The sequence below is a fragment of the Candoia aspera genome, chromosome 4 (genome assembly GCF_035149785.1).
Source record: "Candoia aspera isolate rCanAsp1 chromosome 4, rCanAsp1.hap2, whole genome shotgun sequence".
Classification (NCBI taxonomy): domain Eukaryota; kingdom Metazoa; phylum Chordata; class Lepidosauria; order Squamata; family Boidae; genus Candoia; species Candoia aspera.
This window is the reverse complement of record NC_086156.1, coordinates 66,663,196-66,799,864: the sequence shown is the minus strand read 5'-3', so window position 1 is coordinate 66,799,864 and position 136,669 is coordinate 66,663,196. Positions and strand designations below refer to the sequence as shown.

The window sequence follows — 136,669 nt, the reverse complement described above, 5'->3', positions numbered from 1 at the left end:
AGACAGATAAATCCCAAAAGTCAAGGCAGGTCTGTTCTGTGTCTCTTTGAATGGCGGCTCAACTCCTCACTACTACGCATGCATTTTTCCCCCTGGATAGGGGCCCCCTCCTGCTCACCATCAATGCTCATGACACCATCAGTGCTCATGACATCTATATGGGAGATGACCAGAACATGAGTGACTGTTTGGAGGGCCTCTCGCTCCAAGAAAGGGCGTAACTGGCACACAATCTGAAGTTGCATAAAGGCCCTCCTGGCCACAACTGCCACCTGCTCTTTGAGCAGGAATCATGAGTCCAGGAGGACCCCCAAGTTACACACCAGTTCCGAATGGGGCAGTGCAACCCCATACAGAACTAAAAATGACAATTTCCCAGATATAGTCAACCCACAGCCACTCCATCTTACCAGGGTTCAGCTGAAGCCTGTTGTTCCCCATCCAGGCCCCCACAGCGCCCAGGCACTGAGACAGGGCAGACACTGCATTGGTTACCTCACCCGGGATGGAGATATATAACTGAGTATCATCAGCATACTGATGATATCTCATCCCATGGTGATGGATGATCTAACCCAGCGGCTTCATGTAGATGTTAAATAGAAGAGAAGAAAGAACCAAACCCTGCAGCACCCCACACAAGAGGGGTTGAGGGTCGGATCTCTCATCCCCTATCACCACCAATTGGGACTGGCTCTGGAGAAAGGAGGTGAACCAGCACAAAACCACGTCTCCCACCCCCAACTCCCTGAGCCAACCCAAAAGGATACCAGTATTGAAAGCTGCTGAGAGGTCAAGAAGAGCCAGGATGGATGCACTCCCCCCTTCCCACTCCCACCAGAGATCATCCATGTGTGACCAATGCAGTATCTGTCCTGTATCCTGGCCTGAAACCTGACTGAAAGGGGTCTAGATAATCTGTTTCATCCAGAATCCTCTAGAGTTGTAATGCCACCACTTTCTCAACCAACTTCCCCAAAAAGGGAAGGTGGGAGATAGGATGAAAATTGTCCAACACAGTAGGGTCCAGTGATGGTTTCTTGAGGAGGGGGTGTACCAGTGCTTCCTTGAAGACAGCTGGAAACACCCTCTATCTCAAGGATGTATTAACCAACACCTGGACCCAACCACATATCACCTCCCGGGGTGCTTTTACCAGCCAGGAAGGGCATGGGTCTAGATGACATGTGGTGGCATTCAAAATCCGGAGGATCCTGTCCACTTCCTTGGGCCCAACAGGATCAAACCAATCCCAGGTAACGTGGTAAGTGCGCTCCCTCGGCAGTCCTGAGTATTCATCAAAGTAGAAACATAGGATTTCAGTCAGTCAGTCAAATAATTAAATCAACCTGTTGCTTTAAAAAAATATAATAAATTCTCCAAAATAGGTCTGACTACTACCATTATGAAAACTAAGGAAATATTTATTTCTTTTATTTTTATCCTATATATTTTTATCCTTTATTATTTTTATAAATAATTCAAGGTGGCGAGCATGCCTAATACTCCTTCCTCTTCCTATTTTTCCCCAACAACAACCCTGTGAGCTGAGCTGGGCTGAGAGAGAGTGACTGGCCCAAGGTCACCCAGCCAGCTTTCATGCCTAAGGCGGGACTAGAACTCACAGACTCCTGGTTTCTAGCCCAACACCTTAACTGCTAGACCAAACTGGCTGTCTCAAATATATCTAGACTATGATTTAGGAGCAGGGGATGGGGAGGATATGTAACAATATGTATAACTAGCAGATTAACACAATATTTCATCACAATATTTGATGAAAATATTTTTGCCTTTGGCTGTGGAGGCTTTGGGTTGGTGCTGGATTGGCATCAGTCACAACAGGTGCAAATAGCATGTGTTAGCTATGGCCTAAATTTTCAATCCAAGCAGTTTTGTTGAATTGATCCTCTTCCTTAAGGACTCTCTCCTCATGCGTTGTTGACTTTGGGCTTTGAATAGGTGAATTCACTCTTCAAGCAACATGCCAGTTTTCTCATATGTCCTTAGCCCTTCCTGAAGTAGAAGTTAAGTTAATTTCCTCTGTTCTTTTAATATACTTTGCATTTTAAAAATATAGGCTTTAAGCTGCTCTTTTGGCAAGTGAATTAAAACTATGTCAACACCCCCCTCTAGTGCCTAAAATATGCTAAATGTTAACTGTCCTGTTTACAAATAGTAATCATCAACATCATCATCTTCTTCCAAATAATGTGTATAATTTATATGTCATTTCCATCTAGTTGGGGCTAGTTTTTTTAAAAAAAATATTCAAAAATTATATAAGAAGGATCAACGAATATACTGTAAATATACTTAGCTGCTAATTTTAGAAGATGCTTTAATAAATATGAATATTGTCTGCTATATTTAACATCACAATAATGGAATTAAATTCAATTAAAATGTCTGATTTTGACAAAAGGGTGGTGGTTTTGTTCTGTTTTTACCCATTCAAACCCAATAATTTAGTCTGAGAAAGATAGCATACCATACTTTAATCACATTAGAATGAAGTACTAAACATAGAAACTTTGGTTGTACTTCTCTGAGAGCACAGAGAAAGTAAAAATAAAAACCAACCCACCAACAAACCCTTGATTCTATTTTTCTGAAACAACATTTCAATAAATGTTTGAGAAACTTTCACATAATCTCTTAAATGTTTGCTGTTGCAGCCCAGATGTGTTAACAATGCACATATTTCTCCCAAAATATCATTGCTTCTGGTTATATTCAGTGAAAAAGTCCTTTCTGGTACTATCTTCTTAATTTTAATTATGGACCTTGCCCTGGACATACAAAATCCCTTTGCTGCAAGTACTGGAATTATGGTTGAATCCAACTCACAGGCTATGGGTAACCTGGCCTGTGGGCCACCTGTGGCATCACAGCCTCCACTTTGCAGGTCCTGTAGAGCCCCTGGTTCCTCCTTTCCTTTTTCTTTTTCCTTTCACAACCCAATGCTTATCCCACCTATTTTGTACCTTAAGTCCCTGAAACTTTCCCAAGGCAATCAAATAAAATACCCCCTCTTTTGATAACCACTTCAATAGACATAGAACTATGATGGACTATATCTAGGACTACAGCTATGAGGCTGAAATCCAATGATTTCTGAGAACATATCACAGAGCCATGGAGAAGTTTAGTTGCCCTCTTTGAATAAAAAAGAAGAGACTGTCCTTCAGAAAAGGAGGGCCAATCTCAGACGTCCCCATAGTAACTTCCAGAGTACTTGGTGCATTATGGATAGTAGGGGAAACATGAGATCCACATGACCCAATAATTCCCAATACCTAGACATAGAAAGGAATGTACATCAGATTCCCGGTTTATATCATTTTTCTCCTATTGGCTTCAATAGGAAGGAATTCAGAAAGAATAGCACTAGTAAGTGGGAAAAAGAGAACAAACAAATGAACAAATGCGCCTCCCATCAGCTACAAGCAGGATATCTGTTCTTAATCCAATGGGTCTCTTAACTGAGTTCAGTGCAGTTTCTCCCTAGATGCCTGCTTCCTGCATTTGGACTGAGGGCTATGCCAATAGTAGAAAGGACTTGGGTTGGCCCAGTTGTGGAATACTTTCCCAAAGAGGCTTCGTTGACATCCAATCAGATATTTTCAGCATCCACGGAAGATTGTTTTCCTTTGTTTTGTTTTTTCTAATATAATTAGTTGCCTTGAAAAATAGAAGCATTTACGGTTATATTTTAGAATATGATACAAATTCTAAAATATTTAAAATATGAATAAAGGTGGGAATTTTTTATACACACACACATATAAACACACCGTTTGAGTTGTATAGTTGAATTTTTTAATGTTTTAATGTTTTTTATTGTTATTTAATATTTTTTTATTTTTGTTGTTATTTTGTTGTGTTGTTTTATGTTTTACCTTTGTACACCACTCAGTCATGTATGTGAGATTGGCAGCTATATAAGTTTACCAAATAAATAAATACATACATTTAAAAGATGTATATGGCCGCCCATCTTAAGCAACTCTGGGCAGCTCACAACAACAGTAAATAAATAGAACTTATTTCAGAATAGACATGCCCAGTACTACACTGTAAATGATAATATTATGAAGCTATTCCCTGACTAATCTAAAGGAAACTTGCATATATTTAGGCCTCCTATAGCATTAATGATTTGTTTAAAGAGAAAAAAAATGAAGAATTAGAATATGATCCCTACTAAACAGTGTGACAGAAACTGGCAGCCACTGGGTGTCACTATCTGAACAGAAATGACTGTAGTAGATATTGGAAAATAATCTTGCAACATTTAATGTCAGTGATTAATTTCTTGGAAGTGTTTTCTCCTTGAAATCTTGAACTCTAGATCAATTAAAATAATTATCATTAACGCAATAACTGCCTATACAAACACAATCTGGGGCCAAAGTAAACTGAAAGACAGCCTTTTATTATAAGCATTCAATATTATCTGGACTGTATTTTGTTTGGAGATAGGTTTTGAGATAAATAAAGGAGGGAGGGAGGCAATTGATCACCATCTCAAAAGTCTGCTCAGCTGGACCCGTCCTTCCCCACAGGATTATTGTCACCACTATGATAACAATCCCAGAATTTTTTAAAAATTCTTTTTAAATAATAATCGTGGATGTTTTATTTGCAACTATTTATATTGCTTGAAAGAAAGTGAAAAAAGTGCAAAAGTTAGCTGCTTGATTATGATAATAACAATAAGAAGTCAAAAGGCAACACCAACCCAATGAAAATAGGTGGAGAAGATTGAGTCTACTTGGAACAAAGACTATGACAAATCTAGAAGCAATATGAAAAGGAAGAGACATCACACTGACAACAAAGATACACATTGTTAAGGTTCTGGTTTGCCCAGGTGTAACAGATGGCTATGAAAGCTGGATCCTCAGAAAGGCTGAATGAAGTAAAACTGATGGGTCTGAAGCGTGGTTCTGGAGAAAATTGTGGAGAATACATTGAGATGCAAAGAGGAGAAATCATTCAGTATTAGAAGAAGCAAATCCAGAGTTCTCACTGAAAGCACCAATAGTAATGCTAAAGCTTAGATCCTTCAAACACATAATGTGATGGCAAGAAAAAGATTCTTCACCAGGGGATTCTGATTTCTGGCAGTCAAAAAGAAAGCCAAAGGAAGACAGGGTGCTAAATTACATAAGCATGAATATGATGCCCATAGGATCATGAAGAGTTGGAAGTGACTAACAACAACAATATTGCGTGAATACCACTTTATTCGCTTTCAAGTTATCTTGAATATCAACATTTAAATAACTGCAATAAATACACAAAACTTATTTCATTTTCCCCCTTTTCTATGTTTTGCTCTATATTTTCCTTCATTTTACTGTTGTATATATAATTTTAAATGCCAACCATTTCTGAACAGAAAGGTGGCATAGAAATCTAAATGTATGCATCAATATTAATTCAAAAAAACATCAGTCACTCTTATGCCATAAAGCTAATTAAAAGGTTCCCTTGGAAAGTTTTGATGTGGTATAGAAAATCACATTCCACATGGTCAATTCATGTATTTAAAAAAAATGGAGGGAAGTATAGAAGGGCTTTTGGTATAACACATAAAATGTCGGATTGAAGATTGCTGAATATTCGGTGCAAACCCCATGATTTGTCTCTTGCTATTTGGTGTGCAAATTTCTTATCCCCTTTTGGGTAACCAGGCACTACCCTAATGTGAACAATACCATCTTCCATCCACTGAACAGTATTGCATTTGGGAGAATGTCTATACATTTAAGAAATGTTACAATAAATGCTCTGGATCAGCTTCCTTCCCTATAGAGCTAGGATAAGTGCTCTGTAGGTTCTACGTGGGATGTTCTTCAAAGGCAAACCTGCAGCCCCCACATTCCTGCCTTTCCAGTTAGTGGAAAAACATATTTTGCCAGTGTGAGCAACCTTCCAGATTCAAGAATTCCATTTCATGAGCCTGCAAAATAATTAACAAAAGTTGGCAGGGGGGATTGAATTAATCAGAATCAAATAGTTGACTTGATTTGATGGGTTAAATCAATCAGAATAATCAATCTGTTGCAAAAAAGACAGCTTTGTACATGCACAGAGAGCACTGAGATGTTTGTGAGCACTAGTGCTAATGGAGAGCAAAATCATGATCATTAGCATACTTTGTTTACAAAAGTCATCTTTATATATTTAAAAGTAATCCGGGAGAGAGCATTTTACTTTTAGACTCTGTGATATGTTGTTTGAAGTATAGCTAGGGTAAAGACATATCTGGTGATTTTTCTAATTTACTCAGAAGCCTCTGTGGTGCATCATATCTTGAAAGCTTATAGTTGCTATAATTTTCTCTAATCCATTTTCTCTTTTACTTTGAAATATGTGATATTGATTTGGCTTGGTTAAAATAGAAAGGATACAGAGCTGGATGGATAAAATGCTTATTTGAAGAGGAAAAGCATTTGAAAACATGAAAGCTTTGATTTCTTTGACACTCTTCTCTTCCTGAATAATCATGTTGACTGAAGTTAATTAGTTGTATTGATAATAAGTGATATTATTAAATCAAGTAATTAGGAAAAAAAGTGAAGATATTTGAGAGAAAAAATAATAATTTCACGATTAGTCAGCTTGGTAACCCCAGTAAATCACTTAGCAGCATTTGGCATATCATGTTTACCTGAATCTAATGGAAAGGTAAGCAAGACATCTGAACTCTTCACACTGCAAAAATAATATACTTAATGAAGTTAGAGGAGGATAGTTTTAGCCTCAGACACATCCAACTTTAGGGATGTGTCTGAGAATTATTTAATTAATTAAGGAGAATTAATTGACTCTCCTAATTCTTGTCAAAAATATCCATAGACTTTAGTGAGAAACTGGGCTTTATAATTATATACAGGGCCTTCTCTGTAGTGGCTCCCTCCCTTTGGAACATCATTCCCCCAGATATAAGATTGGCCCCCTCCTTGCTCCTGTTTTGGAAGGCCCTGAAGATGTGGTTCTGTCAAGGGACCTGAGGACCCCAGGCTACTTCGGAGCCTATCACGTGGCTGGTATGAATGTGTTTGCTGCCGCCGGGGAGTGTCTATTGTGTTTTTATGGTTTTTAATTCTGTAAGCCGCCTGGAGTCACCGTGTGTGAGTTGGGTGGTCTTATAAATCTGTTTAATAAATAAATAATAAAATAAATAATTTGTATGGATTATATAAAATCCTTGGGATTGTATCTTTTTTGAAATATATCACTGTGTGTTTTATATGATTAAATATATCAATATGATTACAGTGGATATAAGTTGGTGGCTAAAATTGCCACTGAATCTCTAGGAGAAGATTAATATAATTAACATCTATATTATATTTTAAGAGGATTTCAGTATCAATTGCTATTAGATATTTTATAAGTAGATAAATTATTGAGAAAAATTATCTGTATTATAGCCTTGGATCCAGAAAACACAAAATACATGAAATATGTATATCAGGATTTTGTCTGTTAGTTTTTTGTGGTTTTGTGCAGGGGCGTGCCTTCAAGTCAGTGTAGGCTGCTGGTGACTGCATGGACTGGTCCCTTCAGTTTTATTGACAAGGTTTTTGGAAGTGGTTTGTCATGGCCTTCTTCCTAGGGCTGAAAGGGAATGTCTGGCCCAAAGTCACCCAGCTGTCTTTCTAGATCAAAAGGCATCCTGGTTTCTAGCCTCGTATCTTAACCACTACACCAAACTGGTTCAGCTATATAGAGAAACACATATAACTAAAATCTATACATATAAATAAGAATAAACATAAAATACAATAGAGGAAGAGGAAGAGGAGGAAGAGGAAGAGGAGGAGGAGGCAATTAATTGTGGAAATCAACAAGATTAGTACTATTCTTCAGGCGTATGTGGGGTGAATTAAACAAATAGAGGCACAGAATTGAGCAATCTGGGAGGATACATCAGAGTCCTGGTCAGACAGAAGATGTGACAGATAAGCGGACAGATAAGTTGTCCTCTCTGCCTGTGTATTTCTTCCAAATGGGATAGATGAATGTCATCTGACATTCCCTGTAGAGAGGTCAATAGAGGAGCATGTGGCTCAGATACTCCATGGGCATAAATGCTGACGTAGAGGGAGATGCATCCAATCTGGCCTACAAGACTGCAGAGGGTAGTGCATCCAACCTGGCCAAGGTGAAAGCCTGATGAAATTTCAGAAATGGAATGGAGGAAAGGTAGGACAATGGCACATACACATCTGAAAAAAAAAAAAAAAGGACTGTGAGATTGGATACTGGGCTTAGACTGGTCTGGGAATTTATTTCCAGGTAACACTGTTAGGGATGCGGTGGCACTGCAGGTTAAACCACTGAGCTGCTGAGCTTGCCGATCGGAAGGTCGGCGGTTTGAATCCGCATGACAGGGTGAGCTCCCATTGCTAGTCCCAGCTCCTGCCAACCTAGCAGTTCGAAAACATGCAAATGTGAGTAGATGAATAGGTACCGCTTCGGCGGGCAGGTAACGGCGTTCTGTGACTGTCATGCTGGCCACATGACCACGGAAGTGTCTACGGACAAACGCCGGCTCTTTGGCTTTGAAACGGAGATGAGCATCACCCCCTAGAGTCGGACACGACTGGACTTAATGTCAAGGGAAACCTTTACCTTTACCTAACACTGTATAAGGTGATTCCTGGCATTTTCTAGTCTTTTTTTAAATAAGAATTTTATTAAGTTTCAAGCAAAGATAGAAGCTACAGAAAAACAAAAAACTACAAAGAAAAAAAGAGAAAAAAACTAAAAAAAGTGTAGACATCCAAGAGAATTTTTTTCAAAATTACAAAAAGAGGTAACTTCCGACTTTTAACAGCAAGGATATACAACAATTTTCCATAATCAATCCCTTACTCTACATTAAACCAAAATCACATTATTTATATAAATAATTCCATTGGCACATTATAAAAATCACTAAACACAGTTGCTCCCTCTCCTTATATATATATATATATATATATATATATATATATCACCTATATAGCATCTTCCAGCAAAATGGATACCCCCTCAACTTTATCAAAAAGTGCCTTACCACTCAACCCACTACAACCCAACCAACAGAAGCTATGAAAAGGATAACACTGCCATACAGTACATCAGAACATCTCAGAAACCACCAACAGACTGTTACAACCACACAGCATCACTGTAGCACATAAACCAACTAAAACTCTTCAAAGCATCCTAAGTAACCCAAAAGACCCAGTAGCCCAAGAAGGAAAAACAGGAGTTATCTACCACATACAGTGTAAGGACTGTAACAGCCACTATCTACAGTAGGACAGACAGGCAGAGGGCATCCACTAACCCCAACTAGCAGTCAGAAGACACAATGAAAACTTCTTAATCTCACAACAGATGGACAGACTTAACCATAGTTTCAACTGGGAAACTGTGAGCATTCTAGACCAAGCCAAATCCAAAAATGCTAGAGAATTCCTGGAAGCCTGGCACTCAGACAAAGCAGCCATCATCTGACATATAGAGGTAAACAACATTTACATACCATTCAGAAGAGACAATAGAAAACCCAAGCGATCAGAACACCTCCTCGCCAGCAATCAACACCCAGATATGCAAAGATTAACACTAGGATTAACAGCAGATGAACAATCAAACAGTATGTTATAGCCTAATCAAGGGACTATTAACTCAGGCAATCAACCAAGCAGCAAACAACAGCCCAATCAAGGAACTCTCAAGGAGAGAACAACACCTCCACCAACACAAGCTGGACAAACCACGGTATATAAACAGAGAGCAAGGCCCACTCCCTCTTTGCACTGAAGATGTTGCCTAGTCTGGCAATGAAATGTCTGCAAGAAAACAAAGCTCAGAGAGCACCAAGGACTCCATAAATGAAAATGTTTTATTGGAAAGCCTGGACAAAATTGGGATAAATACCTTAAACCAACTGATTGATAATGATTATTTTATGAATTTTGAGAAATTCTGTTCTGACAGTGACTTACCAGCAGCTTCTGCTTGGTAACATATTTGCAGTATAAATGTGTATTGACAAAACAATATGGTCCAGATGCTTTAGCAGCTTCAGGGGTCCTTAAATTCTACAATCTTTAAGATTGCTATATTTGAAGTAAAAACAACAATTCATGTTTCTAATAAATTAAAAAATAGGTTGAAGGTTAGTGTTTGTAATATATATGAAATGAAGAACGAGCAACTGAAATACCCAATTTTGAATATCAAGGGGTTCAAGTTTTAAGAAATGTAAAATATATCTGTTATGACTTAAGAATGTAGTTAATTCATTAGAAGATAATGTTTAGTTATCATTAGAGTCTTCAAATATGCTTTTTAAAGGTTGGATATCAGATTTCTTAAGCTGATGTAAGAAATTTGAGGAATCACAGGATCCAATCATCACTAACTTTCAGCTTCAAGTTACAATGTATGTTAATATAGCCTTGAGAAAAAAATACAGTAGTTGAAGATGTAAATGTGATGCTGAATTATATGTCTGAAATAAGGATTTTGACATTTTATGAAGAACTTTGGTTTTTTCAAGCCTGGGGCTCATCAAAAAGAATTATTTTACCTAGATGGAAAGAAATTTATACCCCTGATGTTAAGGTATGGACTAAAGATATAGGTTCGGAACATATCTTGAATATATTGTATGTCTTTATATTCTAAAAGTGAGAAGATGGAGCAATAAGTTTCTATTTTGTCTAGGTTTAATAAGCTTAAGAACTGAATTAATTTCATATTGATATCTTATGGACTCCTTTTTCTTTTTTACACAGTTCCCCTCTCCCAATTTTTGGTTTATTTTAATCACTGTAACATATATAGTGTATTTAATTAATTTGAGGTATCATTTTTGCTCGTTTGTTTGTTACAGTTCAGCGTGTGTATGTGTGTGTGTGTCTCTCTTTCCCTCCCTTGCCTGAGACTAAGATGATATCATCTCCTGTTTCTGTTTCCTTAGTAGTCTACCCATCTCTATAGCCACACAAAGGGTGAAAAGGTACAGAAGGGAGTTCATTTGGGAAGACTTCCCTGAGGTTTTTCACATGGTTCACATCAGTGTGGTATATGCCTTCCTATGTATAGAGAGGGCAGGAGGGAGCTAGAAAATAGCTGCTGCATGACAGATCCAGCTATCTTGGATGCTGTGCTATTTTCTGGTTAGGGAGGGAGAGGGAGTGGCTGGGATTTTTGTGTTCTGTGGCCCAGCTAGAGACTCAGCTGATATTACAAGAGTAGAATCAGTCAGATTTTCCTGCATGAACAATGTCCCAGATACAATCCATTAAAACAAACACCAAATGAAGACTCTTATATAAATGGGAAAAAAAGTTTTTGCAAGCCAAAGAGAATTGGAAAAAAATGTTGTTTTTTTTAATGTAGCCCAAAAGAATGCTATTAATATTCTTCCAGTTTAGTAATTCCAGTTTAGTAATTAGAGTTCCCCTGTGAGGGGGAGATGGGCGATGAATAAATTTATAAAATAAAATAAATAAATACGATTTTTGAAAATGTCTTTACAAAAGTTTGTTGGAACAATCTACTTTTTTCATGTACCAAATTCCTCCTTTTAAATCTGTGTGTTGACTTCTGAAACTATAGTTCAGTCTTTGCTTCCTGAAGAGCAGAAATTTGAATTTGTATCTGATATGCTACCTGCTGTGCTTAGTACATCTTGAGACTTAATGGCTGCTATTTTTGCTCAATTGCTTGTGTACTTTATGGGAATAGCTGCAAACTGATTTTAAATATTCAGAGAACCAGAATAACAGCATGTTACTCTCAAAAAAATTACTGCATCTACTAGAACAGCCACAATTTCATTTTAAAAAGTCCATGCAAATTCCTGGAATCCCATATTTTATTTTTATTGTTATTAAACAGCAGATTGGAGGCTTACAATTACAATGTAATTAATGATTTTTCTTTTTTAACTCTCACACCCCTACCGAAGATTCAAAGCAATATATTATTAGAAGTTGAGATGAGAATTTTTAAAGGTTACTTTAAAAACTGGGAGATTAAATGTCAATTTATAGGATGGAAGGTAACAAAAAAGACATTGAAGTAACCTTAATAAATCAGGCAATGACTGAAAATGATACAATGAGCTTTTTCTAGAGATATAACAAAAATCAGATTTTTTTTTAAAACAATTAGTAAATCAAAGACAGAAGCCTCTTTTCATGTATAACAACACAATAATCTACTTGGACCAAATCAGTGCAAATAGTCAGAGGACTATGATTTTGAAAATGGGGACATCCACCCCAATCAGGGAAGTAAATTGATAGCAACTACATTGATTAAAATCATCATTTCCCTTGTCCTGTTTAATTATCATAGAACAAACAATCTTGAATTTATTTCAAACTTTATGTTCTGATGTGCCATTTATCAGGATAAAGAGAACAGTGACCTCATTTGCCATGTAAGCCTTGCTTTAGATATGGCTTCTTTCAGATTCCTCTCCCCACAAAGTTGCTGGTGTGAGGGGAAAACAATAGAGGGATGACAACTGTGCCCTCCACAGGCCCTCCACGGGTCTGGATTGGGCAGCAGAATCTCCAGTTGAAAATATCATACATGGTGATTCCTGCAAAGCATAAAGCTAGTGATTGGCCCAATAAACTATATGGTTTGTTAGAAAGAAATCATGTTATATACATAGTATACATGTAAACATCTTGAAAATATTCTTGAAAATTTAAGAGTAATTGCAGTGCATCCACCTTTTTTCAGGACTGCAGTTTGTAGGAAAAGAAGCTTTAATCCTCCCCTCCAGAACTAGGATCATGGACTAGTCCCTGTGGTTTTCTAGGCCAGATTTTCAGAAATGGTTTTCCATTGCCTTCTTCCTAGGGTTGAGAGAGACTGACTGGCCCAAAGTCATCCAGCTGGCTTCTTGCCTAAAGACAAGAACTCACGGTCTCCTGGTTTCTAGTTTGGTGCCTTAACTGCTACACCGCACTGGCATTCAAAGTTACGACAGCCTTGGAAAGGGTGCTTTATTGCCTGTAAAGCACCTTCAGTCATCATGAAACGTTGTGCCACCCGCTAGCGGTCATATGACTGCATTTTGGGTGCTTGGCAACTGGCTCACATTTACAGCTGGTTGCCAAGCACCCTGCGATCATGTGATTGCCATTTGCAATCTCCTCTGCCAGCTTCCCCAGAAAGTCAATGGGGAACCCAGCAGGCAAGGTTGCAAGCAGAGGGGATGAAGGGGAGAGGAAACCCTTCAGCACGCTGAAGGAACTGAGCTCAAATCCTGAAGTTTTCTGCTTTGTTCCAGCAGCTCCATGAAGGATTTCCCCTCCGTGCACAGGTGGGGGGGGACCTTTAGCAGGCAGCTCTTTCACTCTGTCTGCTTAACAATCTGGGAGATCACTTAATAACCACAACCAGGAGTGCTGAGATTGCAGCTGTTGAGTGAAGCAGTCACGTGGGCATCTCACTTAATGACCAATTCACTCAATGACTGAGATTCCAGTCCCAACTGTGGTTGTTAATCAAGGACTACCTGTACATCTTAGCTCTATTATTTAATGTGTGTATCTCTGTGTGTGTGTGTGTGTATGACTAGATGAATTACCTAAAGTGCTCACCTGCCATCCTTAAATTCTTGCAGACTATTTAAAGCAAAAACCCTGGCACAAATGCTCTGTAGTGCACAGCTAGGTCCATACCCCAACTTTGGTGCATTGGACCAAGTCCAACTTGGATTTTTAAGATGACATTCATCTAATATCCACTGTATTAAAAATTCCAGCCTGAGTCTAGAGATTCACATAGGGGATTTTTGGGCTAGATCATGGATACCTGTAGTAAATGTTGGCTAAAATTATTTTTTTCCCCCCTTTTGATCCCAGACCCTCTCTCTTTGGAGGATAAATTCCAGTCTTCTTGGAAGCAATCCCTGGTGGTGAGATTGTGTACTTTGCTCAGGGTTGGTGTATTGTGTTGTCAGAGTTTTCTGAGGTAGCTTTTGGGGTTGCAAATATTTTATTGCCATACGGTTTCTTATTAAAAAAAACAAAAAAACTAGAAAGCCTTCAAGAATCTCACATTACCAAATTTTGTTTTCTTCCTTAGACAGTTGAGAATCAATGACCAAACTTTTGTCTCCTGTTCTCCAAATGTATTCCCTACCCCCTCTGGCAGAATTTAGCTCTTGAAACAAAGAAAGTATCAGAGATAGGCTTCTTGATAGGGATTCCAATAAAGATGCTATTGACTGTATTACAGTACAGTCCTTTAAAGTTTCATCCTGGTACATACCATTATTATAAAAAAACAGAACCCTCTTCCAGTATCTGGTTAATAACTGAGAAAGACTTTTACATCCCTTTGCCTGCAGACCATGAAGGGACTGCAGGCATAACTTGAAGGGAGGATTTGTAAGCACCCTGTTGAAAAACATGGTGCTGGTCAAGTAAAAGACATTACTCACTATGTCTTGTAAAGCCCCCTTTGCAATGGTATTGTGAGCAAACTATTGATAGGTGAACTCAAGCACTTGGGACTTGAGCAATTGAATTATCCTCTTGCAGATGTGTTTCCAGTTGTTAGTATCTGGTTGCTACACTTGCTTTGCTGTTGTTTAAACTTAAAGAAGGAAGTATTAAGTTCTCAAATGTAGCCCTGGTTTTAATTTGATATAATCTTCTTATATTTAGCATTCCTTTTATCATTTTCATTTATTTTCCTGTTATTTTCCTTTATTGTATTTTATGCTATGTCACATTGTTATGACCTGTGATTACAACAACAAAGGTACTGAAATTTGTTGGCTGGCAAGGGTTACATGTATCTTTGTATCGTGTCAGTTATTTACATACTTGAATGGGGGAGATCCATGGGTAGCAGTTAATTTGCATGTGAATGACATCTTTGGTTATATTTTTTATAGGTGATTAGATAGGTTTTAATTCATACATCTGTTGATTGTGACTTTGTTGGAGGGCCATGCTTATTAGAATTTGCTTGCATTTATTGATCTGGCTTCTTCTAAAATTTTTGCTACTTACCAGCTGAAGTTATGTCCTAAGCTGTCTGTGTGGAGAAAAATGGTTGATATAACATGATATCATTGAGTGCTAGTTGATGGACATGGATACATTCTCATTTTTCTGCCCATTTGTCATGGTCTTCATGAGTTTTACATATAGTTTTGTGTGTGGGTTTTTTTTTAATCCATTCAATCATGTCCCTGCAGTTTTCCTGGCAAAGTTTTTCAGAAGTGGTTTGCCATTGCCTCCTTCCTCGGGCTGAGAGAGAGTGTCTGGCCCAGGGTCACACAGCTGGCTTTGTGCCTAAGGCAGGACTAGAACTCCTGGTCTTTTGGTTTCTAGCTTGATGCCTTAACCACTACACCGAACTGGCTCTCACAGTTTTGTGTTAGTAATGTTCAATTTTAGTTATTTCCTATATCTTATCGCTTTATTCACTTTTGATCAGCAGAAGTAAGAGGCCATTTTAAACTGAGGGTCATCCTTTCAGAAAAACACAATAGCTTTAAATTCAGAAGTACAATAAGCTTACAAAATAATACAGTAAGTATACAAGACAGGATTGTTCTTATTCCAAAGTCATTCAAAATTGTTTTTCTAATGAAAGTTGTAATTAATATAGGTGTGGTTGTTAGAGAAATATTAACTTTGTCTCATTGGAAAAACAACATAGAAGAAAAATGTTCTCTGCTATGGATAACAAGGTTAAGGAATTTTTCTATTTTTTTAAAATGATCTTTGTAACTAATATATTCAGAAAGATAAATATTTTGTCTAAATGCAAAGTATGAATTTAATAAATTGTACTTAAATGATGTACACAGTAGTTGTACATCATTGTCACCAACAGAAAGTCATTGTTATAATAATTAAATCTGCATGCATTTTTTAAAAAAATAAAAGTTGTTTTCCCCATCAAACATGTACAGCCAGAATGCTAAGAACTGCCTGTGTTTTTAGCACTGTTTCTGAAAGAGGATATATCTTTAAAGAATATTTAATGCACATTGTACATATTGTACACATTGCAATGAGACTTAGCTTAGATCAAAACCAGTTTCTAGACAGATTTATCTAAATCTAAACCTGGAGGGAGAATCAGATCAAGTTCCCAATGTCAGTAGCTTTACAAATTGTTGGGCATGAACTTTAGGGACAACATTTCAGGCCTTTGGCCTCTATTGACTCTGTCAGAATCAACTCAATATGATTTCTGGTTCATCTAAAACTGATGCAGACTCCAAGTTTTAAATTCAATCTTGAGCCACCCAAGATTGACTATTGGGCAGCACAGAAATGTAACAGATAAATAAATAAACCAATGTCTGAATTAATGCGTGTCATGAAAATGTATTCTATGTTCTAATGGCCAAGAACTATGTGAGCCTGTTGTGACAACATATAAATAAACAATGCAGGAAATATTGATAGCAGTGATCATGCTTATCCTGACTTACAGTATATAAGTAAAATTTATGGGTTGAATATAAAAGAAAATATGAATAATATGATGAATGAAATTCCAGTGATGCATCTTTGTGAATGGAATAATTGTTGCCAATAAATGGGGTGTTAAATTAGTATAGCATTTGCTAAGTGAGTAATGAGGACATTTATATTTTGCAATCATATCCATACAGTTTGAAGTCAGGAAGAGATTAAAAAAACTTCCTTCTGTTATTAATTGTCCCTTAAACTTGTTCTATTTTGTGTTTCCCTTCTCCCATCTTTTTATTTTTCTAGGAAAATCAAACTAAAATCAATCTAAAAAATAAAAAAGGTTTAAAAATCAAGCTTTTCCATTGCTTTGACTAATTTGCATCACCCTACCCTATGCTATCATTCCACATGGGCAATGACCAAAAAATTCAAAAACTACATTAAACTGTTCATACATTTAATTATATTATGTTCAGTGCAATGCTGATATAAACATGTGCTGTTGTACATTCTTGTAACATGATGCTTCATACAGCAGCCAGTATCCCATCTTGACTTGTTTCTAATTCTGAAGCATGATTCAGGAAAAACAGAGCTCTATTCCTATTCTGCTCCATAGGAAAAAGATAATAATGTAGTGCCTATCAAGTTTTCAATTTTGTAACAGAATGGGAGAATTTTTTTCAGAAGTTAGACAATTATGACTCAAATGCATCAAATTTCATGGAAACTGATATAGGACTTTTTGATGTATATGGTCTGCTGACAGTGTCAATTGCTTCTTTCAGCCACTTGTACACTTCTAATTTGATCTTTTGTAGTGCAGTTTGACTGAGCCTCAGCTCCACTTCACATTCCCTCCCCCCTCATTCTCTCTGATTCCTGCCTTTTCCCACATCTCGGTAATGTGAGGTCCTTGCTTAATGATCCAAGCGGCCCTCATTTAATGATGGCAATGGGGACTGCTGGGATTGCTGTCACTAAGCAATGCATTCAAGTGACATTGCAACGGCTTAGCAGATACATTCCAATCCCAATGACCATTGTTAACCAAGGACTACCTGTATTACTTCCTAAGTGTGGGAATACTAGGACAAAAAATGGGAAGAAAACACCAACACACAAAGCTATATTATTGATTCCTATTCATAAAAGAATAATAGAAGATAGTAAATGAATGGTTTTCATGAAAGATAAATGAAGAGAAGTATGTAAAAACTATAATTAAAATGTTATTGTTTTAAAGTAAAAATTGGAATAAAATATTTATGTTGTGAAAGGCTGGTGCAAAAGAAAGGGATGGAAATGAAGGAGTTGGATTTAAAAAAACTAACAGAAGAAGGATCAAATGAGACTCAGTCAAGTGCAAATGAAGATGATAAATTGAAATAAATAAATAAATTGGTCATCCACAAGAGGGAATACATTACACATACAACCATCAAACAAACAAAGAAGCCAATGTGTAATTGTACTAAAAGCAAATATATAATCTCTACCTTCCCCACCTTCTATGATCCCTCCCAACCCCCCAAACCCTTTCAATATTTGTATAATACACCATGTGGGAAGAAAGGAAGGATAAGGATTGGATTTGGTGATCAATACATTTAACCTCAATTCAGAGTGACCCTTGAGATTAGATCACTACTGATGGTCTCAGGGTGATCGTTAAGATTGGTCCACCATTAGGTGTGTCAGTAAGTCCATCTTGGATGGGAGTTCTGATCACTGGATAGAATGCATTAAAGCAGTGCGAAATCAGCTGGAGAGTTCAAAGGCAGGACTCAGTCAAATTAGGCATACAAAGAATTACTGGGATTTGGAGGAACCCTACGGAAGTGATCTGATCAGGTAATTTGTAAGGTCCAGAGGAGGAAAAACAAAGACAATAGTTGCCTATGAAAAGTTGCAGTCCACATGTAACAAGTTACAGTCTGACATGGCATGGGAGACCTCAGGGCACCTACCATAAGAAGGAATGGCTGGGAGGGTGTCAAAGTGGCACTTTGACAGAGCGATATCACTTCATCTTTACACATAGAAACATCCAGTTTGTACTGTCCAGACAGCTGGGGCAGTAGGGCATGTGTGGTACCAAACTGGAGAATACATACAGTCCGACACATGCATGACAGGGTCTTTGTACACAACTCCTACACAGAAGATGAGTTGGGAAGGCTTAAAAGAAGGAGAGATTGAAAAAGTGAAATTCAGAAGCCAAAATGTTGTGTTTTCAACTGATAGAATTAGACTACACTTGCAGGCATAACTGTCATTTTTGTGAGGATAAACTTTGCTACTTATTGAGATGTTAAAGTAAAATATTATCTGGTCCCTTCCCTTCCCTTCCTTTCCCTGACCCCCACCCCTATCCCCTCCACTGTTTAGTGAGCAACTTTGTGAAAATAACAGGCATCATAGAAGTTACCCTTGGTAGAAACTGGCCTTATGGGTAGGTGCAGGGACTTTTGTGCTAAAATCATCAGGGTTAATGGGAGGGGACTCCTCTATTGCCTAAAGTCTGGCTATGCTCAAACTTTAACATTCTAGAGTTCCTTTGAAAAAGAGGAAGAAGTTTCAATCCTGGTTGAGGACAGACATCCCTAGAGAAAGCCTTCAGGCTGCAGTAAAATCTTAACATTTTAGTTTCAGGTTGTTTTTTCAGTGATGCATACAGGGGACCATGAAATATTTGCTTTTCAGGGCAATTTTGGTAAGAATGAAAAGCTTTAATGTTGAACAGCCACTGTTTACAGACAATGACCATGGTTACTATGTTCACTATGAGTGCTGTCTGAAGGATTTCAGATGACATCCTCAGTGTTCAACCTTCATGCTAGAGTGAATCAGACCCTGAAGAACTAACTGGGCTCCAGGTTCTGGTTTCTTTATTCTATTCCAACCTGTAGTCTTCAGTTATATGTGAAGTGCAGCGATTCCCAGTTCTTTGCATCTCTGTGCTATATCCTGGGGGGCAAGGATAGCAGCATAAGGAGAAGACTCATCCCTGTCAGCCTTGACTTTCATGCCACCAGTTACCTGGCAGGTGGTTTCCTTGTCAGACAGATCATTTACATGGGCAAATATATTATTAAAGGAGGTAAAGATGTGGCAGACAAAATACATCGTTTCCTTCAGCAACTTGTGGCCCCATACTTATCACTTGTTCTTCTTCCATTTCCTAACCCTTTTGTAGTGCCACTTCTGAGTTTCTCTACAGGTGGCTACAGGTTTCCCAGAAAGAGGAAGAAGAATCTTAAGGGATGGGCATGTCTAAAAACAAATGTTTATAATGGTCATAAAAAGTTGAAATTTTGAATAATTCTGAACTTATTTGAAGGTGGGAACATATAAGAATAGTTCTCCTCCTTGTTCAGAAAAAGAAAAGAAAAATAAACACACAAGAAAAAAAAGAGGCAAAAATAAAAAATAAAACACAAAGTGAATAAACAGGTAATTTACAAGCATCATAGAATTAAGCTATTTTTTTCAGATTTTTCCTTAGTTTTGATTCCAAAGAACGAGATAGTCTAGCAGCCCCAAACTGTATTATCAACCAAGCTGTCTAACTTGGATTATGGATTGGATGATATTGTCCTATGGTTGGTTAAAAACCTAATTGGAATTAATGATGAAATGAAGGAAGAAGACAGTGGCTACCCAAATCACTGAGCAAACCTGTTTACTAATATAGAAATTTTGCTCAGGTACTTTCCCACACGAAAAGGTCATCTTCAGTAGCTCTGTTGTAAATCCAGAAGAAAATCAGCACTCCTTTAATTGATTATTCTTTACATTACCACAATAAGTTATTGTTAAGTAATTATTTCTTATACAAACAATGATAGCATAAAGCATCTGATACTAATAGGAGAAAGTATTGGTCATTGACTTTAGCACTCAGTTCACATTCATTCAGGACCCATTCATTGTTGTCCTAACCTTAATGTGTACTGAATAAATGTGGATTTAATACAACGGTAAGTGATGAATACAAAAGAAATATGTTTTATTTCATATAAATACAAAAGAAATACAAAAGAAATATGTTTTATAAATATGTTTTAAAATATGTGGTTTTCTCATATGCAGAGAAGAACGAAGATCAAATTTCAAAAGAAATATATGGAGAATGAATGGGTTGAAAGTAAGGTGAAGGCTGAGAAAATCGTGGTTGATCTCTCTTCAAACAGAGAGAGGGGAGAAAGAACAAAAGGCATTGTATGAAGGAGTGTATGGACATGGTGAAACAAGGATGGCTTGCAAGGATGGGAAGGTATGGAGAGGCATAGTGAATCATGATGGTGTACACTAGTTTTAGCAATATTTCCTTTAATTCCTTTGCTTTACTATTTCTTATTATTTTCTTGCACTCTGCATGTTGCTTATCCCAAAAGGAACAGTGTGATAGGTTGTGTGTGTGTGTGTGTGTGTGTGTGTTTAGAAGATACATATCAAATTGCTTTTTTCTTCATTTACGGTCAAAGACCAAAAAGACGAAAGGAGATCGGTGATGGTAATTGAAAACTATTAAAAATAACCATACAGCCTCCACAAGGGTAAGGGTAAAGCCTAATGGCCAGAGCAATCAAGCAGAATCATTAGATTCAATTTAATTCTCCATTTAAATAATTTTTTAGATGTAGCATCATCCTTCTAATTTGTAAGTTCATCTTAGTTATTTTGAAGGTGTAATACACCACTGGTTATTTTGTGCTTTAATCTTCCCTCATCAGCTCCTTTCATAAAGCAGTGGGTTTTCTCCAAAAAGAGAAAAGCAAGCAGGGGTGGGAGTGGGGCAGCAGGGAATATGTGAGCAATCCATAAGCAATCCAGCTCTATTCAGATGCATAACCATAATTGCCCTCAGAAGGCATATCACATCACTTGCACATCAAAAGATGTGTCTGACAACTTCAATGAGGCTCTTAGGATCACTGTGAAACAGATGGGGTTGTGACATTAGTACACTTCTGCCTTCACACCAGTGTGTTCAGAAAATGAATGCTACATACAGATTTCCATTCTGATTTCCTCCTGACTTGCCAAGGTTCTTCTGACATTTTATTCCTTTACATTTGAATATATAAAATAGATAACAAATGTATTTTATTAATAGTAACCATGCTGAAATCCATATATAAACACATATAGCTCATATAATTTGACTTAGTTATAAATTAATTTTCACTTTCAGCAAGAGTTCTTCTGCAGCTTGAAATGTTAAGTGGGACCCTGAAATCCACCACAGTGAAATATCTGTCCAAATGCAGATGTTTCCGAGATGATTGGGATCATCTGGTTGAGGGAGTAACCATAAGAAAAGATAAACATAAAATATCTAACTCACCTGGCATATATTGACCTGGCAACCTATTTAACCTACTGGGCTAAACTAAAAGGTTCCCTCTCCTCACTCCCATAGTTTTTGAGAAGACTCTCCTAGGTGGATTTGAATGGTAAAGCTGCCCTCATTCCATGCACAAAATGGCTTCCTTAAAGGGGGAAACTCTTAGGTGTCTCTTTTTGGGAGTTCAGTTAATGCTGCCAATTTCTTAACAGAGGGCTTGCTAAGGCACAGGTGAGAGAGGAATAGTACTGCTGGGACTGGGAGTCATGGGGTGGCTGCCTGGGATGAACTGGTATCATATTGTATACTTTAGGCCTGGGGCAAATGCCCCACCCACCACTTCAGAGAGCTCTAAGCTTGGGTGATGCCAATATGCAAGTTGTGGGGCTGTCCTTCCCCAGACAATAGACGGAGGGTATATGCTAGCACTGTACATCAGTTGGTGCTAGTCAGATATTAAAACTGCAGAACTCATGCTTAAACAATCCCAAAATGACACTCATGATTGCACATTGGGAAGGGGGAGGAGTGGATCACTGTGGCTGGTTTTGGCCCTGACCTACTCACAAGTCCATGTAGTCTTCAGATGTTGAAACGTGTGGAGCCTACTGATGCAATTCCATTCTCAGAGATCTATTTTAGTTTGAATGTCTCAGAAAAGGCAATTCATCCTGTAGGATTTCATGGGGGCTACACTGAATCAGAAAGACTTTTTAGCAACCTGCTCTAACTTAGGCTGATTCTGAAAGATGGTTCTACCATTTTGCATTGGGTATGTTGCTGCTTCCATGTATAGAGAAAAATCCAGCACATAGAAAACCCATCCAGATGCTCCTGACACATAGATTGTGAATGATCATTGAGACAAGGAATGGATGCAGTGCTTTTTTAATGATTTCCTTTTAATTTTTTTCTAACTGCAGCAGTACAGATGCCATAGCTCATCTATGAATCCAATAGCTCAGAATTATATTTTGACAAAGGGAGAAGTTGCCATGAATTGGAAATCCTGAACAGCCCCTCTCATATCCAGTAATCTTGTGTTCACAGGATGAGAGTTGCTTACAAACAGGTTGGCTTGTGATAGAATTCATTGAGTTGATGCAAAAACAGATGGATAATCACCATAGCAACCTAATAACACACCAGGAAAAAAAAGCTTTCAAACAGATGCCATGAGTGGGATTCATTTTCCAAAGACCATGCTGGCAATAGCTTAAGCATTTTCCCTTCTAGAAAAACTCCATTATGTGCATGGAATGCTAATTCTAAGAAATATCTGTATTGGTGTGTAGGAGGGAAGAAAGAATTCAGACCCACCACTTATATCTCATTGTATTCTGCTGATTACCTCTGCTGGTGCCTTGTCATGCTTTTCAATTGTATGTATTTGGATAATTATACACTGTAGTGTGACCTTAACAAAAGGTATTGATGTCAATTTCCCCCCACTCAACTTACTCATACATTTTTGTCTTGAGGTCCATGCTTTGATACAACCATTCATTCTTCTGCCAACAGAAGGCTTTTTTTTTTTAAAGCCACAGAAACAACAGTTAACAATATGAAGATTATACTGGTCTCACTGATGTGGCAAGATAGGTAGGGTAAGTAATGCAATTTTATTGTGATCCGCTGGGACTTGATCCAGGAACTCAATGTTGTTCAGATGCAAATAGCATTATAATTGGACTTTCACAATGGCACATTTCAATGTCCTTCCCTCTGTATTATTGCAAGGGAGATATTAAAATATTCTTCTAATTTTATGCCTCTGCTCTTGTGATATGAAGAAAGTTGAAACTATCACAGTATGTTACTACACTTCCGTTTTTATTTAGGTTTACACCAAAATTTAGTTCTTTCTTTTCTCACAACAATTACAGGACAGTCAGATGATTACTATGTAATCATTACTATTTTCCTTCTAGCTGACAAAAACTCCAAGGTCACCTATAATGTCTCTAAGCTTTGCTACTTAGCTTCAATGATGTGGCAGAATATATTTGCTAAAGATCAAATTCCACTCATTGTCTGTTTTTGTATTTCTCTGTACATTTGTTTGTCGTCTGTTTTGCTGGCTTCTTGCTATAATAAAGCTTTTTGTTTTTGTTCGTTAATAGAAGTATAACTATCGGCCAACTGCTTTATGTGCCCTTTCATGTACAGCAAAGAAAGGTTTAGGTGCGAAAGAGGAGAGAGACAGAATTGAAGAAGGCAGCAGGAAGTGCAAGGAGTTAACCAAGGCTGTCCAAAGGGTAAGCAAGAGGACATTTCTCCTTACCATGCAAAGATTTCTCAACAAAAGCTATATTTCCCTTTCCTATACATCTTTACAAGGTGAGAGTATTTATGTAACTATTTTTTAAATTTTCTTTTGCTAGTAAAGGAGAAAGAAGAAATTGTACAGTCAAAATAAGGAAAAGGTAGATAGTATATGTGGTTGAAAGATGCCTAATTAAAACAAAAAACAAAAACTGCCAAAAGGATTATAAATGATTTATTTCAGAAGGCATATGCAAATCCAACCACTTTTTGTACTAGCTGTCCTTCACTAAGCAATATAGAATTGTGGTACTTTTGAAAAAAGGGATTTAATTAGTGCAGTTAATAGGCTAACAGCCATTATGAAGCCCGTACTCTCATGACTATACATAATCTGCTAATTTGATTTTTGCTCATCGAGGAAAGGACTTTCAATATGTTAAGAAATTAAACATTTACTGTTACATACATATTTATTATGCTGGTCTTTTTCCTCCTTATATGTAGGGACCAACAGCAGGGTGCACACATTTATCCATAAATTTATCCATAATATGTTAAACCACTAAGGGGAAACCATGCATCCTTGTCTTACTCCTTTCTCAATGTTGAACTGTTTACTAAGCATTCCTTTTATTGTCATATATGCTTTACTTTCATCATACCACTCTTACTGCTTTCAGCAACCAACATTCAGCTCCTGTATTTGTACAAAACATTCCATAATTCAAGCCTACCCACTTTGGCAAACACTTATATCATTAGATGTATATAAAACTTTCTATCTCACATCCTACGTTCTTCAATGACTTGCTAAAGAGCAAAAATTTGGTCTGTATATATTCTAGCCCAAAATAAAGCAATACTATACTGACTGTTACCTCCTATATAATTTTGCCACACAGCCAGCCATGTCTGTAACAAAACGGCAACACATTATGATTTTATCACACAAACACTGCAATTATGCACTTTCATCAGAACTCTTGATCCAAGTATACAGTTGTGATATCTGTGTGATTAATGAAGTCTAGGTCAGTGATACACAATAAAGTTTGCCTGACATTTGCATAATCACATGTGCCATCACTTGCCCTCCCTGTGGATACCCACATAAGGACCACGCTTAACAAACTAATCCCGCATAGTTAAATTTGGAAAGAGCTATTGTTCCTGATTCATCCTTTCTTCCTCATTCTTGGGCGCTGTTACATTGTGGAATACCAGATCAACTATTGCCACAACAGGATTTGCAGCTTTTACTACTTGCTTGAGTAGAAGACATCTAGAATATGCTCAACTGTATTCCACAACTTTAGCAGTAAGAGTTCTGTAACTCAGTGATGTTATTTCTAAATCAGCACAAGTTCATAGGCCAAGTTCCTACCCGCTAGGCTAAAACAGGTTTGGATAGTTAATAACTTAGTATGATATATGGATCCAGCTATTTTAGCATGTTGTGTGAATGTTAAGCCACAATATTGTTTGCATATAGAAATAATAGTTGGTTAACCAGAGCCAACTTGTTTTCTACACACATATATCCTGGTTATTATTATGCAGAAAGTTTTCTGCTGGCACTCACATCTTTTTGCATTTTATTAAATCATTTGAAATACAAGCAAACTGATCCATGATTATATAAGCCAATTGTCACCATCTGGTATACTCAGTTAGTGCAAGTGATAGTTGCTTATAGCAGCTCGACTAAAACCTTAGTCCACATCATTAAGCTCAAAGGGAACAATAGGTATATCACTCTAAGCCAGAGGTTAATGGACTGAATCATTATGTCATGCAATGCAGGACAGGTAAACAGAAGTGTGTCAGTTTGGAGATTAACGTTGTTATAAAATGCAAAATGATGACCTAACTTTAACCTGCTCTCAAAAATTGCTGTAAAACATTTTTCACGTCCATTTTCTTACTGTTCTAATACCTGTGCACATTTAAATAAATAAAAGCACATGGATACGATATTGCTTTTCCAAAGTTGGCCAGTTTCAATTACTTGGGAATAAGCTTTATAGAGCACAGAGGGACTTCCTTCCATAGAGAAAGTTACTGGGTTGTGCTGCACGTGTAGTTTATGGGTAAACCCAAATGATGCTAATATCTTATGTCAAACAAGGAAACCATTAACAACCAAAAAAACCATTGACAACAAAAAGAATTCTTAATTTAGTTTCCAAGTTTGAGCAGCAAATCTGACAAAGTTAAATTGTAGGCTTTTTTAAAAGTTCCTTATTGAGGAATAACAGGCAAGTGCAGGGAGAAGGAAAGAACATAATATCCTCCTTGTCAAGTTCCTGGCAAGGAACAAAAGAAGTAATTGGTGATTTCCTAAGTATGTGAAAACAAGGGCAACTTGCATGTAGCCATTAGCAACCTATTGTTTAAGATTGCTACTTGGCTGCAATCTCTAATTTAGAAAGAGCAACATGGATGGCTAACACTAATTAATTCATCATGGGTAAGGAGTGTTGTATTTTGCAGCCAGAGCTGATCCATGACCTTCTGCTGGCACTTGGGAGAAACTTCTGAGAGGAACAAGCTAAATGCGGGGCCTGGCCAGGGCAGGCTGCCTCACACAAAATTCTGTCACCACAGTTCTCTCCCTGCCTTACCTAAAGAATGCCCACTGCCCACTCATCCAAATGATGGATGCAGAGATCCTGCCACTTGTATCGTCACAGTACAGCATATGTGTGATGACTGTGGCAATATACAGTCTGTGTTATTGTTTCTCTCCCAGACTACAGAGTCCAGCCCTGGATTAACCATTAAGCAAAATAAGCACATGCTTAGGGCACTAAGAGAATGGGGGAATCCGAGAGTTTTCTCCCTTAGCTATCATGCCCATAACTCTTTCACTGTTAAGTCATGCTTGACTACTTTCGGCCCTTGTTGTTGTTTATTCATTTAGTCGCTTCTGACTCTTCGTGACCTCATGGACCAGCCCACACCAGAGCTTCCTGTTGGTCGTCAACACCCCCAGCTCCCCCAGGGACAAGTCCGTCACCTCTAGAATATCATCTATCCACCTTGCCCTTGGTCGGCCCCTCTTCCTTTTGCCCTCCACTCTCCCTAGCATCAGCATCTTCTCCAGGGTGTCCTGTCTTCTCATTATGTGGCCAAAGTATTTCAGTTTTGCCTTTAATATCATTCCCTCAAGTGAGCAGTCTGGCTTTATTTCCTGGAGGATGGACTGGTTTGATCTTCTTGCAGTCCAAGGCACTCTCAGAATTTTCCTCCAACACCACAGTTCAAAAGCATCTATCTTCCTTCTCTCAGCCTTCCTTATGGTCCAGCTCTCACAGCCATATGTTACTACGGGGAACACCATTGCTTTAACTATGCGGACCTTTGTTGTCAGTGTGATGTCTCTGCTCTTAACTATTTTATCGAGATTTGTCATTACTCTTCTCCCAAGGATTAAGCGTCTTCTGATTTCCTGACTGCAGTCAGCATGAGCCAGGGCAAATTTGAACTGAGATCATTCTATCATTTTTTGGATTGTATCCAAGCACTGCTTTAGCCACTTGACTATTAATTATGAAGGCTACTCCATTTCTTCTGTGGTCCTCTTGTCCACAGTAGTAGATCTGGTGGTCATTTGATGTGAAGTGGTCCATTCCAGTCCATTTCAGTTCACTGATGCCAAAATGTCTATCTTTAATCTTGACATCTCACCAATGGCCACATCCAATTTGCCCTGGCTCATAGATCTGACATTCCAGGTTCCAATGGTGTGTTGATCCTTAGAACATTGGATTTGCCGTTCACCACTAGCACCGTCGGCCGCTAGCCGTCCTTTCGGCTTTGAGCTAGCTGCATCATCACATCTGGGGCTAGTTGAACTCATCCTCTATTCCTCCCCAGTAGCATTTTGACCATCTTCCTACCTGGGGGTCTCATCTTCCGATGGTATACCGACATATCTCTGGTTGTACTGATCCATTTAGTTTTAATGTCTTCTCAGTTAACCAGTGGAGGGGCCGAGAGGCACCATTGTTGGGCTGTGTTTAGGACATCAGTTGGCCTTAATCTGGCCCTGATGTAGGGCCGACTTTCCTGTAATGTATTGGGAAAAGATGACTGGGCAAACCACCAGATGTATGGTGACTCATTAAGTGTTCGTGACTGTTTCTTAGTGATCTTGATAGCAGCCTGAAAAACTCTAAATTGGATTGCTACCTTTGGGAAACCAGCTGGATTGACTAGGAAGTGTGACCAGGAAGGTCCAATTATTTTAAGTATAATGTGGCTTTTGACAAAAGGTTTTCAATGTGCATTTCAGGAAAAAAATAGCCTTCTTCAAGCCTTACAGAATCAAGAGTAATAACTATGCGATCATTGTTGATAAACAAAGTAAGCTTGCTTGAGTTGTAGCCAACCAAATATGCTTCTATGCCCCAAGGTGTTCCTCCTGCAGACATCTGTGTGCCCTGAGCACACAGAAGCATACAGGAGATTGTTATCATCTGAGTGAGGTTTTGTAGGGCCAGGGTTTATTAGGAGTAGGCATAGTGATTTTTGTTTGGGCCACACAATAAAGCTAATAATGCAACAATCAGATCAATAACTCTTCAGCATTAAAATCAAATGAAATACATTCATAAAGCAACAAGAAAGCTTGTGCCTTGGCAAAATGGTTTGCATCGTGTTTTTAAATCAACTGGTATTTCAGATCAAATGAAAGTGCATTGATACTTATGTTTCAGAAACAGCATTTCCCACCTGAAAATCTATTTTTATCATCCCCCCCCCACCCCAATTTTCTATAAACTGGGCATTTTAATCTGGGCAAGCAGTGAAACAATCTGCCAGCTGTGAAGTTGTGAAATACCTTAGCCCCAGGAGTGACTGGGAATCAAACATATGGAGATGCAAGCAATTAACTGCTGGCTACAACCAGAACTTCCACATGAAATACTTCATGTCCTAGAGAAAATTTCATTCCTCCAAATAGGTCCAAAGTTTTGTAATCTGTAAATCATATGGGATGGTTGGAGTTACTATTAGTGAGTACTACCTTCTAAATTTTTTTATCAACTGAAAGACCATCTAGGATGTATCTCTTTAGTACCTACTTCTATTACTTTATCCATGTTGTACTTTAATGGCATGTTGGAAAGAGCTTCTCTTTTTACACAAAGTAGAACTCTAGGTCCATGCAGTCAAGAAAGCTCAGATGATGACATAGGCATGTCAGAAGATAAGGGCTGCTGGAAGAAGCTGTGGCATGACCAGGTTAAGGTCCACCACAGCTGGTACTTTTTGCCACAACAGCCTTCCTTTCTTTATCTTGTGTCATTGTAAACATTCTGTATTCAGAGCATAGCTGAATTTTTAGAGCATTATATATATATACACACACACACACACACATACAGCATACATACATACCTAAATGTCAGCATTTATCCACTCTTATTGCATCTGCAGAATGCCACCTGACAGCCCTGTTTAAGATCACCTGATCTCTTTTAGGGAAGGTGGATCTAGAAACCCACCTACAGGGCCGAGCTGAGGAGTTTTCTGGGCATCTGAAGGATAAAATCACTCAGATTCATTCCAAGTTGGATGCCAGGTGTGGAGCGGGGTCTGGGGAGATGCCTGGGGAGCGTACTTGCCTGGTTATCTGGGAACAGTTTGATCCTGTTGGGCCCGAGGTAGTGGACAGGGTTCTTGGGTCTGTAAATGCCATCACTTGCCAACTAGATCCCTGTCCCTCCTGGCTGGTGAAGGCAGCTCGGAAGGTGACATGTGGGTGGCAGCCTTTAAAAAGGCGCTGGTGTGCCCCCTTCTCAAGAAACCATCACTGGACCCCACTATTCTAGACAATTTTTGTTCAGTCTTCCACCTCCCCTTTTTAGGGAAGGTGGTTAAGAAAGTGGAAGCGTTGCAGCTCCAGAGGGTCCTGGATGAAATGGATTATCTGGACCCTTTTCAGTTGGGTTTCAGGCCCGGCTGTGGGATGGAAACAGCTTTGGTCACGCTTATGGATGATCTCTGCCGAGAACAGGATGGGGGTAGTGCATCCATCCTTGCTCTTCTTGACCTTTCAGTGGCTTTTGATACCATTGACCATGGTATCCTTTTGGGTTGGCTCAGGGAGTTGGGGGTGGGTGGCATAGTTTTGTGCTGGTTCACCTCCTTCCTCCAGGGTGGGTCCCAATCGGTGTTGATAGGGACTGAGAGATGCAGGTGGGGTGCCTCAGGGTTTGGTGCTCTCTCCACTCCTTTTTAACACCTACATGAAACCGCTAGGTGAGATCATCTGCTGCCATGGGGTGAGGTAACATCAATATGCTGATGACACTCAAACACTCCATCCTGGGTGACATAAGTAATGCTGTTGCCACCCTTTTGCAGTGCCTGGAGGCTGTAAGTGTCTGGATGGGGAACAACAGGCTTCATCTGAACCCTGGCAAGATAGAATGGCTGCGGGTTGGGGGCTCCCAGGTATCCAGGAACTTACCATCTTTGGTTCTGGATGGGGTTGCACTGCCCCAGACAGACCTGGTGCAGAACCTGGGGGTTCTCCTGGACTCACGACTCCTGCTCAAAGAGCAGGTGGCAGTCGTGGCCAGGGGAGCCTTTGCACAACTTCATGTTGTGCGCTAGCTACACTCTTTCCTGGATCAGGAGTGCCTCTGAATGGTCACTCATGCCCTGCTCATCTCTTGCATAGACTACTGCAATGCGCTCTACATGGGGCTATCCTTGGAGAGTATCTGGAAGCTACAGCTGGTCCAAAATGTGGCCACGCGAGCAGTCTTAGGAGCCCCTAGAAGGGCACATATAACACCGTTGTTGTGCGAGCTGCATTGGGTGCCGGTTTGCTTCTGGATCCAATTCAAGGTGTTGGTTATCACCTTTAAAGCCCTACATGGCATGGGTCCAGGTTACCTGAGGGACCATCTCATCCCCCTTACATCAACCAGTCCCACCCAGTCAGGCAGAGAGGGCATGTTACGGACCCTGTCCATGAGGGATTGCCGATTGGCAGGGTCCAGGAAGAGGGCCTTCTCTGTCGTGGCACCCGCCCTTTGGAACAAGCTACCCCTGGGGATAAGACAGGCCCCCACTCTCCCAGCCTTTCGGAAGGGAGTATAAACATGGTTATGCCACCTGGCCTGGGATTGGAGGGGGGACAGCTATTCATGGGGGTGGTTGGCTCCATGTGGGTTCCAAGGTTAAGATCTTCCCATCTTCAATTTTACATTCTATATCTTATATTTTATATCTTGTATTTGTATTTTTATGTATTTATATTGAATTGTTTTAGTGATTTGCCATTTTTTTTATTTGTAAGCTGCCCAGAGTCGTACGCAAGATGGGCAGCAGAGAAATTTAATTAATTAATTAATCTATCTTAGTTTACAGTGGCACCATTCAATGTCCTTCTTATACTCTCATACTCATAACAATACCCTTTTATCTTTGCATATCAATCTTGCTTTTACCACATCCAAACACATTCCTCTTGACCCACAGTGTTCATTTTTCCTTCATAGATTGGGTTCACTTTATTCTTTCTATATAACCAAACTACCTCATATTTTTCTTTCAGATTTGTCACTCACTTTTGAATTCAGTCTGCATTAATTCAACACCTATTCATTCATGACCCTATCTCCTGTTGTTTTACTACATACACTTAAGTACTTATAAGCAATTGGGTATTAGAACTTTCAGTCAAAACATGGTAACATAGGATACCTCCTCTCAGGGCATATTTCAGAGGTAATGTATATGGGGAAACTTCATCTATTGGAGTGATAGGTTGAGGCTTGGGAACTGATAGATATGTGGAAATTTAAAGGGAATCAGTTTACAACCTATTTTAAATTATTTAATAAAAGTTGTTTCGATGTTCAATGTTTATTTAAATTTTAACAAAGTGACTGTGCTGTCCTGTATCTTCCCCACATTCCACCACTCATGTTACCTCATATATAAAGAAACAGAGGAGAAAAACAAAATAATTTTCAGATAAGGAAATGGTTTGGTGTTGGCAAAAAACCAGGAGGTCCTTGGGTTAATGGGTGTATACCCTGAACCAAGCTAATACTATGTTTAACCACTGCATTAACTTTTAGTATAAAAAAATAGCAAGATGCACAGCATGGCACAAACTGGATCTGGGAATATTCAAGGGGGTGCAGAGAGATACTGAGGAGTTCACAGGAAGGGCAGCATTTCACTGATAAGCTAGTTTCTCACACATCTTGTTTAGTGCATGGTTAAAAAAACTTTACAAACCAGCCCCGTGGCACAGACGTGCCATGGCAGAACACAGCATACATACCTGTTGTCCATCACAGACAGCATTGCGTGTCTGTTTCTGTAAGTATTTACCTTTAATAAAATTGCGACAATCATACTGGCTGTCAGCCCCTCTTTCTTGGGAATCCCTAATGATATAACAGTTTTGCTTTATCCAAGACCGCCCTCTTGAGGGTGTCCAGGGAAAACAATGGGGCTACATTTTAATTTTGAGGAAAGAAATTACTGTCCTTGTCACTTCTTGCCACAATTTGGTCAAAGACATTCCTAGAGAGATTTGGAAAACTACACCCTGCCCATAGTTTTTGCATTCATTCTTGCTACCTTTTCTTTTGTACAGGGGAATAATAATGACATTTGAAGCCAGAGATATAACCTTTGTACGCATCTTAAAGACGTTGACAACCACTTCATAAACTGAACCACATACAAAGTTAGCATTTCTCCATTTACACCACCTATACCTGCAGTCAACATTTTTCAACATTCTTACAGCATTTATGACTTTCTTTTTATTATTTTTTTTCTTGGATATTACCATTTATAGCATTTGTTTCATTTCCACTCTTCAGCATAGCCTGAATCATATCATGCATACTTTCAGGCATACCTTCTAGTCTTTTCATTAATAATGAATTCCACACCTTCACTTCTTGGTATGTATTCATCTATTTACTCCACAAGATCAGATCAGACATCCATTCCGTTCCTCTTAATTTCATAGGTATATCATATATTTTGTTTCCTTTCATCTCATGCTTTTACCATTTATTTCTCTTACATTTCAAGTTTTAATTTTCCTGTGCCATAGTTGTCAACAGATGAGTCTAGCAACATCTGCATAGAGAGGAACGGAAGTCAGGCTGACACCAGCAGCTTCACTACATCACAGTATCAAGGCTTTCATAAAACACTTCTTAATACACTAGAGAAAATGTAGGCTTCATTACCAGTCTTAGTTGCACCAGTGCCACGTGGAGCATTCCCTAATGATAAGGACAGCACTGGTGAGTTTTGGCATATTTTTGACAGCCTGTCACAAGTGCAATCAAAGCCCACTTTTACTCCAAGCTGCTCACACTATTATATGCATGCATCTAATCTAGAGACTGCTTTGCAAGCTGGTGTATTGTTGCCTGCAGCCTACCAACCAGGAGATATGTACAATGTACTCATATATATTCAAGCATATATTATTCTTCCTAAGTATCACTGGATGTCCAGAGAAGGGGGAGGCATAAGTTAATGGTCTATAATTTTTTAACTGCACCTGCCTACATACATTATTATAGATACTCTACAGCATTTGAAGAATTATATCTTCCTTCTGCTCCTGCTCCTGCTCCTGTTTCTCTTCTTCCATAAGAAAATGCATTTTCCTAGGTTTGTTCTACAGAACAATTAATAGAATAACAGTGTTAGGTTCAGGGCTCATAAGGCTCTTTTAAAAAAAATGCTAGATGAGTACATTCAACTAGGTATTTTGGATAACTGCCACCTTGTGCGAAAATATCCAGCTCAAATACGGAATGCATTTGAGGACCACCACTGTTTGGGCAATTTCAGAGCATTCTCTGAATGTTTCTTCTACTTGACTTGCTGTTTTTAGGCTGTTCTCCTTGATTCTGAGGGGTGAAGAATCTGCTTCCCATCCCTCTATTCCCAAGCATCTGAGAAAAACAGTTTGTAGTCTTTGTTTTTCACACTATGTTATCTGTTTGCTTAGAATGTTGCACTATTCATGGGAAAGTTTACTGAGAAAGTTTAGCTCTAAACAATCTGCTGTATGCCTTTTAATGGGTAACCAAAGCTATTATGCAGACTGGAATTAAGAAAATTGCATTTGCCTTGTTCTGACTCAGAAATTGAATGGAATAAACGTACCATTCTACTTACAACCATAGAATCCTCAATGTTTTATTGTTACTGGAAGTAACTCTATTTTTTATGAATTTGGATTTAATGGCCAGGGGGAAAAAGGTCATTAATTTTTGAAGAATTAATTTGAAAAGAGGTGACAAGTTGATGGCAGGCTTTGAGACTCCCAAGGCTTTGACACTGTGATGCAGAAGTGAAATTAAAGAGCTAAGGAATAAGGTCAGAGAACTACATGGCAGGAGTTGATTGGATGGGGCAGAACTTACCATTCACAGTAGATGGGATCTGGTTGGACAGAGGATTGACTTGTCTCAAAGTGAAGAATATTCTATACAGTATATACAAGGTCCATAATAACACAGCTTTTAAAGTGAAGCAGATAATAAATAGCTGCTTCCTTCTTCTAGCACCTCAATTTGAAATTTGCCACCTTACCTCAAAGTTACTAAGGAAGTGACTAAATCTTGAAAGTTAAGACTGAACTTCAAGATTTGATGTTCTTCAAGATAATATTTTTGAAATTGAGTGGAGAGATAGAATTCAAGTGATTTATTTTAATTGCATTATGACGTTCCATATGGAACCAAGATTATCAGAACTGATCTCAAGATGGGAATATGAAATTGAAATAATGCTTTCTCCTTACAGTCTTTCTGACTGTCTTGGCTAATTGGGCTTTCTGGACTATTTGATCTGGAATTGTATTAAAACATAAGTTATGATCTGGAAATGCCTTGCTTCAAAAAACACATCTTAGTAGTCACTGGTTGGCCTCAAAGTACTATTGTACTTTAGAATCTGCCCAATCCTACACGTGCCTACAGGTACCCAATCCTACATGTATATATGTACATTTCCACTGCAACCCCTAGTTGTAGTGAGTAGGGAATATGAGGAATGAAGCAGGAACCAGTGGCTCACAGGCCAGAGATGACAGCTATGAAAACATATGATGACAACTGTGCTTGAAAGCTATCAAGTACTGCACTAAGAATCCATTAATTTGTGGGAAGGGAAGTATAAAAACATTTGTACACTCTCACTTCGTTTTTGTTTTCAGTAAACATTCTTATTTAGCTAAGCTGTGTCAGTGGTTCTACTATCAAGTCAAGCTGAGAAGATGAGTTCAATTATGTAGTAAAAGGAGATGGGAATTAACGTTGGACCTAGTCTGGGGAGGCTGACAGAGAATGCGAAAAGACAGAACTCTTCCTGTAGTTTCCAGAGCATCTAAAAGACACAAGAAACAGGCCTAGGTGCTCTTAGCACCAGTGATAGACAGTTAGGTAAATTACGTTCACCTATTGATCCATGGGAATGCTCTGCTTTGCATGTCATTTCTCTTGAATTCCAGGTTTCATACCAGAATGTCTAAATCTAAATCTAGAATCTAAATCTAGAATAGACAGAATGTCTGAATCTGAATCTAGAATAGAATAGCATTTATGCTAGCCCTGCAGTGATGCCAAATCAAGCCTACACAGCCAAAACCAGTCAATAGCCAAACAACAATAATAATAGTAATATCATCAGTAACAGCATTACCACAAATATCAAAAATAACACAAGGGACATTGAACAGTTAAAGCAAAACAACAACATGAAGGGAAAGAGAAGAGAAAACATCAAAACCCAGTAATAGATTTAAACATTGTAAAAAGTTCTTCTTTTAGTACTAAAAAACAGTTTTGACAGGCTGTATCACCCAAAAAGACCCACTGTTTTAATCACATCCTAATTTTAATGGGTATAGGGAAATGTAATTAGCAACTGGCTAAATAACTGGGCAGAGAGTCACTTTGGTGCAGCAGTTAAGGCATCAGGCTAGAAATCAGGAGACTGTGAGTTCTAGTCCCACCTTAGGCACAAAGCCAGCTGAGTGACCTTGGGCCAGACACTTTCTCTCAGCCCTAGGAAAGAGGCAATGGCAAACCACTTCTGAAAAACCTTGCCAAGAAAACTGCAGGGACTTCTCCAGGCAGTCTCCAAGAATCGGATATGAGTGAACAGATTAAAAAAAACAACTGGGCTGTTTGTCTCTGTTGAGGAGTGAGTATAGCAGTATCCCAACCAAAGTTGTTTGAAGTTACTCAAACCCAGAAGTAGAAAATGTGTTGCATGCCAGATATTACTCTAGCATACTTCACTGTTAGGGCTGTGCGGAGATTTGGATTCAAAGGCCAGCATGTGATTTGGAGCCCACATGAACTTAGTCACAGGCTCGAGAATAATGTAAAGCAGCTGCATCTCACGCAGCTGCCTTCCATGTCTGCCACTTGGCATGGAAAAGGTCTGTTTGGTTTAACACACAGTATATTGTCAATCACATTTTGCTCTTTGAATCTGGGTAGTTGCCCAGCTCTACTCTTAACTAGTCATGTTGACTAAGGCTGCAAAGAAATGCATTATTCCAAGCCTCATTCAGAGTAAGCTGAAGTAGCCCCAGGGAATGTCCGGAGCGAAGCCTTTTTTTAATGGGGACTGTTAATGAGTGAGGGGTGAGATGACTTCAGATGGTCACTTTTCCTCCTCAGAAATGCTCTTGGTGGTGCACATACACCAAACACCATAAGAAAGTGTAGGGAAAATGACTGTATTTTTTTATGAAGAATTGGACGATGTTGAGTCAATCCATGGCAAAACCAGAAAGAATTAAGGGAGGGATTTTCACTTTCAGTTTTAGGCTCAACCTGCTGCTGTTCATTTTAAAAGATGTCAGAGGGAAGAAACAAAGGACGGGCTTCCTTACTGTACCTGGGCTTGGAACAGCGGGCATTCTTCTGTTGAGAAGAATGAGGCTTAAGGATGCAGCGGTGGTCTTGCTACCTGACAACCATTAGCCCTTGTCTGGAGACAAGACTGTAGCTTCCCTGAGTAACACTTTCATGTTTCTGCTCCATGCCTGGCTTTGCCTTCTCAGAAGTGGCATAAACATCACAGCTCAAGGGAGGGAGCTAGAGATTTTTGCCAAGTTAACAGATTTTGCTTGGCTGATTAAGAACCTCACTGATTAAAATCTTCAATTTATGTTCAAAGGAAAGGAAAGGAATCCTAGATTACTGGTAACTCATTGGTCATCTATACCACCATCCAAACAGATAAAAGTGTTTTGTCTGCCATCTTTTGTTATCATTTCTCCCCTCTTTAATTGGATTAGATTTTACTTTGTTTACTTTTCAGAAATATTTATTGATTTATTTTATTTATTTTTCAGACTTCTATTAAGGCCCATCTCCCCCAAGAAAGGGGGAATCTGGGTGGTGTACAATAAAACCAGAATTAAAATCATAAAATATAAATTACAATAAATAAACCAATAAATCAAAATAAGATAAATACCAAAACCAAGGGACAATGTTCTTATTTGGTGGGAAAGATCTATGGTGCTAGCCACCCCCAAGACAAACTATTACCTTTCCCACCCCAAGCGAGGCTGCAGAACCAGGTTTTCAAGTTCTTCTGTAAGGCTGGGAGCGAGGGGGCCTGCCTCACCTCTGGGGACAGAATGTTCCACAGGGCGGTAGCCATTGCAGAGAAGGCCCGCCTCCTGGACACCGCCAGGGGAAATTCCCTTACCGGCGGGGTTCGTAGCATGCCCTCTCTGCATGACCAGGTGAGACAGGTCGATGTTAAGGGGATGAGACGGTCCCTCAGGTAGCCTGGCCCCATGCCATGTAGGGCTTTAAAGGTAATAACCAACACCTTGAATTGGACCTGGAAGCAAACTGGCACCCAGTGCAGCTTGCACAGTAAAGGTGTTATATGTGCTGATCTTGGGGCACCAAGAATAACCTGCGCGGCTGCATTCTGGACCAGCTGAAGCTTCTGGATACTCTTCAAGGATAGCCCCATGTAGAACGCATTGCAGTAGTCTATATGGGAGATGACCAGGGCATGAGTGACTGTTCAGAGGGCTTCTCGCTTCAGGAACAGAAAAAAAAAAAGGGTTGTTTTTTTCATTTGTATGTGGACAGCAGGAATGTCTAACATGGCATACATGTAAAGGGGATTTTTCAAACCCTTTATTAGCATATCAGAATTTTATCTTGCTGCAAATCATGCCATAAAATGTTAGAGATAGTTCAAATCCTGAACGATTATAAAAGTTGAACTGTGTCTCTTTAATTTCTTGCTTTGAAAAGAAGTGTTTAAGCAAGCTGGAGATGCTTTTCAGTTCTTGTTTAAATGGTGAAAACTGGTTAGTTTGTAAATGGAAGCCAAATTGCACCTAAAGGAAATTGAAAAGGTTGGACTAAATTTTTGGAAATTATAATTTTTTACTCCGTTGTAATATCTTGTCTCAATCCTGACAACCAGGGTTCATCCCTACATCCTATCTTTCTTTATCGTTATTTCTTCTTATGTGGTGGCATTCCTAATGTATTCAAAAGAGTCATTTTGTGTTATTGAGCCAATACCCTGAATCAGATCAGGTCATTGCATTCATTTTGCTAGCAAAATTCTTCATGTCTTGTTCATTTAAAATTAGTCAGGGATGTTCCATGAACTCCACAGTGCTCATCTGTCAAAGAGTAAAAGCAGAGAATGCTGGTGCCAATATCAACAGTTACTGCAAACACGGATCATACATCACCTACAAGCAGCGATCACCCTATTTTAACAGGTATGGAACATTAAGAACTTAGAATTGTGATGATTATTGTAATTTAGACACTTTCTTACAAAAACATAGGGAGGTGACAGCTCCATGGTGACTAATAGGCTAGGGAAATGAATAGTTAAAATTCATTCTAGAGTCTAGAATGCTAGCCACCTTTTCTCTGTGGAATGTTTGTCAGAATGGGACTTGATTAACATGTCCATTACCTCTTCTGGTTGTGGAAAAGAGGGTAGTGTAGTGATTTTTTTTGTAATTAAGAAACATTTCTTTACATTGAACTTAGAGGATGTGAGCGGTAGAAACTGTTCCTACATTATTTTGTTGAATGAAACAATTATATAACATTTCATGTTAATGAACTCATATTAAATTTCCCAATAAACTTTTCCTTTCTATTTAGGCTGACTCTATAATCTCATGTTCTACAATAACCACGTTAGCAAGGGTGGTTGTAATTCCAACATATCTAGAAAGGACCAGGGCAGGGAAGTCTGCCATATAAGCTTCTATGTCTTCATTATAGTTTCAGTGGGCTGAACAATAGGATTTTTTTTTCATTTTCTGCAAGCTAGCAGAAGATATTAAGCTTATGAATGAATAGCTATTGAAGTGTTTGTGTCATATTGGTTGCTGGCTTTTATCATGTCAGATTGCAGGTAAGTAGATTCATGGATTTGAGATGAGACAATAACAGGGATGTAGAAATAGTGTAAGATAATTGAACTGAAGAAAATCTAGTGTAATAGCTGGCAAGCTTTGGAATATGCCATCTTTTGGAGCAGATGGAAAACAGCTTGACAACATATGAACCTTATAAGTCAGCTCTTGGGTCTGCTGCCCAAATTTCATACTAGATTATATTCTGTCAGTTTTTACTACACACTTAAAGAGCTTTCTGTGGGTATCATGTGACCTATCAAGCAAAATGCAGCCAATTCAGTTGTATATTGTTGCCTGTTGGTTGCTTGACAATCCCACTCAGTATTTGCAGTCCTTCCAAAGCATGAAATTTATTGTGCCATTATTATGCTGTCATGCATGGTTGATAGGCAGTATATGTCATGGTAGTTCAAAGTTATTCAGGCTTGGTATATATACACCACACAATTTCTTTTTCTGTTTTTAGAATTTCAGTGAGAAGTCCAATTCCCAACATGAAGGAAGTGTAAGATGGTGGCCACCCAAGATGGTGGCCACCCCCTATTTTCTTAGGTCTTATACTACAGTGAGTTTAAATCAGCAATGTTCTATTTGTTGCTTCTTAAACAGAGACCTGCACATGGTTTCATTGGTTATACTTTTGATTGCTACCAGGCTCTCTGTATTTCTTAAATGGCGGTGTGACATACTTTTCCAGTTTAGCTTTCATCAGTTGGCTTTTTCAAGGATTATAATACCCATGAAAAGATTGGTGCTTCTAGAGAGGCTGTGAGTACACTTGCAATTTTCTCTATATTTGTGTTATTTTCTGGTTGTGTCCTGCATCCTTTGGACTAGAACCATAGAAATATAAGAATTCCACACCATCATGTTTAGCCCCATGCTTAGTGGAGGAATATCAATGAATCTAATGAATCTATCCCCAACAGTTAGCTACCAAGCTTCTGCTTAAACAAACCCCAGTGACAGGGAGCTCAACCTCACCCCTTGTAATTGGTTCCACTTAGGAACTGTATTTATTAGTAGGAATTTTTAATTGGGATTTTTTTCCCTTCATATTAAGCCAGAATCTGCTTTCCCATAACTTAAGAGCATTATTCTGTGTCCAACATTCTGGGATGACAGATAATGACCCAGAGTCACCTTTCCTCAAGGCTGTATATATGTATATATATGTAGTTTTTTTTTCTCTCTCTCTCTTTCTCATAGGACTTCATTACTAGTCTAGTCTCTGGATCATCCTGGTTTCTTTTCTGTGCACTTCTTCCAATTTGTCTGAAGGTTTCATAAAATATGGTCTCCAGAACTGCTGGAGTCTGATAAAAGCAAAACAGGACAGAGCCCTACTTTCCATGTTTCGGAGACTAATTTTGATGTAGGCTAAAGTTGCATATGTCTCTTTAGCAGACATGTCAAGATCCTTTTCACAAGCCAAGGATCTTCCATTCCATAGTTGTACATTTCTTTTCCTTTTTCTTAAGTTAAGATCTTTGCTTTGGCTATCATAATACTCATTTTGTTGTTTTCAGCATAGTTCTTCAATGTACCAAAATATTTTGGAAGTTTTTAAATCTTCAAAAATTAGCTATCCCACTCAGTGTTGTGTCAACCATGGGGTGGTCAGGAAAGAAATTCACAAATTAGCAAAGCTGTGAGACTATGGTATTCTGAATGAAGTACATCCATACTTCACAAAAGAAAAAGGGAAATTAAAAAATAAATAAGGGGAAATCACTTTGCCTTTCTTTGAATACCAACTGACAAATTCAGTTTTATTAGTGAACATTTCTATATCCAACATTTATTTGTGAACATTTAATTCATTCAGTTTGTTTGAACTTCACTTCATCAAATTACATTTCATTCCAGGGTATATATATGATTTTAGTCTTTGATTTAACACCTGTAGTATCTATATATAAACTGCTCCTGAAGAATATGTGGAGCACTGAGTTTTTGCTAAAAACAGTGGAGGCAGGCAAGGGCAGGGAAACTAATCAGAACCTGTTGCTGAGGAATATGTTTTGCAGTAGAGGAGCCAGGTCTGATTAAGTTAGTTTTCCTCTCCAAAAGCTTAGGCATAATGTATTTGTTAATTTTTATGTTGGATTTCCAAACACTCATTCATTCATTCATTCATTCATTCATTCATTCATTCATTCATTCATTCCATGTATATCTAACCTATCAACTGTACCCATAGGGAACTCAAGACAGGTAATAATCAGGAATATAAACACTGAAACCCACAAAGAGAACTACAATTATTATTAGAGCAACTCAGAATTCATTGCCACTCATAACATTCATTGTGGCATGATCAGATGAAGCTAAAGCATTCTACATGAAACTCAGTTACCCTAAAGGCCTATAAAAGATTAACAGAGTTAGAGCATCATTCTTGAAATGATAAACTGGAGGATAATTGTTTAGCCTTACCTTTAAAGTTGGCTGTACTCCAGCTTTTTTTTTGGGGGGGGGTCAAAATTATCTAAGTACCTATAACCTCTGAACTGTTCACCAATAATAGGCTATGTAGTAAAGTCACAGAGACAGAGGGCAGACCGCACAATAAGCCCAGATATTGATTCTATCCCCAAATCTACTCAGCTAACCCTGCTACAGGACAGTTGGAATGTCAAGCTACCTTGATCTGCTTGTTGTCCATGATGAAAGTAGTGATGTATCAACAGTATCTTTCTTCTTACTTTATAGTAAACAATAACACTAATCAGTTATCAGAATGAGCAACATTCAGAAGCCAATAAAAGAAGATTTGATTTTCTCACAAGAGTCACCACTGACTTTAAGGTCATGAGTTATTCCATAAAATCATTTCCAAGGGAGACTCCAGCACAAAATTTATCAGATTTCTCAACCTTGGCTCAAATCAAGGTTATGGGGTTTCATCCAACCAGAAGTATTATCAGTGCTCAGGTGATGAATTAGAACTACTTTGTGAACAGTCACATAATTCATATGTTTCATACCCCTCTGACCTGACTCCTGACATTTTGAAAAGTTCTTCCTGCTCTCGTTTGTGTAACAGAGAGAATGCATCTATATGCAAATTTGGGTTAACTTGTCCAAAGTCTGAAAAGCTGTAGGTTTAATATGAGAAGCTGAACTGAACAAAAGCATGCCAAGAAGACATTCCTCAGTTTTTTCTCCTGTTGTGGAACACTTCTAAAATATTGTCAGCAGTGGGAGTAGAGTGGAGAGGAAAATCCTATGTACACTATGTACACTATGTACAAATCATATTAAACCTACAGCAACTTGACAGTTCAACTTTTTGGAAATTTCCTTCACTAGACAAAACTTGTATTTAAACATTTACTTTGAGACATATTCAACAGTAAATTGTGGTAAGCAATTTCTTTAAAAAGAATTTGCTGTGACTGGTTTTTCACAATGCACAGCATCAGTGATGAGCATATAAGTTGAACAAGTTCCCTTTCTCTGTAAAGGAAAAATGGCTGTGTGCCTCTGGCATATAATCCTAATATAATTTTTATAGCAATTGTCACTGTATTTTATACCAGTAAATTGGACAGAAATAAAGGACAGAGTCCTCACTAAATGTCACCTAGAGACATCCATTTAAAGTCCTCTTCAGTTAAACTGAAGCAATTCAAATAAATGCTGAACTCACCATAATCAATAGTATATAATTTTGACTTGACTGAGCATATTATTTACTATCTGTCATATTTAGGGAATAGATTTGTGAATTCATAATGCTGTTCACTGCTTCATCAACTAAAAGTATTACGAGGTATAAGTTCACACTAGAGTAGCTTGATTTTCCCACTTCCAACATCAAATCATTCATCTGTCATTTTCCAGGCAACAAGGTTACAGTGCTTGAGATCATTACATTTGCCAAATATTCCAGATGATATTTAGAGAATATCCAATACTCCAGAAGGTCAGAATTAATGTACTGAAGACAAGTGAAAAATGTTGATCAGTGTCTGGTAAAAAGAATTTAAAAAGTTAATTGGAGAAGTCATATCAAGAATATACCCCAACAATTTTGAGTCCTTCTTCTGCAGGGTGTCAAAAACTGGAGTAGTCTAGCCTACACTGTAATTATGGCAAATACTTTTTTATAGGTGGACTCAACTTGAAAGCCAGGAGAAATTCTTGTTTTTCCATTGGCTACCAATGTGGTTTTTCACTAACAACAATTGAACGTATGGAGCTGCCAAGATGAGCAATACCATCTGTTCTGAATGGAAGCAGCTTTCCAAGATTTCAACTACCCGAGTTTCTTTTAAAAGGAAATAGAAGCACGGAATTTCTGCAGGTGAAGAATGTATTTAAGAATGGGAATTCATTTCAGAACATAGAAAAGAAATACCACACACATAAGGTATTTGTTCCATTTATACTTGTTACAAAAATAAATGTCATAGAACAAATGAATTATGAAAGGACATCTTTGCACTTGTTGCCCTGTTTTTTTCTTATTTTTGTTTTTTTCCAGCAAAGGCCTGGCAACTTTTTCAGTCAACTGCTGCGATTGATTGATGGATTGATTGGAGTTTTAGACTTGGGTGGTTCTCAGCAGGAATATCTACAAAAATGGGTCCCAGTGGATCATCTGTGGCATTTAGTGAGATTCAGGGGAGTTTTAAGGGACAGAATATGTGCATTTGGCTGTTTATCTTAGTAAAAATAAAAATATAAAATAAAATTATATCACCAACTATTTAGAAATATGACACCCTCCCTTCAGCAGGCAACTTCAGAGTATACAGTTATTTATAACACTTCTAGGCATCCTTTTGAACATCAAAGCATGGATTACATTAGAACTACCAAATCCATGCTGCAAAAGTCTGCAAGACCACTAGATGGTAGCAAAGTGATACAGAAATTATGTGCTGTCCCTAGTTGTCATCTGGAGTCTTGCAACACAAATATGGTAACCCTAAATTTTATTTATTTATTTATTTATTTATTTCTCAAATTTCTAACACCGCCCATCTCCCCCTGAATAGGGGGACTCTGGGCAGTTACTTGTTACATGATTGCTTGCGCATAAATTAAAGTAAAGATGTTTGCTGCAGCAATATGAAAAACTCTGGGCCTCATTGATTTAAGTTCACATCACTATTTTCCTTCATACTGCTATTGTCTCATTTCCTATGCCTAGAATGTCCTATGTCTAATAGTACAGAAAGCAGATGCGCTGTAGCACTTATCAGGAGCAAAAAGAAGGAGTAAATTCATGTTCCCATTCAAGGATCTTGAAATCCACTATCATTTATTAATTAGTTCCATCATAAACTAACCTAGATTAAGGAAGTATTGAGTTCATTTTGACCCATTCCTGCAGTTTGTAATTTTGAAATTAGTTTATAATTTTCATTCACATCTTGCTTAATATTATATTTTGTGCATAAGGTTTGGTTCATTATTTCTCTTGATATACACAGTACATATTTTTAGAAGTTGGATTTGCATTTCATTGTGAAATGTGAAGATTTCAGTATGTAACTATGTTCCAGCTTTGTACTGATTTGGGAAATACAAAATGGATAAATTCATGTTAAGATTCAAATCAAATGGTATTCTTTCCCATCTTTAACCTAGATATCATCCTAAAGAAAACTGCCATAACCATAAAGGAATATTTCAGAATAGAAACGGATTCAAACATTAGCTTGGAAGGTCAATATAAGAGGGAATTAAAAGCTAGAAAATCCATCTTGAAAGTGGGGTTGTTGAAAGACTTCTAAAATATGCCAGGGCAGTGAAGAGGTCATTCAGCAAGACTGACAAGCAAGCAAGAGTTAGGGCAGACTGAGCCTCTATAGATCAAGGCTTTGTTTTGTATCACTTAATGGGAAAAACATGGGGCTGCCCTTGAAAAGTATCTGGAAGCTTAAGCTGGTCCAAAATGCAGTGGCCCACATAGTTTTGCACAAGCCTAGACTTGCCCACGTGTCATCTCTTTTGCAGGAGCTGCATTGGTTGCCAATTTGCTTCTGGGTCCAATTCAAGGTGCTGGTAATCACATTTAAAGCCCTACATGGCTTGGGGGCAGGCTATTTGCAGACTGCCTTTCCTTAGTCACATCCACCTGGCCCACCAGAGCAGGGAGGCAGGGCATGTTGCGGGTCCCTTCAGTTAGGGAGGTACATCTAGTGGGACCAAGGAAAAGGGCCTTCTCCATAGTGGCTCCCTCCCTTTGGAACATCATTCCCCCAGACATAAGGTTAGCCCCCCTCCTTGCTCCTTTTCCAGAAGGCCCTGAAGACTTGGTTCTGTCAAGGGACCTGGGGACCCCAGGCTACTTCGGAGCCAATCTTCGGAGTGGCTGATATAAATGTGTTGCTGCTGGTGGTGTATGTGTGTGTGTGTGTGTGTCTATTGTGTTTTATGTTTTTTAATTCTGTAAGCCACCCAGAGTCACCATGATTGAGTTGGGCGGCCTTATAAATCTGTTTAATAAAATAAATAAATAAATGAAAAAGGATAAACAAATGCAGAGAAATCTATTGGAAGTTGGGTAGGAAAGAGGAGAAAAAAAAATTCAAAATCCCCTTCTGTAAAGTCCATTGCTGACCACCAGATCTACTACTGTGGACAAGAGGACCACAGAAGAAATGGAGTAGCCTTCATAATTAATAGTAAAGTGGCTAAAGCAGTGCTTGGATACAACCCAAAAAACGACAGAATGATCTCAATTCGAATTCAGGGCAAGCCATCTAACATCACAGTGATCCAAATATACGCCCCAACCACAAATGCTGAAGAAGCTGAAGTAGAGCAGTTCTATGAGGATCTGCAGCACCTACTGGACAACACGCCTAAAAGAGATGTTATTTTCATCACGGGAGACTGGAATGCTAAGGTGGGCAGTCAAATGACACCTCGAATTACAGGTAAGCATGGCCTGGGAGAACAAAACGAAGCAGGACACAGGCTGATAGAATTTTGCCAAGACAATTCGCTCTGCATAACAAACACTCTCTTCCAACAACCTAAGAGACGGCTTTATACATGGACTTCACCAGATGGACAACACCGAAATCAGATTGATTACATCCTTTGCAGCCAAAGGTGGCGGACATCTGTACAGTCGGTAAAAACAAGGCCTGGAGCTGACTGTAGTTCAGATCACGAACTTCTTCTTGCACAATTTAGGATCAGACTCAAGAGATTACGGAAGACCCACAGATCAGCTAGATATGAGCTCACTAATATTCCTAAGGAATATGCAGTGGAGGTGAAGAATAGATTTAAGGGACTTAAAGACTTGGACTTAGTAGATAGGGTCCCGGAAGAATTATGGACAGAAGTTGGCAGCATTGTTCAGGAGGCGGCAACAAAATACATCCCAAAGAAAGAGAAAACCAAGAAGGCAAAATGGCTGTCTGCTGAGACACTAGAAGTAGCCCAAGAAAGAAGGAAAGCAAAAGGCAACAGTGATAGGGGGAGATATGCCCAATTAAATGCAAAATTCCAGAGGTTAGCCAGAAGAGATAAGGAGTTATTTTTAAACAAGCAATGCACGGAAGTGGAAGAAGACAATAGAATCGGAAGGACAAGAGACCTCTTCCAGAAAATTAGAAACATTGGAGGTAAATTCCAGGCAAAAATGGGTATGATCAAAAACAAAGATGGCAAGGACCTAACAGAAGAAGAAGAGATCAAGAAAAGGTGGCAAGAATATACAGAAGACCTGTATAGGAAGGATAACAATATCGGGGATAGCTTTGACGGTGTGGTCAGTGAGCTAGAGCCAGACATCCTGAAGAGTGAGGTTGAATGGGCCTTAAGAAGCATTGCTAATAACAAGGCAGCAGGAGACGACGGCATCCCAGCTGAACTGTTCAAAATCTTGCAAGATGATGCTGTCAAGGTAATGCATGCTATATGCCAGCAAATTTGGAAAACACAAGAATGGCCATCAGATTGGAAAAAATCAACTTATATCCCCATACCAAAAAAGGGAAACACTAAAGAATGTTCAAACTATCGAATAGTGGCACTCATTTCACATGCCAGTAAGGTAATGCTCAAGATCCTGCAAGGTAGACTTCAGCAATTCATGGAGCGAGAATTGCCAGATGTACAAGCTGGGTTTAGAAAAGGCAGAGGAACTAGAGACCAAATTGCCAATATCCGCTGGATAATGGAAAAAGCCAGGGAGTTTCAGAAAAACATCTATTTCTGTTTTATTGACTATTCTAAAGCCTTTGACTGTGTGGACCATAACAAATTGTGGCAAGTTCTTAGCGGTATGGGGATACCAAGTCATCTTGTCTGCCTCCTGAAGAATCTGTATAACGACCAAGTAGCAACAGTAAGAACAGACCACGGAACAACGGACTGGTTTAAGATTGGGAAAGGAGTACGGCAGGGCTGTATACTCTCACCCTACCTATTCAACTTGTATGCAGAACACATCATGCGACAAGCTGGGCTTGAGGAATCCAAGGCTGGAGTTAAAATCTCTGAAAGAAACATTAACAATCTCAGATATGCAGATGATACCACTTTGATGGCTGAAAGCGAAGAGGAACTGAGGAGTCTTATGATGAAGGTGAAAGAAGAAAGTGCAAAAGCTGGCTTGCAGCTAAACCTCAAAAAAACCAAGATTATGGCAACCAGCTTGATTGATAACTGGCAAATAGAGGGAGAAAATGTAGAAGCAGTGAAAGCCTTTGTATTCCTAGGTGCAAAGATTACTGCAGATGCTGATTGCAGTCAGGAAATCAGAAGACGCTTAATCCTTGGGAGAAGAGCAATGACAAATCTCGATAAAATAGTTAAGAGCAGAGACATCACACTGACAACAAAGGCCCGCATAGTTAAAGCAATGGTGTTCCCTGTAGTAACATATGGCTGTGAGAGCTGGACCATAAGGAAGGCTGAGCGAAGGAAGATCGATGCTTTTGAACTGTGGTGTTGGAGGAAAATTCTGAGAGTGCCCTGGACTGCAAGAAGATCCAACCAGTCCATCCTCCAGGAAATAAAGCCAGACTGCTCACTTGAGGGAATGATATTAAAGGCAAAACTGAAATACTTTGGCCACATAATGAGAAGACAGGACACCCTGGAGAAGATGCTGATGCTAGGGAGAGTGGAGGGCAAAAGGAAGAGGGGCCGACCAAGGGCAAGATGGATGGATGATATTCTAGAGGTGACGGACTCGTCCCTGGGGGAGCTGGGGGTGTTGACGACCTACAGGAAGCTCTGGCGTGGGCTGGTCCATGAAGTCACGAAGAGTCGGAAGCGACTAAACGAATAAACAACAACAAAAAGTCCATTGCTGCCCCCCTACCCTGAAACAGCATTTCCTAGTATAAGACTGGCCTGACCCTGTTAGCTTTCTGCAAAACTACATGGCTATTTCAGCAGGCCATGGGCACTGAGGAGACTTTTTTTCAGTCTCTTCTGATGTGGATGGAGTTGTTCCTTGATGTGTGGGGTGTTTTTACTAGACAACCCCTGAGCCATTGGGTCATCATTTCAGAGATATTTCCTTACTTATTTCCTTAATCTAATTTAGATCAGCCTCTAACCCTGTTCATCTGAAGGGTTGTCTAAGTTTGAAGGTAAATGTATTTAGAATATTTGTGAGGTTTCAGCCAGCTTCTGACTCATAAAGTAAAACTCATTCTGAGTCAGAAGGGGATACAGAAACTTACCAGGCAGAAACTGGGAAAGCAAAACCCAGAAGTGACTCAGCATAGTGGGAGAAGTTACAGATGCTGATTGGCCAGTCTTTGGAGGAGGATTTGAATCCTCCAATTAGCATGCAGGAAAGATATGCAGAAAAGCACATGAAGGAGAAGGCAGCCCAACTGGCTGCAGAAGGAAACAGGTGTGCAAAGGATCAGCATAAAAGGCAGATGCGTGTAGAGCAAACTGCTGGAGACAACCGATCCTTAAAGCTCACAGTCCCAGCAGAAGAGTCCCTACCTACATCGGAAACCTCATCTATAGCCGGACAGGAATCAGCACCTGCATTTCCTAGCATCAAGGACCTGCCCACTGCACAAGTTGCCATAGAGGATCTTCTTCCTGCTGATTCTTGCAATCTCACCTTTGCGTCCAGTTCCAGACCTCACCGCTGCCATTCAGCATGTTCCAAGTGTGTTCCCAACCTTGTCCCTAGCTCTCAGCCTAGTCCAGGATCTCCAGTCTAGTCTCCTCATGCTCCAAGCTTCCAGTCCTGCCCAGAATCTCCAGTCCAACCTTGTCATGCTCCAAGCTTCCAGCCTTGTCCAGTATCTCCAGTCCAGTTTCCTCATGCTCCAAGCTTCCAGTCTTGTCAGGATCTCCAGTCTAGTCTAGTTGTGTGCTAAACATCCAGCCTTGTCCAGGAACTCCAGTCCAGTCTGGTCCTGCTTTGAATTCTCTGCCTTGTTCCAAATCTCAAGCCCAGACAATTCTGGCCTCGAGTTCTCAGCCTTGCTTTGAGTAGCCAGTCCAGTCCAGCCTAGCCTAGACTCTAGAGCTAAGATTTGTCCAGTGGTTCTAGCTCGGTCTTGTCTAGCCTCCACATGCCAGCCCAGTTTGGTTGGTGTTCCAGATTGTGGACACCAACCAAACTGGGCTGGCATGTGGAGGCTAACTCATCTTCAGTTCCAGTCTTGCCACATTTCCTAGAATCATCCAGTCCCACAGCTCTGGTCAGCGAATCCTGCCCTGCAGTTCTGCCACAGTGTGATCCTGCAACCTTGCCTGTTCTTCTGTTGTTGCCTGGGTGGTCTTGATTGGAAACAGTCTTACCTCACTTATCAAATGGACTTATTGTTGTAAATATCTGTCTTAATAAAGAGTTGTTTTTGATAATAATCCTGCCTGGCCACCTCATAGTCTGAACAGGACAGTATTTTCACTGACAATTCATTTATTACAACTGAATGTGATGCATTTTGGTAATGCAACCCCCTGGTCTTGTGCATTTTGTTAATGCAATTCTCTGGTATCCACCATATTCCCCAGTTGGATGCCCAGTCTTTTATTAAAAATACTATACAAACAACACAAATCTCACACAAGACAAATTACATTTAATCATCAAATAAATGCTTTGCCCATTACAATATATATTGATTAGAAGCACCAGATGTTTGTTTGCAGAGCACATATTGAGCCCCATCTTAATACAAATATTTGCCAAACTAGCAATTTTGCTGGCTCTTCTACAGAGTGGAATCAGTGTGGCCTGATACCCTTCAGATCTGTTGCTGTAATGGGCTGTAAGGAAGGGAGACAGGAGGAAGAGCTGCAGCCTAGACAATGGTGTGATAAGAGAAGTCTGAGTTCAGTGGAGGGATGGGGGTAGAGAAAGCATCTCAGAAGGGACTCTCCCTAGTTCTCTGAAAAGTAAAGACAAGGGAGGTGAGAAGTACATTCAAACTTGCAAATTCTATTACAGTATTGTAACCTTACAATAAGGGTAGTATTAGTAGTCATGGTTTTGGTTTCCTGTCTGGACTACCTTGAAGGGCTGACAGCTGCCTAGAAGAGCTTAAACAATAAGAGTAGTATTGAGGAAACAGGGGTTGTCCCTTCCTGGAAGTCTGAAGCATAATTTCTAGAAAAGTTATTAGTTCTATATTTTGAGTATCAGTGTTTGCTGAGAAAAGAAGTAGGGCTGCTCTCTGCCATTTTAGACTCCAGCTACGTGGCTGTTCCTTTCACACAGGAATTGTGGGACAGAAGAGCAAAGAAGATCAGCATTCAGTCATGTGAGAGTGAAATGGCTTCCAATCACTCAGCATTTTGAGGAAGGCACCATCACAATTGTTACCATAGGCTATCCATTCACAAAATGGCTGTATTTTCCACTTAGTTGATTAAAAATCACCCATTTCACAGCATAATAAATATGCAGGCAATTCATATCCAAAATCTGGAATTCCTGGGAGAACAGGCAAGTCTTGTGATGGATTTTGAAGCAAGATTCTGTCTATTCAGTGAGAACAATAAAGAACTAGAGTTGGAATACACTGACTCAGCATCATTTCTTGGTCCGGTCCTGCCATCAATCATGCCAGACTAAAGCTATCCTAATTAACCTAAGGGGAAATAACCTAGGAGACTCTAGGGTGAGGCTACTCTAATTTCTTCGTCTCTCTGCCAAGGCTTTCCAAACTGCGAGTCCTCTTATCTCCCTGGAATGCACTTTCTCCTTCCTGAGAACCAGCGGCAGCCTCAAAATCCATCACAAGTCTTGGTGTTATGCCAGAAAGGGAGCAAGATGTTGCAAAGAGTCCCAGATAGGGATCCAGGGGATGACATTTCATAAGTAGGACTGCATCGTAGGTAACATAACTTCATTTGGCAGGTCACCCAGAGGAAGGGCTCCAAAGATGAGTAAAGCAGCCTAGCATTTTCCTGAGTCACAAAATTATACCGGTCCATTCCCTAATTGTGGGAAGGAAAAAAAAAACACATATATGCTCCAGTGTACCAATACAAAAAATGGGTAAAGCAGCCTGGTGTGTTTTCCTGAGCTACAAAATTGTACCACTCCATCCCCTAATTGTGGAAAAAAAACCCCTATATACTCCAGTACTGGCTATTACCCATAATAAAGATTTATGGAAAGGAAGAAACCTGACGGTTCCTAGCACCAGGCAAAAACGCCTGGGAACAAGTAAAAGTGTTTGCAAACAATGTAACCGATGTGGTATGAAGGATGCACATGAACAACGTTCAGCATATAGGCAACAATGTCACAAGAACAGAAAATATAGCCAGAGGGCTAAAATGTACAAAAGTATGACAGCAATTCAAGAAATATAGAAAGAAGTTCCAAAGGAGTACGAATCTGAAGAAAATGGTTTCTTTATAGATTCAATCAACATGGACAGGGTGAGATACCAAAAAAAAAAAAAATGCTCAGTAGGTTTCTTTTTCAAAGAATATAGATATGCTCCTATTTAGCTTATGTATAATATTAGAGACTAACAACTAAAGCTTTAAAAGAAATATTAATTGTAATATTTTGATTTTTAATACAATTGTATTAAAATATATTATTGTATATTGTTGACTGCAAAATAGATTGATTGATTGACTTAATAAATACACTAATTAATTAATTAATTGATTGATTGATTCCTACTTGGCCGTAAAACTAGAAGCAAGCCATAGAGTGAGCTAGACTGAAATAATAGCCATTAATGGAATGCCCATTACTTACAGTTACTACAACAGATGGAAGCCTAGGCATCAGCTATGCCCAATAATCAAGACACTAGGTGACTATGACCTTGCCTGAAATGGAAATACATTCTATATAATGTAAACACATTAATACAGTAGTTTAAAAAAAACTACGGTTAAACAAATCTGAAGATGTATAAAAGATGATTTCATGGTATTGGTTGTCTCCAAATAACTCATTATATGACTGTTAGTAAAGATGCCATAGAACTGAGAACAAAACTGAAACCAAAACTGGATAGGATGGAAAAGATAGGAATTACTCACCATACTGAAGAACTAAGTGAATGTGTTTATTTCACAGTTATAGTTTACAAGAGAGCCAGCTTGGTGTAATGGTTAAGGCATCAGGCTAGAAACTGGGAGACTGTGAGTTCTAGTCCCACTTTAGGCACAAAGCCAGCTGGGTCACCCTGGGCCAGACACTTTCGCTCAGCCCTAGGAAGGAGGCAAGGGCAAACCACTTCTTAACATCTTGCCAAGAAAACTGCAGGGACTAGTCAAGGCAGTCTCTGAGAATCAGACATGATTGAACAGATATTTTTTTTAAAAAGTTTACAAGAAACATAGAAGTCTGAGAATTTGCAAAGAGCCCCAAGAATTATGCAAGTATATTCAAAGAGGACATGATCACATACCAACACATGTGGAACTGTTGATAGAACTGGCAGGCAAAAAGATATTTTCCAAGATGGATCTGTTTACTGCATACTATTGGGTGAAGAACACACACCTATATACTTTTTAAATGCCATATCATCAGTGCAACATTAATCTGTATTTTGAATTGTGATCTGTTCCTGGAGTCACAACACATCATGCAACTGATAGAAGCATTCTAGGAACTATGGTATACTACAGAATAAGAACATGATCAGTGATTAAAATTGGTACTAGAGAAAGCCAGGTCCTCAAATATTAAATTGAACAAAAGCAAACATTTTAAAATTCAAGAAATACACCTAGGAGGGAGGCCCTCAAAAATAAATATGTGAACAGATTTTAGATTTTTGAAAAAAGCTTGCTATTGCCTGGAGAATATATATAATTTATATGTCATGAGTACTGGTGGTGAGCAGGAGGGGGCCCCTATCCAGGGGGAAAAATGCATGTGTAGTTCAGAGACTTTGAACTTTCCTTCAAAGAAACTAAGAGCAGACCCACCTTGATGTATGGGTTTAATCTGTGAGGGTTTCCTATGGCCTTTCAGTTTGGCAGGATTTTCTGTCTAGTAGAGTAGAACAATAAACAGTAGAGTTCCTTGCTCTAAGATAGGACATTATGCATTTCTTTTCAGTATGCTAACCATTTTCTTCATCCATTGCAAGGTGGATTAATCTCTCAAAATCTAGTGATATTTCCATACAGATGGAATTCAATTTCAGTTTGGCAGTCTGCACCATCTCAGGTTAAAGTAGCTGTATGAATGAATGGGTTACAGACTTGGGACAAAATAGTGCATTTGTGAATACTAAGTAAAGTATTTTTATCTAGGATTTTATTTCAGATTTAGAGCAATGACTAGAATAATCAGAGAAAAACCCAAGATGCCGATCAGTTTTATTAATGCCAGGATAGATGCTTTAATAATAATATCTTATCTGCACATATTTTATTCAATTCTATGTATTGGAATAAATGTATGTATGTCTGAGCCAAAGAGCACAAGCTAATGATGAGAGAGAGAGGGGGAGAGAGAGAGAGAGAGAAAGAGAGAGAGATGATAATCTTGCGATGAATTGCATCTTGTTGCACTAACATTTGTAGAAAGGTTAGATCTGCTCTTTTGGGAGAAGATTTATGCTCTGGCAAATATTCCTAACCTGTTTAAAATTAAAACTCCTTTTAAAAATCACCAGAGAAGACCCATCTGGAGGTGGAGGTGGAGGTGGAGGTGAATAGAACGTACAGTACTTTCTAAACGGCAGGAGTTGAATGAAGGAATTCATAAAGATCTCTTATAATCATGAACAAAGCCTGGCACACTTATATCAGTGCTGGGCAGTTTGCAGATTACAGGCTGCTTCCCTGGCCCCTTTACAGTAAAAGAGGGGCAATGTGGTATGGCTCTATACATGGAAAGAGGCATCCCTCTTCTGAGCTCCATCAGTTGACAGCATTGCCAGTGCCATGGCCCGGCTTTCTTCTGTTATGATGGGGAGGTACTGTACAAACCTTTATGCAAATAGAAAATTCTGGCACACTTTCTCCCTCCATTTTAGAGTTGCATGTTTCCACTATGTTCAGATGTTGTTGAATTTGATCTCCCAATCTTTGTAATATTGTCAACAACAAAGAGAAAAGGTTACCGTGTAGTCGTCAGTGGATTTGTACTGGCAATTCAAGTGTGGCAGGTAGTTCAGCTCAGTAGAAGTCAATAGAAGAGAAAAAGAAAAGAAGGCCTTCTTTTATTATGTGACTGAGATGTGTGATTTCATAGAGTGAAATCTCAAAAGTGAAATCAGAAAGACTAGAGGAGCAGATAATGTTTTCTATGATCAATGTTTAACTGAAGTTGTTTCTTCAATTAACATTTTTTGTCACTCACATTTTAGAGTGACAGAGTGAATTTGGCTATTCTATTACTTTTCATGTGAATAAAAGCATGGTGAGAAGTCATCTCCATGTGATAATGTGAGAAGGTTTCTACAGTTTTCCTATTAGTATTTTTGTAAGTAAATATCTGATGACTTACTCAGAACTTTCTCACCCAGGAAATTAAAATATAACCATTTTTAGTACAGAAGGTTTGGGCCTGATCTCCATATGTCTCTAAAGATTCATCTAAAGGAAATTTTATTTCCAGCATTCTGGAGACAATTACCAAATTAGTTTGACTATATTTGGCAATTTGCATGGTTTAATAATTTTGATGAGACTGCATCATTTTATTTTTAGCTTTTCAGATCCTGAATCTTTTCATGACTGAAGTTATATAGAAAATATTCCTCCCTGACCCTCATCTTCAATCCATCAACAGCTTAAATACTTATCTGTTAATGCCACTAATAAAATCCTAACAATTGTCACAGTCAGTATTGTCAATTGAATGACAGTAAGGATATGCGAGACAGGATTGTGAAGATAAAGAAGAAAAAGAAAGTATGTGTTAGAAAGTATGTGTTAGGGAAGGGGGGGATGAAACTGAGTATAGTTATAGTGAATGTTAAAAATCAATAGCCATGAAAGCTAGATTTCTCTGTACAGAAAAACTAATATAGAAACAAAAACAAGCTGTTTCAGCTCAGTTCCTGTAATGGAATGTGAGAATGACCTTGAAAGAATGACCTTGAAGAGATGCTGCCTTGGGAACGATCAGGTAAAGTGGGGAAGAGCCTGCAATTGAGTAATGGACAGAGAAAGAAACTTAGAAAAGATCTGCCCTAACTTGGCAGGCAGTAAAGGACAGTGGGAGATTTGTACTTTCAGACTTGGAAGATTGATGTCAGCCCTCCCAGGTAAACCCTCCCAGGTAAACCAGACAGGAAACGTGACCAGATGAGCTACTTCTACTTTATTGTTAGGCTACATTAACAGAATCTTGCAAGTCTGAAAGTACAAATTGTTAATGTTTTCTACTACAGATTAAGGTTACTATGGTAACTAATCATTTTGGCTGGGTGAAGGGGTTGAATTTAACTGTCCCCTTTTCAAATGTTAATTTTTGCACCTGGGGGAAAAAAAACTTGCCCGGACTTGGTTTAGTTTCTGTTTCCCTTCTGTGTAGGCATGTAGAGAGTTTTTCGCAGCTCTCACTGAGAGCCTGTAGAATGCAGAAGCTTTTAAATATGTTTTGCTTTCTGTAAATAAAAATATTTTTATAGAAATGCCTGGTGTGTGACTTTTCTGATCTCTCCTGGGCCAAAGGCCTTCCCAGCAATCTGCCAACAGGTTATGTGCCCAGTAAACAGCCCAGTAAGCCCAGTAAAACCCAGAGAGAATAGAGAGATCAGCTCCACACTTCATGCACAATTTAAAGGCAGGTAGCAAAGACCTGTGAAGATTTTCTTTGGAGCCACCTGGAGATTTTCCAGCAACTGCTGGTCTACAGGACAAAGAAGCCAGCTGAGGTAACTTGCAAAAGAAGGAAGAAGCCATGGCTACCTCCCAGCCCTCAGCAATGCCTCTGGAGCGCCTATCAGAGACCAACTATTTGAATTGGGCCCTGAAGATGGAGATGTATCTTCGCAGAGAGAATCTGTGGCTGCCAATTGATGAGCAAACCCCCCAAAATCCCAGTGCTGAATGGCTGAGACAGGATGAGCGGGCTAGAGCCACCATTATCCTGGGAGTTGAGGACAATCAGCTAGTCCACGTGCGAGGCATGCAGTCTGCAAAGCAACTTTGGGACGCTTTGAGAGACTTGTATGTAAAGGCAACAGCAGGGAGTAAAGTTACCCTGACAAAAAAGCTGTACAAAGCCTACCTTGCAGAAGGAGATAGCCTTCCTGAGCACCTGCATTATATTCAGCAGCTGTTTGTTGAGTTGCAGGAGAGAGGAATGGAATTTACACCTCTCACAAAATCCTATATCCTCCTGTCCTCACTGAATGAAACGTGGGGCACGTTGTTTTGTACCCTGGAGGCTATGCCTGAAGCAGACCTCACCCCATCGTATGTTACACAGCGCTTATTCACTGAATGGGAGAAGAGAGAGGAAAGATCCCCCCCCCATCTCTTCTGGAAAGCTACAATACCAGAAAACAAGGGAAAAGAAGGGAAAGGAAGCTGAGGCCACAGCACTAGCCAGCCAGCAATGCTTCACCTGTGGTTCAGCTGGACATTTGCAGAAAGACTGTGCTTTGAGACCCAAGAGTAGAAAGACAGAGAAGAAGAACACAAGGGCAACACAGAAGAAGGCTCCTCAGACAAGCCAAATTGCACAGGTTGCTGAGAAGGGTAATTCTGATGTATGGGTGTTAGATTCTGGGGCCAATTGTCATTTATGTAGTTGTAAAAGCTCTTTTGTGTCACTGTCTAAAACTGAAAGACAAAGTGTATCTTTGGCTGATGGGTCTGTGACCAAAATTATGGGACAAGGTGACTTGTATTTATCCTGCTTGGGAGAAACTGTAAAAGGTGTGTTGTATGTGCCAAATTTACAATCAAATCTTTTATCTGTGGCACAATTGGCTGCAACAGGGTATGTCATAACATTTAAGAAAAATGGTTGTGAGATACGTAAACATGGAAAATTGTGTGCTACTGGTATATTAAAAGACTCCTTGTACATTGTGCAAAATACAAGGAAGCCAAGCTGCAAGTCTGCAGCTGGCAACAAGCCATATCATGACCAATGTGTACACCTGATGCGCAGGAGATTTGGTCATGCTAATTTCAAGTATATAGCACAAATGCCACAGCTGTGTGCTGACCTAAAGATAAAACCCTGTGATAAATACTTAGACTGTGTAGTTTGCAAAGAATGCAAAACACTAAAAGCTCCTGTGAGTAAGCACAGTGACAGAGTTACAACTAGACCTTTGGAAATTGTACACTCTGACATTATTGCTCCTTTTGCTCCAAGTCTTGGACAAGCAAGGTATGCAATGACCATCATTGATGATTTCTCAAGATACACATTTATCTGCATCTTAAAACATAAAGATGAGGCATTTGAGAAATTTAAAAGTTTTGTGATATGGGCAAATAGAAAATTCCCTAGGCCTGTATCTGCACTCCAATGTGATAGGGGAGGAGAATACCTTTCTCACAAATTCAAAAGGTTCCTAGTGGAAAAGGGGATAGAACAAATTCTTTCTAACCCTTACACCCCTCAGCAAAATGGTGTTGCTGAAAGAAAGGGCAGAACCTTGGAAAATACAATGGAATGCATGCTTAAAAATTCACATTTATCTTTTAAGTATTGGGGAGAGGCAATATCTACTGCCTGTTATGTACAAAACAGATTGTATAACTCTGTGATTCAGGACACTCCATTCCATTTGTTTTATGGTATGAAACCAAAGGTAAACCATCTTAGAGTGTTTGGTAGCACTGCATGGGTTCATATTCCAAAACAACAGAGAAGGAAAGGAGGCCCCACAACAAAGAAAGCCATCTTTGTTGGCTATGAACAAAGCCAAAGGAGCTACAGGTTCATACTGGGAGAGAAATTGATAATTAGCAAAAGCGCTTCTTTTGCTGAACAAAACTGGGGGAGATTAAATTCTAGCTCTCCAGTTGATCTGACCACCACAAGAGAACAGCAAGGACTTGCTGATAGTGATCTTTTGCCTGATGAGGACATTAAACCAGAAAAGCAAACTGAAGATCTGTCTGATGAGACAGATGCTTCTCAGGAAAGTGATAGGAGTCAAAATTTAAGCCCCGTATTACCTCGCAGATCTCAGAGGAGTAATAAAGGCGTTCCTCCATCACATTTTCAGGCTGAAACAGTAAAGACTTTTCACATATTCACAGAACCTGAGTCCTTAGAACAAGTGAATGCTTTACCACCTGAGATTGCACAAAATTGGCATTCTGCCATTCAACAGGAGTTAGCATCCTTGAAAGAAAATAAAACATGGAAACTGGTAGATCTACCTCCCAATGAACGCTGTCTAGGTTGTAGGTGGGTTTTCAAACTGAAAAGGGATGCTGATGGCAAAATCCAAAAATATAAAGCAAGGTTAGTTGCAAAAGGAAAGATTTAGACTTTGACAAGACTTTTGCACCAGTTACTAAAGGTGAATCAATTAGATTACTGTTAAAAATTGCTGCACTCAAAGGAATGTCAGTTCACCACTATGACATTCAAGCTGCATTTCTCTATGGTGATTTAGACCACACATTATACATGCAGCAACCCCCTGGCTATGAAAAAGGGGAGAATCTAGTCTGTGAACTGCAGAAATCAATCTATGGATTAAAACAAGCTGCTAGATCCTGGAACCAAAAATTAGGTGAAAAACTGCAGAATTTTGGTTTTGAAAAAGGAAAAGCAGATCCATGTGTATATATGAAGAAAGACAAACAAGGCTGTATGTATCTGTGCATTTATGTTGATGATTTGCTGCTGTTCACACCAACAGAAAAACAAAGGCTTGATTTTGAAGCCTGCATGAAAAGCCATTTCACACTAAAAAGCCTTGGAATTATAACAACCTAGGTTTAGAAATACACAGGAAGAAGGATGGTAGCTTTCTGTTAAACCAAAGGGGATATAATGTTAAAATAATGTGAATGGAAAGACAGAGTTGTCAAAGAAAATTGGTTTGCATCTTATTCTATAGTATAAAAAGGGGAGTGTTAATGTTTTCTACTACAGATTAAGGTTACTATGGTAACTAATCATTTTGGCTGGGTGATGGGGTTGAATTCAACTGTCCCCTTTTCAAATGTTAATTTTTGCACCTGGGGAAAAAAAAAACACCTTGCCTGGACTTGGTTTAGTTTCTGTTTCCCTTCTGTGTAGGCATGTAGAGAGTTTTTAGCAGCTCTCACTGAGAGCCTGTAGAATGCAGAAGCTTTTAAATATGTTTTGCTTTCTGTAAATAAAGTTATTTTTATAGAAATGCCTGGTGTGTGACTTTTCTGATCTCTCCTGGGCCAAAGGCTTTCCCAGCAATCTGCCAACACAAATCTCACCAAACCCTTTTACCATATAGCATGTGATCAGAGGTTCAACCCTTCCTTCCTTCCTTGGGAGATAGACCCATCTCACCAGAGATAAACAAAAAAACACTTCATTAAAAACAGGTAATATATACCAATTCATAAAACTTGAAAAGCATAAATTCAGCATTGTAAAAATTGAGTTGCATACTCTAGATGCCTTGATCAATATCAACAATTAAACAGAAAACACACTTTTCTGTGAGATGAGTGGCTATACAAATTTGATAAATAAATAAATAAATAATGCAAAAGAGAATGTAATAAATATTCCAGAATGAACATTGTAATATGGGATATGATAAAATTTAATATACAGACTCTTGGAAGGTTATAAATGAAATAAGTATCTTCCTCCCTTAGCTGGAGAATGCAGTGGAAGACTAGAGTTGCACACTCAATTTCTGAATCTGTACAAAGGATATCAAAGTTCAATTTGCAGCACACAAAAAAGAAACAATTAGTGGGGCCTGGGAGGGACAAGGAGTTCAGAGTAATTGCCAGCCCATTAAAGTAATGTTAGACATTACCATCATGACACAAGTCCCTATCCTTTTACATATGTCACAATGTCACACACACTCCTAAAAGATAAAGGGTTTGCAATATAACATTGCAATGCTGCTAGCATCATCATGAGAGCTTGCAGACACTGCTGGAAACAATTTGAACAAATCCTGTTTAAAACATATTTACCTATTTCTATAGAAATAGCCATTTTTCTCAAAGCAAGATCCCCTACTTCCTTTTATCTAGACTTCCCCTTTTCCTTTAAATCCCAGTTGAATCTGAGACTCTAGGAAAAAATGTTGGTCTCTTTTCTCATTGTTGGTCCACAACTACTCTTTCATCTCCCTCTTCCAATTCTCCTTTGTCTTTTCAAAGATCTCCCATTCTATCTCTATAATAGACAAAGGGTCTGGGGAATCTCTCTGAATCTATGTGATCATGGAAATGCTGATTTACAGTCTGGTAACAGCAGACTGTAACACTATGGAATTTGAAAAGATATAATAAATAAGGTAGCAATAAAGTAGTGATCTAGCATACCCTGCAGGGGTGTAGACTGACCATGTGGCCGTAATTTGGTATTTCCCAAGTTAGCTCACTTTGATTCAGACCAGATCAGAGACTGACTGTTCTAAAGAGAGACTGATTCTTTCAACTGACTATGGGGGAAAGCCCAGGTAACCCTAATTATCAGAATGGATAAAATTGAATATAGAGTCCTTTAAATTCCCTTTAAAATCAGATGGCAACCTCAACTCCATCTCCAACATACAACTGTTTGTTTCAGACATCTGCAGGTATAGTTGGAGAGCGAGGTGTTTTTGTACAAAAAGAATCTTTACACATGTCTTTTTCCTCCTGAGGGAGAATTATTTAGTGGTTGATGTTGATGACACTACACATATCACAGGTACTTTTCACTTATTGAGAATATCAAAAAGCAAACATTTTATTAATTTTTATTTAGAAATGGTTCCTAAAATCCTTCAATGATTTCCTACAGTCATTTCAAATGAACCAAAGTTGTACAGCCATAAATTTGATCCCAAATGGACCTCTTTAACTGGTTAGATTGGGGTTTGCAGAATCCAATCCCTACCATTAATTTCAAACTCAGAAGGTACATTCAATATTTATAAACAATTGTTCTTCACAGATATAAAGTATTTTGTTTAAATGGGAAGTGCTTTCTGCCAATGGAAAGGAAATACAACAAAAGATTTTATTTCAGAAATAAGGACTCAATTTTTCTGAGTGAATTAAAATAGTAAGCTGGAAGGGGGGGAGCTTTTTGGAGGGGGTTCAATTTGATAAATGGAAAAGGAATTCAGTTATATCTCAGTAAGATTACTTTTCAGGATAGATGACATTTATTACCTCAAGGACATATTTCAACAAATCTTTAGTCTGGTGATGGCTTTGTTCATCTGCAAGAACAGCATTTGAAAAAAGTCAGAGCATTTTGTGTGGGAAAGAAAAAGTAGTTCGGTTCTGGAAACATTTTCTGAAGGTTGGAAAATTCCTTGACTTTTTTAGGGGGTATTTTGTATTATTCAGAAAGTAAATACAAATAGTCACAAAGAAAAAGAAAAATGACAAGTAAAAAAGAAAAAGAAAAAAAAATGATATACAAGAAAAAATGAGAAAAATAAAAATCAATAAAAACTTTATTGAGAAACTACTTGGTTACAAATTATATTCTTCCCTCACATTGTACCCCAACTGATAATATCCGTCAATATATTTATAAGCATTAGGAATAGTTTCTGATTTTTATATAAGGCCTTCTATTTTTTCCTTAGAAACAATATTCTAACTATCCAAGTTTGCCTTGTTGTGCAATATGTGAGATAGATGGATGGATAGATGGATAGATGCCATTCTTGCTTAAAATTCCTTGATTTAAGCCTTTTACAAATGACTATAAAATTCAATTCATAATCTTAAAACTAGTGATTTATTTAAAAAGAAAGTTTTAAAATGAGCATTCAAAAAAAATAATGTCAGAATTCTCAGGGCTGCTGCAAAATGTATTTCTTACACTGAATCTCAGTAGTGTTTAACAAACTTTGACACAGTCTTCTGGATGGGACAAAAGGGAAATTACTGTACATGAAATGTAGTTCATAGTTTTGGTAAAAGGCAGAAGTCCCAGCACTCTAACATGAAAGAATATCTTATGAAATTCAGGGCATTTTGATAATAGTCTGGTTCACCATGCAACTTCAAATTAATAGAAAATGCAGTTCTGTAAGCTTTAAACAGCAGTTATGATTAAAAGTCACAACCTGATTTTATTCTGCTTGTACCTCTCTTAGTCAACACATTTTTTACTATTTTAATATTAAGCATTTAATATTTTGATAGCAAGGATTGGCTAAATCATTGATTAAAAATAAAACTGTATGCCATTAGGTGGACAAATCAGAATTCTAAAATACATGATTCTGTAATCTATTTTTCAGTATCTAAAACTGCTGTGAACATCTTCAGGAGTGTAATTCAATCTTCCCATACATCCTGTTCATCAGAGGTGTTGGGTTTATAGTTCTCAGAAATCCTGGTCATATTTGGAAATCATATATGGTGGAACATTCACACATTTAATCCTGTATCAGCAATAGAAAATGTTAAAATGTGTAATGGTATGTGGGAATGACCTTGGGAGATTGGAGGAAGAGCTATTGACTGGACAACCAGCATGTAACATCTCAGTCCATGGAGAGGAGCCATGGAGAAATGTTACAGAAGGGACTCTGCCTAGTTTTCCAGAGAGTAAAAGGAGAGGAGGGGAGAAATACTTTTAGTTTTGCAAGATTCTGTTAATGCAACCTTACAATAAAGATAGAACTAGGATTCACTATTGTGCTTCTTGTCTAGCTTGAAGGGCTAACAAATGTGGCAGAAGTTTGGCTATTTGAACAAAAGGCTTTATGAGTTCAGGTGAAAGGCAAATGGTGGATCAGGAAGTAACAATTTTTACTATAGTAGTGTGAGTGTGCATTCTTCTATCAACTTCTGGACTTTGGGTATTTTTCAGAGATGGTTTAAATTTCAGAAACGAATTTGGCTCACCCCAAATCTCTGCATTTTCACTCTATTTATGAAAAGGACTTCTGTATATGGTTGGTGCACAGTGAATTTATTTCTGAAAATGTGACTATCTTGATAGAGAAACTTCTGATGTATTTGTAGTACAAATGAGCTTCTTTTTGAGGAATGATGTAGGTATGAAGAGACCCCTACAATTACACTAATTAATTTTTATTAATCCATTATTTGTCCTTTGTCTCTTGCTATCTCTTCCTTTAGTCTGAGATTATCTCAGAAATATAAGTACATCTGCCACGTAGCCAGTACAGCTTAATTACAGTAATACATCTCTCCTGACACGACACAAAAAAAATAAAATGGTCAGCAGGCCATATCATTTCCTTTATTAAATAGAATTGGAAATAAATGATAATGAAAAATGTTCTCAAGGATGTTCTTTTTCAGGGCAATAAAGTGTACTGCTTGGACTTCTTGGGATTACAATAGACTAGCATTAAATAAAATACAAAGGTAGTCCTTGTGCATATTGTATAAAGCACTTTATTAGCTAAAACAGAGACTTCCCTCCTTCCCTAACCCCATGCTAACAAATATCCATTGAAATAGAGACACTGACAGGACTGAGGAGTTTCTGTTTATCTTCCCATATTCACTCCTTGATGCTGGGTCCACCATTTTCCTCCTTGCACTATACTGTCTCCTGTGCTCAGCCACAACTTACAATTTGCAAACTGCAATATCTGGATCAACACAACATGGTAAGCTAGAACCAAACAGTCTATATCAGCCTTGCACAAAATAAGACCCATGGGCCTGCCAGTGTTTTTTGACAGCTCAGGGTGTTTTTTTTGCATTTTTCTTTTTTTATTATGTTTTTGTAAATCTTAATACTTTATATCATTTCAGTATAACTCATTACATTGTTTCAAGGTAGTCCTTGCTTAATGATGCTAATTGGGACCAAAAAGTCCATTGATAAGCAATGTGGTCATAAGTAGAAAAACCATGTGACCACACTGCTTAGCAATGGCAGTTCCAGCAGTCCCAGTTGCCATCCTTAAGCAAGAACCACACAGGTCATTAAGTGACGATGTCACATGACTCTTGTGACCTTCTGCTGGCTTCCCCATTGAATTGCTTGTCAGAAGCTGGCATGGAAGGTTGCAAATTGTGATCACAGTACCATGGGGATGCTGTGATGGCCATAAGTATGAGGACTGGTCATAATTACCACTCATTCAGTGCCATCGTAAGTTCAAATGGTCACCGAACAAGTGGTTGTTAAATGGCTAAAAGGTACAAAATTATTATATTCTTTTCATGTGTAGGCCTGTATATATGCATTAACATGTTCTTAAACTAAAAATAAAGAATAAAACTTACTTCTTTAACGTGAAGTTGCCTGAATTTGAAATATTTTTTTAAATAAATTGTGATCTCCCAGGGAACCCCTAGTGACCTCTCACGGAACCCTAGGGTTCCACAGAACCCTGCTTGAGAAACCCTGACTTAGACTTATTGGAAATAAATAAATAAATAAGTGTTCTATCAATATTTATTACAATTTAGTTATGTGAGTATTACAAGCATAAGATTATTTGACTTTATCCAGAATTGAATATAACATTAGAAAAAAGAACCACTGCACATTTGTTGTACAATGAAGGCTCTGGTCTTGACCTGATTATTTAGTGTTGAGGCTCCCTTGTATTGTTACTTAATATATTTTTTTTACATGTTATTAAAAAGGAAAAATAGATAATAAAAGCAAATTATTGAAATACCAATAGTTGAAATACCAAAAAGGAAAAAAGAGAAAGAGAAAAAAGGAAAAAGAAAAATAACTATTGGGTTTCTAATTTCCCTCTTTTTATATATCTGCTGGTTTACCATGTTTGTAGACATTTAGGTCCCCTTAGAGGCCAGAGTAAATGATTATATTTGCCATGCTGCTTGATGTATTGTCTGTATGGGAAGCATTCTTGCTTAAATTTGCTTAAGGTTCTATTGTGAATATATACTGTTAGTTTTGCCATTGGTGCATATTCTTCAAGTTTAAGAATTCCCAGTCAGATATTGTCAAAACTGTATCTTTCTTTTAGTGTTGGGCAAAATTTATTCCCATGGCTGTAAGCATATACCTCATTAAATTCTGTTGTTTCTTACTGATTTTTTTCTGATGTTATACCTAGTAGGAAAAGTTGTGATTTTATTTCAAATGTAAATTCCAAAATTTTTTGCATTGTGCTATATATATCTTTCTTGTACTTTTGGGTTTTTTTGCATGTCCACCACATGTGATAAAATATTCCTTCTGCTTTGTGGCATTTCCAACGTTTATTGGTGTATAATGCATTTATCTTAGATACTATTGGTGGAGTTGTATACCATCTGTAGAACATTTTGTAGTACTTTCTCTTTAAGTTATAACTTGGTGTAAATTTTATACATTTAGTCCATAATTGTTCCCTTTGGTGTGTTGTGACAGTTTCTTTAAATTTTTGCATTCATTTTATCTTACAGGTTTCTGTTTGTTCTGCCTTTGAGTAAAACGTTTATATATACAGTACACCCTAATAAACAATGTTTGTTTTGTATGAGCATTTCAAATTCTGTCTTTTTTCTTAATATCCCTTCTTCCTTCCTGAGATCTGATTTTATCCTTCCAGCAATTTGTGAATACATCAACCATGGTACATTCTGCCTTCAATGAGTAGTTCTTGCTGTATTTTTAATCTATTCATAAAATCTGAATGAACCATATCTGCATATGTTCACTACATTTTTCTTGCTGTAATTATCCCCAACATGAAAAGTATTTGAGGGAGAAGCTAAAGAAGCTATTAATTACATCCTTTTTGGAAATGAACCATATGAAAATATTCTCAATACAACTACTGTAAAATGCATGAATGAATCAGCAGGATCGGTCCCTTTGATATATATGTCTCCAAAGCAACAACAATTATACCTCTGTGCGTAATTCTAAAATGGCTGAAAACTTGAATATTGGATTAAGTAAGATCGTTTTAGATGCACAGCAAATTTAAATATTGGATATTCTTAAAAAATATTGATGAATTCATAACTCATTATGCTATCTATACATAGCAGCGTCAAACCATTTTCTTAACTATAAAAGTGACCATAAGTTTATAACAAAAATTGTTATACTGCCAATTTTAATAGGTATTGTTCATAGCTGTTGTGTTATATGACTTGGGGATTCTCATTTCTCATAAATGTCTTGCACACAAGTATATGCACTCTAGCAAACGTGCTCCATAAAACTTGCTGGTGTCACTAAGATATAGTTATGATAAATTAGGCTATACTGAGAAAAAAACTTTCTAGTTTACTGAAAAATCTCACTGGAGAACAACAGTTGTTCAAGAAGATAAGTGCTGAAATGAGACAGTTATTAAAGTGAGCTTTAAAATTGCAAGGAAGATCACTAGGCAATTTTTTAAAGAAGTGTATGCAGATTGATGTGCCCAGTTTATGCCCCCCCAAGTTATATTTGATAATATTAGTTTATATCATATGACTGTTCAAAAAATAGCTGACACTTACTCCAATCTTAGTGAACAGTTAGCTGAGAAATCTAAAGAATTTCTCTTTTATTCATTAGCTGTTGATGAAAGCACTGATTTAAAAGCCACAGTGCAATTACTCATTTCTATAAGAGGAATCAGTACAAACTTTGAAATTACTGAGGAGCTTGCTGGAAGTTGCTCCATAACTGTCACACAACTGGAAAAGAAATTTGTGATGAAGTCATAACATGTCTTAATGAAACACTGAAACTCAATCTGACAGCAGTTTGCAATGACAGGGCACCAGCCACGAATGGCAAAAAGATTGGAGCTGTTGCTCTTCTTAAGTACTACATCAGACAAGAAATAACCAAACACCACTGCATTATTCATCTGCTAGTTTTGTGTAGTGCAGTTTTAAAAGGTTATCATGCAATCAGTGGTTGCCTCTGTTCTTAACTATCTCCACAGTAGAACTTTCCAAACCTTTGTTTAAGAAGCATAAGCTGAATGTAATTACTTAATTTATCACATAGCAATAAGATCATTAAGTAGAGAACATTTGCTTCAGCATTTTGTTACTAGAAAAGACAAAATTAAAAAAAAAAAATCTTGAGAATGAACTGAGAAAATCAAAGAGCTCAAAGATGGAGAATGGAACTATGATCTCTTCTTCTTTTGTGATATCACAACTCATCTAAATAATCTGAATCTGCACCTTCAAGAAAAAGATCAATTAATCTTTAAAATGTATAACTACAAAAAGGCATTTAAAATGAAATTACATCTTTTCAAGGGACAATGCAAGAAAGGAGAATTGGGTCACTTTCCTACTTGTCCTTAGCATATTCCTCAATGCAAATGCACTGAGCTAGGAAAAAAAAAAGTGGACTGCATGTTAGCTAATTGGGGAATTCAACAAAAAGTTTGCTTTGACCAATAAGAAATTCAATTAAATAGGACTGAAAATCCATTTTCTGTAAATGCGGCAGAAATGCAGCTAGATTTTCAAATAGAAATAATCGACTTCGAAAATTTAAGGAAAGCAGTTTGATTGACTTTTACAAATGTTTAGAGAAGGAAAACTTCTTGTATTTTGGAAGCATATTTATATGCAAACAAACATTTTCAGTCATGAACATGAATAAAAATAGTGTTCTTCCATCACTAATGAACATTTGCAAGACATTTTAAGAATATTGACATCTCATTTAACCCCACAATACAAAAAACTTGTTAAAAAAAGATGCAATTTTTCACACTGATTTTTTTTTGTATTTAAATGAATAGTAGCGTCATGTTCTCCATATTTTCTTGTAATAACCATCTATTTTTCGCAAAACTATTCCTTTTTAGCACTCAATTATTTTTAATGCACCAATATATGGGAACCATGTTTGCATGAGAAAGGTTATATTTAATTGCCTCCCATCTCCACCTCCCCCCACAAGCAATACTGTTTATAGGTAAATTAAGATGACTATGCCACTGAGCAAGAAGGATCTTCAGAAATTTGTTCTGGAATATTTCCATTGATGTTACATCAACAAAAGCTCAAAGTTATTGAGCTATTAAGGCCTACCTGATGGCGATAAAAGCGATGAAGCATCAATACTTCTCCGCTCTTATTGCATCTGAAGAATGCTGCCCAATGGCCCTATTTAAAATCACTCAATCCCTTTTGGGGAAGGTGAGTGCAGTGACCCACCTACAGGGCTGGGCAGAGGAGTTTTTGGAGCATCTGCAAGACAAAATCGCTTGGATCTGCTCCATGCTAGACTCCAAGCTTGAGGCAGGGTCTGTGGAGATACTAAGGGATTGTACTTACCATGTTATCTGGGAACAGTTTGGTCCTGTTGAGGAAGTGGACAGGATCCTCCAGACAGTAAATGCCACCACTTGCCAATTAGATCCATGTCCCTCCTGGCTGGTGAAAGCAGCTCGGGAGGTGACATGTGGTTGGGTCCAGGTAATGGTTAATACATCCTTGAGGGAGGGGGTGTTTCCAGCTGCCTTTAAGGAGGCACTGGTACAACCCCTCCTCAAGAAACCATTGTTGGACCCTACTGTACTGGATAATTTTTGTCCAGTCTCCCACCTCCCCTTTTGGGGAAAAGTGGTTGAGAAAGTGGTGGCATTACAACTCCAGAGGATTCTGAAGGAAACGGTTATCTAGACCCCTTTCAGTCAGGTTTCAGGCCTGTATATGGGACAGAAATGGCATTGGTTGCACTTATGGATGATCTCTGGCGGGAGCGGGATGGGGGTAGTGCATCCATCTTTGCTCTTTTTGACCTCTCAGTGGCTTTCCATACCATCAACCATGGTATCCTTCTGGGTTGGCTCAGGGAGTTGGGGGTGGGTGGCATAGTTTTGCGCTGGTTCACCTCCTTCCTCCAGGGCCGGTCCCAATTGGTGGTGAGAGTGGGGGAGAGATCCGACCCTCAACCTCTCCTTTGTGGGGTGTTGCAGGGTTCGGTTCTCTCTCCTCTCCTATTTAACATCTACATGAAACCGCTGGGCAAGATCATCCGTCACCATGGGATGAGGTATCATCAATATGCCGATGATACTCAATTGTATATCTCCATCCCGGGTGAGGTAAGTGATGCTGTGACTGCCCTCTCTCGGTGCCTGGGGGCTGTAGGGGTCTGGATGAGGAACAACAGGCTTTGGCTGAACCCTGGTAAGACAGAGTGGCTGTGGGTTAAGGGTTCCTCCGTATCTGGGACTTTGTCATCTTTAGTTCTGGATGGGGTTGCACTGCCCCAGACAGACCCGGTGCATAATCTGGGGGTCCTTATGGACTCATGGCTACTGCTTGAAGAGCAGGTAGCAGCCATGGCCGGAAGGGCCTTTGCACAGCTTCATGTTGTGCACCAGTTGCACCCTTTCCTGGATCGGGAAGCCCTTCGGACAGTCACTCATGCCCTTGTTATCTCCCATATAGACTACTGCAATGTGCTCTACATGGGGCTACCTTTGAAGAGTATCCGGAAGCTTCAGCTGGTCCAGAATGTGGCCGCGCGGGCTATTTTTGGCCCGCCTAGAAGGGACCACATAATACCTTTGCTGTGTGAGCTGCATTGGATACCAGTTTGCTTCTGGGTCCAATTCAAGGTTTTGGTTATCACCTTTATAGCCCTACATGGCATGGGACCGGGTTACCTGAGGGACCGCCTCTTCCCCGTATCATCAGCCCGTCCCACCCGCTCATGCAGAGAGGGCATGCTGCGGACCCCGTTGATAAGAGAATTCCATCTGGCGGGGTCCAGGAGGCGGGCCTTCTCGGCAGTAGCACCCGTCCTTTGGAACATCCTGCCCCCAGAGGTGAGCTTAACCCCATCGCTCCTAGCCTTCCAGAGGAAGTTGAAGACCTGGCTCTGCCATCGGGCTTGGGGCAGGGAGGAGAATCAACATACTTGGGGTTGGCTAGTGCCTTAAAGTGCCCCTCCTACATAATGATTGAAGAGATCACAGCCATATGGATTTTATGAGCCGGGGTAGTTAAGAAATTGTTTTAGTTTTAGTTTTAATGGGATTTTATTCGAATTTTATTGTATATTTATTTTGTATTGTAAACAGCCCAGAGTCCCTCTGGTCGGAGGAGATGGGCAGTGACAATCTGATAAATAAATAAATAAAGTGGAGTTTCACACATAACAGAAGAGAGCACACTTCCTTTATATTTCAAAATGGGAGACAGCTCTCTAGTACCTTCTCTATTACTTTTAATACTGCAAATTCCATTCATGGTGTTTGTAGCTTATACCACAGCTTGCACTAGTTTCTTTCAAATCTTTAATTTTAGAAGCACAATCCTTAAGTATCTAAAGGAAACAACTTAATCCAGCCTTTGCATATCCCAATTCAAACAGTCTTATTATTATCAAAGAACATGAAATTCATATTCACAGTTGTGAATAAAATACTTGAATTTTATCACACTATTTATGGGTAGAAATACATTGGGACTGTTTCACTGAATATTCTTGGAAGGGAGTAAAATTCTACACCAAAATGTAAGGAGCCTGGAAAAAAATACCCAGAAATCAAATTCTGTGAATTCTTAGCTCAGCTGTGGCCAGAACCATCTACTCCCATCTGTCTGGAATTATTTGTTCCTGTGTGGTCACAAATTTAGCTTTCCTAATAATGAGAGTGATTTTAATAGACTCCAAGGATACTGGGAAGAACAGGTGCATATAACTAGAGAAAAAATGGCCTTTTTTTTCAACCTAATTTTAGTTAATTGAAGCAATTTTCCATCTCTTCACAAATATCTCCATTTGCTGAATTAAACAAAGATTTTGAAAATGCTAAACTTCTCTGTGTATGTTTGTTGGTGGGGGGAATGTTTATTTTTTTTAAAAAGGAGAACAACTAAATTTCAATAGCAGTAAATGAATACAGATAATTTTCTTTCAGATTCATATTCTTTGATTTGCCTTCTCAATGTACAATTTCACAAATGCTGACTCTGTTCCATTAGAATTACTGTTTAAAACATCCATACACTCAAACATTCCTTTTTCCTTTGAGAATGCTTCTATTCCACAACCATTCAAATGAATTTCTTTCAGATTCAGGAAGCCTATCTAAAATGCATTCATACAAAAGGGAATGGAGCCCAGTATTTCTGCATGGTACTTATAATTCTGTATTTGCTCATAAGGTTATGTTCTGCCGTTTTTTATCTCCATCCATGTAATTCTTTGTGGCTTCTAACCCTTTTTTTCACATAACATTACACTGAGTAATCATTGCAGGATAATTACCTCCCTTGTGAACATAAAAACAAATTGAAAGGATTCTGGCTGGAGAATTAAAATTAGGGATAAGGATTCACATTACTAAGTATGTATTCTCTATCATAATTTCCTTCCATTTTTATCTGTACAGGTACTCCTTGACTTATGACCATAATTGGGACTGGAATTTCAGTGGCTAAGTGATGCAATTGCAAAGCAAGACATCATTGTTAACCGAGAATTGTGGGTCCCAATCCAAGCCATTCCAGGCTTGGTCCCTCCCAGCCCCAAGCCTCGGTAAGGTTAGGGACTGCCTCCAACTCCTCCCCCCACCTATCTCCCTCCAACTCTGACCTTTTGCAAAGCCCCAGAGCTGCAGTGCAGCATGAAGGGGGCATGGTATGTACGAGTGAGTGAAGGGGAAAGGAGGATGCTGGTATGTGCAAGAGAGTGAGGGAGGGAAGTAGGGCATGGTGCATGCATGTGAGCAAAGGGGGAAGGAGGGCACTGGTGCATGTGAGCGAGCAAAGAAGGGAAGGAGGGCATGGTGTGCGTGAGCGAGAGAGTGAAGGAGAGAAGGGAGGGTGCAGTATGTGCATGTGAGCAAAGGGGGAAGGAGGATGCGGTGTGTGCAAGCAAAGAAAGGCCAGGGTGGGTGGGGGAGACTTACTCGAGCAACTTGCAACCTCCCCTGCCAGCTTCCCCATTGACTTTGTTTGTGGGAAGCTGGCAAGGAAGGTTGCAAATGGTGATCATGTGATCATGGGGTGCTTGAAAACCGGTCGTAAGTACAGATTGTGATTGCGTGAGTGTGGGGGTGCTGCAATGGCTGTAACTTCGAGGACCAGTCGTAAGTCTATTTTTCAGCACTGTCGTAAAATAGTTGCTGAATGAATGGTCATAACCTTACTTGTATGTCAATAGATGTTTCCCAGTCCCACATTAGGAGTATGGAATGGAGAAAACTCATTTTCAAGATAGATATTAAAGCCACATTCATTTTATGTTATCTTTGAACTTCATTCATTTTAAGGTTTGCCTTCATTTGCTTCTTTCTATTACCTGTAACTTCAGCGTTCCTGGTCCATTTGAAATTTGTAACTAAATCCAGTTACAGCCTTTAGTCACCTTTCCTAATATCATGTTGGCTTTTCATGCATCCATTAAGGACAGCTTTTCTTCCCAGCCTTTTCACAAAGTATCGGAATGTGAGATATTTTCTAAAAACTAATTTTCCCTTCCTTGACTAGAGCCTCAAAAGCCCCCAAATATTTGATCAATATTACCTGGCAATTATACTGTTGAGGTTCAGGGCTAGCAGAGCACAAAGCTAAACTAGTCCAGGAGCAAAACAGACCTGTTTTATTTCACAGTGTGAAGGGATGAAATGTATCAAATGCTTACTCTGCTTCTTATAATTACTCATGGACCTCTTATGTATAAATGATTCATTTTCTTTTGATGTTAGACCAGACAAATGATCAGGAAACATTGCTGTTTGGAATCAACACCCCTTACACATATTTAAAAACAAATGAATTATATTCACTTTATATTTGGTTATCAGTATTAAAGCTTGTTGATATTGTCTGGTTGGCACAGATGTATTGGTGTTGTTGGACCATTACTTGAATCGGTTACTTGGACTTGTTTTACTATGGATTCTAAAAAAACTGTTATAGAGCAGAAAACCAGTAATTGCCAGCTATAAGCCTCAAATCATATATATACATGTGTGCCCACACATGCACACACACACACACACACACACACAGACTAAGAGCTGGTTGCTTCTCCAGAGGGTGGTGTAGAGGGGAGAGGGAATGGCCTTGAGGGACAAGGGGAAGAGCTGCTACCAAGGCAACGGTCAGAAGGTCACCTGAGTAGGTGTCTCAGACAAGCCCCTCCCTAGTTCATGCCAAAGATAAAGGGAGGGAGGAGGGGAAACTCAGTCAGACTTGCAAGATTCTCTTACTATAGCTTTACAATAAAAGTAGTCCTGACATACCTAGTCTGACCTACCTTGAAGAGCTGACAAGTAGGAGCAATTGACATCTGTACCCTCTTGTTGTGACAGACCTGTCTGATTTGAGTCTCTTTGCATCTGTCTTCAGTGTTTTAGCCTTAGCCTAGCCCTCACAAATGTAGTGCTGTTGATTCTTTGTAAGAATTTACTTTGTAAAATGTACTCCTTTTTCCCTTTTTTTTTAGTAGCATGTGTTTTTGTGTATTTATTTATTATTAGATTTATATCCCACCTTTTTTTGTACAATTCCAGGTGATGTACATAATGCTCCACCTCCTATTTTCCCAACAACACCCCTGTGAGGTGGATTGGGCTGAGAAAGAGTGACTAGCTCAAAGTCACCTAGCTGTCTTTCATGCTCTCACTTTAGCTAATTTTACTTTTCTAGATGCCTAGCATGTTGGAATGATTGAAAAAGAATTAAAGATAAAGTTAAGAAAACAACAATAAGGGAAGAGAGTTACATCAGCCAGAAGCCACGCAGGGCAGGACAAAAGAACCTGAAAGACTTTATTGATTTAAATTAATTATCTGTAAAAGAGGGTACCCCCACTTTGAAAATTATTTGCTCACCCATCTTTACATACCAAACATTATCTCTCATAAATGTAACTCACTGTCATACTACAGAAACCCAAAACTTCATGGCACATGTACTGTAATCCCTTTCTATCTTCCAGCAGCAACAGGAAAAAAGAAGAGGAAGGAAAAACTGCACAGGGAAGGGAAGGGAAAGTGGAAATCAGGATGGAGATGAGGCAAGAGGCAAAGGTAAGTGGATAGCAAAAGGGTGGAAAACAATGTTTAGGCATTATAACAAAGGTTAAAATTCAACTAGCAAGCAGCAAGGATGGCCACATTCACCTCTTGTCCTCTTGGTAGGGGTTGAAAAAGTCAAGATGGCAACCACAACTATGCAATCAAAGTCCCACCCTTTTTCTCTGTGTTGCAACTCCTCTGATCCACCCCCGATTCACAGTTACTTATTTTAGTAAGTAAGTAACTTTATTGATTAGTCAAATGACCATATCAGAAAGTTGGGCATCAGCCACTATAAGATATAAAATATAAAATATGATGCCATAAAACAACTAAAATACAATAAAATTAGCTAAAATATACTATGGTGCGATAAAATAAGATAAAATACAGTAGGGTAAAATGGAGATAAAATTGTAAGATAAAAATGCAAGATATAATAAAACAGGTAATAAAATACAGAAACAATATGAGTTTAAATGAATTCATCACCTTTACATGCCACCCCAATGCGTTCTATAAATTGCATTCTCAGTTGTATAGCCCTAACCATAAACTTAACAGTTCTATTGACCACATACATATTTGTGCCCTGGAGGAAGTAACATAATCTTTTGTTACAGTCCCAGTATGTGGTTCTGTCAATTCATGTCTGAAGGTACTGAGCCCTTACTGGGGCATATAGTTGGCAGTTAAATAGGACATGTGCAATGTCTTCTACTTTGGGTGCTCCACAAACACATGTCCTCTCAACGTAAGGCACTTGGTGGAATTGTCTGTATTTGACCATAGAATCTAGCTGCTCAAATCTTGCTCTAGTAAGAGCTATCCTATGGTATTGAGTCAGACCCATTGTCAGGTATTTTTCTATTTGAAAGGACAGTTTATTCTTGGCCAGCCATTTCAAAGCCCTATTGTGTGCAAGTGACTCAATGTCTGTTTGGGCATTAACATCCAAGACTCTTTGTTTGAATATTGCCTTGGCCTGGTCTCCAGCTGAAAGTAAGTATTGTGATGAAAAGCCAAGAAAAACAATGGTTTGGAGGAGTTGATTGATCCATGTGGTGGGTTGAGGTGTGCCCATTTGTTCTTCAAGGCACATTTTTGGTAGTCTATCATGTTCCATTGGGAGTATCCGCCACCAATTGTTGAAAACTTTGGTTACTGATAGACTATAAATGGAATGGGTGCCTGTTTCAGCTCTTACTGCTGCTGCAGGTGTATTCCTGTCAGTCCCCAGAATGGTTCTTAAAAAGTGTGCTTGATTTTGTTCAAGTAAGGAGGCCTTTGAAAGGCCCCACAATTCGGCTCCATATGTTAGTACGGGTACAACTTTTGCCTTGTGGACCTTCAGAATGGGGAGCAGAGGGCAAGGGTGGTTGTAGCTAAGTAGTCTGACTAGTGTTTTAGAACCTGCTGTGGCCTTTGTGGAACTTTGCTTGTAATGATTAACCCAAGGCCCTGTGTCTGTAAAAACTACCCCTAAATATGAAAAAAGTCTATTTGTTTTATAGGCTCCCCATCCAAGTGCCAATTGTATCTGGCCCCTCTTTTCCCAAAAGCCACCACTTTGGATTTGGACTTATTAATATTCAAAAAGTTTGCGGCACAGTAAGCACCAAATTTCCCCATCAATGTCATGAGCACTGATGGTGAGCAGGAGGGGGCCCCTATCCAGGGGGAAAACGCATGCATAGTAGAGAGAATTTGAGCTGTCATTCAAAGAGACACAGAACAGACCTGCCTTGACTTTTGGGGTTTATCTGTATGGGTTTTCTCACGCTTCTTCAATTTGGTAGGATTTTCTGTCTACTGTAGCAGTAATAAAACACTAGAGACTTATTCCTTGTCTCGGCATGGTTCCTGCTTGTCAGGACAATCAATCTTCTCAGGCCTACTTGGGAATGTGCCATCAAAACCATGTCATCTGCCTACAAGAGGATGTTGAGGATCTTTGGCATGTGAACATCCGTAGAACGGAGGAATCCTGGAATGTCGTTAACATAGAGATTAAACAACATTGGGGCCAAGATACATCCTTGTCTGACACCTTTGTGGGTGGGTATGCTCTGTGTAAGAGACCCATTGACTCCAGTACGGACTTTCAGGTATGTATTTGTATAGAGGGCCTTTATCAAACATAAAAGTTTGGGTTCCATATTTAACCTGGCCAGCTTTTTCTATAGGATATCTCTATTTATGGAATCAAATGTCACGCTAAGATCAATAAAAGATGTAAACAGGTGCCTTCCATCTGTTGTATATTTAGTGATGAGATGGTGTAAAATGAAGCAATTGTCTATTGTGGAGTGCCCATGTCTAAACTCAGCCTGTTCTTCCACTAATACATTTTTCTCGATTGCCCAGTCCTCTATTTTTCTCAAGAGATGTTTTGCATACATCTTAGCTGTTATGTCAATAAGGCTTATAGGTCTGTAATTTTTAGGGTCTTCCTTGTCTCCTTTTTTGTGTATGGGAACTATGATGGAAAGTTCCCATCCTGCTGGAATATGGCCAGTGTTGTCTATGTATGTAAAAGTCCTGCCAGTAGTGGGGCCCATCAGTCAGTGTGTGTCCTGAAAAGTTCTGGTGGTAGGAAGTCTTCACCAAGTGCCTTATTGGATTTCAGCAAATGAATGATGTGTTTAATTTCTGTCACTGTCACTGGTAGCCAAGGAGGAAGATTATCAAGGGTCAGAGGCTCAGTGGTCATCTTTTCTGGATAGTCCTGCTTGGAACTGGCAAATAGTGTAGAAATCCTCCCAGACTGAAGCTGAAACGGGGATATCAAGTAGGAGCTGAAACGGGGATATCAAGTAGGAGCTTACACTCCTTCAACATGCCAGATATGGTATTCCAAAATATAACTGGGTTAGACTCTTTCGCTGACTCTTCTAGCTCAGACCAAACTTTAGCTGTATATTGAGCCTTCTTGGTGGCTGTTTGTTTCTTATAATTGCATCTGAGCTTTGGCATCTTGGCGTGGTTGTTTGGTGTGGGGTTTCTTTGAACCAAACGCATGGCTGCTCTTAGGGTCTTTCTTGAGCAAGAGCAATAAGGTCGAACCAGTTAAATCTTACAGGCTGTCGGTTCCTAACTGGCAGTTTGTCTATTAAGAAGTTTCTTAATGTGCTGCACAAATTGGCATATCGAGTAAGGATTCTATTTGGGTCTTGAGTAGATGTAACAACCATTTTCACCCAAGACTGGACCCTCTCAGATATCATAAAATTGAAAATTGCCTTAGTATCCACCTTAGACCATTTAAGCCTCCTGTCTTGCCTCACTTCGACATTAGCGAGTAATCTCTTATTGTGTGTTGTTGACGATCATAAATTGGAATTGCGTAGAATTTAACTGCAATCGGTTGGTGATCGCTGTCTTCCCTCACGTGAACTTGAATGTCTGAGAATAAGTTTGTTTTGTCTGTTGAGACACATATATAATCCAAGACACTGCTAGCATTCCCAGCATGGAAGGTAAAGGGATATGTGAAGCAGCTGCCTTTGCCTCCTAGGATGTGAAGGTTGCATGTATATATCAAAGAGATCAGTCTGGAGCTGGCCATGTTCCTTTTAGAGTCTCTGGAGTGCCAGGGTGGGTCATTTATTACATAGGTCTCAGGTATGATGCCCAGGTATACATAATCATACAAAGAAGCCCCCACCCTAGCATTGAAATCTCCCAGTAGGATCACAGTGGCTTTGGGATGTTTTATGTTTATCTCTACGACTGTCTTTTCTAATTGCACCCAAATGTCAGAAGAGAAATGGGGAGGAGTATGGTGGTATGTATGTATTTAGCAGCACAACTTCAAATAGTTTGTATTTGAATTGGATAGCTAGGAGATAGAAGGGGTCTTCTCTGAGGACCAATTGCTGCCCTTGCCAGCCCAGCTCTGCCTTAGCAAGTACGCATAATCTCTGAGGCCCGCCCTTTTGAATTAAATTTATGCGCTGGTGTAGACCAGGACCTGAAGCCTGTTAAGTGAGCTTCCTCATCACTGGTGGTTAGCCATGTCTCTTGGAGTGCTATAATGTCGAACTTGGAGAGGAATTCCAGCAGATCTCTATCTGACATTCTATTCTTCCATCCAGCTATACTCCATGTCAATAGCTGAATAGAACTTCCTTGTTTATTGTCAGGAGGGATGACTGGTGTTGTGCTGAGGTCTGGCTCATGCAGTCATTCTGCAGATAAGATAAGATCCAGCTTTCCTTCAGTATCTAGGAAGACACACTGGTTGAGATTTAGCCTTCCTTCAGGTGGGGGGGGGTTTCATTGTGCCATTTTGAAGGGGTGGCCAGTTTCAGTAGGGCACAGTGGAATACTGGGTGTATGCATCGCAAATTGTGGGGTAGGTCCAACTTGAAGGTCACTGGGTTGATAATTTCTATGATTTGGAACGGTCCAATGAATTTGGGTGCCAATTTCTTTGAGGGCTGTGGGGACTTGATGAACTTAGTGGAGAGGTAGACCCTATCTCCCACTTTGTAGTTCGGTTGCGCCCCCCTGTGGTTGTCTGCAAACTTTTTGTATGTAGCTTGCGCGTCTGCGAGAGCCAGCTGGATGACTGGCCAAACCGTGGCCAGTTGTGCTGCCCAGTCATCTGGGGAGCAGGGCGGGGTGTCTGGTTGGGGCAGTTCTGGGATTGGCACGAAGTCTCTGCCATAGACCACTTTGAATGGGGTGTGACCTGTGCTCTGGTGCACTGCATTGTTGTAGGCTACCTCTGCAAAAAGTAGCAGGTCCATCCAATTGTCCTGTTGATAGTTTATGAATGATCGTAGGAATTGCTCCAGGGTGGAGTTAAGAATCTCCGTAGAGCCATCTGTGTGGGGGTGCCAAGCCGTGGACAGTGCCTGCTTGGTGCCAATGAGTTTTAAAAATTATTTCCAGAACCTGGAGGTAAACTGTGTGCCCCCATCAGTCACCAAATGGGAGGGGGCGCCATGGAGTTTATAGATGTGGTTAAGGAATAGGCGTGCCAGCTGTTGCGCGGAGGGAATGGATGCGCAGGGTATGAAGTGTGCCTGCTTGGAAAAATAGTCTTTTACCACCCAGATGACCGTTTTTCTTTGGCTGGGTGGTAGGTCTACAATGAAGTCCATGGAAATTTCCTCCCAGGGACGGGAGGGGCTTGCTACTTGCTGCAGTAGTCCTTGGGGCTTCCCCACCTTTCGTTTTGACATGGCATATGTGGGGCAAGCAGCGACATATTCTTTAACGTCCTTTCTGAGAGTAGGCCACCAGAATTGTCGCCTGATTAAATGTAATGTTTTGACAAACCCAAAGTGCCCGGCCGTCTTGTCATCGTGGGAGCTGTTTAAAACTTCTGCTCGCAATGTCTCTGGCACGTACAGGTTTTTCTGTCTCCAGGCTAGACCGTTTGTAACAGATACATGGTGTTGGTTGGTTTGCAACCATGTATCTGTCTCGAGGGCTTGAATGAGCCGTTGTTGCCAGTTCAGTGAAATTGACCTGCGTCTCCCTCTGTTCGCGGGTGTTTGTGCTGGGGTGCGTTGGGTTCTTGTTTGGCTGCGCGTGACAGCAGGGCAGCCCAGCTGTGTGTCGGTCCACACAGTACCCACAATGTCCGATGGCTGGCTGGCTGGCATCCTGAGGCCGTCGGGAAAGAGCATCTGCTAGGAAGTTCTTCCTCCCCGGTATGAACTTTAATTTAAAGTTAAACCAGCTGAAGAATTGCACCCAGCGTACTTGCTTTGGGCTGAGGCATTTTGGAGTGCTGAGAGCCTCTAGGTTTTTGTGATCTGTCCAGACCTCGAAGGGGCAGGAGGCCCCTTCCAGGAGGTGCCTCCATGTCTCTAGGGCTGCCTTGACTGCGAACGCCTCCTTTTCCCACACGTGCCATCTCCGTTCCATTTCAGAGAAGTTGCGGGAGAAGTATGCGCAGGGCTTCAGCTGATTGTCAAAATCCCGCTGAAGCAGGAGTGCTCCAGACTTGCACGATGAAGGGTCTGGTGGGGTCGGGGTGTTGCAGTACTGGCTCTCCTGTAAAGAGGCTTTTGAGGCATTTGAAAGCCCTTTGACAATCAGCTGTCCAGTTCAGGAGCGCCCCTGGTTTCCTTGATTTATGTGTGTCTCCCAGGCCCTTTGTCCAGAGGAGGTTAGTTAGAGGCAGCACAATTTCTGCCAGCCCCTGGATAAAACCCCTATAGAAATTTGTGAAACCGAGGAAGCTTTGGAGTTGCCTCCTCGTGCGTGGGCGCTCCCATGCCAGTATGGCTTGGACCTTACTTGGGACCATCTCAATTCCCCTTGCCGAGATTCTATAGCCCAGGTAGTCAATTTGGTCCTTGTGAAACTCACACTTGGAGAGCTTGACGTATAGCTCTGCCTTGCGGAGTTTCCTGAGCACTTGCTTTACTAAGCGTTCGTGCTCTTCTTCGGTCTCTGAATATATTAAAACATCGTTGAGATAGAAAAGCACCCCCTTAAATAAGTGGTCTTGCAAGACCTCATTAATTAACTGCATAAACACTCCTGGTGCCCCCACCAACCCAAATGGTAAAACTTTATATTGAAACGACTCCAGTGGGCAGTTGAAAGCCATCTTCCATTCGTCCCCCTCCCGTATTCGTATTCGGAAGTAGGCTTCCCTCAGGTTTTGAGAATATCTTGCCCTTTGCCAGGTGGGCAAGAATGTCCTTTATTATGGGTAGGGGGTATTTATTTGAGATGGATGCGGCGTTCAAACCGCGGTAGTCGGTACAAAGCCTCAGTGACCCGTCCTTTTTTTCCCGAAAGAGGACTGGGGCTCCGACTGGTGAGTTTGCGAGCTCGATAAAACCCCGCACTAAATTTTTATCGACGAACTCCCTTAATGCTGCCAGCTCCTTCTGGGTCATCGCATAGATTTTGGGCTTTGGTAGGGGTGCGCCAGGGACCAGTTCTATGGTGCAGTCTGTTTTTCTATGGGATGGGAGTTTGTCAGCCTCCTTTTCGCCAAACACATCGGTAAACTCTGCATATCTGGCTGGCAGACCCTCCAGGGTCACTGCCTCCAGATGCATCAAGGTAGTTGCCGCCCTCCCCATTGCAGCACGGGGAACCCGATCCCCTGTGGGTGCTTGATAGCGCCCATCCGAAAACGTGATTTCCCTGGTTGTCCAGTTTATTTGTGGGTTGTGTTGCACTAGCCACGGGATCCCTAGGATGATTAGGGGTTGGCCCACCAGTGCCACGATGAAGGGCAGTCTTTCCTTGTGGCTGCTGAGCCACAGTGCAACTTTGTCCGTGTATTGGGTGACTGGGCCCCCTCCCGCTGCTGATCCATCCAACTGTGTAAACACAATATGGTGCTGAAGTGGATAGCAGCGGAGGTTTAGCGTGGCCACCAGGTCCGGGTGCATAAGGCACTTCGAGCAAGAGTCAATTAGTGCCCAAACTTTTTCCGTCTTTCCACTGTGGGTTAGGGTGACTTTCACAGATAGGGTGGGACAATTTTCACTCACCCCAAAGTCGTCGCGCCTCTTGTTTTCTTCCACCTGTCCTCTGGCGCTCCTTAGGGCAGGTGGCTGGCATTTCCCACCAGTTCATCGTCGTCGCTTTCCTCTTCTTCGGTGCAGTAGGGGAAGTCCTTTGCTGTGGTTTCACTCATCGTGACTGGCATTTTCCTGGGTGCTGGGGTTGGCTTGGTTGGTGCCTTCCCCGAGCTGTCCCTCGCCTTCACTTTTGGGCAAGCCGCTGCCTTGTGATCCTCCTTCCCGCACCTAAGGCACTGACCCTTGGCAAACTGTCAGTCTCTTTCTTCCTTCCAAGGTTGGGGTCTCGACTTCGCCAGTCCTGCAGCTGTGTGGGGTCCTCTCGCCGCCTCTGCATGCTGCGCTTCCCTTTTTGCTTGGAGGAAAGTGTCCTGGGTGTCCTCTGCCTCTCCTGCCAGCCGGATCCACTCCACTAGAGTGTTGGGGTTATTTCTGCACAGTGCCCACCTGAGCACATTCAGGTTTAGACCCTCCTTGAACCGCTCAATGAGGGTGGACTGGGACCATACTTCGACCTTACCGGCCAGGGCTTGGAACTCCATGGCATAATCTGCTATGGAGCGCTGTCCTTGTTTGAGGGTTTTCAGGGCTCTTTTTGCCCTTTCCCTTTCCAGGGGGTCCCTGAAGTGCAGTTCCACTGCCCAGAGGAATTCATTGCAGTCCTCGAGTTCTGGGGCGCCTGCCTGGCATAACTGGACATACCAGTCGGCGGCCCGTCCTTTTAATTTGATTGCTAAGGCATTTACCTTGCCTTTCTCTGTTCGGAAGTAGGGGCCCCATTCCTCCATATAGTTCCTCGCATTGGTGAGGAAAAAGGAGAGTTTTCTGGGGTCCTCATTGAACTTAATGCCCAAGTCCTTGATCGCTGCTCTCGTTGGGCTCCAAGCTGCATCTGGGCGTCTAGGTGTGCTTCGGGCAGTCGGGGCTCCGTGGTCTTGACGTGGGGATTCCCTCCGTTGGGCGTTGGGTGGTGTTGGTGCCATCTCTTGCCGGCTCCCGCTTCGTTCCGGTCATCTCGCCATCGGGGTGGGAGGGTGGGGTGCAGCCCATCTGGCGGGTTCCTGGAAGCAGACCCTGCCTGGCGCTGTGTCGTCCTCTGGACCTCTCCTCCGTCTCTCCGGCTGGTGCGTCTCCGAGGGGGGGGTAAGGGGTGTCGGGCATTTGGTGCCTGGTCCTTCTGCGCCCTGGCTGTGGGATTTGTATGCCTCTGCTAACCTCTGGAGCAGCTGCTGCATCGCCTCCAGCTTTTCCTCGACCGCGCTCAGCCTTGCCGCCGTTCGCGAGCCCTTCTTGGTGCGGTCGCCCCTCCGCTCTCCTTCGGTTCCTGACGCCGTGGATGATGGGACGTTCTGAGGTTCCTCCGGGGTTCCAGGCAATCTGGGTGAGGATCCCCCCATCTCGTCAATGGTGGCCCATGTGCCATGGGACTCACGGGTGGCATTCATCATTGCTTCCCCCTCCGAACTCAATCCTGAGCACACCTGGACCTCGCGCCTTCGGGGCCTCGGGCACCTTCCGTTTGTGGGGATGGGAGTTCCGCTGCCGGTCGCCGGGTAGCCGCCTCGCCGTGAGATGAGATCTTCCATCACTAGCTTGGTTCCCTCACAGATTGGATCTGGACTGGTGCTAGTGGAAATTTTTTTTTTTCGATTCCCTTCTTTATGTCAGGGTAGCCTTACTCCAAATAAGACACAGACTCACTTAAAGGGTTTAAGGATTTCCGAGTTTATTGAAGCAGAATGCATATGGAGAAAAAAGACGGGAATGCGGGTGTGGTAGCAGAGTGTCCTGTTTATACCCCGGTGGCGGACCTTGTCCTCCTCCACCCCCCATTGTCCCCCAAGCTGGGTCCAGATGGGTGATTAGAGTTGGTATGGGTCTGACGATGGGCGATTCGGGCGATCTCCGATGTTCTCCTTTGTCTCTTTGCCTTCGTCTGGTGCAGGTGCGTCCCCCAGGGTAATGGGTGGGAGTTCCCCCGATCTGTTAATGGGTTCCATGTCCTGTCCGAGGTGCGCTCCTATTGTCCTGGTGATTGATTTTATGGGTTTGGGTGCTTAAGGGATGATGTGTGTGTTTAAAGGATAATGGTTATCCCTTCCTCTTTCCTGATGTGCATGTTCCCCATTGTGATGCACTTATGCCTTGCAACGGGGAACATGACAATGTCTGACTTCCACCTGGCAAGGGAAGGGGCACAAGTGCCCACAAGATCTTTCTCAAAGTTGTTACAATCGCCTTGGGTGGTTGGCAAAACTAGATCAATTAGTGGTTTGGCTGCTTTATGTGTTGCCACTAAAGTCTCTCTCAGATCATCCAGTCTTTTTATAATGTCAGCTTGTTCCAAGTCTGGCAAGGCACTAAAGGAGTTAATCAGATTTTCCTCCAAAGGATCATCTAGGTGCTGTCTTGCTGTAGGCAGTGCAGAGTGTTTGCCTGGGACATCTTCTCTCAGGGGCTGAACTGGCGAGATGTCCTTGTGGTATTCTGAAGTCAAGTCGTCACTTTTGTTCTTTAAGATGACAGTGCTCTCTAGGTCCAGCTGGCTTAGGAGTGGGCTGAGCAACTCCGAACAAAACACACGTATTGGGACAAATGAAAAGAGGTGCAGAAGGGCCTCATTTTAAACAGCATGCTAGAGATTATGGGCTGCCTGAATGTAAGTAGAATTCGCTCACAGCCTCTGCTGAATGGGAGCCATTCAGCTTTTTCCAAATCAACCAGCTGCCTTTCACATTGTAGTAAGTGGCTTAAATATAAGATAATTGCTCTTTTGGATCCCCATCATCCTCTGTTTACCCTGTTGTTTAATATTTGTAGGGTAATTTGGTTAGGCTGTAAGTAATATTTACGCTTTAAGTGTCTCTCTCCCTTGTTTGTGTGGCCAACAGGCCCTTGTTTCTCACCCTTCTCCACCTGTGTAATCAGCTCTTTCTGATTGTCTTTCTCTTTCTTGATATGGGGGAAGGGCCACCTGTGACTTCCCTGCTGACTGCCTTTATGGCACACTTCATATGGGAAATCCGTGCTTCAGCAATGTTTTCATTTGTTTGATTTTCACCAAACTTCATAAAGGCTTCTCCCAAAGAGACGACCTTGTTTTAACTGCCGTCAGCAGCTCGAAGATGGAAAGCACAGTTTGTGCTGTCAGCAGGCTTTGTCTGGTTAAAACGTCAGTTAGATTTTCGTTCTTGAAGTTTATCAGGTTTGTGTTCTCACTCCCATCCCGCAAAAGCTGTGCAGCTGCTGAACAGATAGCGGCAGTCTGTTCAAGTGGGGAGGGTGCGTCTTCTTCCATAGAAGAGGAGAAATCTATGAGTTGTTGGCTTTCAACCTCTACTTGTAAATCCCACTCTAGTGTGTTGTGTCCATCAGGGAGATTGGAGGGAATTAGATTACTTACAGGAGATGGCTGCCTGCTTGTTAGGTAGCTGTTGACTTTCAGCTGTTTCGTGGGCTTGGGAGTAGCTTGGGTTGAGGAATGTGTGCGGCATCTCTTCTTTCTTTTTCCCATGATGATTAATAGTGTCCCAGAGTTTTCCTCTACTCTGTCTGTACATTGAGGGTTCCGATAAAACAGCAGCAGGCTGTCTCATTAGAGGGTAAATGTAGAAGGTAATAAATAATTAAAAAAGTAAGCTTTTGGAGGAGCTCTTTACAGCAGCTGCTGCCTCGTCGCCATCTTGGCTCCACCCCTCCTCCCACTTATTTGAGAAAAAAACTTGATCCACCCAGTAGGTGAATATATTAATAGGACTTTTTTCTCTAATGGAGCAAAAGCAGGTTTCTTACAAGAAGTAAGATGTTGTTCTGAGAAGGGGGTTAAATAGCCTTTGCGACTTATATTTCACTGGCAAAAAAAAAGGCAGTCCAGTTCTTGATCTTCCATACTTCTTGAAGGTTGGCGCTTAGTTAATCATGGTCTTGCCCCCCCCCCCCCTGCTCCCTCCCACTCATATACCTCAGAGTGATTGAGCACTTCATTCTCCACTCAGTGGGAAACTGCAGGGACAAAGTTGCAAAAAATGTTAAGATGCATCAATGTGCAAACAGTGTTTTGGTGCAAGCATATACTGTGAAGATATTGACTCAGAAAGTCCATGCTTAGGAATGAGAATAAAAATAACAATTTCAACCCTGGAATAACCTCATACAAATCTATAGAATGCCTGAATTTCAAATAGTATATATAGAGTACTTTGTCCCTGCATTTTAAAAAGAATACAGTCAAGTTAGAAAAAATGTAGAAGAGGGCAACCAAAATGACCAGGGGCTTGAATACCCAATTTTAATAATACAAAGTAACCTTTAGATTGGAGTCAGTGAAATGTTTCTCACTTTAGGTTTTGTTTAATTCTGACCAGATGAAATCTGATGATAATTCAATGTCTTTAGACAGCAACACATTTCCTGATTCTCACTAAGCTTCTGCCCAGCTAATTTTACTTTCTAAAGATTATTTTAATCAATTAAAAATATATGAAAAGCTAGCATGTTGCAAGCCAAGGCACCAGCTTCAAGCATAACATGCATTGCTGGGCCCTGCATTGACTTCAGAAGCATTTTGTAAGGATTGAAACTGGTGAGAAGAAGCCTTTTTCTAAACAAGGCATACTGTAGATGCTGGAAACTGGACCAAGAAACCTGTAGCCACATGGCAACAGGAAAAGATCCAGAATTCAAAACATACCTATATACCTGGCTGTTATTAAACAGAGATCTTCATGTACCTGTGGCTTTCTAATTCTCTGCAGTCAATCTACTTATTTAACTTTCTTCAAACTGCTGGGGGAATATAGAATGGGGAGAGAGTCTAATGACTAGACCTGGTAGAAAGCCTTGATGCATTCTTCAAAAATAAGTTATGGGTGATTGGAATGCTCTGTTTCTCTTTTTCAAAAATGGGTATCACACCCACCATGACAGTCATTTTGTGAGAAGAGAGCCAGTTTGGTTTAGTGATTAAGGTTCTCAGCTACAAACCAGGAGTCTGTGAGTTCTAGTCCTGCCTTAGGCATGGAAGCCGGCTGGGTGACCTTCAGCCAGTCACTCAGTCACTCTCTCTCAGCCCAACTCAGTGCAATGTAGACTAGCCTCCTTGTGGTGCACGGTGGGGAACGTGACTTCTCATGGCTAAATAGTCTACACATCTGGCTGCTGGACCTCACAAGGATTTCCCAGCAAGAAAAAAGCAGCATGAACATCAAACTGCTATGCCATATTGGAAACAAAAAATTAAAAGGTACTCAGAGTACCCATAATATGCTCTTGAAATTCCTAATGTTCCATTGACCCTGAACTACTGACGTTCCTTATTGAATGGACAAAGAGTGCAGGGCTTCCATGGTTGTAACATCACTTTGTACCCTGATTTGACTGATCAATAGGAAATGTTTTCAGTGGTCTATCTCCTTCTCATTATATTTTTTTCTTTTGAAAGCAAAAGTGTGGGCAAAATATTTGCCATGCTTAAAATTTGCTAGTTACCAAAGATCATATAGCATTCCTTAAGTTTTGCTTGCATAAGATTCCTGATCTTGGTTTCTATTCAAAACAAGCTGGGGATTTTCTCCATTAAAGAAGAAACATATGCAATCTATATTATGTTGTCTAAACTGTTAAAATAAACCATCAATCAGAAGTTGAGAAAATCAGCTTTCTTAATTGTTCATAAATGTTCTTAGTAGCAACTTCAAGGCTCACAGGTTTTTCCAAGGAAACATCCATTTTAGCACTCTATCCAGGGCAACAGGCTTCTTGGAAGCCATGGAATAATCTCCTTTAGACCATGTCAAGTGCATTCTAGTCAAGTACCTACAGTAAAAGTTTATAATAAAAGTTTAGTTAAAACTTCTATGTACTTGACTAGAATGCAGAATCTAGTCAATCAGAGTCAAATTTTTGCCTGGGTGCAACCACTTAGCATTTTTTTTTCCAGGAACTACAACAAGTAACAGTAGGTAGAACCTGAATTTTTTATTTCCTCCCCCATTAGGGGAGGAAAACCTAGGAAAGTATTGGTATTTTTGAGTATCTTTGAAACCTGTGATGAAGGAATTCTTTGGGAATAATTCAGTATGATAATAATGAAATCAATTCTAAAGGTTTTGAATTATATGAACATTTTTATTGCACACATGTTGGTATAGTTAATGAGTAGATATAAGTTTTCTTTAAAATAATACATTTTCCAGAAAATCCATATGTGCACTCAGAACCTCTCTGATGCTACTGATATGCTGAATTCTGGAAAGGCTCCTTGGCCTGATGGAATAACTATACAGTGGTGCAAAAAACTTAAGAGGAAAATAGTTCCTATATTTTTGGAGATGTTTCAAGCATCCTATGAAAATAAAGCTGTGACAGTTTCATGCTATGAAGCTTATTTCACTGTAATTCTGAAGGCTGGGAAGCATCCTACCTATTGTACAAATTATTGCTTGATACCACTGTTAAATGTTGATGCTAAGATTTTAACAAGTTCATTGTAAAGAAGACTACACAAGGTATTAACTGAAATAATTCATCCTGCACAATCTGGTTTTATGAAAGGGTGTCATGCTTTACATAATATGAGTTTTGGTTACTATAATATGAACCAGTAGTTTGAGCAGCATTTGGTTGCAGAATAAACTTTGATATAGTTCATATTAGTTTTGGTTCAAATGTTGTAGAAGTTTAGGTTTTCCAGTAGTTTTGAAACTACGGTGCTGACCCAGCTAGTTTTTGGGAAGGTGATGAAGACCTGGCCCTCCCCACAGGCTCTGAATTAGGCTAGGCTTGATCTTGTTTTCTCCCTGCATGGCTGTTTTTAACCCTTTGCAAGCTGCCTAGAGTTGTTGACAGGTAAGCAACCTTAGAAATTGTCAAAATAAACAAATATAACTTGGACTACAATATTCTTCTGCTTGTGTAATTACTTATGGGATTATTTTTCCAGGAATTAAAATGCACTGTAGAGCCTGTCAGGGATGTCCTTTATCTCCTTTAATTTTTAATTTGGTGTTGGAAACATTGGCAAGTCTAATAGGATAAACTGGTAAAATTCAGGGAATTTGATTAGCTCAGTTTGAATACAGAATGTTGGCAAATACAGATTTTTTTTTAACCTCAATTTGTGAAGTGGTTCGATTATTTGGTAATTACTCTGGGTATACAGTAAACTGGATTAAGTCAAATATTATGCCAACTGGGAAGAAGGGCCCCATGAATGTAAATAAACATTAAGGTCGTGTTTATTTTTCAGGATCTATTAACTACAGTATATGGGGATCATTATCCCTAGAAAAATATCCTATTTGGTAGATAAGAACATTTCCTTATGCATTACTCAGTTGAAAGAGGATATTAAATGGTAGGTGAAAATACCCTAGGTTTGTGGGAAATAATTTATGCTGTGAAAACAAGTTTTTCATCAAGACTGTTACACATTTTGTGAGCCATTCTTAGACTGGTTTCACTTAAAATATTTTAAATAGGTTGATAACCTAATGCTTAAGTTTTTATGGAAAGAACAAATATCCAGGATCTCCCTATTAAAATTATAAACTTACAAAATTAAGATTATAAATTTCTTTGCTCATAGTTTTAGTTTTCTAAATTTCAACTGATATCTTTGGACTTACTTGTTAACCTCAATCACATATTGGAATGAAAGTGATAGTGACTATTATTACTGGCTTAACTTGTGAGCTATTATTTAATATCCTTTGAAATCTTGGCAAGTTCTTGGTTCTAGCCATAATAGAAATTTGGATATTTCTCCAATGTTGAAGGCAATTAAACATATTTGGGCATTATTTGGCAGAAAATATGATTCTTGTTTTCATGGGGAACTGACACTTTGGTGCAATATCTATTTTTAACGGTTTTAAAAAAGCATGGGCTGAAAATGATGATAATTGATAATTACTCTGAATCAGCTATCAAGTAGTAACAAATTAAAAAACTTTTCAGGTTTTTTCAAAAGGAATACAATTTACATAAAGTGACTGAATGGCAATATATATGATTAAAATATTGGTTAAATGTTCATTGTTTGGCCCCAATGCCTTTTGTAGCCTTGGAAATCCCAGAGGCAGAGAGTGTTCAGAGAAGGTTTTGTTGGGGCTAAACCAATAATTTATTAGTATCAGAAATTAAAATTATCCTATTGTTTAGTACACTTAAAAAAAAAATCTAAAATAAATTTGTATAATACCCCCCAAAAAACAGAATAGAGAAATAGAGTATCCCATGTTGTCGTTATAGTTCTTCAAACTAATCTTGACTCCTGGTGACTACATGGATAAATTCATGCAGTTCTCTTGGTTCTGTTCAACAAATGACTGCTCAACAAATGTTAGATATATTTCATATGACCTAAAACTCAATTAAACCAGCACTAAATAAATAAATAAACAAATACTCTGGTTTTTGTATCCTTCAAAGAATGCTTCCTCATCTTGTTTCATGTCAGAAGTGCAGGAAATAGAAAGGGGGAAGTATTAATTAAAATTTAAAAAGTTAAGAACATTTAATAAAAATATAAAATTTATATAACTCTAGCCCAATGCCAGGCCACATTAAAGAATGCTTTAAAAAGTTGGCTATCATTCTTCCTATGCTGGAGATGTTATGCATTGGTACACATGATATGGGCATGTCTATATGTAATTTTTTACTTGTTAGATATGAATAAGATGGTGAATTGTGATCTTAGAAGGCCACAAAATGTCAAAGATGTCACTATTTTGTCAAATGATATTCAAAAATAAGGAATATCTCAATTTATAAGGAATAGTGGATATATTGAAATTGGACTATTGCAAAAAAAGGCAATTATATTTGTGTGTGTGTGTGTGTGTGCAGATGTTGACTCCTGGTGACCACCTGGACTAGTCCCTGAACTTTTCTCATCAGATTTCAGAAGTGGTTTACCACTGCCTTCTTCCCAGGGCTGAGAGAGTATGCTAGAAAATATGCTCCTCATCCTCATCCTCATCCTCACCATCATCATGTATTAAATGGGACAAGATGACAAAGCAGGGGAAGTTCTGTATTTGTCAAAACTAAGTCAAATTGAGCATATCCAGATTTTTTCCCTAGACAATTCCTTTCTACAGTGTTAAATAAATCATTGTTTCTACATTCTAACAGATGAATAATATATAATGCATTTCAGAACTGAAGTTAAAATATATTTAGACTAAGCTTGTCTGCAGTTCATTAGGTGAAAGGTCAAAAGCATCAAACAAGACATATATAAGTGTGAAAAGTGCCTTCACAGGATTTTAATGTAAGTGGTAAGCAAAGAAGACTGAAAATAAACTCCTTTATCTGATATGGATGTTTGAAGCAGTACTGTAATAAAAGGCTGACATATCTTATTCTATTAATTAGTATCTCATGATTCTTACTAAAAATAGTCTCTCTCTATATATATACTGCCATAGATATACAGAACCTCCCAAACAATCTTCACAAATCTTATGAAACTTTTTATATCTGCTCCTTAAATGTTTTGGATGCATCAAAGGGAAACTCAAATTTGCTTCAAATTTCTCTTTTAGCTTTTAGCACTCACTGCTGGAAGAAAGAAGGGTTTTAGATTCCACTTTAGGCAAGAAAGCTTTCCACTGGACAGCAATGCATGGTGAAAATATTACTCCACCCCACCATCAACACACACTAGGAATTTGTGATTGTGATCTTACATTTGGGCCACTGCGGTTTTAAATTTGAGATGGAAAATGCCTGTTTCCAGCCCAGCAAATACCTCTTCAGAAATTGCTCTAAATTGCCTCATATTACCAAATGCAGGACTTGACAAGTTGCAGGAGCTTGGAGGACACCAGAGGTTTCCTGCCACAAAGACTGAGAAGCGTTTTAAAAAAAATTCAGTGTATTTATTTCGGTTTTTTATCAGCCAATTGCCTAGTCTTCCAGTTTCCCCTCAAACTGCTTCTGTAGGTGTGTAAGTTCTGTAACTGCTTCTGTAAACTGCTTCTGATGTTTTGGAAAACATTGGACATGCACCAATAAGTGAACAGAAATACATGAGACATAGGAAAGGAGGAATATCAACAAATTGTTTTTCTTGTTCTTTCTGTGCAGAGGAGGATAGGGTGCTTATTTGGGCATACAGTCAGGAGAACTTGGGCTGGGATGAAACACTCAGCTCTTGGCTACCTTGAAATGATAATAAGCAAGCACTGATCAGCTGGTGGTTTTATCTATTCTCAGGTATTGGTCAGAAAGGGCAAGAAATGGCTGACTGATAGTTTTATGCATGCTCTAGAACCACAAACATATAGACAAGATGATGGTCATAGCATCTAGATCTCTGAATATTTGCTGTCCTGGATCAATCTCAGATGCATTTTAAACTAGATTGAGAATGATTGGGAGCTTGAATGGCTGGACACATAGAAGATATGCAAATATTTAAAATAATTCATTATTTTTAAATATATAGTCAATAACTATGAATGATATTTTCACAATTATCACCAGCCAATCCACCTGTGTTTATAAGAATGACTTCCCTCACTCTTTTGATGGCATGGAGAACAGAGAGGTTATGGCGGTAATGGTAATAATTACCTTTAGAATGGGAGTTTTTCTTTGAAACTATTCCACTCTTGCTTGAAATTCTTCATACACACAAGCCCTATGTAATCCAGTGCAAATCTGTAGAAGATTCAAGAAAGTAAAATCCCTTTCCGTAAGAACCTGCACATAGCAGATTAAGCAATTGTTTACATTTTCCAGCATTCAAATTGTTTCAAGTCTGGCCTCATAACACTTTGGCCAGAATCACTTTTGCTTTCACAGTTTCTTGTTTTTCAGAGCAACATACAGTATATGGAAAAACAATCTGGGGATTGGCTAACATGGTTATCTGATGTAACTTTCTTAGGTTACTTTAAGAACCTCCTTCAGTACAACTGATTCAGGCAATTCCATTTAAAGAAGTTAGCTGTAACATTGCTTATGATGTGACTTCATTCCCACTTTTTCCTATAAGGCACAACTTTGGTTTTCCATCAATTCTTCAGTCCTGGACAACTTCTTCTGGCCAGATTCCAGCAATATCCTTCAGATAGGCAGAACAACCCTTAGAAATGTTACTCTCTTTATTAACATTCTCTTGCATTGCCACAAAATTTCATAAATGTTTCACCAGAGGAGAAAATGGAATTTCCACATTTAGTTTCACTAACATTATGTTGTGATCCTACAAAGTTTAATATGCTATTTAAAATACAATGAGAAACTAATACAATAAGATTGACTAATAAAATATAATGGGTGCATAGCTGGAAAACAAGGGAATCAAGAGTAGTGTCAAACACTAGGGTGTGAAAATGCTATGTCAGAGGTTCCACCCACCTACCCACCCACCAATCCACTTGGTTGTACTCCTGTTTCCCTCCCTTTTTTCTCTACAATCATTTCATTGTGTTCACTAGTGCTAATTACATGAACTTTGGAAATGAGTCTGAAATGTGAGGATCTCTGCTGGACTTTGATGAATGCTTCCCATTACTGAAATTAAGCTCTCAGCTTTGGGAAGAAAACTGCATTACCTAATAATGTGGAACTTTTTACAATGAGAGAGTGTCAGATAGACAAATGATAGTATTTTAATCAATTAACTTAGCCATGTTATCAAACTCCTCATGAAAAGTATAGACGTTTAGATACTGTCACTTTTTAATGGCTTATAATTAACAAAATAAGAGGAAGGAGTGTTTTTTTTAACCAACTCTGTTATACTTCCCTAACCTATAAGAAAAATCAGAAGATAACAGAATATAGGAATGGTTTACCCTGAAAATGGAAATTTGTTCAATGGTGGAAATTAGAAAGAGCCCCAATGCCTAATATTCAGTGCTTTGTGAAGTCAAAGTCTGTCTGAGCTTGTGGACTCTGAGGAAATAGAGGAGCTTCTCTGAAACATGAGTTCTGTAACTTGCAGGCTTGATCTCCTAATGTGGCTTTTTCAAATGCCAGGGAGGGGGGTTCAACTGGATCCAAAAGGTAATTAAAGCTTCTTTAATGAAATGGATCATAATTTTTGCCTTGTTGCAGGTGGTGGTATATTCCTTCCCAGAGAAGCCATCTCTGAACATGACTGTATTATCACCATGGTCTCTGACCTCCATTGTCTATGGAAGTCTTTGAAGAAGGTTGTGGGATATCAGTTACAGAGGATTCTGTATGAGGCCAACTAACTTGATTCATTTCAAACAGGTTTCAAGAATGGGTGTGGGATAGAAACTGTAATAGTGGCTTTTGTGGATGATTTTTATTGGAATTTTGGGTGGAGGAAGTGCATCTGTATTGGGTGAGAGATATCATATTAGTTGTGCAGGATCCATGGTTGATAATTTGTCCATAGAGTTCATTCTGTGATGGCTTGTTAATACAGCAATAATTTATTTATGAATGAGCAGAACAGCTAGAACTAGAGCCAGTTTGGTGTAGTGGTTCAGGCACTAGGCTAGAAACTGGGAGACTGTGAGTTCTAGTCCCACATTAGGCATGAAGCCAGCTGGGTGACCTTGGGCCAGTCCCTCTCCCTCAGCCCTAGGAAGAAGGCAATGGCAAAGCACTTCCAAAAACCTTGCCAAGAAAGCTGCAGGGACTAGTCTAGGCAGTCACCAGGACTCAAAAACTGACTCGAAAGCACACACATGCACACACACACACACACACACACACACACAAAGAGTGGTTAGAAAGCATATATAGGAGACTATATATAGGAAACTGTGAGTTCTACTCCTGGCCAAGGCATGAAAGCTGGCTGGGTGACCTTGGGCCAGTCGCTCTCTCTCAGCCCAACTTACCTCACCCAGTTGTTGTTGGGGAAAATAGGAGGAGGAAGGAGTATTAGGTATGTTCGCTGCCTTGAGTTATTTATAAAAATAATAAAGGTGGGATATAAAATAAATAAAATAAATAAATAAAATAAATTTTGTCAAAAAATTAGTGGTAGGTTAGCAGTGGGTTATGAATAGGTCAAGAAATTTATAAACTGAAGAATAAGCATAAAGTAATATTCTCAACTCACCAAGAAAAGGCCACCCTTGCCTCAATGGTGCACAGAGATCACATGACAAACTTTTCAATTTGTATTGAAAATATGAATCTTCAGGTAGTCCTTTTAAAGGAAACAAGCTTAATGTACGAACAGTTTATGGATGTTGGAATTTCTGCATATTTCAGTGTCTAAATTTAAATGACATGCCATTCAACAATTTGGGGCAAATTACAGGAGAATAAGAGTGATGCATTATCACACAGATTTGCTGTTAATCTAGAAAGGTTGGTTGGTTGTCAAGCTGTTTGTGAATTTCCAGCTGACCTTTGGAAACTAAGGATGAATCAGACTAATGGCATGAATAAATGAAAATATTTTAACAAGTGAAAAATATTCATCACTTCACCCTGAGAATACACTCAATTACATTAAAATGTTTAATAGTCAAATACAGCAGGACTGAATACAGAAACAGATTAATTCTATTTAGAAACACAGTAGAAACATCAGACAGTCATTTCTGCATAGAGTGAGCAAGTGCAGGTCTGAAGCCTAGTGCTCTAACTTGAGTCTCTGTTAAATACCTAACCTGGTCTGGCATTGTTAATGAGTAAATAAATAAATATCAGATGTAGAGATGGGGTTCATTCCAATTACAGTTGAAGTTTAGGGTATGGAATGACTCATTAAGGATTAGAGGAAATATTAAGAATAAATATACCCCCTGTATATTAATTACCACAGAGAAAGCTGAATCTAAAAAAGGCAAGCATATAATATAATATTGTCTCACACAATATATTACTGGGTATTTATCATACACTAGAAAACTTCATTCAGAATAATGGCTATACATTTTTTTCACCATTTGTTCAGAAACCAACAACAAAAATGATAAAATGCTCTGCTTTTCCAGGGTTTATTGTGCTATCTTCTCCTCAAAGTAGCATGAGTTAAAAACTGTAAGAGTCTGAGAAAATAAACACATATACCACAACATTTTAGATGATTTTTAATAAATGTTCTTTGGCTAGTTTGAGTACTAGGAATAATCACACAAACCTATGCAAACTGACTTTTTCCTTAGCCTAGACAGGAAAAAATGCATTTGAAAATGTTTAAAATGTTAATATCAGAGTTTTCAATAGCTAAGGTGTTATATCTGAAGTTGTATGGGTGCAACTCTTACTAGCCTCTCCAAGTTGATACTCTGCCCCTTCCTGACATTGCAAGGTTGGGCTATATGTCTGTTATCAGCAGCAGACAGGATACAAAATTTGGGACACAGGAAGGGGAAATTAAGCTGCTTATCCCTACGATTTAGTTAGTTATTTGTTTATTTATGAATGATATTTATAGGATGTCTCAATCTTTACCATGGCCCTGTAATGGTGTGTGGAAATGCCCTTGGGAGACAGAGCCTAAGCCAGAGGAACTGTCGGATAAGAGGCAGCTTAGACCACAGCAGGAATGTGGGCACAGAAAATGTCTCAGAAGGGACCCTCCCTAGTTTTGGGGGCTGTAAAGGTGAGGGGGGAGAAATATATTTTCAGACCTACATCTTACATCATATTGTAAAGTAGAATTAGTTCATTTGGGCATGCTTCCTGTATGGACTACCTCATGAGGCTGATAGGTCCTGAGAAAAATGTTTCCAATATTTATTTATTTATTTATTCATTCATTCATCAAATTTTATCACCGCCCATCTCCCCCACACAGGGGACCCTGGGCAGTTCACAATAAAAACAATTTAAAATTTCGATCAAATCATAAATACTACAAATAATCAATCAGTGTAAAATGCAATAAAGTCCAAGCCACGGCAGATCTAATTCAAACCATGAGGGGATAAAACTGGTCCTGGCAGAACTAGGGAACCAACCAGCCCCAAGAATGGCTCTTTCCCTCCCTATTTCAGACAAAACCAGGTCTTCAGCTGTTTTCTGAAGACCAGGAGGGAGGGGGCTAATCTCATTTCTGGGGGAAGGATGTTCCAAAGGGCGGGGACTGTTGCAGAGAAGGCCCACCTCCTCAACCCCGCCAGATGGAATTCTTTTACAGATGGGGTCCACAACATGCCCTCTCTGCATAATCAGGTGGGACAGGTTGATGTAGCGGGGATGAGACAGTCCCGTAGGTAACCTGGACCCATGCCATATAGGGCTTTAAAGGTGATAACCAACACCTTGAATTGGACCCGGAAGCAAACTGGCAACTGTCATGTTCATCGTTCCAATGTTCTGAATACATCGTAACGTTTCGCATGTCACTTTCCTGATACGTGTTTGCAGGCTGGAGATTTCCAGCCGTGCCAGGCTGTAATCTCCTTACTGTAACTGTGGAATATATGTTTGGGTTATGGAATGTCTTCAAGGTTACTTTCTCAGGCCGATGTAGGCAACCGTTGCTAACACCTGGGAGGGGGGTGGTTGCTAAGTGGGAGCGAGGGCGGAACCGGGGTTGAAGCAAGGGTTTTTAGTTTGTATTTGGCGCGCTTTTGCTCATTCTCAGCTTTCTTTGTATTTGCACACTATTCTTTCAATAAATCAGTTTTCATTAAGAATCTGCTTGTGAGGCTGAGTATGTCAGAATAGGCAATCATTACATAAAGCTCGTCTCTATGTGCCTGAGGCTTTGCACAAAGACATTTTACTCCGTTGCCATGATGACAAACTGGCTGGGCATTTTGGATTTGTAAAAACACTCCACTTGGTTAGACGACAATTCTGGTGGCCAACACTAAGGCGGGATGTTAAGGAGTATATTGCTTCCTGCCCTGTATGTGCTGGCTCCAAACGGAAGGTTGGCAAGCCTCAAGGGTTGCTCCAACCAGTAGCCAGTCCCTCTCACCCTTGGGAGGAGATCTCTATGGATTTTATCGTGGATTTACCTCCAAGCCCTAGGAAAACTGTGATTTGGGTGGTGAAGGACTTTTTCTTGAAACAAGCCCATTTCATTCCATGCGCTTCCATTCCCTCAGCCCAGCAACTTGCCCACCTCTTCTTTGTACACATGTACAGGCTCCACGGGAGCCCCTCCCATTTGGTGACTGACAGAGGCACACAATTTACTTCCCAGTTTTGGCGGGCTTTTATGAAATTGGTGGGCACCAAGCAAGCGCTCTCCACTGCGTCGCATCCTGAGACTGACGGATCTACAAAGGTGCTTAATTCCACACTGGAGCAATATCTGCGTGCGTTTGTGAACTATCAACAAGATAATTGGGTCGATCTCCTACCATTTGCTGAAGTCACCTACAACAATGCAGTGCATCAGAGCACTGGTCAGGTGCCATTTCGCACTGTCTTTGGTCGGGATTTTGTGCCCATCACAGAGCTGCCGCAACCAACATCTCCTCCTTCTTCCCCTGCTGACTGGGCAGCACATCTGGGAGACTCCTGGCCTAAAATCAAACAAGCTCTCGCCGATGCCCAGGCTGCTTACAAACGCCATGCTGACACCAAACGGGCATCTCAGCCACCCTTCAAAGTTGGGGATAAAGTTTACCTCTCCACAAGGTTTATTAAATCACCCCAACCATCTAAGAAGTTAGCACCAAAATTCGTGGGCCCCTTCCCTATTGTGGCTCAAATTAATCCTGTTACTTTTAAGTTAGATTTGCCTCATAATCTTAAACGTTTGCATCCCGTTTTTCATTGCAGCTTACTCAAACCCTTCCACCAATCGGATCGCTGGCACCCGCAACCCTCACCACCTCTTCCCATTATGATTGATGGCCAGCAACACTTCGAAGTCCAGGAGATTCTGGATTCTCGATGCCTTCGTTCTACTTTGCAATACCTGGTTCAGTGGAAACATTTCCCTCATCCTGAGTGGGTTGCTGCCCGTGATGTTCACTCCCCTCTTCTAGTTGCCCGTTTTCATACTGCCTATCCTGCTAAGCCTGCTCCTTAATTTCGCATTTTTTTTAAGGGGGGCGGTATATCATGTTCATCGTTCCAATGTTCTGAATACATCGTAATGTTTCGCATGTCACTTTCCTGATACGTGTTTGCAGGCTGGAGATTTCCAGCCGTGCCAGGCTGTAATCTCCTTACTGTAACTGTGGAATGTATGTTTGGGTTATGGAATGTCTTCAAGGTTACTTTCTCAGGCCGATGTGGGCAACCGTTGCTAACACCTGGGAGGGGGGTGGTTGCTAAGCGGGAGCAAGGGTGGAACCGGGGTTGAAGCAAGGGTTTTTAGTTTGTATTTGGCGCGCTTTTGCTCATTCTCAGCTTTCTTTGTATTTGCACACTATTCTTTCAATAAATCAGTTTTCATTAAGAACCTGCTTGTGAGGCTGAGTATGTCAGAATAGGCAATCATTACAGCAACCAATGCAACCTGCGGAGCAAAGGAGTTATATGTGCTGGTCTTGAAGCAACCAGCATCATCCGCGCAGCTGCATTTTGGACCAGCTTTAGCTTCCAGATACTCTTCAAGGGTAGCCCCATGTAGAGTGCATTAGGTAAAGGTAAAGGTACAGGTTTCCCTTGACGTTAAGTCCAGTCATGTCCGACTCTAGGGGGCAGTGCTCATCTCCGTTTCAAAGCCAAAGAGCCGGCGTTTGTCCATAGACACTTCCGTGGTCATGTGGCCGGCATGACTAAATGGAACGCCATTACCTGCCTGCTGAAGCGGTACCTATTAATCTACTCACATTTGCATGTTTTCTATATGGGAGATGACCAGGGCATGAGTGACCATTTGAAGGGCCTCTCGCTCCAGGAAGGGGCATAACTGGTGCACAACATGAAGTTGCACAAAGGCCTTCTGGCCATGATTGCCACCTGCTCTTTGAGCAGGAGTCGTGAGTCCAAGAGGACCCCCAAGTTACGCACCGAGTCTGTCTGGGTCAGTGCAACCCCATCCAGAACCAGAGATGTTAATGTCCCAGATACAGAGGACCCATTAACCCACAGCCACTCTGTCTTACCAGGGTTCAGCTGAAGCCTGTTGTTCCCCATCCAGACCCCAACAGCCCTCAGGTACCTGGAAAGGGCAGCCACAGCATCACTTACTTCCCCCTGGATGGAGATGTATAACTGGGTATCATCAGCTTACTGATGGTACCTCATCCCATGGGGATGATCTCACCCAGCGGTTTCATATAGAAGTTAAATAGGAGGGGAGAGAGTACTGAACCCTGCAGCACCCCACAGAGAAGGGCCCGTGGGCTTGACCTGTCCTCCCCTACTAACACCGACTGGGACAGGCCCTGGAGGAAGGAGGTGAACCAGCGCAAAACTATGCCACCCACCCCCAACTCCCTGGGCCAACCCAACAGGATACCATGGTTGATGGTATCGAAGGCCGCTGAGTGGTCGAGAGCTAGTATGGATACACTGCCACCATCCCACTCCCACCAGAGATCATCTATAAGTGTGACCAATGCTGTTTCTGTTCCATATCTGGGCCTGAAACCTGACTGGAAGGGGTCCAGATAATCTGCTTCATCCAGGATCCTCTGGAGGTGCAATGCCACCACCTTCTCAACCACCTTCCCCATAAAGGGAAGGTAGGAGACCGGACAAAAATTATCCAGTATAGTAGGGTCCAGTGATGGTTTCTTGAGGAGGGGGCACACCAGCACCTCCTTAAAGGCCACCAGAAACACCCCATCTTGCAAGGATGTATTTATTTATCATCAACTGGGCCCAACCACACATCACCTCCCGTGCTGCCTTCACCAGCCAGGAGGGACAAGGATCTAATTGTCAGCTGGTGGCATTTACAGTCCGGAGAATCTTGTCCACTTCCTCAGGTCCAATGGAATCAAACTGTTCCCAGATAACTGGGTAACTACATTCCCCCGGCATTTCCACAGACCCCGTCTCACGTTTGGAGTCCAGCTTAGCTCGAATCTGAGTGGTTTTATCCTGCAGATGCTCCAAAAATTCCTCCGCATGGCCCTGTAGATGATTTTCCGAACCCCCTTTTGATCGGGTGATCCTAAACAGGGCCACCGGATGGCATTCTGCAGATGCAATAAGAGCAGAGAAATACTGACATTTTGCCGCTCTTACTGCCACAAGGTAGTCCTTAATCGTGGCTCTAGCTTGTGTCCAGTTGGGTTCAGTCTTTGTCTTCCTCCAGCAGCACTCTAGATGTCTCTTAACCCTCTTCAAGACCCTCAGCTCCTCCGTGAACCATGAGGAGTGTTGGGTTGGATGAGGAAAGAGAGGCCACATAGGCACGATCCTGTCCAAGGCCCCGGCCACCTCCCTATTCCAGGCAGCAGCCAGGGCCTCTGCTGGACCATGCAGCAAGTCCTCAGGTATAACCCCCAGCTCCCTCTGAAATTGCATTGGGTCCATTAGTCGCCGGGGGTGGGCCGATTGAATAGGTCCTGCCTCCCTGCAGAGGGGGGTGGTATAGGAGGATCTTAGGGCCACTCTTGTCAACTGACCTGGCATTAAGAAGCAGCAGCCGGAGGCCAGGGCCCCCACAGGACTGCTGCCCAGGGCCTAGGTTTAAGCACAGAGGGTGGGAACATACTACAGGTAGCAAACACCTGGGGCATCTTCCTCTATGATGACTCACCCTCTGGCTTCCATCATAACATCCTCTGCCCATCATCACCTCAATAAAGTGTCCCACCCTACCTCCCCCAGTATCTTCCAGTCTAGTTGCCTCCAGTCCTGGACGTCTAAAGTTCCTGGTTTGAAATAGGGATCCCTCCATCCTCTCACACGTCCATGCACACATACCAACAACCTCAAGGGAATGGTGGCCCCCCAGTGCACCAGCTCTGGCTCTCGGCGCTGGCACCCATAGACTCACAATGCCCCCTGAGCCACTCTCACTGGACAACAGGGGGCCTCACATGTGCTACCCCCACCCTCTGTCTCTCACTCAGGGGGTGAGTGCTCTAACACACCACATTCACACCTGGACTCCCGCTCACCTCTCACATGTGGGGGAGCCACCATTCACCTTGGAGGGACCCTATTAATCCTTGCCATATCTAACTATTAAGAGAATTAGGATGATTGGGAGGCGATAGTAAAGCCAAGCCTTAATTCAGGTCTCCTACAGCGTCCAGCTACTCCAAAGATTTTCCATCCAGTCTAAGTGTCAAAGGTGTCCAACAATCCTCCCCCCCCCCGACATTGTCATTGATATGAAGGACTAGATATCTCAAAAAGTCCCTCCATAAAGCCTGCTGTTTGAAGGATTCTAGGCAATGCCCCTGGGGGACACCTGGCCAGACGGACTCCCCTCGTCGCCAAGACTGGTCCGTCGATCTAGCACCACCACAGCCAGTTTGCTGCTCCACCGCTCACCGCACTACCAGGGCCCCCACTGCCATTGGCCATGCCGACGTCCTCTGTGATGCTGGGACTGGTCTTCCACCCTGGAATTCATCAGAGCTCACTTCTTTGCCGCACAAGGCCCATCTATTGTGCCGGGGTTCCACAGGGGCTTGTCCCCGCATTGGGGTTGATCTTCCACCCCAGAATTCGCCGAGGCTCACTCTCGCGGAGCCTGCCTGCCATGCTGAGGTTAAATCAGGTTCATTTGGGCATGCTTTCTGTATGGACTACCTCATAAGGCTGATAGGTCCTAAGAAAAATAGATAATGTTTCCAGTATAACCATTAGCAGTACAAAGGAAGCCTTCCTTACCTCACCATCCCAAAATTTCTCAGATTCCCCGCATGTACTATTTCTGTAACAAAAGAAGGCACATTGGCTGTACATGCACAGTCCTTTTGGCTGTGTACATTTAGTGTGGTACCAAATCCACACAGTGAATTCATACAGATATTTAAAATTAAGGCCTTTTCTGCACTGCAGCCTTAAGCTGCTGGACTCTCAAGCAAGGATGACTGGAAATGAAATTAGCTTTAAAAAAATCTCTTTCCAGATTTCAGTTCTGTCCTTTGCTTTGGCCCCAGCAATGGCCTGCTGTTACCATGGCCCCCAATTACTGCATTCCTCTGCTTGTTTATCCCTCCTGCACTAGTACAATAAGAGAGCCAGTCGGGTGCAGTGGTTAAGGCATCAGGCTAGAAACTAGGAGACCGAGAGTTCTAGTCCCAGCCAAGGCATGAAAGCTGGCTGGGTGACCTTGGGCCAGTCACTTTCTCTCAGCCCTAGGAGGCAGGCAGTAGCAAACCACTTCTAAAAAACCTTGCCAAGAAAACTGCAGGGACTTGTCCAGGCAGTCTCCGAGAATCAGTCATGTTTGAATGGATTAAAATAAAAGTACAGTATGACAAAGAAAAGAAAACAAAACACAGCTTTACTATTGTTCTGTCACCTGGCCTAGAAGGGGGAAGCTCCATCAATGATTTTTTTTAAAAAAAAGAGCCAACATTTTACCCTTCCACTGCCTTGTAAAAATAATCTAGCGGTGAAGGGCAGGAACCAGTGACCAGATGGGAAAGGGCATTCCCACCACTGGCTACAGTGCCCCGTCAAAGTGGTTCACTTATAAGGAATGCGAAGCAGACCAGACAGCATGACTTGAACCAGGGCAAGAGGGAAACACTGCTTTTAACCCAGGGCTAGAAAATAGCAGAGGTTGCAATAGCTGATGGATGGGGTGGAGGGGGTGTGCTGCTAAGGAATAAGTTGGAAGTGGAACAGCCTTCCTTATCTGCTGCAATCTTTTGGCCAATCAGTTGGCCATGATGGCTGGGAATTCCAGGAGGTTTCAATATATCTAGAGGCTCTAAGGTAAAGAAGGCTTATTTCCTTAATTTACAGTTTCTTAATTATTGTGCAACACCATTTTTACAGTTCTGCTAAACTTGCAGACCTGTGCATATTTATGTAATATTAGTAAACCTCACTGATTGCAGTGTGACATATTTAGACCCAAGGACTCATACAAACCCAGGAGAGATTCCTGGGGGGATGAAGGGTTGCCCTTCTCCCCTCCCAGTGATCCTGTTATAGATAATATGTTCACCATTGCTGCTAACAGCACTCCTACAGTGATCCCTTTTCCTGATCACCAACTGATAGCTGATTAGTTAGATCAGCCTTTCTCAACCTTTTGACCCTGGAGGAACCCTTGAAATATTTTTCAGGCCTTGGGGAACCCGTGCACATTCAGGCTCAAATATAGGCCAGAAGTTACAAAATTATTATATTCATTTCATGTGTAGGCCTGCATATATGCATTGACAGTGTTCTTAAACTAAAAATAAAGATTGAAACTTACCTCTTTAATGTGAAGTTGCCCAAATTTGAAATAATTTTTTAAAATAAATTGTGATCTCCCAGGGAACCCCTAGTGACCTCTTGTGGAACCCCAGGGTTCTACGGTACCCTGGTTGAGAAACCCTGAGTTAGACAGTGAAGATGAGAGAACAAAGCTCTTGCCTGAGGAACCATTGCAAGTCAGCATATGGAACATAACTGAGCTAATGAACTGAGCTCCTACTGCTCAGTCTCCAGCCTTGGCCAATTAAGATGCCAGATTTTGTGTGGAAATGTCTATGCAAATTCAAGTGACAAGATCTGAAACTGTGCTCAGGGCATTATAGAGCTGCATACTGAACCCCTACATTTCCTATATGCTTTCAGAATTATTGTGCATTGGTACTTATGCACTGCGCAAAGAAGAAACAAGATGGAGGATGTATGGCTGGGATGAGAGCAGGAACAGAGAAATGACAGACTGAGAGAGATAAATAGAGGAAGCAGTTGTAGACAGAGATGAGATAAATGTAATGGAAGTCAGAATCTGCTGAGAGAAAAATTGCCAATTGAGGTCCTTTTAGGAAATCCACGAGTTGTTTTACTGAAAGCTTTCTTGATAATAAACAGTAGGAAAGACCATAAATAGAGAGGAAGTAGCAGAAATGTTGTAAGAAAATAATGATGTAATGCTGGAGCTTAATTTTAAGAGAAACAAAAGCTAACTATAACTAGACTTTAATGATAAGTAGGGTTCTATGGCAAGACAAACTAATGAGAAAGGAAGTCCATGATGACTACTATTTTATTTGTTTGTTTATTAAATTTATATGGCTGCTCATCTTAGCCAAATAACTCTGGGCAGCTGCATAAAATGGAAACACATATATAAAAACAGTAAAACAAAACAAAACAAACAAAACAAAAAACAAGGTAAAAATAATCAACTTCTTACCCAAACAGCCAAAAACGCAGAACAAAATAAACAGACCAGGTTCTACTAACATCTCTACAGTAAACCCTTGATTTATAAATATATAAGCAAACAATTCTAACAAACAGTTAAAAATCCAGATACTCTTCAACAGTTTTAGTAATGAGTTGGACAAATATCTGTACACAATGTGACACTGGGTGGGGTGGATAATATTATAGAAGGCAGAAAGAATATTCAAAGTGAATTTGATAGGTTAGAGAAATGAGGAGATCATGACAAATTTTACAATGACAATTGCAAAGTTATGCATGTAGGGGAAAAGAATCAAATGTACAGTACAAGATGGGGAACACCTTGGAAAAGTTGGGCCTTGTAGCATTTTGGAAATAAATTGGAGAAAGTATGTTGGAGTGTACGAGAGTGGGAATTTACTACCTTTCTGCAACTCTTTAAAGCTGCCACATCTTTTTTTCAAGATTGCACTGCAGCTTTAAATATGTGGGTACCTTAAACAGCTTCAGACAGATGTTACTTTTTGTATCCATGTGCTTTAAAACATGTTTTCCAAGAATTTCTGAAGTGCTGCATAGCCCCAAAAAGGATTTTGGAAGTGTGGTTGATAACAAACTGAATTTTAGTCAAAAGTGTGTAAGTTTGGATTCCATGTCACAGAAGGAACAGATCCACTCCTTTCTGCATTGGTCAGGTCCCATTCTGAGTACTCCCTTGAGATCTGTACTTTAAGAAAAAGTTAGGCAAGTTGGAAGAAGTCCAAAGATGGAGAATCAACGTAACCATGAACCTGTAGTGAAATCCAAGATGGAAGATTGAGAAGACTGAGAATATGTATCCTTAAGGAGAGATGACTAGTTGATACAACAGCCTGTGTCATACAGAAGAAAGTAAAAATCTGCTTTCTATTGTTCCAAAATGCCAGATACAAAACAATGGTCTCATATTAAGGCAGATTCTGGTTGAATGTTGGGGGAAAAAAATCCTAAACGTAAAGCAGCAATCATCCAGAGAGATGGGGAGCTCAACTTTGCTGGATGTGCTTAAGGAATGGGTCGACATGGGCATCTGTGGGGGCAGAGGAGAGAGAGCAGCAAGGGTAGCAAGTGACTAAACATATGCTATGATGCCAGACTGCAAAATCTGCCTCTTTTGCACATCTATTGTGATAATGTGCACACATATATAAGCAGTGGATCTTGCATCATAATGTCACCATTCCAATGTAACCTCCTGATCCAATGGTTCCCTCTGTGGCTAGATAATCATATCTTGAGTATGCTTAGTTTAGATTCCAGCAACAAATAGGGTTGGGGGTGGACCTGACTGCCTAAATGGACTTTGCCAGATATCTTCTTTTACAACTGTATGTGTTTCTGAGGAAAGCCACAGAAGTCTTTTTTCAATATGACTTTTTTTCCTCTGAATGATGCTTCATGCTAACATGTTGGTGCTGATGGTATGTAGCTCATGTCAGTGTCAGCTTGACCTTTGTTAAAATGAATTTCGTCTAACATCAAGCCTTTTCAAAGTCCTCTTCTTTCTTTAGTTGGAATGCTTACTTTCCAGTAGTAACTCTAGAAAATGTTCATGTAAGGAGCAGAAAATTATCTGAATTTTTTCATTGTAAGGGGAGCAGGGTCTTCACACAGATGATTATTTTCTGTCAGATGGAGAGAGGCAGAAAGTTCCAGGTTGGCTGAAGAACCTACAGCAGGCAGACTTAGACATACTGTCCACCAGCAGTAAACTTTGAGTACTATGTTCACAAAACAGAAACTAACAAAACCTCTCCAAAATCAAACAGACATTAATCTCCAAAGGAGTCTCCTCCATACACAATTTCCATCTGAGTTAAGAGAGATCTTCTGTTTATGTCCTCAGCTAATGACAGTCGGAGGAATGCCCTAATCCACGTCCCTTTTGCATAAAGCAGTGTAAAAATGGATTGATGGTCCACAAGTTAGAATAGGGCTCACATTTTTAAAATTTAGGAAGCATTTTTCTAACATCTGACTAGATCATTTGAAGTTAATTCTTTGGAGTTCTTTATGTGTCATACACTGAACAATTCTGCTTTGATTGGGTAATTCAATCAGTATACACTACAGCTGTATTCATAATCAGAGAACCACCATAAGATTTTCTGAGGAAAGCTGTGGATCTAAAATGTCACTTGCATCATATGGTGACCCACTGGTAATGTTAAATATTCAGGAGAACAATAGATATTCCTTACCTCAGTCAGGAGAATTTCAAAGGAAAACTTGTGATATATCTGTGGCTGTCACATAGGCACAGTTGATGCAATATTATGTGCTTTACCTGGGGATGGTTCTTCAGATCTTGGTAGGGCCTTTTTACAACTATGTGAAATATTCAGGAGTGGATGGAGGATTGAATTGAGATCTAATATATGTAGGCTGGGATATGCAAAACATTCTGTACCCAGAGCATTCCATGTGTGGATCAGGCATTATTGGGCAGTCTATACCTGGACTAAAGCAGACATGCTTCTTTTATGCATGGACACAGAATATGCATATTTGGTCTGGAGCATGCACTTTCCAAAAGAGACGCTCTGGGGTTAGAGATAGCAGGGAAAAGGAACGGCAGAGAGGTAGGTTGGATGCTATTGGTGTGACAGCAAAGGAAGATGTAGGGAAGACTGGGCAGGCCCAGTGGACTGAGGGACTGAGTGGATATGCTGCATTTGAATTTAAGTGTGTCAGTGGCTAAGGAGAGGTAAGGGGAAGGAAGGTGCTGGAAAGATAAACATGCAAGCCGGCAGCCAAGCTATCTGAGGAGGAAAGAGAGGGGCAAGAAGTACCATCCTTGTGCTACCTGTCCCTTAATGCTATTCCAGACTTATCTCAGGTGAAATCTGGATCAATTTAAATGTCATGGGTTTTAACTTTTGACAAATGCTAATGTAATATTGCTTCTTAATTTTTTTCTGCATCTTAGAGACTCTGTTTATAAAAAGTGCTTTTGGTTTCTTGTAGTTAATTTTCAATCCTGCTAATTTACCATAATTATTGATTTTTTTGGTGGGATAATTGGCAGCTCTTTGGTTGGTTTAGTAAGGGCAATGCAGTATCATCAGCATGTGCATGCACATCACGTTCACATAAGTATCCACTGCCTAGCAACTGCATATTGTTTTGGATTCTCTATAATAGCAGCTCGACAGATAGTATGTATCATAGGGGGGACAAAGGGCACCCCTGTCTTGTCTCTTTATACATCTGGAACCTTTCTGACTCTAAATTATTAATTCTTACAGTGGTCTTTACAGTGTTACACAATTTAAATATAGCTAAGCAAAGATGTTGACCCAAGTTATATTTATTCAATATCTTTTCTAGGAAAGACCATTCTAAATGGCTTTGTATACATCAAGTGTCAGACTCCCCAATCAAATGTTCCCAGAACATGTTTATCAGACTCGCATCCATCTTCATGAAACCCATGTCAGCAGACCGCGAGTCGCCAGCAGGGAGGAGGACTTTGACTGGAGTGTGAATTATTTTGTTTGGGCTAGATACCTCTGCCCAAGGTTAATGGCCAGCATAGCGTTCAAACCATCTGCTGGTATGGGGTGGGGTGCATGCCTTGAAGGGTAGTAAAGAGGGGGGGTGGATTTAGAAGTTTAACATTTTTCTAATAGGATTTGAGACTTGCTTTCCTTTCACAAAGCCATATTGGTCTAAATTAATATGTTCTTTTATTGGTTCTTTTAATCTCATATCTAATGTAGATGTAAAAAACTTTTCATCTTGATTTAGCACAGAAATTAGTCTATAGTTAGCTACATCTGTTGAATCTGTATTTGGTTTCAGTATGACCATAATTCTTGAGTCCTGCCACATGTCAGGCACTTTGCCACCCTTAAGGATATCATTACATAATTTACATAAATAAGGACCTAGTTTGTCTTTAAATATTTTATAAAAAGAACTGGAGAATCCATCATGTCCTGGTGATTTATCAGCCTTCAGTTTCTTTATAACATTGAGTATTTCTGACACAGAAATATCTCTATAAAATGCCCTCCTCTAAAGAAATAGGATTTAGTGGAATGTCCTGGAGATAGTCATCAATTTGGATTAGGTGATCTATGCATTGTCTGATAATAAGACCTAAAGATATCATTAATTTCTTTAATATCGTAGGTGATTTCACTCTTATTATTCTTAACAGAATAGATTTTTTTTTGTTTTTTTCCTTAAGCATTGAGGCTAATAATCTAGAACATATTCATAGTACTTTTGATTTATATATAGCATTTTTCTATTGATTTTGTCTAAATTCGCTAGTTGTTTTAATTTCTTTTCTTTTTTTCCTCTTTAATAACTTCAGAATCTTTCTGCACCTAGACTGTTAAACCCCTTATGTCTTTGTCAAGTTCTTGACTGATCTTTTAATAATTATATTTTACTTTTATTGATTCTGATATTAACTCTCCTCTAATTGTTGCCTTCATTGCATCCCATATTATATTCACTGGCAAATTTGTAGGAAGATCCAAATCAAAATACTCTTGAATATATACTTTAATTATCATAACTATTTATTTTGTTGTTAATAAGGATGCATCTATTCTCCATATCCTGGAAAATCATTCTTTTGCAAAGAACTTAAGATCTGTAGAGACCAGTGTATGATCTGACAACAGTTGTCTGCCTATCTTTACTTGACTGATATGATTTTCTAGCTTATTAGATAATAAAATATAATATATTCTAGAATACTTATGTCTAGCTGAAAAGAAGGTATTGTTGCCAACACCAGACAATCAAGCAGAAAGCAATACCCCAATCAAGGAACTACCAAGGAGAAAACCACACCCCCACGAACACTGGCAAGGCAAGCTACTGAATATAAACAGGGAGCAAACCCCACACTCACCAGCACTGATGATGTTAGCTGAGTTAATGAAATGGGTGCAAGGAAACATCCAAGCTCAGAGAGTACGAAGGACTCACAGATTAATCCTGAGCTACACATATTCTCTTCTATTGGAATCATATCAGCATTAGAAAATTATAGAAACATATTTTAGACATACAAACACTATTCATTTCCTTGCAAAGTATGCAGATTGTAATTCCTTTTGGAACAAAATTGTTTTGGGGTATATTTCTCTTTGGAACTTGCTATATATTAATGGCAGTACAGAAACAATAGCATCAGTCATTGCATGGACATTTAGCTCAGTGAAGACCAGCACTTCCTTTCTCATTATTTTCTGTATTTTATAGAGGCTCTACCTCACCTTATTACCTCACACTGCAAGCACTTATATTTCAGTATATGTTCTATATGTCTGTACTCATGGCCCAAAACTAGTCAAATCTCAGGATATATTCTCCATTTCTACACGTACATACTGTATATCTAATAATATCCTCACTCACAACTAGTTGGCACAAATTAATGCTAGAATGAAACAGAGTATTAAAATTTTGAATGCCCAAAGTTGTTTCTACCAGGGTACAGGTGTAGGAAGATTTAACATTATTATTTCATCAATAAACCACACTTAAATGAATACAGAAATAGAAAATAGGGTTATATAGGAGAATGAAATATTTTGATTGAATTTAAAGTCCATTGCCAAGAACATAAATGTTTTCTTATATTTATTGTGAATGTTGGTCCAATCTTTTCTTGGGGCAATTTGTTTTGTGGGGACACATGCGTTGGGTTTGTTGTTATGCCCTACTTTGGGGTTTAGAGAGTATGTCCATGGTATTCACAGATGGAACAGGGATGAACATTTGGGATCCATTTTTTGCAGTTTTGGGGGTGGGGGCTGTAGGAATGAAATGGGAATGTAGATACATAGAAGCCTTAATCTACCCCAAACCAAGAAAAAGTGGGGCAATTTTGGCTGTTCAGGATGTTTAATTAGTGTGATGAGTATCTTAAGCCTCTGTATTTTGAGCTCTTTCCCCAATCCCCCCCCCCCCACACAAATAGTCAAACTGTTTGGCCCAGCCCAGCTCATTAAGTTTCCATGGTATATATGTTCTACTCCTGAGATACTTTATTTTTCCAAACCAATTTTGGAAAGGTCTACATAGACTGGTTGGGTTAGAAAAGAGAGAAATACTTCTTATTTAAAGTGATACTTACTGCATTGGAATGACTAATTATATGGATGTCAAAATTCCAAAAGCATTTTCTGAAAAGGGAAAAAGAAGAACAACTGTTAGATCTGCAGTCATAATATTGTTAAAGTTAATTCTTCTCTAAAAAGTGGCCACAAGAAATGTTCTCAGTTAGATATTTGCCATAAGCCTGGCTAATACACTCTTTCTCTTTTCTTTTTTTAAAATACGTGAGCTCTTGGATCACATACCTAAACCTCATAGAAAATATTGCCTGTACAAAGAATATGAGGTTCAAATATAATTGAACTGCACAACTGCCACAACGTTATTATTTCTGCATATCTCTATAAAAATTACTGAACTGCATAGCAGGCAAATCCTTACGGAGAGGTAAGATCTTCTATCCACCCCACCCCAGCTATGAAGAGAGGGTTTCATCCTTGTCATAAAAGAAATAGCTCCTTGTTGGTTTCTCAGTACTCCTGGCCACACTTCTATTTCTTTGTGAGAAGAGACGGCTTCATTTTCCATTGTTTCTGTCCGGCAGGAACAGGATATTCATCATATTTGTGCATCTCATCTTGATTGGCATCATACAGATCTGTGTCTGATGCAGTTCCCTTTCTGTTCTTCCTAGGTTGTCTTAGCTTGCTTTTTTATCTTCTGCATAGATACACATTTAAACAAGCAATGTGCGGAAGTGGAAGAAGACAATAGAATAGGAAGGACAAGAGACCTCTTCCAGAAAATTAGAAACATTGGAGGTAAATTCCAGGCAAAAATGGGTATGATCAAAAACAAAGATGGCAAGGACCTAACAGAAGAAGAAGAGATCAAGAAAAGGTGGCAAGAATATACAGAAGACCTGTATAGGAAGGATAACAATATCGGGGATAGCTTTGATGGTGTGGTCAGTGAGCTAGAGCCAGACATCCTGAAGAGTGAGGTTGAATGGGCCTTGAGAAGCATTGCTAATAACAAGGCAGCAGGAGATGGCAGTATTGTTGGCAGATTGCTAGGAAAGCCTTTAGCCCAGGAGAGATCAGAAAAGTCACACACCAGGCATTTCTATAAAAATAATTTTATTTACAGAAAGCAAAACATATTTAAAAGCTTCTGCATTCTTACAGGTTCTCAGTGAGAGCAGCTTGACTCTCTGCATGCCTACACAGAAGCAAAACAGAAACTAAAACAAGTCCAGGCAAGTTCTTTCCCCCAGGTGCAAAAATTAACATTGGAAAAGGGGACAGTTGAATTCAACCTCTTCACCCGGCCAAAATAATTAGTTACCATAGTAACCTTAATCTGTAGTAGAAAACATTAACACTCCCCTTTTTATACTACAGAATAAGATGCAAACCAATTTGCTTTGTTAACTCTTTGTGTCTTGGTACAGCAAGAGGTTTGGTTAAAATATCAGCAATCATGTCCTTTGATTCACAATATTTCAACATTATTTCTTCTTTGCTTATCATATCTTTGATATATTGATATCTAATATCGATATGTTTTGTTCTATTTCTGCAGGCTTCAGATTTTGCCATAGCAATGCAAGTTTGACTATCCTCATAAACAGTTATAGGCTGGTTCACTTCCATGCCTATGTCTTTTAACAAATGTTTAAACCATATAACCTCATTACAGGTTTGTGTTAGAAAATAAAACTCTGCTTCTGCAGTGGAAAGAGCAACACGTGTTTGTTTTCTAGAATGCCAGCCTAAGCTAGATCCAGCAAATGGAATTTAAATCCCAGAAGTGGATTTCCTGTCACTGACATCTGCTCCCCAGTCAGAATCGGCAACAGCCTGCAATTTCTCTGTTCCAGAGGCATTTAGCTTCAGGCAATAATTCTTTGTTCCTTGCAAATACCTCATTAACCTCTTCAATGCTGCACATACAACACACCTTTTACAGTTTCTCCCAAGCAGGATAAATACAAGTCACCTTGTCCCATAATTTTGGTCACAGACCCATCAGCCAAAGATACACTTTGTCTTTCAGTTTTAGACAGTGACACAAAAGAGCTTTTACAATTACATAAATGACAATTGGCCCCAGAATCTAACACCCATACATCAGAATTACCCTTCTCAGCAACCTGTGCAATTTGGCTTGTCTGAAGAGCCTTCTTCTGTGTTGCCCTTATGTTCTTCTTCTCTGTCTTTCTACTCTTGGGTCTCAAAGCACAGTCTTTCTGCAAATGTCCAGCTGAACCACAGGTGAAGCATTGCTGGCTGGCTAGTTAGTGCTGTGGCCTCAGCTTCCTTTCCCTTCTTTTCCCTTGTTTTGCAGCTTTCCAGAAGAGATGGGGGGGGGATCTTTCCTCTCTCTTCTCCCATTCAGCGAGTAAGCACTGTGTAACATATGATGGGGTGAGGTCTGCTTCAGGCATAGCCTCCAGGGTACAAATCAGCGTGTCCCATGTTTCATTCAATGAGGACAGGAGGATATAGGATTTTGTGAGAGGTGTAAATTTCATTCCTCTGTCCTGCAACTCAACAAACAGCTGCTGAATATAATGCAGGTGCTCAGGAAGGCTATCTCCTTCTGCAAGGTAGTGTCATGTTCACCGTTTCAATGTGCTTGGTACATCATAACGTTTCGCATGTCATTTGCCTGATACGTGTTTGGTCTCGGGAGAGGGGAAGATTCCTCATCAGGGAGAAGTTATCTGTTGGCCGCTGGGTTGGAATGTGTTTGGGTTATCTCATGTGTTCAAGATTGCTTTCCCAGGATGTGTGGAAAACGGTTACCAGCACCTGGGAGGGGGGTGGTTGCTATGGCTGGTAGGGGGGAGGGATTACATTTGGAGCCGAGGGTTTTTAGTTTGTATTTGGCACGCTTTTAGTCATTCTCAGCTTTCTCTGTATCTGCCATAATTTCCCTAATAAATCAGATTTCATTTAAGTAACCTCTTGTGAGTCTGAGTGTTTGGGATAGGCAACTGTTTCATAAAGCTGAGAATCCAAAACTTCAAATCCCGCTGGCCCCTATCCAGGAAAAGACAGATTCTTTCGATCCTGTGAGGGAGAGTGCTGGCGATGGCCGATCCAAATGTGCTACTCATGGAGAGTGATGGGTCGAGTGAGGGAGAGCCCGACTCTACCATGATGCGCCCCGACAGAGCCCCCCTGGGAGAACTCTCAGCGATTCGGGAGGAGGCAAGTTCGGGGTCTGAAGGCGAAGCTACGGCCATGAAGACTGCGCCAGAGACCACGGTCACGACCCCGGGCGAACTGGTCACCTGGGACGACAGTCGTGGGGACTTCTCGGAGGCGAGGGGTTCGTCCTGGAGGCAGAAATACCCGCTGTCCCCAACGGTGGTACAGGTGCTGCCGAGGGGGGACTCCCCCACTCCAAACTGAATTTGGGTGCTAGAGTCGAAGATGGACTCTCTGGAGCTCATTCTGCAGAAAATGAGCATGGACCTGAGTTTGCTGAAAGAGGTGCGGGAGGGGTCAAGCCAGCAGCATTCGATCCCTTCCTCCCAGGCACAGTCCCCGGAATGGAGAAGGGGAGCTCTCCCGAGAGAGGAGGACCGGGCTCCCAGGGTGGAACTAGTGTCGCCGCCCGTCCCTGAGTGGAGGCAGCCGGGAGCTGTCAAAGCAGCTGAACCGCCAGTGGGGAGGTGCGGCCCGCCGGGCGGAGGACTGAGGGACTTTTCTGTCAAGTTCGACGGAGACCCGACAAAACTCTCGTTTTTCCTGACGAATGCCAAGGCGTACATGGAAGAGTGGGGGTCACTTTTTCGCTCGGAAAAAGCGAAAATCATCACCATTGCCACCAAGCTTAAGGGGAGGGCAGCGGACTGGTATGTACAGATGTGCCAGTCGGAAGCCCCTGAACTGGAGAAATTTGACAAATTCCTCTGGGCCCTACAGCACCATTTTGAAGATCCACTAGCTAAGGAGCGGGCAAAGCATGCCTTGAAAGAACTCAAGCAGGGATCGAGAACCATGGCTGACTACGCGCTGGAGTTTAAAGCGCTAGCGGGGAAGGTGGAAGATTGGTTGCAGGCAACTGTAATAGAGTTGTTCAAGGATGGTTTAAACACCGAAGTGCTGCGCTGGTCACTGGGGCGAGATGATCCTGACAGCTTGTACGGGTGGATCCAGCTCGCTGGAAAGGCTGAGCATGCCCATGAGGTGTTTGCACAGAGACGGGCGATGAAGTCGGGGCGAGATGGAAAACCCACCCGTCCTTCGGGCTCCTTTGGAAGATCCGGACAACGTTTGTGGGAAGAGGAGAAGGAGCGCCGTTACGCGAAGGGGCAGTGCCTGTGCTGCGGCAAGGAGGGGCACTGTGCGGCGGCGTGCCCGCGGGTGAAGGGCAAGGACCAGCAGGGAAAGTTGACTCCGAAGTCCCCCTCTCTGCCGAGGAAAATGAAAGCAGCAGTGGCTGACAGTGAGCTGGAAAGCGTGCCATTCTACGGGGACGAGAGTGAACCGGAATTGCTGCAGCCGGCGGGAAACGCCAGCCACCTGCTCTAAAGGGTGCCTCAGGGCAGGTGGTAGAGGAGGGGCATGAGCCTGTGTCAGTGAGTGGCAACTATCGCATTATCACGGTGAAAGTGAAGTTGGGATCCCGCTCGAAGACGATAGAAGTGTGGGCGATGATCGATTCTGGGTGCTCACGGTGCTTAATGCATCCCGATGTGGTAGCTGCCTTGGAGTTGCCCACCTTTCCATTGCAACGACCCATAGCTTTCACCCAATTGGACGGATCCATGGCAGGGGGCAAACCGGTCACGCATTTCACCGGTTTGGTAGCCTTGCAAATGGGTAGCCACTGGGAGGGGTTGTCAGTTGTAGTGGCTCCGGTGGGGGGTCCTTTGGTGGTTTTGGGTGTCCCATGGTTGGTCCAACAAAATCTGCAGATAAATTGGGTCTATCGAACTGTAACCTTTAGGGACGGATTTTATCAAGCACTAGAGGGAAACAAAGCCCCAGAGGAGGTGGTGGGGGTAGCGGCAGCTGCAACTCCGCAGTACCCAACCCCTCCTCTTGAGGGTCTACCGGAGGAATACCAGGCATTTGCTGATGTGTTTGGGGAGAAAGAAGCGGATCAACTTCCTCCCCATCGGAAAACTGACTGTGCCATTGAACTGGTGCCTAACACCCAATTGCCTAAGCCAAAGATTTACTCAATGACTCAGAAGGAACTAACTTTGTTATGGGAGTTTGTGGACAAAAACTTGGCAAGAGGGTTCATTGAACCAGCTAGCTCACCAGTGGGGGCACCGGTTCTCTTCCGCCCAAAGAAAGATGGGACATTAAGACTCTGTACTGATTTCCGTGGGCTCAATGCAGTCTCAATATCAAATAAATATCCCTTGCCTTTGATAAAAGATATGTTATCACATCTGGCTAAGGGGAAAATCTTCTTAAAACTGGATTTAAGGGAAGCCTATTACCGTGTGAGAATCCGGGAGGGGGATGAATGGAAAATGGCATTCAATTGCCCGTTGGGAGCTTTTCAATATAAGGTTTTACCGTTTGGTTTGGCTGGGGCTCCTGGGGTGTTTATGCAATTGATCAATGAAGTTTTACATGAACATCTGTTTAAAGGGGTATTGGTCTACTTGGATGATGTATTGATTTATACTGAAACTCTGGAAGAACATGTACAGTTGGTTAAGCAGGTGCTTCGCAAGCTAAGGAAAGCTGAGTTGTATGCCAAACTGTCCAAATGTGCATTCCATCAAACACAAATTGATTATCTGGGGTACAGGATCTCAGATAAAGGCATAGAGATGGATCCTGCTAAAATCCAGGCCATCTTAGAATGGGAGAGACCCTGCACCTGCAGGCAACTTCAAAGTTTCCTGGGGTTCAGCAACTACTACAGGTTGTTCATAAAGGGGTTCGCAGAAATAACTTTGCCCCTGACAGATTTGCTTTGGATGAAGGGGGTGGGAGAAACCCGCCAGGTAAAAAACCCAGGCGCGCTGCTTAGATGGACTCCGGCTTGCCAGGCGGTGTTCGATAAGCTGAAGGAGTCTTTTACACAGGAGCCTATTTTACAACACCCTGACCCCTCCAAGCCTTTTGTTGTTCAGGTGGATGCCTCTGATTATTCTATTGGAGCCCTGTTGTTGCAAGCAGATGGGGCAGGTTGTTTAAAGCCATGTGCCTACCTGTCCCACAAATTCTCTGAGACGGAGAGACGTTGGCATGTGTGGGAAAAGGAGGCTTTTGCAGTCAAAGCGGCTTTGGACACTTGGCGGCACTTGATGGAAGGGGCTAATCATCCATTTGAGGTGTGGACTGACCATAAGAACTTGGAAGCCCTTAGTACCCCTTGCAAGCTGAGCCCTAAACAAGTCCGCTGGGCTCAGTTCTTTAACCGGTTCAACTTCAAACTGAAGTTTATCCCCGGGAAAAAGAACTTTTTAGCAGACGCGCTGTCCAGGCAACCCCATGACTCCAGCTCAGCGCCAGAGGTGGTCAGCACACTGTGGACACAGCCACAACTGGGAATGCTGGCTGTGACCCGCAGCCAAGCCCGTGCGCAGCAGCCTGCCAGCAGTGATTCCGCTCCGCAAGGCACCTTGTCCATTTCATCTCAATTGCAACAAAAGTTTCTAAAGGAGCAAAAAACTGACACTTGGTTGCTAGCCAATAGAGACAGTGTTACTTTTGACTGGGGATTCGCTTGGAAATCCAATCGTCTCTATGTCCCTGACAGCTTGTGAAAGGAGGTTTTACTCTGTTCGCACGATGATAAGGTTGCTGGACATTTTGGCTTTGTAAAAACTTTGCACCTGGTTCGCAGACAGTTTTGGTGGCCCACATTGCGCAAAGATGTGAAGGATTATGTGGCGTCTTGTTCTGTTTGTGCTATGTCTAAACGTAAGGTGGGAAAGCCTCAAGGCTTGTTGCAACCAGTGGCCAGTCCCGCTTGCCCCTGGGAGGAGGTTTCCATGGATTTCATAGTGGAGTTGCCTCCCAGTCAACAAAAAACTGTGATTTGGGTAGTAAAAGACTATTTCTCCAAGCAAGCTCATTTTATCCCATGCGTCTCCATTCCTTCGGCACGACAATTGGCCCGCCTATTCCTTGTACACGTGTACAGGTTACACGGATGTCCCTCCCGCTTAATTTCTGACAGGGGCACACAATTCACCTCTCAATTTTGGTGGGCATTTTTAAAACTTTTGGGCACTAAACAGGCATTGTCCACGGCGTGGCATCCTGAGACTGACGGGGCGACAGAGGCGCTAAATTCAACACTGGAACAATATTTGCGTGCTTTCGTGAATTATCAACAAGACGACTGGGTTGACCTCCTTCCCTTTGCTGAGGTTGCCTACAACAACGCCGTTCATCAAAGCATCGGTCAAACCCCTTTTCGCACCGTTCACGGCAGGGACTTTGTCCCAATCCCTGACTTGCCGCAGCCATCTATCTCGCCTGCTTCACCGTCCGAATGGGCAACACAGCTGGCGGACTCTTGGCCGGTCATCCAGCAGGCACTAGCAGATGCACAGTCTTCTTACAAACAGCACACTGATAAAAAGTGTGCCCCTCACCCTTCGTTTCAAGTGGGTGACATGGTGTACCTGTCTACCAAATTCATCAAGTCCTCTCAACCATCGAAAAAATTAGCTCCTAAATTTGTGGGTCCATTTCCTATTGTGGCACAAATTAACCCAGTGACTTTTAAACTTGATTTGCCGCATAATTTGAAACGCTTACACCCTGTCTTTCATTGCAGTTTGCTCAAACCCCTTACTCGCTCTGACCGCTGGCATGATCAACCTCCGCCGCCTCCTCCCATCATGATTGACAGGCAACAACACTTTGAAGTAAAAGAAATTCTTGACTCTCGCCGGCTTCGCAACACACTGCAGTACCTAGTTCGCTGGAAACATTTCCCCCAACCGGAATGGGTGGCCGCTCACGATGTGGCTTCCCCTATTCTTGTTCGTTGTTTCCATAATGCTTACCCCTCCAAACCAGGTCCATAAATTTTTTTTGGGGGGGGCAGTATGTCATGTTCACCGTTTCAATGTGCTTGGTACATCGTAACATTTTGCATGTCATTTGCCTGATACGTGTTTGGTCTCGGGAGAGGGGAAGATTCCTCATCAGGGAGTTGTTATCTGTTGGCCACTGGGTTGGAATGTGTTTGGGTTATCTCATGTGTTCAAGGTTGCTTTCCCAGGATGTGTGGAAAATGGTTACCAGCACCTGGGAGGGGGGTGGTTGCTATGGCTGGTAGGGGGGAGGGATTACGTTTGGAGCCGAGGGTTTTTAGTTTGTATTTGGCGCACTTTTAGTCATTCTCAGCTTTCTCTGTATCTGCCATAATTTCCCTAATAAATCAGATTTCATTTAAGTAACCTCTTGTGAGTCTGAGTGTTTGGGATAGGCAACCATTACAGGTAGGCTTTGTACAGCTTTTTTTGTCAGGGTAACTTTACTCCCTGCTGTTGCCTTTACATACAAGTCTCTTAAAGTGTCCCAAAGTTGCTTTGCAGACTGCATGCCTCACACGTGGACTAGCTGATTGTCCTCAACTCCCAGGATAATGGTGGCTCTAGTCTGCTCATCCTGTCTCAGCCATTCAGCACTGGGATTTTGGGGGGTTTGCTCACCAATTGGCAGCCAAAGATTCTCTCTGCGAAGATACATCTCCATCTTCAGGGCCCAATTCAAATAGTTGGTCTCTGATAGGCGCTCCAGAGGCATCGCTGAGGGCTGAGAGGTAGCCATGGCTTCTTCCTCCTTTTGCAAGTTACCTCAGCTGGCTTCTTTGTCCTGTAGACCAGCGGTTGCTGGAAAATCTCCAGGTGGCTCCAAAGAAAATCTTCACAGGTCTTTGCTACCTTCCTTTAAATTGTGCATGAGGTGTGGAGCTGATCTCTCTATTCTCTCTGGGTTTTACTGGGCTTAATGGGCTGTTTACTGGGCCCATAACCTGTTGGCAGATTGCTAGGAAAGCCTTTAGCCCAGGAGAGATCAGAAAAGTCACACACCAGGCATTTCTATAAAAATAATTTTATTTACAGAAAGTAAAACATCTTTAAAGGCTTCTGCATCCTTATAGGCCCTCAGTGAGAGCAGCTTGACTCTCTACATGCCTACACAGAAGGGAATCAGAAACTAAAACAAGTCCAGGCAAGTTCTTTCCCCCAGGTGCAAAAATTAACATTGGAAAAGGGGACAGTTGAATTCAACCTCTTCACCAGGCCAAAATGATTAGTTACCATAGTAACCTTAATCTGTAGTAGAAAACATTAACAAGTATCCCAGCTGAATTGTTCAAAATCTTGCAAGATGATGCTGTCAAGGTAATGCATGCTATATGCCAGCAAATTTGGAAAACACAAGAATGGCCATCAGATTGGAAAAAAAACAACTTATATCCCCATACCAAAAAAAGGGAAACGCTAAAGAATGTTCAAACTATCGAACAGTGGCACTCATTTCACATGCCAGTAAGGTAATGCTCAAGATCCTGCAAGGTAGACTTCAGCAATTCATGGAGCGAGAATTGCCAGATGGACAAGCTGGGTTTAGAAAAGGCAGAGGAACTAGGGGCCAAATTGCCAATATCTGCTGGATAATGGAAAAAGCCAGGGAGTTTCAGAAAAACATCTATTTCTGTTTTATTGACTATCCTAAAGCCTTTGACTGTTTGGACCATAACAAATTGTGGCAAGTTCTTGGTCGTATGGGGATACCAAGTCAACTTGTCTGCCTCCTGAAGAATCTGTATAACGACCAAGTAGCAACAATAAGAACAGACCACAGAACAACGGACTGGTTTAAGATTGGGAAAGGAGTACGGCAGGGCTGTATACTCTCACCCTACCTATTCAACTTGTATGCAGAACACATCATGCAACAAGCTGGGCTTGAGGAATTCAAGGCTGGAGTTAAAATCACTGGAAGAAACATTAACAATCTCAGATATACAGATACCACTTTGATGGCTGAAAGCGAAGAGGAACTAAGGAGCCTTATGATGAAGGTGAAAGAAGAAAGTGCAAAAGCTGGCCTGCAGCTAAACCTCAAAAAAACCAAGATTATGGCAACCAGCTTGATTGATAACTGGCAAATAGAGGGAGAAAACGTAGAGGCAGTGAAAGTCTTTGTATTTCTAGGTGCAAAGATTACTGCAGATGCTGACTGCAGTCAAGAAATCAGAAGACGTTTAATTTTGGGAGAAGAACAATGACAAATCTCAGTGAAATAGTTAAGAGCAGAGACATCACACTGACAACAAAGGCCCGCATAGTTAAAGCAATGGTATTCCCCGTAGTAACATATGGCTGTGAGAGCTGGACCATAAGCAAGGCTGAAAGAAGGAAGATAGATGCTTTTGAACTGTGGTGCTGGAGGAAAATTCCGAGAGTGCCTTGGACTGCAAGAAGATCCAACCAGTCCATCCTCCAGGAAATAAAGCCAGACTGCTCACTTGAGGGAATGATATTAAAGGCAAAACTGAAATACTTTGGCCACATAATGAGAAGACAGGACACCCTGGAGAAGATGCTGATGCTAGGGAGAGTGGAAGGCAAAAGTAAGAGGGGCCGACCAAGGGCAAGATGGATAGATGATATTCTAGAGGTGACAGACTCATCCCTGGGGGAGCTGTGGGGTGTTGACGACGGACAGGAAGCTCTGGAGTGGGCTGGTCCATGAAGTCATGTAGAGTCGGAAGCAACTGAACATATAAACGAGAATAGATACACAGGCTACATTTCTATTTCCTCTCCAAATAAATAAATCAATGTTATGTTATGTTATGTTATGTTATGTTATGTTATGTTATGTTATGTTATGTGTTATGTTATGTTATGTTATGTTATGTTATGTTATGTTATGTTATGTTATGTTATGTTATGTTATGTTATGTTATGTTCCAGATCCACACTGAACTTTCCGATCCACACTTTGGCTTCAACTTCCATTTCCCTCCACCTGAGCTGTTTTAAGCCAAGCAACAGTTTAAAAGGAAAATACTAGACTCAGTTGCTTGCAAATGGAAAGGAAAATGGTTTCTGGGAAGCTAGCCAAAAGACTTCTATTACAGACATATCACTCTTGAATTCAAAACCTAAAGTTAATAACAGGAAAGCAAAAGATGCCTTGGGTAATTCTTGGTTAGCTATTTCTTTGTAATAGGGCAGAAAGCACCTGTTCTATTGAAGAAAAAGAAAAGGAGGAAGGGAAGTCAAAGAATCTTTCCTACCTCACTGAAGGGCCTGAACAAAGTGCAGGAATGATGCACATGACATCCAGAATTTGGCAAATTGTGGGAATAGAGAAAAGACAGATGTGATGGGACTCTCAGCTATGAGTACCCCAGAGTGGAAAATACTTAAAATTGACAATTGCAACCAAACCAGAGGCAATTTGAAATGATTGATACTGATTTCTCAATAGTTAATGAGTCTAAACCAAATGTCTAAACTGACTCCAGTAAAGCGTTTGAGTTATTCTGGATGTTAGATCAAAGATTCAAGCCATCACTTGATCTTGCAGTGGTAGTGATGGATATGCATGTTTCACTCATCCTTTACTTAAGTAAATTAATGTGTCTGATTTTGTCCCCGCTTGGCAACCTTCCATCATAGTCCTTAATAGTTTGCTCAGAATATGGCTTCTTGTCCATCTCTCATTTATTAGCAACATACATAACCTGAAATTTGCATAGATATAAACATACCAAATAAAAATTCTTAAGTAGTGATGTTTAGGGGTTTTGTTTTTGCAGCATTTAGCATGTACATTGGGTTTTATTACAATATGGTAAGAAAAAATAAACACACACATAAAATAGTAATAAAATAAGCACACCCATAAAAAAATACACACACAGACATAAAAAAATACACACACATACAATTTGCATTATTTTAACAGCAATTCTTCCTTATATATCTCCTTTCACCATCCATCTCCAGCCTACCTGTCAGATTGATTAGGAGCTGAGGTGAGGATCATCAGGCTGAGAAGAAAAATGCAAATTCTTAAACAAAAACACCAATTTCAATATTTAAGCCAAGGAAAGGAGAACAATATCATGAGCAAAAAATGTATCATAAATTAAATGGAGTTGTATTTAACTTCGGTAGAATTAAATAGTTCATTCTAATAACATGGATGCCCTGTGATGATACTTTCTTACTTCTAAGTAACAAGACAGCCCTTACAATATAGAAGGAGCCGATAGTTGAATGCTAACAGTCTTCTTTAAATGTTGTAATGGAAAGCAGAAATTTCTTTATGGTAAGCATTTCATTTGCCCCCAAAGCTATTTAAGTTTGCATTTTGTTCTCTGGTTAATAATGCATGGCAATTAACACCATATTATGTGTATATATTACACAGAGAACAATTAGAGGATTTTATGAGTAAGGGCCTAATCCTGGTTCCAGCTAACTAACTGAGAAACACTTAAGTGAAAAACATCTATCATAAATAAAATCTAGCATCTTCAAAATCTATCTAAATATTTTAGAACTTCTTCAGGAGCAATTCATAAAATGCATCATGAAACAGGATAATAATATTGATTTATAAAGCTTAAAAGATGAGCACAGAAGCAACTCTACTTAATATAAACAAAAATATAAAAGTGTAAGAGGGACCGTATTGACTTACCCCAAGATTCATCTAGTCCAATTGCTGCTTCTCACAGTCCAATATTTCTAGACTGAGCTACCAGATCTAGGCTAGAAAAATCCAGACAACCACTAGATGGCAGTATTTAGAAGATTTAGAACTTTCTGTATCTCTTTGCCACCATCCAATAGTGACTGGGATTTTTCCAGTCCAGAAAAGGCCCCTCTTTACTAACTATTGAAGAATACGGTCCTTTTATTAGCATACCAGTCTCCAGAAATTTCTGGAAGGGGTTGCCAAATATTGGTCAACTGGTATTGTTATAAGAAGTTGCTGGATCTAAGTTTAGATATGAATGGCTAATTACAGCTGCTCAGAAGGCTACTTATTTTATTTCATGTTACTAATTTTTTTGACTCTCTTTACCAGGTCTTATCTTCTTTTTTCAGCCACATATAAATAAATGAAGAGCCCTAAGAAAACTAGCATAGCATTAGCTCAGAAATGCAAGAACTTGCCATCCTGTTGCTACCCAGCATAGCATTTTCAAAGTCCTGATGTATTTGAATGATAGCATTACCTACAGCTGTCATGATTATGCATGAGGAGAAGACCTTAGTTCTACATTCTCTAAATCTCCTGTCAATCAGTATCAACAGATGTTCTGATGAACCAGCATTCCAAGTAAGGCAACCAGATGCAAAGAAGGACAGGGATCCACATTTCATAATTCTGTAGGATTTCTGCAAATGTTGCTTGTCATCTGTGGAAATTCCTTTTTCTGTACAGCTGTAGAGCTCTATTTCTCTTTTGCATCTGATCATTTTACTTATGTCAGAGAAAAACAAAAACTAGCTGTCTGCTTTCTGTCCACTATGTATAATTTTATATCCTTTATCAGAGAGGCTTCGGACCATACCTCCCACAATCCGTTGGTGAGCCAGCACCCTCATCATTTCCCCTTTCAAAGATGTAATTATTTATTTAAACTCTTTATATAGCTTCCCATCTCACAACAGTGACTCTGGGCTGCACACAAAGGATTAAAATAAGAACATAATATAGTAACCCATTTACTAATGAATAAGTCATCGTAATAATGATAATATAAAATATACCTGGGTCTAAAAACATTCCATTTTCAATCCATGAAGACCAAAATAAACAAATCCACCAACAGATCTGTTTAACCTCCCAGCCCAAGTGCCTGAGGGGACATCAAGGAATTCAATGACTTGAACCATCCAGGTCTCTGGGGGAATGCTTTTCCACAGGGCAGGCGCTGCTACAGAGAAGGTAAGACTCCTAGACTCCACAGGATGACATTTCCAAATAGAAGCGACTGGGAACATACCGCATCTGCTGATACAGGTGAAACAATTGGAGAAAGGAGGTCCTGCAGGTATCCTGGCCCTGTGCAAGACCTTTGGGAACCAGTGCAGTTCATGGAACAAAGGTGTCAAATGGGAAAAGCATGAAGCACAGAAAACTGCCTGCACCACAGCATTCTGGACCAGTTGTAGATTCTGAATGCCCTTCAGGTGCAACCCCATGTAGAAAGTCAGCCAAAAGATGACTAAGATGACTAAGTAGAACCTCCCAGTCTAGAAACAGGTGCAATTGGTGCACAAGATGAACCTGTGCAGAGGTCCTCCTATCCATGACTGCTACCTATTCTTCAAGCAGGAGCTATGAGTCCAAATGCACCCTCAAATTTGTCTGGGGAGTACTTCCCTAAGATGAAGCCAAAAGGACAGCATTCCAAATATAATTGCACTACAGTAGCTTTGTAATATTATAGACATTATTTTCAGTGACTTTCCTAATGATCTACTGGGTTCTAAGAGGCATGCCCTTCCCTAACGTTTATTCCTGAAGAAAAATGCCATGAAGATGGTTGAGACTGAGAATTCATCAGTGGTCCAAAGGCACCAAGAAGTTTAGTGTGGATCCAGCATTGGGTCATTCCAGACTTGGTCTACTGCTATAATGGTTAGGATTGAATCATTTTACCATACAGGCTCTCAACAATGAATGGAAGCAGTAAACAACAGCAGCAACAACAAAAACCTTTGAGGTAGGCCAAGTCAGGGAATATACCATACAAGGACTACTGGAATTCTGTTGTTATAGGGTATAATAACAAAATCTTGAAAGCCTGCCAAAATATCCTTCTGCCCTCTCTTCTACCAAACAGAACAAAGGCAGGGTTATCTTGAGTTTCTTTCTCACCCCTTCCTCTTTCCCAGGACTGAGTTGTTCTTGTACTCCATATTCCATACTCTTTAACAAGAAGAGAAGGCCACTAGCAAGGTCCATTTTATCACCCTACTTGGAAACCTTTCCCATAGCCAGTCTATTATTGTCGATTATATTAAAAGTATCTTTTCTAGTATTCATCCAGAAATCAGATTGGGCTGGATCCAGATAATCAGCATAATCCAAATTGCCTGAAGTTTAGAATCCTCTGTTTTTCTAGTATCTTACTGCAGAATTGTGTAGAGATACCATAACTGGTTTTAAACAACAACCAGGGCTTTAGCTGTTGACCCTTTAAAGCAGTGGGATTCACAGCCTCACCTCAGTAAGATATTAACCACCAAACAACCTCCCATTCAGGCAGAGTGGGTGTGCTCCAGGTCCCTGCGATTAAATGTCGCCATCTTGTGGGACCTAGGAACCATGACTTCTCTGTTGCAACCCCCTCCCTCTGGAACAGCATCCCCCCAGAGATACAGATGGTGTCCACTTTCCTGGGGGTTTAAAAAGTTCTTAAAACCAGGCTTTGGTCCCAGGCCTGGGGTTAATGCGTGTGTGTGGAGGTGGAGGCCTGGCATACAGTGTTTTAATGGCTGTCCAGGCTGTTTTGTTTTGTCTGTGTTTTTAATTGTTTTAATTAGTATTGGACTTTGTAAGTGCCCAGAATGTGCTGGAATGCACAGCTATAATAAACTGAATGAAATAATAAATAGTTAATCTTCACATAGGACATGGGTCCAAAAATTGAACATAAGTCCTATACCGCCAAATAACTTGTCCATACCATCAAACTCCATCATCTGAAGCTAATCCAAAATGGCATGGTAATATGGCCTCCTGTCTACAACTATAATTGTTTCTAAGATGATAGTACCAAACTGGCAACTAATTTTCTATGCACATTCAAATTTGTGACAGATAAATGTTTAAGTGTTTCATCTGATCTTCTAATCATATGAATAGCATTTTTCAGAATTTAAAAAAAACATAACAGAAAAAATTACCCTGGCTTTCCTTGTTCAGATGAAATGTTTAAGAAATATGTTCTGTGTTGAATTGTGCTTGGCATAATTTTTTTGCTATTTATACTTTTGGCCCAAATATTCTGTAGGATAGCAACCTGCAGATACTGTCCATCTGAACAATTTGGCCATGGACAGTTAGAAGTAATCAGATGCCTGGGTCATCCTTCTGTTCCGTGCATCAACCAGAGGAGTCTTAGCAATTTATGTCCCACCTTTTCCATTTTAAAGCTCAAGGGTCATTGTTTCCTCATAACAACCTGTGACATAGTTTGAGCTGAGACAGAGTGACTGGCCTATGGTTATTTGGTAAGCAGTACTGTTAACTAGAGTGCAGTACAATACAGTCCTGCTGGACTGAATCCAACACCTTAATACCACACTGGCCCTATTTTTGTTTTTTTGTTTATTTTCCTCCCAAACCCTACTCACTTATGTCCCAAACTCAATACCACATAGACTGATCCTCCTATATGTGTTCAACATCCCTTTGTTTAAAAGGTATTAAATTATGCCCACAGCAGTTATACTTTCTGCATCTTCTCCAATTTGGTGGCTCCTAGCCAGCAATCACTAACTATTCTAGATGGGAACAGTGGGAGTTGTAGTCCTACACATCTGGATGGGGCCAGCTGGGAAAAGACTCTTTTAAAGAGGATGCTGTAAATGTCAATTAAAATGATCTTTATGTCACTTACCTATATTTTTCTACAACATGAAGAGTTAAATTAAAGGTTGTAATATAACTGAAGTATTTCCATGGAATTTGTTTATTAAACAGAAATAGCTATATTAAAGATTAAACCTGATTAAGCTAATTAAAAACCATACATATACATATACATATACATATACATATACATATACATATACATATACATATACATATACATATACATATACATATACATATACATATACATATACATATACATATACATATACATATATGGTGTGTTTCATTATTTAGAGAAAAAACAGTAGTTCTGCATTTTCTCAACTTAGCTAGCTGCAGAAAATGGTACTCAAGTTAATGATGAAAACCAAACTACACTGAGTTTACTGTCATGAAAAATGTTGCAAAACTAGACTTACTGATTTTTTTTCCTCAAAGCTAAAAAAAAAAAATCAACTCCACTTTGCAGGATCTTCCTTAACAAAATTATGTTACGTGTCTTTGAGGGACCATTCCTTCACAAGCTGTTGGAGCCAAGGATGGGCTGATAAGACACCTGGACTCTAATTAGGTCTAAGGAACTAGGAGTGGGGAGATCAGGAGTGAGAACGGGCTTGTTTGTGAGACAGGAAGGGGAGACTATGTCAGAGGGAATGATTTAATTTGAATGCTTTGGTGCCAAAACATTATTCAGAGCTTTGCAACTGTCCTGTGTAATCAGAGTTTAATAAATGAATTCTTTAAGCTCCTAATGGACTGCCTGGAGAATTTCTCAAGTTAAGATCCTGGTACTAGGGCCATCACACTATCCACTTTTGAAAAAAAATTAAAATAAAGATATTAGCCCTATTATTACATGTGACAAACTGTGAAATGGCATAAAACAGAATTGGAAATTCCCATAACCCAGTGTAAGATTTTAAGATTTCCTTCAGGGACACTATCAGCAATCCTTAGAGCTAAAATCCAGCTTACTATAAATTTTTATAGGAGTTGCCTGCAGTATGTGACATGCTAGTTTAGAATGAATGAAATTGAAGATTACTAGTAATTTTGTAAATTACTAATTGGTGACAAAAATTGATGAATGTGAAATTTGCCAAAGCTTTCAACTAATTACAATAAAAGTACAGTTTGGCATGCTCTCTATATGATTATGTTAATTCTGTGATGCTTGCTAATCCGAAAGGTTAAAATGCACTCCAGGGGAAAATATCTTTGTGAAAAGTGTCCTACTTTTTAAACTTAATAATGATCACTTAGGAAGCTGCTCTTTCTTATTTTGTTTATGCCTTGAAGATTAATTTCCTTTTCAGATGGCAAGGGCATCCTCTCTGAGATGAACCACACAATTCAGAATGCTTATTAATGGAGTCCATGTTTTTAAGGGAAGCAGGATAGGTAATTTCATGTTGACATGTTGATGAGTGGAGTCATAAGCAACCTGTGTATATCAGGCAGTGGAATTTCTCTGTCCTTCCTTCATTTCCCACATCTTAGATTATATAATTAAATTAATTAAAAATAAAACAGTTACAAATTAAAATATATAGAATATGTGCAACTCTTTGGGTTAACAGTGCTTTTAATTCCAATTCCTACCAAATCCAATCTAGGTCAACCTAAATTAAATTAACATCTGAGTATCCTTTTCTTCCTTTTACAAATGCTTTGCTTAATTACTTTAAGTAGAGGTAAAGTAATGTGATCTAGCTATAGCACAGAATAAAATTGAAATGTGCATATGTATGAAATGTGCATGCAAATGTTATGGTTGAGCATACTCAAGCAGAAAGCTTTGAGAGTAAGTGTGGGGTAGCAGGTAAGGTATCAGACTAGGTTCAGGGAGACCCAGGTTCTAGTTTATCTTCAGCCACAGAACTCTCTGGATGACACTCATGGTCCAACCTACCTCACAGAGTTGTTGTGGGAAAAATAGGAGTAGGGAGCACTATATATGCTGCCTTGAGTTCCTGTTACAAAAAGTGGGATTTAAAACTAATAAATATGATTTTCAGTAAAATAAAGGGAAAGAGGAAATCTTACAAAAAGTGGGATTTAAAACTAATGAATATGATTTTCAGTAAAATAAAGGGAAAAAATGTCTTGAGGGATGTAGTTGATACAACTACTTCTCCATCTGCTTCAGAACATCAACTTTCAATAAATGAATACATTCTCTATCTTTACTCAAGCATTACTGAAACTGAATAACTCATTTCATGGGCAAGTGCAATTGGAGAAGTAGTCTTTGCAAAAATCACTATTTAAAACAAAGCGGAATAGATTGTGAGATCGAGCACAAAAATTTCAGCAGGATTGAATGACAACATAAAGTATATACATCTCATTAATTAAGAAATGTTTTCATTTTTGGACTACTCTTTCTTTGCTTTAAAAAGGAAGTCACAATTCTCTGTTTTTTAGCTATTATTTAATGAACTGAATAGCATTTGCTGAATTCTTATCCTCAGATTAGAAAACTTTACGATTTGGTCAAATAATAACATTTCTCATAGGAAAGAGGGTTTAACATTAATGAGAACTGACCTTTCAATTTAATTTGTGAAAGCTTTTCTTTATTGCTTTGTATTACAGGTAGTCCTCGCTTAATGTCCACTCATTCAATGACCATTCAAAATTACAATGGCGGTGAATGAGGGATACTTACAACAGCTCCTCATAGTTGCAGCCGTTGCAGCAGCACCACAGTCAAGTGATCACATTTTGGGCACTCATCAACTGTCTCACAATTACGATATTGCAGCATCCCACAGTCATGTGATCACCATTTGTGACCTTCACTGCCAGCTTCCAACATGCAAACTCAGTGGGGAATCTGGCAGGAGGTTGCACATGGCAATCACGTAACTGTAGGACACTGCAACTGCGCAGGATTTGCCTAACAATGGCATCTGGGACTGCTGGAACTGCCATCGTAAGTTGGCGCAGTACATGGTGCCTTACGACTGCGTCGCTTAGCAATGGACTTCCCAGTCCCAATTACCATTGGTAAGTGAGGACTACCCATATGTAGTTTGATAATTTAATCATAAAAGATTTTTAATTGCATTGGCAACATTGACAGCATTAATTGTATTTCACCTTGTTAACAGATTACATGGTTGTAAGTTCATTTAATAATATGGATCCTGTTCTTTATATTTTGAGAATCAGTTTAGTAAAATGATTAAAGATAGTGGACTAGAAACTGGGAGACCATGAGTTCTAGTCCTGCCTTAGGCATGAAGCCAGCTGGATGACTTTGGACCACTCACTCTCTCTCAGCCTTAGGAAGAAGTAAATGACAAGCTACTTCCAAAAGTATTGGAAACTGCAGGGACCCATCCAGGCTGTCAGTTCCCCTTGAGGATTAATTTGAAACATCTAAGATAATAAATACAGATACTTAATATTGTTTTGTGTTGCTTTCTTGCCATACAGAATAGCTTGGTTTCTGCCCCCTCCTCCTCAGTATTACAAATGTGACATCCTCCCTAGCACTAATGTGTATTTTAAGGTGTATTTATACTTAGCACTTGTAGGTATGCATACTAAGCCGCCTTCCTGAAGTTGAGCTCTATGCATAGATACCAGGTAAGCAATGTCACATCCTTAGGTTTCAGTGGCTGAAATCGTCTGAATAAGACTGTGAAGAATGAATTAATTGCAGAATCCAATTCATGATCAATATGAGACATGTTGAGTTTGTCCCGGATCAAATCATCCCAAAAGCCTTCAGCACCTTTGTTTGTTACTTCAGGCTGAACGACTGCTGGGCAGAATGATACACAGCTTTTCCAAGAGATTCCAAAACCTTTCTCAAGAACTCAACACCTGATCCAGTTCTGCAGAGTGGGACTCACTTCGCTGATCTGGCCTGTGAGTATAAATAAGTCTCCTTGCTTGAATGACTGATCTTCCTTCATTTCTTCTTCCTGCCTTAAGAAAGTAAAACTCATTTATTAGTGCGTACAAAGGAAAGTGAACATAATGGAAACTGAAGAAAAGTTCATTCTCTTCTATGAAGAAAAGCTGACACCAGTGGTTTTGGAAAGACATGAGCAGCATCACAGTTCTCTGATGCAAGTCTCACCCCTTTTCTATATGTCACAATGTTGTATTAAAAGGAACAACGCTGGTGGTGGGATCTGGCTAATACCTGCACAGATAAATAGGAGCTTTTTTAAAATGCACAGAGGAATTCTTGTTGCTTCTCAGCTGATTCCCAAGAAACTAAGCAATGCAATTGCTCCTCCCCATTACCTCACCAAATGCTCAGGATTCTTTGGTGTGGAAATGCTGACATACTGTTTCCTCTCATCCTTCTCTATGTAAGCAGGACATTGCTCCCTGGGAACCTAGAAGGACTGGATAGGGAGTCCTGGGAGAGTGGATGAGATACTGTATGCCCAGGTCATGGTTTCCCTGCTATTGCAGTACTTTATTCCTTGGATAAAGTCAAGTGATGGACAGCCCCTACACAGAATTAATCCTTTTTGAATCCTCTCCTTAGTTTGCCAGTTCAAGACCCCACTGTGGTTCATGTCCTAATAATTGGGATTTTTTAATTCCACCTACTTCTCCACAGGGCATCTGCTACATTATTTACATGGTTAGTCATTTTAAAAGAAAACAGAGAAATCAGAAGACCCCCAAGGTTATTTTCCTCACTTTACATTAACTTCTCCTTACTTTAGTTCCTTGTAAACAGATAAAAAGAAACTGTGGAGGAAGTTAAGGAATAGCTGCCTCAAGGTAATTGAATTAAGTCCACTGTTGATGTATTTTATGTTCGCAACAGAATATTGAATTGCCCATAATATTTGTTCATTAAAGCTGTTTCCTAAACATATTTGAAATATTCTGTTGATATTGCACTCTAAAGTCAGCATGCTCAACTGAATGCCACAATAAACAAAGTTTTTGTATTGAAGTAATGTAATGTTCAATTCTAATTGCTAATTAGCAAATTAATGAATAATTTCAAATGTTTTTTGATTAAATGACATGAGTAGAGAGAGTGGTCTCAAATAGTAGAAGAAAAACAGTTCTCCACTAAGAAAAGTGTCATGGATAGGACATAATTATGGAAGATATAGCCTAATTAGTCCATGATTTTTAAAATGATGACTCTGGGTTGATTATTTTGGTATAATTAAGAACTGAATTTTACAAACTAGTGAGCCTTTCTATTTTTGACAACATCTGAGTTTTCCTTTCCTTGCTTGTCTCTGTGCTAATTAAAATTGCAACAGACTGAACATAAATTATTCCCAGACTCTCTGTGCATAGACTGAAGAGCTGTCTTTCACCATGACTCCATTGGATGTTCTTGCAGATATCCAACACACAATATGCTGATAACTCTATCTAAATTCACTTACATGAGGGAAGTGCAACACATCTCATTTAAACAATGCAGCTTGACAACCTGTTCTTCTATATTCATGAAATACTAGAAATATTTGATCCCCCACCCCCCTCGGGCTGAATAATGAATGCTTTTAATCACTTCAAAAATTCAAAAGCTTCCCAATATTTGCAGTTAAATTAAAATGGTTTCACATTTCTTGAGACATTTCCATAAAAAATAAAGTACTAGCATAGAAAGGGACAATCAGTTCTCAATTCAAATATGTCAACTGTCATTTCCAATTCTGCAGTAGCTGAGATGGCATCCTGGTGGCTCTGCAAGACTGAAAGACTTCTGTTTTCCCTGATATATTCCTAGCATGACAGGGATGACATAGTTGGTTGGCAGCTGTGGTAAAGAATTTTTTTAAAAGAAAGCAAGAACCAATTCTAGAAGAAAAGAAAAAAGGTGACTCTCCCATTTTTGTTCTTGCAGGTGACCTGAGCCTAGAAAGAACAGCAAGTGATACTTTTATTCTTTCCACTATCTCCATTGTTTTTTCTTCAACATAATTTTCAGCTATTATTATATGAAAAAAATGTGTTTTTGTACGGAGAAGCTGATAAAAGAAAGAATTTGGTATAATTGGAAGTCTGTTTCTAAACCTACTGTTTGTTGCAACAAACGTCAGCAATAGAGACTTGTGGCATCTGAAATACCAATTTATTGTGGCATAAACTTTGTAGCTCACATCTATTTCATCCAATTTACGTGTTTTACTTCAGTGTGAATCAGCCCTGATCTAATTCAAATTGGAGATTCAAGATTTGGAAGATATTAGATTAGGTTAGATTAGATTAATTTGAGATTTTGAGGAAAAAATATTTGACCTTCAACATTTGACCTTCAATTCTGAGAAAGCTGTGTTAGCATGCCTTAAAATGGTAATGCATCAAAATGGTTCCACCTGTTTCTTTTTGGGCAAAATGGGATTTAAGCAGGTGGAATGGTAAACCCTTTAGAGACAACAAAAATGCAAAATTTATTTGGATACATTCACGTGTATTCAACACAATACATTTTAAAAATATTCTTCCTGTACTACTTTTAAGTCAGAGATAACCTGAATGTAGAAATGACACCATAGCAGTCTTCAAATTGTCCAGCAAAGAGTCTGCAGAGAAGTTGTGCTGAATCAGCAGAAAAAGCATCAAACTTTTAAAATTTTAATCAATTTTTAAAAACTTATTTTTCCCTTGCTTTTTGGAGATGCAAGAGAAAAAATTACCTTGAAAAGCTTAGTCTCTTTTGAGAAGGACAGTGAAAAAACCAAGTGCCTTGTGCAATGTATATCAGGATTCCCAGGACCAAGACCTTAAAGATTTAAGATTAATCTTTCCATGCTCTGATCACTTGCTTTCTTGACTGCCAGGCTTTGCATACTTTTTAAAAAATTGGCAGGCATGTTTCCTTATGGGAATATTATAGAAGGTGGTTCATGAACAAGAACGACCATGACATAAATTCCCAAGTTTGTGGCTTCTGGCAATACCGTATGTTGGAGATCAGAAGCGTTGTTCTTCTGAGAGGATTCATCCCCTAATGTTATTCCAGATAGATTCTAGAGTTGCTGGAGGCAGATTCTGTCAGATGCAAGAGTTTTAAGAAGTCACACACAAACAAAACAGACACACACACTCCCATTCATTGGAATATTGCAGTCAGACAGCTCAGCTGGATTATTCTAGTACTGTTGGCACAGACCGAGGCAAGCTGGCAAGCAAGCAGGCTGATGGAGGTCCTTCGTCTTAAAGCAATACACATTTGGAAGAAAGAACTATTGCCAACTTTGCTCACTTGCCTAAAAGCAATAAATTTTGGGGGGCCAAGGCTTATTAGCCTTGTTCTCTATTTTTCAAGCAAGGTGCCTTCAGGAAAAAGGCTCATTCACAATAGTACTCTAGTCTTAAAAGCAATAAATGTTTCTGTCCCAAACCTATAAGCGTTACTTCTTCTGCTTAAATGCAATCAACTTTAGAGCCTGGAAATAAAGTTTTCAGGTCAAGGGTTCCTTCTCTTCTTGTAAGCAGTAAGCATTTGGCAGAAACATCTCTAGCCTGAACAAGAAAAGGAAGGTTTTACCCCTGAGCAGTGTTTCTCAAACTTGGCAACTTTAAGGTGTGTGGACTTCAACTTCAACATGCTGGCTGGGGCATTCTGGGAGCTGAAGTCCATACATCTTAAAATTGCCAAGTTTGAGAAACACTGCTATACTGATCAATTCTGAATCCCTTTTTGGAGCAGTGTGAATTGAGATGAACTTTCAGAGTTCTCTTGGCAGCCGACTCAGAGAAAATGTAACACATTGTGATGTAACACATACTGTGAAGGCATCGCACACCACTGTCATCATGTTGGCATCGTTGTTGGTCACTGTGAAATCACAGAGAACTTGTCCACATGAAGTTCATGTTGGGTATAAGCTCACAAGCAGTCTGGGTCTCATCCAGGTCAAGGTAGTCCTGCCTTCTTGCATGTGAAATCATGGATGCTCTATTTAGATGCTTTACAATCTTACCACAGCTGATTCTGTACTGATTATGATATTGTGCCTGCTTAAACTAATCAAAGCAATGCTATCTATATGCTTCTGGGATGAGAGTATGGATTCTACTTCAACTGCCACACCTTCAATGCTACTGGAAAGAGTGACTTCGGTTAAATAGGAGTAATCACTGATATGGAAGGAAGAAAGCATGGAGGGAAATGGGTTATAAAGTCCCCCTCTTCTGTCAGGATCTCATAGAAACATAAGAATTGGAAGGGGCCATTTAGACCATCGTCCAGCCCTCTGTTCAGTGCAGGAATTCAAATTAAAGTATTCCCAACAGATAGATGTCTAACCTCTGATTGAACATATCCAGTGGAAAACATTACCTCTCTTGGTCATTAGTTCCAATATCAAATTGTTCTTACTTTTGGAAATTTTCCAAATA

General features: G+C 40.2%; 1 pseudogene; it reads right to left on the bottom strand.

The window, feature by feature from the left end:
• Positions 1-19,243: 19,243 nt before the first annotated feature.
• On the bottom strand, positions 19,244-82,642 carry LOC134496310 (small ribosomal subunit protein uS11-like; annotated as a pseudogene).
• Between the last annotated feature and the right edge of the window lie 54,027 nt (positions 82,643-136,669).